This window comes from Eleutherodactylus coqui, chromosome 4 (assembly GCF_035609145.1).
Source record: "Eleutherodactylus coqui strain aEleCoq1 chromosome 4, aEleCoq1.hap1, whole genome shotgun sequence".
NCBI classification, from domain to species: domain Eukaryota; kingdom Metazoa; phylum Chordata; class Amphibia; order Anura; family Eleutherodactylidae; genus Eleutherodactylus; species Eleutherodactylus coqui.
This window is the reverse complement of record NC_089840.1, coordinates 157,901,180-158,045,358: the sequence shown is the minus strand read 5'-3', so window position 1 is coordinate 158,045,358 and position 144,179 is coordinate 157,901,180.

Sequence of the window (144,179 nt, the reverse complement as noted above, 5' to 3'; positions counted from 1 at the left end):
CCTACCACCCTGTGCTCTCTACAAGCATCCTCCTACCACCCTGTGCTCTCTACAAGCATCCTCCAGACCCCTGTGTTCTCTACAAGCATCCTTCAGGCCCCTATACACCCTACAAGCTTCCTCCAGCCCCTGTGCTCTCCAGAAGCATCCTCCAGTCCCCCTTTTGCTCTCTACAAGCATCATCCAGCCCTTCTGTGCTGTTTTCAAGCATCCCCAAGCCCCTAAACACCCTACAAGCATCCTCCAGCCCTCTTGTGCTCTCTACAAGCATCCTCCAGTCCCCCTTTTGCTCTCTACAAGCATCATCCAGCCCTTCTGTGATGTTTTCAAGCATCCCCAAGCCCCTCTGCGCTCTCTAAAAGCATCCCAAGCCCCTCTGTGCTCTCTAAAAGCATCCTTCAGCCCCCTGTAAATCCCACAAGCATTTTCCAGCCTCACCCGTGCTCTCTACAAGCATCCTCTAGCTCCGCTGTGCAGTCTTCAAACATCCTCCAGCCCCCTTGTGCTCTGTACAAGCCTTCTCCAGTCCCCCTATATACACTACAAGCATCCTCTAGCTCCCTGTGCTCTCGACAAGCATCCCTTTCAGTCCCATTGTGCTTTCTTCAAGCATTCTCTCTGTCGCCTGTGCTTTCTATCAGCATTCTCCAGCACCCCAGTACACCCTATAAGAATCTTCCAGCCCCCCTGAGCTCTCTACAAGCATCAAGTCCCCTGTAACTCCATAAGCATCCTCCAGCCCCCCTGTGCTCTCTACAAGCATCATCCAGCCCCCCTGTGCTCTCTACAAGCATCCTCCAGGCCCCTATACACCCTACAAGCATCCTCCAGACCCCTGTGCTCTCTACAAGCATCCTCCAGGCCCCTATACACCCTACAAGCATCCTCCAGCCCCGGTGCTCTCCACAAGCATTCTCCAGGCCCCTATACACCCTACAAGCATCTCCCAGAACCCTGTGCTCTCTGCAAGCATCCTCCAGGCCCCTAAACACCATACAAGCATCCTCCAGCCCTCTTCTGCTCTCTACAAGCATCCTCCAGACCCCCTTTTTCTCTCTACAAGCATCATCCAGCCCTTCTGTGCTGTCTTCAAGCATCCACAAGCCCCTCTGTGCTCTCTAAAATCATCCCAAGCCCCTCTGTGCTCTCTAAAAGAATCCTTCAGCCCTCTGTAAACCCCACAAGCATTTTCCAGCCCCACCCGTGCTCTCTACAAGCACCCTCTAGCTCCGCTGTGCAGTCTTCAAACATCCTCCAGCCCCCTTGTGCTCTGTACAAGCATCCTTCAGCCCCCCTGTGCTCTCTTCAAGCATCCTCCAGCCCCCCCTGTGCTCTCTACAAGCATCCTCTAGCCGCCCCTATCCCCGTACTCTCTACAGGCATCCTTTAGCCGTCCTGTGGTCTCCACAACCATCCTCCAGGCCCCTATACACCCTACAAGCATCCTCCAGACCCCTGTGCTCTCTACAAGCATCCTCCAGGCCCCTATACACCCTAGCAGCATCCTCCAGAACCCCGTGCTCTCTACAAGCATCCTCCAGGCCCCTATACACCCTACCAGCATCCTCCAACCCCTCTGTGCTCTCTAGAAGCATCCTCCTACCACCCTGTGCTCTCTACAAGCATCCTCCAGCCCCCCCCCCATCCCCATGCTCTCTACAGGCATCTTCCAGCCCTCCTGTGCTCTCCACAACCGTCCTCCAGCCCCCTATACACCCTACAAGCATCCCCCAGAACCCTGTGCTCTCTAAAAGCATCCTCCTGGCCCCTATACACCCTACAAGCATCCCCCAGAACCCTGTGCTCTCTACATGCATCCTCCTGGCCGCTATACACCCTACAAGCATCCTCCAGCCCCTGTGCTCTCTACAAGCATCCTGCAGGCCCCTATACACCCTACAAGCATCCTCCAGAACCCTCTGCTCTTTACAAGCATCCTCCAACCCCCCTGTGCTCTCTACAAGCATCCTCCTACCACCCTGTGCTCTCTACAAGCATCCTCCATCCCCCCTGTGCTCTCTACAAGCATCCTCCAGCCCCCCCCCTCCTTATACTCTCTACAGGCATCTTCCAGCCCTCCTGTGCTCTCCACAACGATCCTCCAGGAGCCTATACACCCTACAAGCATCCTCCAGACCCCTGTGCTCTCTACAAGCATCCTCCAGGCCCCTATACACCCTACAAGCATCCTCCAGCCCCTGTGCTCTCCACAAGCATCCTCCAGTCCCCCTTTTGCTCTCTACAAGCATCATCCAGCCCTTCTGTGCTGTTTTCAAGCATCCCCAAGCCCCTAAACACCCGACAAGAATCCTCCAGCCCACTTGTGCTCTCTACAACCATCCTTCAGGCCCTTATACACCCTACAAACATCCCCCAGTAGCCTGTGCGCTCTACAACCATCCTTCAGGCCCCTATACACCCTAAAAGCATCCTCCAGAACCCTGTGCTCTCTAGAAGCATCCTCCAGGCCCATATACACCCTACAAGCATCACCCAGAACCCTGTGCTTTCTACAAGCATCCTCCTGGCCCCCTATACACCCTACAAGCTTCCCCCAGAACCCTGTGCTCTCTACAAGCAACCGCCAGGCCACTATACACCCTACAAGCATCCTCCAGCCCCTGTGCTCTCTACAAGCATCCTCCAGGCCCCTATACACCCTACAAGCATCCTCCTACCACCCTGTGCTCTCTACAAGCATCCTCCAGCCCCCCTGTGCTCTCTACAAGCATCCTCCAGCCCCCCCCCCTCCCCATACTCTCTACAGGCATCTTCCAGCCCTCCTGTGCTCTCCACAACCATCCTTCAGGAGCCTATATACCCTACAAGCATCCTTCAGACCCCTGTGCTCTCTACAAGCATCCTCCAAACCGCTATACACCCTACAAGCATCCTCCAGCCCCTGTGCTCTCCACAAGCATCCTCCAGTCCCCCTTTTGCTCTCTACAAGCATCCTCCAGGCCCCTATACACCCTACAAGCATCCTCCAGAACTCTGTGCTCTCTACAAGCATCCTTCAGGCCAATATACACCCTACAAGCATCACCCAGAACCCTGTGCTTTCTACAAGCATCTTCCAGGCCCCTATACACCCTACAAGCATACTCCAGAACCCTCTGCTCTCTACAAGCATCCTCCAACCCCCCTGTGCTCTCTACAAGCATCCTCCTACCACCCTGTGCTCTCTACAAGCATCCTCCAGCCCCCCCTCCCCATGTTCTCTACAGGCATCTTCCAGCCCTCCTGTGCTCTCCACAACCATTCTCCAGGCCCCTATACACCCTACAAGTATCCTCCAGACGCCTGTGCTCTCTACAAGCATCCTCCAGGCCCCTATACACCCTACAAGCATCCTCCAGCCCCTGTGCTCTCCACAAGCATCCTCCAGGCCCCTATACACCCTATTAGCATCCCCCAGAACCCTGTGCTCTCTACAAGCATCCTCTAGGCCCCTATACACCCTACAAGCATCCTCCAGCCCCTGTGCTCTCCACAAGCATCCTCCAGCCCCCCCCCCCCATGCTCTCTACAGGCATCCTCCAGCCCCCCTGTGCTCTCTTCAAGCATCCTTCAGGAGCCTATATACCCTACAAGCATCCTCCAGACCCCTGTGCTCTCTACAAGCATCCTCCAAACCCCTATACACCCTACAAGCATCCTCCAGCCCCTGTGCTCTCCACAAGCATGCTCCTGTCCCCGTTTTGCACTCTACAAGCATCCTCCAGGCCCCTATACACCCTACAAGCATCCTCCACAACTCTGTGCTCTCTACAAGCATCCTCCAGGCCAATATACACCCTACAAGCATCAACCAGAACCCTGTGCTTTCTACAAGCATCTTCCAGGCCCCTATACACCCTACAAGCATCCTCCAGAACCCTCTGCTCTCTACAAGCATCCTCCAACCCCCCTGTGCTCTCTACAAGCATCCTCCTACCACCCTGTGCTCTCTACAAGCATCCTCCAGCCCCCCCCCCTCCCCATGTTCTCTACAGGCATCTTCCAGCCCTCCTGTGCTCTCCACAACCATTCTCCAGGCCCCTATACACCCTACAAGTTTCCTCCAGCCCATGTGCTCTCTACAAGCATCATCCAGGCCCCTATACACCCTACAAGCATCCTCCAGCCCCTGTGCTCTCCACAAGCATCCTCCAGTCCCCCTTTTGCTCTCTATAAGCATCATCCAGCCCTTCTGTGCTGTTTTCAAGCATCCTTCAGGCCCCTATACACCCTACAAGCATGCTCCAGACCCCTGTGCTCTCTACAAACATCCTCCAGGCCCCTATACACCCTATTAGCATCCCCCAGAACCCTGTGCTCTCTACAAGCATCCTCCAGGCCCCTATACACCCTACAAGCATCCTCCAGCCCCTGTGCTCTCCACAAGCATCCTCCAGTCCCCCTTTTGCTCTCTATAAGCATCATCCAGCCCTTCTGTGCTGTTTTCAAGCATCCTTCAGGCCCCTATACACCCTACAAGCATGCTCCAGACCCCTGTGCTCTCTACAAACATCCTCCAGGCCCCTATACACCCAATTAGCATCCCCCAGAACCCTGTGCTCTCTACAAGCATCCTCTAGGCCCCTATACACCCTACAAGCATCCTCCAGCCCCTGTGCTCTCCACAAGCATCCTCCAGCCCCCCCCCCATGCTCTCTACAGGCATCCTCCAGCCCCCCTGTGCTCTCTTCAAGCATCCTTCAGGAGCCTATATACCCTACAAGCATCCTCCAGACCCCTGTGCTCTCTACAAGCATCCTCCAAACCCCTATACACCCTACAAGCATCCTCCAGCCCCTGTGCTCTCCACAAGCATGCTCCTGTCCCCGTTTTGCACTCTACAAGCATCCTCCAGGCCCCTATACACCCTACAAGCATCCTCCACAACTCTGTGCTCTCTACAAGCATCCTCCAGGCCAATATACACCCTACAAGCATCAACCAGAACCCTGTGCTTTCTACAAGCATCTTCCAGGCCCCTATACACCCTACAAGCATCACCCAGAACCCTCTGCTCTCTACAAGCATCCTCCAACCCCCCTGTGCTCTCTACAAGCATCCTCCTACCACCCTGTGCTCTCTACAAGCATCCTCCAGCCCCCCCCTCCCCATGTTCTCTACAGGCATCTTCCAGCCCTCCTGTGCTCTCCACAACCATTCTCCAGGCCCCTATACACCCTACAAGTATCCTCCAGCCCCTGTGCTCTCTACAAGCATCATCCAGGCCCCTATACACCCTACAAGCATCCTCCAGCCCCTGTGCTCTCCACAAGCATCCTCCAGTCCCCCTTTTGCTCTCTATAAGCATCATCCAGCCCTTCTGTGCTGTTTTCAAGCATCCTTCAGGCCCCTATACACCCTACAAGCATGCTCCAGACCCCTGTGCTCTCTACAAACATCCTCCAGGCCCCTATACACCCTATTAGCATCCCCCAGAACCCTGTGCTCTCTACAAGCATCCTCCAGGCCCCTATACACCCTACAAGCATCCTCCAGCCCCTGTGCTCTCCACAAGCATCCTCCAGCCCCCCCCCCATGCTCTCTACAGGCATCCTCCAGCCCCCCTGTGCTCTCTTCAAGCATCCTCCAGCCCCCCTGTGCTCTCTACAAGCATCCTTCAGCCCCCCTGTGCTCTCTTCAAGCATCCTCCAGCCCCGCCTGTGCTCTCTACAAGCATCCTCTAGCCCCCCCACCCCCCGTGCTCTCTACAGGCATCCTCCAGCCCTCCTATGCTCTCCACAACCATCCTTCAGGCCCTTATACACCCTACAAGCATCCCCCAGAAGCCTGTGCTCTCTACAAGCATCCTTCAGGCCCCTATACACCCTAAAAGCATCCTCCAGAACCCTGTGCTCTCTACAAGCATCCTCCAGGCCCATATACACCCTACAAGCATCACCCAGAACCCTGTGCTTTCTACAAGCATCCTCCAGGTCCCTATACACCCTACAAGCTTCCCCCAGAACCCTGTGCTCTCTACAAGCAACCGCCAGGCCCCTATACACCCTACAAGCATCCTCCAGCCCCTGTGCTCTCTACAAGCATCCTCCAGGCCCCTATACACCCTACAAGCATCCTCCAGAACCCTCTGCTCTTTACAAGCATCCTCCAACCCCCCTGTGCTCTCTACAAGCATCCTCCTACCACCCTGTGCTCTCTACAAGCATCCTCCAGCCCCCTGTGCTCTATACAAGCATCCTCCAGAACCCTGTTCTCTCTACAAGCATCCTTCAGGCCCATACACACCCTACAAGCATCACCCAGAACCCTGTGCTTTCTACAAGCATCCTCCAGGCCCCTATACACCCTACAAGCTTCCCCCAGAACCCTGTGCTCTCTACAAGCAACCGCCAGGCCCCTATACACCCTACAAGCATCTTCCAGCCCCTGTGCTCTCTACAAGTATCCTCCAGGCCCCTATACACCCTACAAGCATCCTCCAGAACCCTCTGCTCTTTACAAGCATCCTCCAACCCCCCTGTGCTCTCTACAAGCATCCTCCTACCACCCTGTGCTCTCTACAAGCATCCTCCTACCACCCTGTGCTCTCTACAAGCATCCTCCAGACCCCTGTGTTCTCTACAAGCATCCTCCAGGCCCCTATACACCCTACAAGCTTCCTCCAGCCCCTGTGCTCTCCAGAAGCATCCTCCAGTCCCCCTTTTGCTCTCTACAAGCATCATCCAGCCCTTCTGTGCTGTTTTCAAGCATCCCCAAGCCCCTAAACACCCTACAAGCATCCTCCAGCCCTCTTGTGCTCTCTACAAGCATCCTCCAGTCCCCCTTTGCTCTCTACAAGCATCATCCAGCCCTTCTGTGCTGTTTTCAAGCATCCCCAAGCCCCTCTGCGCTCTCTAAAAGCATCCCAAGCCCCTCTGTGCTCTCTAAAAGCATCCTTCAGCCCCCTGTAAATCCCACAAGCATTTTCCAGCCCCACCCGTGCTCTCTACAAGCATCCTCTAGCTCCGCTGTGCAGTCTTCAAACATCCTCCAGCCCCCTTGTGCTCTGTACAAGCCTTCTCCAGTCCCCCTATATACACTACAAGCATCCTCTAGCTCCCTGTGCTCTCGACAAGCATCCCTTTCAGTCCCATTGTGCTTTCTTCAAGCATTCTCTCCGTCGCCTGTGCTTTCTATAAGCATTCTCCAGCACCCCAGTACACCCTATAAGAATCTTCCAGCCCCCCTGAGCTCTCTACAACCATCCTCAAGTCCCCTGTAACTCCATAAGCATCCTCCAGCCCCTCTGTGCTCTCTACAAGCATCATCCAGCCCCCCTGTGCTCTCTACAAGCATCCTCCAGGCCCCTATACACCCTACAAGCATCCTCCAGACCCCTGTGCTCTCTACAAGCATCCTCCAGGCCCCTATACACCCTACAAGCATCCTCCAGCCCCTGTGCTCTCCACAAGCATTCTCCAGGCCCCTATACACCCCACAAGCATTTTCCAGCCCCACCCGTGCTCTCTACAAGCACCCTCTAGCTCCGCTGTGCAGTCTTCAAACATCCTCCAGCCCCCTTGTGCTCTGTACAAGCATCCTTCAGCCCCCCTGTGCTCTCTTCAAGCATCCTCCAGCCCCCCCTGTGCTCTCTACAAGCATCCTTTAGCCGTCCTGTGGTCTCCACAACCATCCTCCAGGCCCCTATACACCCTACAAGCATCTCCCAGAACCCTGTGCTCTCTGCAAGCATCCTCCAGGCCCCTAAACACCATACAAGCATCCTCCAGCCCTCTTCTGCTCTCTACAAGCATCCTCCAGACCCCCTATTTCTCTCTACAAGCATCATCCAGCCCTTCTGTGCTGTCTTCAAGCATCCACAAGCCCCTCTGTGCTCTCTAAAATCATCCCAAGCCCCTCTGTGCTCTCTAAAAGAATCCTTCAGCCCTCTGTAAACCCCACAAGCATTTTCCAGCCCCACCCGTGCTCTCTACAAGCACCCTCTAGCTCCGCTGTGCAGTCTTCAAACATCCTCCAGCCCCCTTGTGCTCTGTACAAGCATCCTTCAGCCCCCCTGTGCTCTCTTCAAGCATCCTCCAGCCCCCCCTGTGCTCTCTACAAGCATCCTCTAGCCGCCCCTATCCCCGTACTCTCTACAGGCATCCTTTAGCCGTCCTGTGGTCTCCACAACCATCCTCCAGGCCCCTATACACCCTACAAGCATCCTCCAGACCCCTGTGCTCTCTACAAGCATCCTCCAGGCCCCTATACACCCTAGCAGCATCCTCCAGAACCCTGTGCTCTCTACAAGCATCCTCCAGGCCCCTATACACCCTACCAGCATCCTCCAACCCCTCTGTGCTCTCTACAAGCATCCTCCTACCACCCTGTGCTCTCTACAAGCATCCTCCAGCCCCCCCCCCCCCCATCCCCATGCTCTCTACAGGCATCTTCCAGCCCTCCTGTGCTCTCCACAACCGTCCTCCAGCCCCCTATACACCCTACAAGCATCCCCCAGAACCCTGTGCTCTCTAAAAGCATCCTCCTGGCCCCTATACACCCTACAAGCATCCCCCAGAACCCTGTGCTCTCTACATGCATCCTCCTGGCCGCTATACACCCTACAAGCATCCTCCAGCCCCTGTGCTCTCTACAAGCATCCTGTAGGCCCCTATACACCCTACAAGCATCCTCCAGAACCCTCTGCTCTTTACAAGCATCCTCCAACCCCCCTGTGCTCTCTACAAGCATCCTCCTACCACCCTGTGCTCTCTACAAGCATCCTCCAGCCCCGCCTGTGCTCTCTACAAGCATCCTCTAGCCCCCCCACCCCCCGTGCTCTCTACAGGCATCCTCCAGCCCTCCTATGCTCTCCACAACCATCCTCCAGGCCCCTATACACCCTACAAGCATCCCCCAGAACCCTGTGCTCTCTACAAGCATCCTCCAGGCCCCTATACACCCTACAAGCATCCTCCAGCCCCTGTGCTCTCCACAAGCATCCTCCAGCCCCCCCTGTGCTCTCTTCAAGCATCCTCCAGCCCACCTGTGCTCTCTTTAAGCATCCTCCAGCCCCGCCTGTGCTCTCTACAAGCATCCTCTAGCCCCCCCACCCCCCGTGCTCTCTACAGGCATCCTCCAGCCCTCCTATGCTCTCCACAACCATCCTTCAGGCCCTTATACACCCTACAAGCATCCCCCAGAAGCCTGTGCTCTCTACAAGCATCCTTCAGGCCCCTATACACCCTAAAAGCATACTCCAGAACCCTGTGCTCTCTACAAGCATCCTCCAGGCCCATATACACCCTACAAGCATCACCCAGAACCCTGTGCTTTCTACAAGCATCCTCCAGGTCCCTATACACCCTACAAGCTTCCCCCAGAACCCTGTGCTCTCTACAAGCAACCGCCAGGCCCCTATACACCCTACAAGCATCCTCCAGCCCCTGTGCTCTCTACAAGCATCCTCCAGGCCCCTATACACCCTACAAGCATCCTCCAGAACCCTCTGCTCTTTACAAGCGTCCTCCAACCCCCCTGTGCTCTCTACAAGCATCCTCCTACCACCCTGTGCTCTCTACAAGCATCCTCCAGCCCCCCTGTGCTCTATACAAGCATCCTCCAGAACCCTGTTCTCTCTACAAGCATCCTTCAGGCCCATATACACCCTACAAGCATCACCCAGAACCCTGTGCTTTCTACAAGCATCCTCCAGGCCCCTATACACCCTACAAGCTTCCCCCAGAACCCTGTGCTCTCTACAAGCAACCGCCAGGCCCCTATACACCCTACAAGCATCCTCCAGCCCCTGTGCTCTCTACAAGCATCCTCCAGGCCCCTATACACCCTACAAGCATCCTCCAGAACCCTCTGCTCTTTACAAGCATCCTCCAACCCCCCTGTGCTCTCTACAAGCATCCTCCTACCACCCTGTGCTCTCTACAAGCATCCTCCTACCACCCTGTGCTCTCTACAAGCATCCTCCAGACCCCTGTGTTCTCTACAAGCATCCTCCAGGCCCCTATACACCCTACAAGCTTCCTCCAGCCCCTGTACTCTCCAGAAGCATCCTCCAGTCCCCCTTTTGCTCTCTACAAGCATCATCCAGCCCTTCTGTGCTGTTTTCAAGCATTCCCAAGCCCCTAAACACCCTACAAGCATCCTCCAGCCCTCTTGTGCTCTCTACAAGCATCCTCCAGTCCCCCTTTGCTCTCTACAAGCATCATCCAGCCCTTCTGTGCTGTTTTCAAGCATCCCCAAGCCCCTCTGCGCTCTCTAAAAGCATCCCAAGCCCCTCTGTGCTCTCTAAAAGCATCCTTCAGCCCCCTGTAAATCCCACAAGCATTTTCCAGCCCCACCCGTGCTCTCTACAAGCATCCTCTAGCTCCGCTGTGCAGTCTTCAAACATCCTCCAGCCCCCTTGTGCTCTGTACAAGCCTTCTCCAGTCCCCCTATATACACTACAAGCATCCTCTAGCTCCCTGTGCTCTCGACAAGCATCCCTTTCAGTCCCATTGTGCTTTCTTCAAGCATTCTCTCCGTCGCCTGTGCTTTCTATAAGCATTCTCCAGCACCCCAGTACACCCTATAAGAATCTTCCAGCCCCCCTGAGCTCTCTACAAGCATCCTCAAGTCCCCTGTAACTCCATAAGCATCCTCCAGCCCCCCTGTGCTCTCTACAAGCATCATCCAGCCCCCCTGTGCTCTCTACAAGCATCCTCCAGGCCCCTATACACCCTACAAGCATCCTCCAGACCCCTGTGCTCTCTACAAGCATCCTCCAGGCCCCTATACACCCTACAAGCATCCTCCAGCCCCTGTGCTCTCCACAAGCATTCTCCAGGCCCCTATACACCCCACAAGCATTTTCCAGCCCCACCCGTGCTCTCTACAAGCACCCTCTAGCTCCGCTGTGCAGTCTTCAAACATCCTCCAGCCCCCTTGTGCTCTGTACAAGCATCCTTCAGCCCCCCTGTGCTCTCTTCAAGCATCCTCCAGCCCCCCCTGTGCTCTCTACAAGCATCCTTTAGCCGTCCTGTGGTCTCCACAACCATCCTCCAGGCCCCTATACACCCTACAAGCATCCTCCAGACCCCTGTGCTCTCTACAAGCATCCTCCAGGCCCCTATACACCCTAGCAGCATCCTCCAGAACCCTGTGCTCTCCACAAGCATCCTCCAGCCCCCCCCCCATGCTCTCTACAGGCATCCTCCAGCCCCCCTGTGCTCTCTTCAAGCATCCTTCAGGAGCCTATATACCCTACAAGCATCCTCCAGACCCCTGTGCTCTCTACAAGCATCCTCCAAACCCCTATACACCCTACAAGCATCCTCCAGCCCCTGTGCTCTCCACAAGCATGCTCCTGTCCCCGTTTTGCACTCTACAAGCATCCTCCAGGCCCCTATACACCCTACAAGCATCCTCCACAACTCTGTGCTCTCTACAAGCATCCTCCAGGCCAATATACACCCTACAAGCATCAACCAGAACCCTGTGCTTTCTACAAGCATCTTCCAGGCCCCTATACACCCTACAAGCATCCTCCAGAACCCTCTGCTCTCTACAAGCATCCTCCAACCCCCCTGTGCTCTCTACAAGCATCCTCCTACCACCCTGTGCTCTCTACAAGCATCCTCCAGCCCCCCCCTCCCCATGTTCTCTACAGGCATCTTCCAGCCCTCCTGTGCTCTCCACAACCATTCTCCAGGCCCCTATACACCCTACAAGTATCCTCCAGCCCCTGTGCTCTCTACAAGCATCATCCAGGCCCCTATACACCCTACAAGCATCCTCCAGCCCCTGTGCTCTCCACAAGCATCCTCCAGTCCCCCTTTTGCTCTCTATAAGCATCATCCAGCCCTTCTGTGCTGTTTTCAAGCATCCTTCAGGCCCCTATACACCCTACAAGCATGCTCCAGACCCCTGTGCTCTCTACAAACATCCTCCAGGCCCCTATACACCCTATTAGCATCCCCCAGAACCCTGTGCTCTCTACAAGCATCCTCCAGGCCCCTATACACCCTACAAGCATCCTCCAGCCCCTGTGCTCTCCACAAGCATCCTCCAGCCCCCCCCCCCATGCTCTCTACAGGCATCCTCCAGCCCCCCTGTGCTCTCTTCAAGCATCCTCCAGCCCCCCTGTGCTCTCTACAAGCATCCTTCAGCCCCCCTGTGCTCTCTTCAAGCATCCTCCAGCCCCGCCTGTGCTCTCTACAAGCATCATCTAGCCCCCCCCACCCCCCGTGCTCTCTACAGGCATCCTCCAGCCCTCCTATGCTCTCCACAACCATCCTTCAGGCCCTTATACACCCTACAAGCATCCCCCAGAAGCCTGTGCTCTCTACAAGCATCCTTCAGGCCCCTATACACCCTAAAAGCATCCTCCAGAACCCTGTGCTCTCTACAAGCATCCTCCAGGCCCATATACACCCTACAAGCATCACCCAGAACCCTGTGCTTTCTACAAGCATCCTCCAGGTCCCTATACACCCTACAAGCTTCCCCCAGAACCCTGTGCTCTCTACAAGCAACCGCCAGGCCCCTATACACCCTACAAGCATCCTCCAGCCCCTGTGCTCTCTACAAGCATCCTCCAGGCCCCTATACACCCTACAAGCATCCTCCAGAACCCTCTGCTCTTTACAAGCATCCTCCAACCCCCCTGTGCTCTCTACAAGCATCCTCCTACCACCCTGTGCTCTCTACAAGCATCCTCCAGCCCCCTGTGCTCTATACAAGCATCCTCCAGAACCCTGTTCTCTCTACAAGCATCCTTCAGGCCCATATACACCCTACAAGCATCACCCAGAACCCTGTGCTTTCTACAAGCATCCTCCAGGCCCCTATACACCCTACAAGCTTCCCCCAGAACCCTGTGCTCTCTACAAGCAACCGCCAGGCCCCTATACACCCTACAAGCATCTTCCAGCCCCTGTGCTCTCTACAAGTATCCTCCAGGCCCCTATACACCCTACAAGCATCCTCCAGAACCCTCTGCTCTTTACAAGCATCCTCCAACCCCCCTGTGCTCTCTACAAGCATCCTCCTACCACCCTGTGCTCTCTACAAGCATCCTCCTACCACCCTGTGCTCTCTACAAGCATCCTCCAGACCCCTGTGTTCTCTACAAGCATCCTCCAGGCCCCTATACACCCTACAAGCTTCCTCCAGCCCCTGTGCTCTCCAGAAGCATCCTCCAGTCCCCCTTTTGCTCTCTACAAGCATCATCCAGCCCTTCTGTGCTGTTTTCAAGCATCCCCAAGCCCCTAAACACCCTACAAGCATCCTCCAGCCCTCTTGTGCTCTCTACAAGCATCCTCCAGTCCCCCTTTGCTCTCTACAAGCATCATCCAGCCCTTCTGTGCTGTTTTCAAGCATCCCCAAGCCCCTCTGCGCTCTCTAAAAGCATCCCAAGCCCCTCTGTGCTCTCTAAAAGCATCCTTCAGCCCCCTGTAAATCCCACAAGCATTTTCCAGCCCCACCCGTGCTCTCTACAAGCATCCTCTAGCTCCGCTGTGCAGTCTTCAAACATCCTCCAGCCCCCTTGTGCTCTGTACAAGCCTTCTCCAGTCCCCCTATATACACTACAAGCATCCTCTAGCTCCCTGTGCTCTCGACAAGCATCCCTTTCAGTCCCATTGTGCTTTCTTCAAGCATTCTCTCCGTCGCCTGTGCTTTCTATAAGCATTCTCCAGCACCCCAGTACACCCTATAAGAATCTTCCAGCCCCCCTGAGCTCTCTACAACCATCCTCAAGTCCCCTGTAACTCCATAAGCATCCTCCAGCCCCTCTGTGCTCTCTACAAGCATCATCCACCCCCCTGTGCTCTCTACAAGCATCCTCCAGGCCCCTATACACCCTACAAGCATCCTCCAGACCCCTGTGCTCTCTACAAGCATCCTCCAGGCCCCTATACACCCTACAAGCATCCTCCAGCCCCTGTGCTCTCCACAAGCATTCTCCAGGCCCCTATACACCCCACAAGCATTTTCCAGCCCCACCCGTGCTCTCTACAAGCACCCTCTAGCTCCGCTGTGCAGTCTTCAAACATCCTCCAGCCCCCTTGTGCTCTGTACAAGCATCCTTCAGCCCCCCTGTGCTCTCTTCAAGCATCCTCCAGCCCCCCCTGTGCTCTCTACAAGCATCCTTTAGCCGTCCTGTGGTCTCCACAACCATCCTCCAGGCCCCTATACACCCTACAAGCATCTCCCAGAACCCTGTGCTCTCTGCAAGCATCCTCCAGGCCCCTAAACACCATACAAGCATCCTCCAGCCCTCTTCTGCTCTCTACAAGCATCCTCCAGACCCCCTATTTCTCTCTACAAGCATCATCCAGCCCTTCTGTGCTGTCTTCAAGCATCCACAAGCCCCTCTGTGCTCTCTAAAATCATCCCAAGCCCCTCTGTGCTCTCTAAAAGAATCCTTCAGCCCTCTGTAAACCCCACAAGCATTTTCCAGCCCCACCCGTGCTCTCTACAAGCACCCTCTAGCTCCGCTGTGCAGTCTTCAAACATCCTCCAGCCCCCTTGTGCTCTGTACAAGCATCCTTCAGCCCCCCTGTGCTCTCTTCAAGCATCCTCCAGCCCCCCCTGTGCTCTCTACAAGCATCCTCTAGCCGCCCCTATCCCCGTACTCTCTACAGGCATCCTTTAGCCGTCCTGTGGTCTCCACAACCATCCTCCAGGCCCCTATACACCCTACAAGCATCCTCCAGACCCCTGTGCTCTCTACAAGCATCCTCCAGGCCCCTATACACCCTAGCAGCATCCTCCAGAACCCTGTGCTCTCTACAAGCATCCTCCAGGCCCCTATACACCCTACCAGCATCCTCCAACCCCTCTGTGCTCTCTACAAGCATCCTCCTACCACCCTGTGCTCTCTACAAGCATCCTCCAGCCCCCCCCCCCCCATCCCCATGCTCTCTACAGGCATCTTCCAGCCCTCCTGTGCTCTCCACAACCGTCCTCCAGCCCCCTATACACCCTACAAGCATCCCCCAGAACCCTGTGCTCTCTAAAAGCATCCTCCTGGCCCCTATACACCCTACAAGCATCCCCCAGAACCCTGTGCTCTCTACATGCATCCTCCTGGCCGCTATACACCCTACAAGCATCCTCCAGCCCCTGTGCTCTCTACAAGCATCCTGTAGGCCCCTATACACCCTACAAGCATCCTCCAGAACCCTCTGCTCTTTACAAGCATCCTCCAACCCCCCTGTGCTCTCTACAAGCATCCTCCTACCACCCTGTGCTCTCTACAAGCATCCTCCAGCCCCGCCTGTGCTCTCTACAAGCATCCTCTAGCCCCCCCACCCCCCGTGCTCTCTACAGGCATCCTCCAGCCCTCCTATGCTCTCCACAACCATCCTCCAGGCCCCTATACACCCTACAAGCATCCCCCAGAACCCTGTGCTCTCTACAAGCATCCTCCAGGCCCCTATACACCCTACAAGCATCCTCCAGCCCCTGTGCTCTCCACAAGCATCCTCCAGCCCCCCTGTGCTCTCTTCAAGCATCCTCCAGCCCCCCTGTGCTCTCTTTAAGCATCCTCCAGCCCCGCCTGTGCTCTCTACAAGCATCCTCTAGCCCCCCCACCCCCCGTGCTCTCTACAGGCATCCTCCAGCCCTCCTATGCTCTCCACAACCATCCTTCAGGCCCTTATACACCCTACAAGCATCCCCCAGAAGCCTGTGCTCTCTACAAGCATCCTTCAGGCCCCTATACACCCTAAAAGCATACTCCAGAACCCTGTGCTCTCTACAAGCATCCTCCAGGCCCATATACACCCTACAAGCATCACCCAGAACCCTGTGCTTTCTACAAGCATCCTCCAGGTCCCTATACACCCTACAAGCTTCCCCCAGAACCCTGTGCTCTCTACAAGCAACCGCCAGGCCCCTATACACCCTACAAGCATCCTCCAGCCCCTGTGCTCTCTACAAGCATCCTCCAGGCCCCTATACACCCTACAAGCATCCTCCAGAACCCTCTGCTCTTTACAAGCGTCCTCCAACCCCCCTGTGCTCTCTACAAGCATCCTCCTACCACCCTGTGCTCTCTACAAGCATCCTCCAGCCCCCCTGTGCTCTATACAAGCATCCTCCAGAACCCTGTTCTCTCTACAAGCATCCTTCAGGCCCATATACACCCTACAAGCATCACCCAGAACCCTGTGCTTTCTACAAGCATCCTCCAGGCCCCTATACACCCTACAAGCTTCCCCCAGAACCCTGTGCTCTCTACAAGCAACCGCCAGGCCCCTATACACCCTACAAGCATCCTCCAGCCCCTGTGCTCTCTACAAGCATCCTCCAGGCCCCTATACACCCTACAAGCATCCTCCAGAACCCTCTGCTCTTTACAAGCATCCTCCAACCCCCCTGTGCTCTCTACAAGCATCCTCCTACCACCCTGTGCTCTCTACAAGCATCCTCCTACCACCCTGTGCTCTCTACAAGCATCCTCCAGACCCCTGTGTTCTCTACAAGCATCCTCCAGGCCCCTATACACCCTACAAGCTTCCTCCAGCCCCTGTACTCTCCAGAAGCATCCTCCAGTCCCCCTTTTGCTCTCTACAAGCATCATCCAGCCCTTCTGTGCTGTTTTCAAGCATTCCCAAGCCCCTAAACACCCTACAAGCATCCTCCAGCCCTCTTGTGCTCTCTACAAGCATCCTCCAGTCCCCCTTTGCTCTCTACAAGCATCATCCAGCCCTTCTGTGCTGTTTTCAAGCATCCCCAAGCCCCTCTGCACTCTCTAAAAGCATCCCAAGCCCCTCTGTGCTCTCTAAAAGCATCCTTCAGCCCCCTGTAAATCCCACAAGCATTTTCCAGCCCCACCCGTGCTCTCTACAAGCATCCTCTAGCTCCGCTGTGCAGTCTTCAAACATCCTCCAGCCCCCTTGTGCTCTGTACAAGCCTTCTCCAGTCCCCCTATATACACTACAAGCATCCTCTAGCTCCCTGTGCTCTCGACAAGCATCCCTTTCAGTCCCATTGTGCTTTCTTCAAGCATTCTCTCCGTCGCCTGTGCTTTCTATAAGCATTCTCCAGCACCCCAGTACACCCTATAAGAATCTTCCAGCCCCCCTGAGCTCTCTACAAGCATCCTCAAGTCCCCTGTAACTCCATAAGCATCCTCCAGCCCCCCTGTGCTCTCTACAAGCATCATCCAGCCCCCCTGTGCTCTCTACAAGCATCCTCCAGGCCCCTATACACCCTACAAGCATCCTCCAGACCCCTGTGCTCTCTACAAGCATCCTCCAGGCCCCTATACACCCTACAAGCATCCTCCAGGCCCCTATACACCCCACAAGCATTTTCCAGCCCCACCCGTGCTCTCTACAAGCACCCTCTAGCTCCGCTGTGCAGTCTTCAAACATCCTCCAGCCCCCTTGTGCTCTGTACAAGCATCCTTCAGCCCCCCTGTGCTCTCTTCAAGCATCCTCCAGCCCCCCCTGTGCTCTCTACAAGCATCCTTTAGCCGTCCTGTGGTCTCCACAACCATCCTCCAGGCCCCTATACACCCTACAAGCATCCTCCAGACCCCTGTGCTCTCTACAAGCATCCTCCAGGCCCCTATACACCCTAGCAGCATCCTCCAGAACCCTGTGCTCTCTACAAGCATCCTCCAGGCCCCTATACACCCTACCAGCATCCTCCAACCCCTCTGTGCTCTCTACAAGCATCCTCCTACCACCCTGTGCTCTCTACAAGCATCCTCCAGCCCCCCCCCCATCCCCATGCTCTCTACAGGCATCTTCCAGCCATCCTGTGCTCTCCACAACCGTCCTCCAGCCCCCTATACACCCTACAAGCATCCCCCAGAACCCTGTGCTCTCTAAAAGCATCCTCCTGGCCCCTATACACCCTACAAGCATCCCCCAGAACCCTGTGCTCTCTACATGCATCCTCCTGGCCGCTATACACCCTACAAGCATCCTCCAGCCGCTGTGCTCTCTACAAGCATCCTCCAGGCCCCTATACACCCTACAAGCATCCTCCAGAACCCTCTGCTCTTTACAAGCATCCTCCAACCCCCCTGTGCTCTCTACAAGCATCCTCCTACCACCCTGTGCTCTCTACAAGCATCCTCCAGCCCCCCTGTGCTCTATACAAGCATCCTCCAGAACCCTGTTCTCTCTACAAGCATCCTTCAGGCCCATATACACCCTACAAGCATCACCCAGAACCCTGTGCTTTCTACAAGCATCCTCCAGGCCCCTATACACCCTACAAGCTTCCCCCAGAACCCTGTGCTCTCTACAAGCAACCGCCAGGCCCCTATACACCCCACAAGCATCCTCCAGCCCCTGTGCTCTCTACAAGCATCCTCCAGGCCCCTATACACCCTACAAGCATCCTCCAGAACCCTCTGCTCTTTACAAGCATCCTCCAACCCCCCTGTGCTCTCTACAAGCATCCTCCTACCACCCTGTGCTCTCTACAAGCATCCTCCTACCACCCTGTGCTCTCTACAAGCATCCTCCTACCACCCTGTGCTCTCTACAAGCATCCTCCAGACCCCTGTGTTCTCTACAAGCATCCTTCAGGCCCCTATACACCCTACAAGCTTCCTCCAGCCCCTGTGCTCTCCAGAAGCATCCTCCAGTCCCCCTTTTGCTCTCTACAAGCATCATCCAGCCCTTCTGTGCTGTTTTCAAGCATCCCCAAGCCCCTAAACACCCTACAAGCATCCTCCAGCCCTCTTGTGCTCTCTACAAGCATCCTCCAGTCCCCCTTTTGCTCTCTACAAGCATCATCCAGCCCTTCTGTGATGTTTTCAAGCATCCCCAAGCCCCTCTGCGCTCTCTAAAAGCATCCCAAGCCCCTCTGTGCTCTCTAAAAGCATCCTTCAGCCCCCTGTAAATCCCACAAGCATTTTCCAGCCTCACCCGTGCTCTCTACAAGCATCCTCTAGCTCCGCTGTGCAGTCTTCAAACATCCTCCAGCCCCCTTGTGCTCTGTACAAGCCTTCTCCAGTCCCCCTATATACACTACAAGCATCCTCTAGCTCCCTGTGAACTCGACAAGCATCCCTTTCAGTCCCATTGTGCTTTCTTCAAGCATTCTCTCCGTCGCCTGTGCTTTCTATAAGCATTCTCCAGCACCCCAGTACACCCTATAAGAATCTTCCAGCCCCCCTGAGCTCTCTACAAGCATCAAGTCCCCTGTAACTCCATAAGCATCCTCCAGCCCCCCTGTGCTCTCTACAAGCATCATCCAGCCCCCCTGTGCTCTCTACAAGCATCCTCCAGGCCCCTATACACCCTACAAGCATCCTCCAGACCCCTGTGCTCTCTACAAGCATCCTCCAGGCCCCTATACACCCTACAAGCATCCTCCAGCCCCGGTGCTCTCCACAAGCATTCTCCAGGCCCCTATACACCCTACAAGCATCTCCCAGAACCCTGTGCTCTCTGCAAGCATCCTCCAGGCCCCTAAACACCATACAAGCATCCTCCAGCCCTCTTCTGCTCTCTACAAGCATCCTCCAGACCCCCTTTTTCTCTCTACAAGCATCATCCAGCCCTTCTGTGCTGTCTTCAAGCATCCACAAGCCCCTCTGTGCTCTCTAAAATCATCCCAAGCCCCTCTGTGCTCTCTAAAAGAATCCTTCAGCCCTCTGTAAACCCCACAAGCATTTTCCAGCCCCACCCGTGCTCTCTACAAGCACCCTCTAGCTCCGCTGTGCAGTCTTCAAACATCCTCCAGCCCCCTTGTGCTCTGTACAAGCATCCTTCAGCCCCCCTGTGCTCTCTTCAAGCATCCTCCAGCCCCCCCTGTGCTCTCTACAAGCATCCTCTAGCCGCCCCTATCCCCGTACTCTCTACAGGCATCCTTTAGCCGTCCTGTGGTCTCCACAACCATCCTCCAGGCCCCTATACACCCTACAAGCATCCTCCAGACCCCTGTGCTCTCTACAAGCATCCTCCAGGCCCCTATACACCCTAGCAGCATCCTCCAGAACCCCGTGCTCTCTACAAGCATCCTCCAGGCCCCTATACACCCTACCAGCATCCTCCAACCCCTCTGTGCTCTCTAGAAGCATCCTCCTACCACCCTGTGCTCTCTACAAGCATCCTCCAGCCCCCCCCCCCATCCCCATGCTCTCTACAGGCATCTTCCAGCCCTCCTGTGCTCTCCACAACCGTCCTCCAGCCCCCTATACACCCTACAAGCATCCCCCAGAACCCTGTGCTCTCTAAAAGCATCCTCCTGGCCCCTATACACCCTACAAGCATCCCCCAGAACCCTGTGCTCTCTACATGCATCCTCCTGGCCGCTATACACCCTACAAGCATCCTCCAGCCCCTGTGCTCTCTACAAGCATCCTGCAGGCCCCTATACACCCTACAAGCATCCTCCAGAACCCTCTGCTCTTTACAAGCATCCTCAAACCCCCCTGTGCTCTCTACAAGCATCCTCCTACCACCCTGTGCTCTCTACAAGCATCCTCCATCCCCCCTGTACTCTCTACAAGCATCCTCCAGCCCCCCCCCTCCTTATACTCTCTACAGGCATCTTCCAGCCCTCCTGTGCTCTCCACAACCATCCTCCAGGAGCCTATACACCCTACAAGCATCCTCCAGACCCCTGTGCTCTCTACAAGCATCCTCCAGGCCCCTATACACCCTACAAGCATCCTCCAGCCCCTGTGCTCTCCACAAGCATCCTCCAGTCCCCCTTTTGCTCTCTACAAGCATCATCCAGCCCTTCTGTGCTGTTTTCAAGCATCCCCAAGCCCCTAAACACCCGACAAGAATCCTCCAGCCCACTTGTGCTCTCTACAACCATCCTTCAGGCCCTTATACACCCTACAAACATCCCCCAGTAGCCTGTGCGCTCTACAACCATCCTTCAGGCCCCTATACACCCTAAAAGCATCCTCCAGAACCCTGTGCTCTCTAGAAGCATCCTCCAGGCCTATATACACCCTACAAGCATCACCCAGAACCCTGTGCTTTCTACAAGCATCCTCCTGGCCCCCTATACACCCTACAAGCTTCCCCCAGAACCCTGTGCTCTCTACAAGCAACCGCCAGGCCACTATACACCCTACAAGCATCCTCCAGCCCCTGTGCTCTCTACAAGCATCCTCCAGGCCCCTATACACCCTACAAGCATCCTCCTACCACCCTGTGCTCTCTACAAGCATCCTCCAGCCCCCCTGTGCTCTCTACAAGCATCCTCCAGCCCCCCCCCCCTCCCCATACTCTCTACAGGCATCTTCCAGCCCTCCTGTGCTCTCCACAACCATCCTTCAGGAGCCTATATACCCTACAAGCATCCTTCAGACCCCTGTGCTCTCTACAAGCATCCTCCAAACCGCTATACACCCTACAAGCATCCTCCAGCCCCTGTGCTCTCCACAAGCATCCTCCAGTCCCCCTTTTGCTCTCTACAAGCATCCTCCAGGCCCCTATACACCCTACAAGCATCCTCCAGAACTCTGTGCTCTCTACAAGCATCCTTCAGGCCAATATACACCCTACAAGCATCACCCAGAACCCTGTGCTTTCTACAAGCATCTTCCAGGCCCCTATACACCCTACAAGCATACTCCAGAACCCTCTGCTCTCTACAAGCATCCTCCAACCCCCCTGTGCTCTCTACAAGCATCCTCCTACCACCCTGTGCTCTCTACAAGCATCCTCCAGCCCCCCCTCCCCATGTTCTCTACAGGCATCTTCCAGCCCTCCTGTGCTCTCCACAACCATTCTCCAGGCCCCTATACACCCTACAAGTATCCTCCAGACGCCTGTGCTCTCTACAAGCATCCTCCAGGCCCCTATACACCCTACAAGCATCCTCCAGCCCCTGTGCTCTCCACAAGCATCCTCCAGGCCCCTATACACCCTATTAGCATCCCCCAGAACCCTGTGCTCTCTACAAGCATCCTCTAGGCCCCTATACACCCTACAAGCATCCTCCAGCCCCTGTGCTCTCCACAAGCATCCTCCAGCCCCCCCCCCCCCATGCTCTCTACAGGCATCCTCCAGCCCCCCTGTGCTCTCTTCAAGCATCCTTCAGGAGCCTATATACCCTACAAGCATCCTCCAGACCCCTGTGCTCTCTACAAGCATCCTCCAAACCCCTATACACCCTACAAGCATCCTCCAGCCCCTGTGCTCTCCACAAGCATGCTCCTGTCCCCGTTTTGCTCTCTACAAGCATCCTCCAGGCCCCTATACACCCTACAAGCATCCTCCACAACTCTGTGCTCTCTACAAGCATCCTCCAGGCCAATATACACCCTACAAGCATCAACCAGAACCCTGTGCTTTCTACAAGCATCTTCCAGGCCCCTATACACCCTACAAGCATCCTCCAGAACCCTCTGCTCTCTACAAGCATCCTCCAACCCCCCTGTGCTCTCTACAAGCATCCTCCTACCACCCTGTGCTCTCTACAAGCATCCTCCAGCCCCCCCCTCCCCATGTTCTCTACAGGCATCTTCCAGCCCTCCTGTGCTCTCCACAACCATTCTCCAGGCCCCTATACACCCTACAAGTATCCTCCAGCCCCTGTGCTCTCTACAAGCATCATCCAGGCCCCTATACACCCTACAAGCATCCTCCAGCCCCTGTGCTCTCCACAAGCATCCTCCAGTCCCCCTTTTGCTCTCTATAAGCATCATCCAGCCCTTCTGTGCTGTTTTCAAGCATCCTTCAGGCCCCTATACACCCTACAAGCATGCTCCAGACCCCTGTGCTCTCTACAAACATCCTCCAGGCCCCTATACACCCTATTAGCATCCCCCAGAACCCTGTGCTCTCTACAAGCATCCTCCAGGCCCCTATACACCCTACAAGCATCCTCCAGCCCCTGTGCTCTCCACAAGCATCCTCCAGTCCCCCTTTTGCTCTCTATAAGCATCATCCTGCCCTTCTGTGCTGTTTTCAAGCATCCTTCAGGCCCCTATACACCCTACAAGCATGCTCCAGACCCCTGTGCTCTCTACAAACATCCTCCAGGCCCCTATACACCCTATTAGCATCCCCCAGAACCCTGTGCTCTCTACAAGCATCCTCTAGGCCCCTATACACCCTACAAGCATCCTCCAGCCCCTGTGCTCTCCACAAGCATCCTCCAGCCCCCCCCCCATGCTCTCTACAGGCATCCTCCAGCCCCCCTGTGCTCTCTTCAAGCATCCTTCAGGAGCCTATATACCCTACAAGCATCCTCCAGACCCCTGTGCTCTCTACAAGCATCCTCCAAACCCCTATACACCCTACAAGCATCCTCCAGCCCCTGTGCTCTCCACAAGCATGCTCCTGTCCCCGTTTTGCACTCTACAAGCATCCTCCAGGCCCCTATACACCCTACAAGCATCCTCCACAACTCTGTGCTCTCTACAAGCATCCTCCAGGCCAATATACACCCTACAAGCATCAACCAGAACCCTGTGCTTTCTACAAGCATCTTCCAGGCCCCTATACACCCTACAAGCATCCTCCAGAACCCTCTGCTCTCTACAAGCATCCTCCAACCCCCCTGTGCTCTCTACAAGCATCCTCCTACCACCCTGTGCTCTCTACAAGCATCCTCCAGCCCCCCCCTCCCCATGTTCTCTACAGGCATCTTCCAGCCCTCCTGTGCTCTCCACAACCATTCTCCAGGCCCCTATACACCCTACAAGTATCCTCCAGCCCCTGTGCTCTCTACAAGCATCATCCAGGCCCCTATACACCCTACAAGCATCCTCCAGCCCCTGTGCTCTCCACAAGCATCCTCCAGTCCCCCTTTTGCTCTCTATAAGCATCATCCAGCCCTTCTGTGCTGTTTTCAAGCATCCTTCAGGCCCCTATACACCCTACAAGCATGCTCCAGACCCCTGTGCTCTCTACAAACATCCTCCAGGCCCCTATACACCCTATTAGCATCCCCCAGAACCCTGTGCTCTCTACAAGCATCCTCCAGGCCCCTATACACCCTACAAGCATCCTTCAGCCCCTGTGCTCTCCACAAGCATCCTCCAGCCCCCCCCCCCCATGCTCTCTACAGGCATCCTCCAGCCCCCCTGTGCTCTCTTCAAGCATCCTCCAGCCCCCCTGTGCTCTCTACAAGCATCCTTCAGCCCCCCTGTGCTCTCTTCAAGCATCCTCCAGCCCCGCCTGTGCTCTCTACAAGCATCCTCTAGCCCCCCCACCCCCCGTGCTCTCTACAGGCATCCTCCAGCCCTCCTATGCTCTCCACAACCATCCTTCAGGCCCTTATACACCCTACAAGCATCCCCCAGAAGCCTGTGCTCTCTACAAGCATCCTTCAGGCCCCTATACACCCTAAAAGCATCCTCCAGAACCCTGTGCTCTCTACAAGCATCCTCCAGGCCCATATACACCCTACAAGCATCACCCAGAACCCTGTGCTTTCTACAAGCATCCTCCAGGTCCCTATACACCCTACAAGCTTCCCCCAGAACCCTGTGCTCTCTACAAGCAACCGCCAGGCCCCTATACACCCTACAAGCATCCTCCAGCCCCTGTGCTCTCTACAAGCATCCTCCAGGCCCCTATACACCCTACAAGCATCCTCCAGAACCCTCTGCTCTTTACAAGCATCCTCCAACCCCCCTGTGCTCTCTACAAGCATCCTCCTACCACCCTGTGCTCTCTACAAGCATCCTCCAGCCCCCTGTGCTCTATACAAGCATCCTCCAGAACCCTGTTCTCTCTACAAGCATCCTTCAGGCCCATATACACCCTACAAGCATCACCCAGAACCCTGTGCTTTCTACAAGCATCCTCCAGGCCCCTATACACCCTACAAGCTTCCCCCAGAACCCTGTGCTCTCTACAAGCAACCGCCAGGCCCCTATACACCCTACAAGCATCTTCCAGCCCCTGTGCTCTCTACAAGTATCCTCCAGGCCCCTATACACCCTACAAGCATCCTCCAGAACCCTCTGCTCTTTACAAGCATCCTCCAACCCCCCTGTGCTCTCTACAAGCATCCTCCTACCACCCTGTGCTCTCTACAAGCATCCTCCTACCACCCTGTGCTCTCTACAAGCATCCTCCAGACCCCTGTGTTCTCTACAAGCATCCTCCAGGCCCCTATACACCCTACAAGCTTCCTCCAGCCCCTGTGCTCTCCAGAAGCATCCTCCAGTCCCCCTTTTGCTCTCTACAAGCATCATCCAGCCCTTCTGTGCTGTTTTCAAGCATCCCCAAGCCCCTAAACACCCTACAAGCATCCTCCAGCCCTCTTGTGCTCTCTACAAGCATCCTCCAGTCCCCCTTTGCTCTCTACAAGCATCATCCAGCCCTTCTGTGCTGTTTTCAAGCATCCCCAAGCCCCTCTGCGCTCTCTAAAAGCATCCCAAGCCCCTCTGTGCTCTCTAAAAGCATCCTTCAGCCCCCTGTAAATCCCACAAGCATTTTCCAGCCCCACCCGTGCTCTCTACAAGCATCCTCTAGCTCCGCTGTGCAGTCTTCAAACATCCTCCAGCCCCCTTGTGCTCTGTACAAGCCTTCTCCAGTCCCCCTATATACACTACAAGCATCCTCTAGCTCCCTGTGCTCTCGACAAGCATCCCTTTCAGTCCCATTGTGCTTTCTTCAAGCATTCTCTCCGTCGCCTGTGCTTTCTATAAGCATTCTCCAGCACCCCAGTACACCCTATAAGAATCTTCCAGCCCCCCTGAGCTCTCTACAACCATCCTCAAGTCCCCTGTAACTCCATAAGCATCCTCCAGCCCCTCTGTGCTCTCTACAAGCATCATCCAGCCCCCCTGTGCTCTCTACAAGCATCCTCCAGGCCCCTATACACCCTACAAGCATCCTCCAGACCCCTGTGCTCTCTACAAGCATCCTCCAGGTCCCTATACACCCTACAAGCATCCTCCAGCCCCTGTGCTCTCCACAAGCATTCTCCAGGCCCCTATACACCCCACAAGCATTTTCCAGCCCCACCCGTGCTCTCTACAAGCACCCTCTAGCTCCGCTGTGCAGTCTTCAAACATCCTCCAGCCCCCTTGTGCTCTGTACAAGCATCCTTCAGCCCCCCTGTGCTCTCTTCAAGCATCCTCCAGCCCCCCCTGTGCTCTCTACAAGCATCCTTTAGCCGTCCTGTGGTCTCCACAACATCCTCCAGGCCCCTATACACCCTACAAGCATCTCCCAGAACCCTGTGCTCTCTGCAAGCATCCTCCAGGCCCCTAAACACCATACAAGCATCCTCCAGCCCTCTTCTGCTCTCTACAAGCATCCTCCAGACCCCCTATTTCTCTCTACAAGCATCATCCAGCCCTTCTGTGCTGTCTTCAAGCATCCACAAGCCCCTCTGTGCTCTCTAAAATCATCCCAAGCCCCTCTGTGCTCTCTAAAAGAATCCTTCAGCCCTCTGTAAACCCCACAAGCATTTTCCAGCCCCACCCGTGCTCTCTACAAGCACCCTCTAGCTCCGCTGTGCAGTCTTCAAACATCCTCCAGCCCCCTTGTGCTCTGTACAAGCATCCTTCAGCCCCCCTGTGCTCTCTTCAAGCATCCTCCAGCCCCCCCTGTGCTCTCTACAAGCATCCTCTAGCCGCCCCTATCCCCGTACTCTCTACAGGCATCCTTTAGCCGTCCTGTGGTCTCCACAACCATCCTCCAGGCCCCTATACACCCTACAAGCATCCTCCAGACCCCTGTGCTCTCTACAAGCATCCTCCAGGCCCCTATACACCCTAGCAGCATCCTCCAGAACCCTGTGCTCTCTACAAGCATCCTCCAGGCCCCTATACACCCTACCAGCATCCTCCAACCCCTCTGTGCTCTCTACAAGCATCCTCCTACCACCCTGTGCTCTCTACAAGCATCCTCCAGCCCCCCCCCCCCCATCCCCATGCTCTCTACAGGCATCTTCCAGCCCTCCTGTGCTCTCCACAACCGTACTCCAGCCCCCTATACACCCTACAAGCATCCCCCAGAACCCTGTGCTCTCTAAAAGCATCCTCCTGGCCCCTATACACCCTACAAGCATCCCCCAGAACCCTGTGCTCTCTACATGCATCCTCCTGGCCGCTATACACCCTACAAGCATCCTCCAGCCCCTGTGCTCTCTACAAGCATCCTGTAGGCCCCTATACACCCTACAAGCATCCTCCAGAACCCTCTGCTCTTTACAAGCATCCTCCAACCCCCCTGTGCTCTCTACAAGCATCCTCCTACCACCCTGTGCTCTCTACAAGCATCCTCCATCCCCCCTGTACTCTCTACAAGCATCCTCCAGCCCCCCCCTCCTCATACTCTCTACAGGCATCTTCCAGCCCTCCTGTGCTCTCCACAACCATCCTCCAGGAGCCTATACACCCTACAAGCATCCTCCAGACCCCTGTGCTCTCTACAAGCATCCTCCAGGCCCCTATACACCCTACAAGCATCCTCCAGCCCCTGTGCTCTCCACAAGCATCCTCCAGTCCCCCTTTTGCTCTCTACAAGCATCATCCAGCCCTTCTGTGCTGTTTTCAAGCATCCCCAAGCCCCTAAACACCCGACAAGAATCCTCCAGCCCACTTGTGCTCTCTACAACCATCCTTCAGGCCCTTATACACCCTACAAACATCCCCCAGTAGCCTGTGCGCTCTACAACCATCCTTCAGGCCCCTATACACCCTAAAAGCATCCTCCAGAACCCTGTGCTCTCTAGAAGCATCCTCCAGGCCCATATACACCCTACAAGCATCACCCAGAACCCTGTGCTTTCTACAAGCATCCTCCTGGCCCCCTATACACCCTACAAGCTTCCCCCAGAACCCTGTGCTCTCTACAAGCAACCGCCAGGCCACTATACACCCTACAAGCATCCTCCAGCCCCTGTGCTCTCTACAAGCATCCTCCAGGCCCCTATACACCCTACAAGCATCCTCCTACCACCCTGTGCTCTCTACAAGCATCCTCCAGCCCCCCTGTGCTCTCTACAAGCATCCTCCAGCCCCCCCCCCCTCCCCATACTCTCTACAGGCATCTTCCAGCCCTCCTGTGCTCTCCACAACCATCCTTCAGGAGCCTATATACCCTACAAGCATCCTTCAGACCCCTGTGCTCTCTACAAGCATCCTCCAAACCCCTATACACCCTACAAGCATCCTCCAGCCCCTGTGCTCTCCACAAGCATCCTCCAGTCCCCCTTTTGCTCTCTACAAGCATCCTCCAGGCCCCTATACACCCTACAAGCATACTCCAGAACCCTCTGCTCTCTACAAGCATCCTTCAGGCCAATATACACCCTACAAGCATCACCCAGAACCCTGTGCTTTCTACAAGCATCCTCCAGCCCCCCCTCCCCATGTTCTCTACAGGCATCTTCCAGCCCTCCTGTGCTCTCCACAACCATTCTCCAGGCCCCTATACACCCTACAAGTATCCTCCAGACGCCTGTGCTCTCTACAAGCATCCTCCAGGCCCCTATACACCCTACAAGCATCCTCCAGCCCCTGTGCTCTCCACAAGCATCCTCCAGTCCCCCTTTTGCTCTCTATAAGCATCATCCAGCCCTTCTGTGCTGTTTTCAAGCATCCTTCAGGCCCCTATACACCCTACAAGCATGCTCCAGACCCCTGTGCTCTCTACAAACATCCTCCAGGCCCCTATACACCCTATTAGCATCCCCCAGAACCCTGTGCTCTCTACAAGCATCCTCTAGGCCCCTATACACCCTACAAGCATCCTCCAGCCCCTGTGCTCTCCACAAGCATCCTCCAGCCCCCCCCCCCCCCCATGCTCTCTACAGGCATCCTCCAGCCCCCCTGTGCTCTCTTCAAGCATCCTTCAGGAGCCTATATACCCTACAAGCATCCTCCAGACCCCTGTGCTCTCTACAAGCATCCTCCAAACCCCTATACACCCTACAAGGATCCTCCAGCCCCTGTGCTCTCCACAAGCATGCTCCTGTCCCCGTTTTGCTCTCTACAAGCATCCTCCAGGCCCCTATACACCCTACAAGCATCCTCCACAACTCTGTGCTCTCTACAAGCATCCTCCAGGCCAATATACACCCTACAAGCATCAACCAGAACCCTGTGCTTTCTACAAGCATCTTCCAGGCCCCTATACACCCTACAAGCATCCTCCAGAACCCTCTGCTCTCTACAAGCATCATCCAGGCCCCTATACACCCTACAAGCATCCTCCAGCCCCTGTGCTCTCCACAAGCATCCTCCAGTCCCCCTTTTGCTCTCTATAAGCATCATCCAGCCCTTCTGTGCTGTTTTCAAGCATCCTTCAGGCCCCTATACACCCTACAAGCATGCTCCAGACCCCTGTGCTCTCTACAAACATCCTCCAGGCCCCTATACACCCTATTAGCATCCCCCAGAACCCTGTGCTCTCTACAAGCATCCTCCAGGCCCCTATACACCCTACAAGCATCCTCCAGCCCCTGTGCTCTCCACAAGCATCCTCCAGTCCCCCTTTTGCTCTCTATAAGCATCATCCTGCCCTTCTGTGCTGTTTTCAAGCATCCTTCAGGCCCCTATACACCCTACAAGCATGCTCCAGACCCCTGTGCTCTCTACAAACATCCTCCAGGCCCCTATACACCCTATTAGCATCCCCCAGAACCCTGTGCTCTCTACAAGCATCCTCTAGGCCCCTATACACCCTACAAGCATCCTCCAGCCCCTGTGCTCTCCACAAGCATCCTCCAGCCCCCCCCCCCATGCTCTCTACAGGCATCCTCCAGCCCCCCTGTGCTCTCTTCAAGCATCCTTCAGGAGCCTATATACCCTACAAGCATCCTCCAGACCCCTGTGCTCTCTACAAGCATCCTCCAAACCCCTATACACCCTACAAGCATCCTCCAGCCCCTGTGCTCTCCACAAGCATGCTCCTGTCCCCGTTTTGCACTCTACAAGCATCCTCCAGGCCCCTATACACCCTACAAGCATCCTCCACAACTCTGTGCTCTCTACAAGCATCCTCCAGGCCAATATACACCCTACAAGCATCAACCAGAACCCTGTGCTTTCTACAAGCATCTTCCAGGCCCCTATACACCCTACAAGCATCCTCCAGAACCCTCTGCTCTCTACAAGCATCCTCCAACCCCCCTGTGCTCTCTACAAGCATCCTCCTACCACCCTGTGCTCTCTACAAGCATCCTCCAGCCCCCCCCTCCCCATGTTCTCTACAGGCATCTTCCAGCCCTCCTGTGCTCTCCACAACCATTCTCCAGGCCCCTATACACCCTACAAGTATCCTCCAGCCCCTGTGCTCTCTACAAGCATCATCCAGGCCCCTATACACCCTACAAGCATCCTCCAGCCCCTGTGCTCTCCACAAGCATCCTCCAGTCCCCCTTTTGCTCTCTATAAGCATCATCCAGCCCTTCTGTGCTGTTTTCAAGCATCCTTCAGGCCCCTATACACCCTACAAGCATGCTCCAGACCCCTGTGCTCTCTACAAACATCCTCCAGGCCCCTATACACCCTATTAGCATCCCCCAGAACCCTGTGCTCTCTACAAGCATCCTCCAGGCCCCTATACACCCTACAAGCATCCTTCAGCCCCTGTGCTCTCCACAAGCATCCTCCAGCCCCCCCCCCCATGCTCTCTACAGGCATCCTCCAGCCCCCCTGTGCTCTCTTCAAGCATCCTCCAGCCCCCCTGTGCTCTCTACAAGCATCCTTCAGCCCCCCTGTGCTCTCTTCAAGCATCCTCCAGCCCCGCCTGTGCTCTCTACAAGCATCCTCTAGCCCCCCCACCCCCCGTGCTCTCTACAGGCATCCTCCAGCCCTCCTATGCTCTCCACAACCATCCTTCAGGCCCTTATACACCCTACAAGCATCCCCCAGAAGCCTGTGCTCTCTACAAGCATCCTTCAGGCCCCTATACACCCTAAAAGCATCCTCCAGAACCCTGTGCTCTCTACAAGCATCCTCCAGGCCCATATACACCCTACAAGCATCACCCAGAACCCTGTGCTTTCTACAAGCATCCTCCAGGTCCCTATACACCCTACAAGCTTCCCCCAGAACCCTGTGCTCTCTACAAGCAACCGCCAGGCCCCTATACACCCTACAAGCATCCTCCAGCCCCTGTGCTCTCTACAAGCATCCTCCAGGCCCCTATACACCCTACAAGCATCCTCCAGAACCCTCTGCTCTTTACAAGCATCCTCCAACCCCCCTGTGCTCTCTACAAGCATCCTCCTACCACCCTGTGCTCTCTACAAGCATCCTCCAGCCCCCTGTGCTCTATACAAGCATCCTCCAGAACCCTGTTCTCTCTACAAGCATCCTTCAGGCCCATATACACCCTACAAGCATCACCCAGAACCCTGTGCTTTCTACAAGCATCCTCCAGGCCCCTATACACCCTACAAGCTTCCCCCAGAACCCTGTGCTCTCTACAAGCAACCGCCAGGCCCCTATACACCCTACAAGCATCTTCCAGCCCCTGTGCTCTCTACAAGTATCCTCCAGGCCCCTATACACCCTACAAGCATTCTCCAGAACCCTCTGCTCTTTACAAGCATCCTCCAACCCCCCTGTGCTCTCTACAAGCATCCTCCTACCACCCTGTGCTCTCTACAAGCATCCTCCTACCACCCTGTGCTCTCTACAAGCATCCTCCAGACCCCTGTGTTCTCTACAAGCATCCTCCAGGCCCCTATACACCCTACAAGCTTCCTCCAGCCCCTGTGCTCTCCAGAAGCATCCTCCAGTCCCCCTTTTGCTCTCTACAAGCATCATCCAGCCCTTCTGTGCTGTTTTCAAGCATCCCCAAGCCCCTAAACACCCTACAAGCATCCTCCAGCCCTCTTGTGCTCTCTACAAGCATCCTCCAGTCCCCCTTTGCTCTCTACAAGCATCATCCAGCCCTTCTGTGCTGTTTTCAAGCATCCCCAAGCCCCTCTGCGCTCTCTAAAAGCATCCCAAGCCCCTCTGTGCTCTCTAAAAGCATCCTTCAGCCCCCTGTAAATCCCACAAGCATTTTCCAGCCCCACCCGTGCTCTCTACAAGCATCCTCTAGCTCCGCTGTGCAGTCTTCAAACATCCTCCAGCCCCCTTGTGCTCTGTACAAGCCTTCTCCAGTCCCCCTATATACACTACAAGCATCCTCTAGCTCCCTGTGCTCTCGACAAGCATCCCTTTCAGTCCCATTGTGCTTTCTTCAAGCATTCTCTCCGTCGCCTGTGCTTTCTATAAGCATTCTCCAGCACCCCAGTACACCCTATAAGAATCTTCCAGCCCCCCTGAGCTCTCTACAACCATCCTCAAGTCCCCTGTAACTCCATAAGCATCCTCCAGCCCCTCTGTGCTCTCTACAAGCATCATCCAGCCCCCCTGTGCTCTCTACAAGCATCCTCCAGGCCCCTATACACCCTACAAGCATCCTCCAGACCCCTGTGCTCTCTACAAGCATCCTCCAGGTCCCTATACACCCTACAAGCATCCTCCAGCCCCTGTGCTCTCCACAAGCATTCTCCAGGCCCCTATACACCCCACAAGCATTTTCCAGCCCCACCCGTGCTCTCTACAAGCACCCTCTAGCTCCGCTGTGCAGTCTTCAAACATCCTCCAGCCCCCTTGTGCTCTGTACAAGCATCCTTCAGCCCCCCTGTGCTCTCTTCAAGCATCCTCCAGCCCCCCCTGTGCTCTCTACAAGCATCCTTTAGCCGTCCTGTGGTCTCCACAACATCCTCCAGGCCCCTATACACCCTACAAGCATCTCCCAGAACCCTGTGCTCTCTGCAAGCATCCTCCAGGCCCCTAAACACCATACAAGCATCCTCCAGCCCTCTTCTGCTCTCTACAAGCATCCTCCAGACCCCCTATTTCTCTCTACAAGCATCATCCAGCCCTTCTGTGCTGTCTTCAAGCATCCACAAGCCCCTCTGTGCTCTCTAAAATCATCCCAAGCCCCTCTGTGCTCTCTAAAAGAATCCTTCAGCCCTCTGTAAACCCCACAAGCATTTTCCAGCCCCACCCGTGCTCTCTACAAGCACCCTCTAGCTCCGCTGTGCAGTCTTCAAACATCCTCCAGCCCCCTTGTGCTCTGTACAAGCATCCTTCAGCCCCCCTGTGCTCTCTTCAAGCATCCTCCAGCCCCCCCTGTGCTCTCTACAAGCATCCTCTAGCCGCCCCTATCCCCGTACTCTCTACAGGCATCCTTTAGCCGTCCTGTGGTCTCCACAACCATCCTCCAGGCCCCTATACACCCTACAAGCATCCTCCAGACCCCTGTGCTCTCTACAAGCATCCTCCAGGCCCCTATACACCCTAGCAGCATCCTCCAGAACCCTGTGCTCTCTACAAGCATCCTCCAGGCCCCTATACACCCTACCAGCATCCCCCAACCCCTCTGTGCTCTCTACAAGCATCCTCCTACCACCCTGTGCTCTCTACAAGCATCCTCCAGCCCCCCCCCCCCATCCCCATGCTCTCTACAGGCATCTTCCAGCCCTCCTGTGCTCTCCACAACCGTACTCCAGCCCCCTATACACCCTACAAGCATCCCCCAGAACCCTGTGCTCTCTAAAAGCATCCTCCTGGCCCCTATACACCCTACAAGCATCCCCCAGAACCCTGTGCTCTCTACATGCATCCTCCTGGCCGCTATACACCCTACAAGCATCCTCCAGCCCCTGTGCTCTCTACAAGCATCCTGTAGGCCCCTATACACCCTACAAGCATCCTCCAGAACCCTCTGCTCTTTACAAGCATCCTCCAACCCCCCTGTGCTCTCTACAAGCATCCTCCTACCACCCTGTGCTCTCTACAAGCATCCTCCATCCCCCCTGTACTCTCTACAAGCATCCTCCAGCCCCCCCCTCCTCATACTCTCTACAGGCATCTTCCAGCCCTCCTGTGCTCTCCACAACCATCCTCCAGGAGCCTATACACCCTACAAGCATCCTCCAGACCCCTGTGCTCTCTACAAGCATCCTCCAGGCCCCTATACACCCTACAAGCATCCTCCAGCCCCTGTGCTCTCCACAAGCATCCTCCAGTCCCCCTTTTGCTCTCTACAAGCATCATCCAGCCCTTCTGTGCTGTTTTCAAGCATCCCCAAGCCCCTAAACACCCGACAAGAATCCTCCAGCCCACTTGTGCTCTCTACAACCATCCTTCAGGCCCTTATACACCCTACAAACATCCCCCAGTAGCCTGTGCGCTCTACAACCATCCTTCAGGCCCCTATACACCCTAAAAGCATCCTCCAGAACCCTGTGCTCTCTAGAAGCATCCTCCAGGCCCATATACACCCTACAAGCATCACCCAGAACCCTGTGCTTTCTACAAGCATCCTCCTGGCCCCCTATACACCCTACAAGCTTCCCCCAGAACCCTGTGCTCTCTACAAGCAACCGCCAGGCCACTATACACCCTACAAGCATCCTCCAGCCCCTGTGCTCTCTACAAGCATCCTCCAGGCCCCTATACACCCTACAAGCATCCTCCTACCACCCTGTGCTCTCTACAAGCATCCTCCAGCCCCCCTGTGCTCTCTACAAGCATCCTCCAGCCCCCCCCCCTCCCCATACTCTCTACAGGCATCTTCCAGCCCTCCTGTGCTCTCCACAACCATCCTTCAGGAGCCTATATACCCTACAAGCATCCTTCAGACCCCTGTGCTCTCTACAAGCATCCTCCAAACCCCTATACACCCTACAAGCATCCTCCAGCCCCTGTGCTCTCCACAAGCATCCTCCAGTCCCCCTTTTGCTCTCTACAAGCATCCTCCAGGCCCCTATACACCCTACAAGCATACTCCAGAACCCTCTGCTCTCTACAAGCATCCTTCAGGCCAATATACACCCTACAAGCATCACCCAGAACCCTGTGCTTTCTACAAGCATCCTCCAGCCCCCCCTCCCCATGTTCTCTACAGGCATCTTCCAGCCCTCCTGTGCTCTCCACAACCATTCTCCAGGCCCCTATACACCCTACAAGTATCCTCCAGACGCCTGTGCTCTCTACAAGCATCCTCCAGGCCCCTATACACCCTACAAGCATCCTCCAGCCCCTGTGCTCTCCACAAGCATCCTCCAGTCCCCCTTTTGCTCTCTATAAGCATCATCCAGCCCTTCTGTGCTGTTTTCAAGCATCCTTCAGGCCCCTATACACCCTACAAGCATCCTCCACAACTCTGTGCTCTCTACAAGCATCCTCCAGGCCAATATACACCCTACAAGCATCAACCAGAACCCTGTGCTTTCTACAAGCATCTTCCAGGCCCCTATACACCCTACAAGCATCCTCCAGAACCCTCTGCTCTCTACAAGCATCCTCCAACCCCCCTGTGCTCTCTACAAGCATCCTCCTACCACCCTGTGCTCTCTACAAGCATCCTCCAGCCCCCCCCCTCCCCATGTTCTCTACAGGCATCTTCCAGCCCTCCTGTGCTCTCCACAACCATTCTCCAGGCCCCTATACACCCTACAAGTATCCTCCAGCCCCTGTGCTCTCTACAAGCATCATCCAGGCCCCTATACACCCTACAAGCATCCTCCAGCCCCTGTGCTCTCCACAAGCATCCTCCAGTCCCCCTTTTGCTCTCTATAAGCATCATCCAGCCCTTCTGTGCTGTTTTCAAGCATCCTTCAGGCCCCTATACACCCTACAAGCATGCTCCAGACCCCTGTGCTCTCTACAAACATCCTCCAGGCCCCTATACACCCTATTAGCATCCCCCAGAACCCTGTGCTCTCTACAAGCATCCTCCAGGCCCCTATACACCCTACAAGCATCCTCCAGCCCCTGTGCTCTCCACAAGCATCCTCCAGTCCCCCTTTTGCTCTCTATAAGCATCATCCAGCCCTTCTGTGCTGTTTTCAAGCATCCTTCAGGCCCCTATACACCCTACAAGCATGCTCCAGACCCCTGTGCTCTCTACAAACATCCTCCAGGCCCCTATACACCCTATTAGCATCCCCCAGAACCCTGTGCTCTCTACAAGCATCCTCTAGGCCCCTATACACCCTACAAGCATCCTCCAGCCCCTGTGCTCTCCACAAGCATCCTCCAGCCCCCCCCCCCATGCTCTCTACAGGCATCCTCCAGCCCCCCTGTGCTCTCTTCAAGCATCCTTCAGGAGCCTATAAACCCTACAAGCATCCTCCAGACCCCTGTGCTCTCTACAAGCATCCTCCAAACCCCTATACACCCTACAAGCATCCTCCAGCCCCTGTGCTCTCCACAAGCATGCTCCTGTCCCCGTTTTGCTCTCTACAAGCATCCTCCAGGCCCCTATACACCCTACAAGCATCCTCCACAACTCTGTGCTCTCTACAAGCATCCTCCAGGCCAATATACACCCTACAAGCATCAACCAGAACCCTGTGCTTTCTACAAGCATCTTCCAGGCCCCTATACACCCTACAAGCATCCTCCAGAACCCTCTGCTCTCTACAAGCATCCTCCAACCCCCCTGTGCTCTCTACAAGCATCCTCCTACCACCCTGTGCTCTCTACAAGCATCCTCCAGCCCCCCCCCTCCCCATGTTCTCTACAGGCATCTTCCAGCCCTCCTGTGCTCTCCACAACCATTCTCCAGGCCCCTATACACCCTACAAGTATCCTCCAGCCCCTGTGCTCTCTACAAGCATCATCCAGGCCCCTATACACCCTACAAGCATCCTCCAGCCCCTGTGCTCTCCACAAGCATCCTCCAGTCCCCCTTTTGCTCTCTATAAGCATCATCCAGCCCTTCTGTGCTGTTTTCAAGCATCCTTCAGGCCCCTATACACCCTACAAGCATGCTCCAGACCCCTGTGCTCTCTACAAACATCCTCCAGGCCCCTATACACCCTATTAGCATCCCCCAGAACCCTGTGCTCTCTACAAGCATCCTCCAGGCCCCTATACACCCTACAAGCATCCTCCAGCCCCTGTGCTCTCCACAAGCATCCTCCAGCCCCCCCCCCCATGCTCTCTACAGGCATCCTCCAGCCCCCCTGTGCTCTCTTCAAGCATCCTCCAGCCCCCCTGTGCTCTCTACAAGCATCCTTCAGCCCCCCTGTGCTCTCTTCAAGCATCCTCCAGCCCCGCCTGTGCTCTCTACAAGCATCCTCTAGCCCCCCCACCCCCCGTGCTCTCTACAGGCATCCTCCAGCCCTCCTATGCTCTCCACAACCATCCTTCAGGCCCTTATACACCCTACAAGCATCCCCCAGAAGCCTGTGCTCTCTACAAGCATCCTTCAGGCCCCTATACACCCTAAAAGCATCCTCCAGAACCCTGTGCTCTCTACAAGCATCCTCCAGGCCCATATACACCCTACAAGCATCACCCAGAACCCTGTGCTTTCTACAAGCATCCTCCAGGTCCCTATACACCCTACAAGCTTCCCCCAGAACCCTGTGCTCTCTACAAGCAACCGCCAGGCCCCTATACACCCTACAAGCATCCTCCAGCCCCTGTGCTCTCTACAAGCATCCTCCAGGCCCCTATACACCCTACAAGCATCCTCCAGAACCCTCTGCTCTTTACAAGCATCCTCCAACCCCCCTGTGCTCTCTACAAGCATCCTCCTACCACCCTGTGCTCTCTACAAGCATCCTCCAGCCCCCTGTGCTCTATACAAGCATCCTCCAGAACCCTGTTCTCTCTACAAGCATCCTTCAGGCCCATATACACCCTACAAGCATCACCCAGAACCCTGTGCTTTCTACAAGCATCCTCCAGGCCCCTATACACCCTACAAGCTTCCCCCAGAACCCTGTGCTCTCTACAAGCAACCGCCAGGCCCCTATACACCCTACAAGCATCTTCCAGCCCCTGTGCTCTCTACAAGCATCCTCCAGACCCCTATACACCCTACAAGCATCCTCCAGAACCCTCTGCTCTTTACAAGCATCCTCCAACCCCCCTGTGCTCTCTACAAGCATCCTCCTACCACCCTGTGCTCTCTACAAGCATCCTCCTACCACCCTGTGCTCTCTACAAGCATCCTCCAGACCCCTGTGTTCTCTACAAGCATCCTCCAGGCCCCTATACACCCTACAAGCATCTTCCAGCCCCTGTGCTCTCTACAAGCATCCTCCAGACCCCTATACACCCTACAAGCATCCTCCAGAACCCTCTGCTCTTTACAAGCATCCTCCAACCCCCCTGTGCTCTCTACAAGCATCCTCCTACCACCCTGTGCTCTCTACAAGCATCCTCCTACCACCCTGTGCTCTCTACAAGCATCCTCCAGACCCCTGTGCTCTCTACAAGCATCCTCCAGACCCCTGTGCTCTCCAGAAGCATCCTCCAGTCCCCCTTTTGCTCTCTACAAGCATCATCCAGCCCTTCTGTGCTGTTTTCAAGCATCCCCAAGCCCCTAAACACCCTACAAGCATCCTCCAGCCCTCTTGTGCTCTCTACAAGCATCCTCCAGTCCCCCTTTTGCTCTCTACAAGCATCATCCAGCCCTTCTGTGCTGTTTTCAAGCATCCCCAAGCCCCTCTGCGCTCTCTAAAAGCATCCCAAGCCCCTCTGTGCTCTCTAAAAGCATCCTTCAGCCCCCTGTAAATCCCACAAGCATTTGCCAGCCCCACCCGTGCTCTCTACAAGCATCCTCTAGCTCCGCTGTGCAGTCTTCAAACATCCTCCAGCCCCCTTGTGCTCTGTACAAGCCTTCTCCAGTCCCACTATATACACTACAAGCATCCTCTAGCTCCCTGTGCTCTCGACAAGCATCCCTTTCAGTCCCATTGTGCTTTCTTCAAGCATTCTCTCCGTCGCCTGTGCTTTCTATAAGCATTCTCCAGCACCCCAGTACACCCTATAAGAATCTTCCAGCCCCCCTGAGCTCTCTACAAGCATCCTCAAGTCCCCTGTAACTCCATAAGCATCCTCCAGCCCCCCTGTGCTCTCTACAAGCATCATCCAGCCCCCCTGTGCTCTCTACAAGCATCCTCCAGGCCCCTATACACCCTACAAGCATCCTCCAGACCCCTGTGCTCTCTACAAGCATCCTCCAGGCCCCTATACACCCTACAAGCATCCTCCAGCCCCTGTGCTCTCCACAAGCATTCTCCAGGCCCCTATACACCCCACAAGCATTTTCCAGCCCCACCCGTGCTCTCTACAAGCACCCTCTAGCTCCGCTGTGCAGTCTTCAAACATCCTCCAGCCCCCTTGTGCTCTGTACAAGCATCCTTCAGCCCCCCTGTGCTCTCTTCAAGCATCCTCCAGCCCCCCCTGTGCTCTCTACAAGCATCCTTTAGCCGTCCTGTGGTCTCAACAACCATCCTCCAGGCCCCTATACACCCTACAAGCATCCTCCAGACCCCTGTGCTCTCTACAAGCAACCGCCAGGCCCCTATACACCCTACAAGCATCTTCCAGCCCCTGTGCTCTCTACAAGCATCCTCCAGACCCCTATACACCCTACAAGCATCCTCCAGAACCCTCTGCTCTTTACAAGCATCCTCCAACCCCCCTGTGCTCTCTACAAGCATCCTCCTACCACCCTGTGCTCTCTACAAGCATCCTCCAGCCCCCTGTGCTCTATACAAGCATCCTCCAGAACCCTGTTCTCTCTACAAGCATCCTTCAGGCCCATATACACCCTACAAGCATCACCCAGAACCCTGTGCTTTCTACAAGCATCCTCCAGGCCCCTATACACCCTACAAGCTTCCCCCAGAACCCTGTGCTCTCTACAAGCAACCGCCAGGCCCCTATACACCCTACAAGCATCTTCCAGCCCCTGTGCTCTCTACAAGCATCCTCCAGACCCCTATACACCCTACAAGCATCCTCCAGAACCCTCTGCTCTTTACAAGCATCCTCCAACCCCCCTGTGCTCTCTACAAGCATCCTCCTACCACCCTGTGCTCTCTACAAGCATCCTCCTACCACCCTGTGCTCTCTACAAGCATCCTCCAGACCCCTGTGTTCTCTACAAGCATCCTCCAGGCCCCTATACACCCTACAAGCATCTTCCAGCCCCTGTGCTCTCTACAAGCATCCTCCAGACCCCTATACACCCTACAAGCATCCTCCAGAACCCTCTGCTCTTTACAAGCATCCTCCAACCCCCCTGTGCTCTCTACAAGCATCCTCCTACCACCCTGTGCTCTCTACAAGCATCCTCCTACCACCCTGTGCTCTCTACAAGCATCCTCCAGACCCCTGTGCTCTCTACAAGCATCCTCCAGACCCCTGTGCTCTCCAGAAGCATCCTCCAGTCCCCCTTTTGCTCTCTACAAGCATCATCCAGCCCTTCTGTGCTGTTTTCAAGCATCCCCAAGCCCCTAAACACCCTACAAGCATCCTCCAGCCCTCTTGTGCTCTCTACAAGCATCCTCCAGTCCCCCTTTTGCTCTCTACAAGCATCATCCAGCCCTTCTGTGCTGTTTTCAAGCATCCCCAAGCCCCTCTGCGCTCTCTAAAAGCATCCCAAGCCCCTCTGTGCTCTCTAAAAGCATCCTTCAGCCCCCTGTAAATCCCACAAGCATTTGCCAGCCCCACCCGTGCTCTCTACAAGCATCCTCTAGCTCCGCTGTGCAGTCTTCAAACATCCTCCAGCCCCCTTGTGCTCTGTACAAGCCTTCTCCAGTCCCACTATATACACTACAAGCATCCTCTAGCTCCCTGTGCTCTCGACAAGCATCCCTTTCAGTCCCATTGTGCTTTCTTCAAGCATTCTCTCCGTCGCCTGTGCTTTCTATAAGCATTCTCCAGCACCCCAGTACACCCTATAAGAATCTTCCAGCCCCCCTGAGCTCTCTACAAGCATCCTCAAGTCCCCTGTAACTCCATAAGCATCCTCCAGCCCCCCTGTGCTCTCTACAAGCATCATCCAGCCCCCCTGTGCTCTCTACAAGCATCCTCCAGGCCCCTATACACCCTACAAGCATCCTCCAGACCCCTGTGCTCTCTACAAGCATCCTCCAGGCCCCTATACACCCTACAAGCATCCTCCAGCCCCTGTGCTCTCCACAAGCATTCTCCAGGCCCCTATACACCCCACAAGCATTTTCCAGCCCCACCCGTGCTCTCTACAAGCACCCTCTAGCTCCGCTGTGCAGTCTTCAAACATCCTCCAGCCCCCTTGTGCTCTGTACAAGCATCCTTCAGCCCCCCTGTGCTCTCTTCAAGCATCCTCCAGCCCCCCCTGTGCTCTCTACAAGCATCCTTTAGCCGTCCTGTGGTCTCAACAACCATCCTCCAGGCCCCTATACACCCTACAAGCATCCTCCAGACCCCTGTGCTCTCTACAAGCATCCTCCAGGCCCCTATACACCCTAGCAGCATCCTCCAGAACCCTGTGCTCTCTACAAGCATCCTCCAGGCCCCTATACACTCTACCAGCATCCTCCAACCCCTCTGTGCTCTCTACAAGCATCCTCCTACCACCCTGTGCTCTCTACAAGCATCCTCCAGCCCCCCCCCCCATCCCCATGCTCTCTACAGGCATCTTCCAGCCATCCTGTGCTCTCCACAACCGTCCTCCAGCCCCCTATACACCCTACAAGCATCCCCAGAACCCTGTGCTCTCTAAAAGCATCCTCCTGGCCCCTATACACCCTACAAGCATCCCCCAGAACCCTGTGCTCTCTACATGCATCCTCCTGGCCGCTATACACCCTACAAGCATCCTCCAGCCCCTGTGCTCTCTACAAGCATCCTCCAGCCCCTATACACCCTACAAGCATCCTCCAGAACCCTCTGCTCTTTACAAGCATCCTCCAACCCCCCTGTGCTCTCTACAAGCATCCTCCTACCACCCTGTGCTCTCTACAAGCATCCTCCTACCACCCTGTGCTCTCTACAAGCATCCTCCTACCACCCTGTGCTCTCTACAAGCATCCTCCAGACCCCTGTGTTCTCTACAAGCATCCTTCAGGCCCCTATACACCCTACAAGCTTCCTCCAGCCCCTGTGCTCTCCAGAAGCATCCTCCAGTCCCCCTTTTGCTCTCTACAAGCATCATCCAGCCCTTCTGTGCTGTTTTCAAGCATCCCCAAGCCCCTAAACACCCTACAAGCATCCTCCAGCCCTCTTGTGCTCTCTACAAGCATCCTCCAGTCCCCCTTTTGCTCTCTACAAGCATCATCCAGCCCTTCTGTGATGTTTTCAAGCATCCCCAAGCCCCTCTGCGCTCTCTAAAAGCATCCCAAGCCCCTCTGTGCTCTCTAAAAGCATCCTTCAGCCCCCTGTAAATCCCACAATCATTTTCCAGCCTCACCCGTGCTCTCTACAAGCATCCTCTAGCTCCGCTGTGCAGTCTTCAAACATCCTCCAGCCCCCTTGTGCTCTGTACAAGCCTTCTCCAGTCCCCCTATATACACTACAAGCATCCTCTAGCTCCCTGTGCTCTCGACAAGCATCCCTTTCAGTCCCATTGTGCTTTCTTCAAGCATTCTCTCCGTCGCCTGTGCTTTCTATAAGCATTCTCCAGCACCCCAGTACACCCTATAAGAATCTTCCAGCCCCCCTGAGCTCTCTACAAGCATCCTCAAGTCCCCTGTAACTCCATAAGCATCCTCCAGCCCCCCTGTGCTCTCTACAAGCATCATCCAGCCCCCCTGTGCTCTCTACAAGCATCCTCCAGGCCCCTATACACCCTACAAGCATCCTCCAGACCCCTGTGCTCTCTACAAGCATCCTCCAGGCCCCTATACACCCTACAAGCATCCTCCAGCCCCTGTGCTCTCCACAAGCATTCTCCAGGCCCCTATACACCCTACAAGCATCTCCCAGAACCCTGTGCTCTCTGCAAGCATCCTCCAGGCCCCTAAACACCATACAAGCATCCTCCAGCCCTCTTCTGCTCTCTACAAGCATCCTCCAGACCCCCTTTTTCTCTCTACAAACATCATCCAGCCCTTCTGTGCTGTCTTCAAGCATCCACAAGCCCCTCTGTGCTCTCTAAAATCATCCCAAGCCCCTCTGTGCTCTCTAAAAGAATCCTTCAGCCCTCTGTAAACCCCACAAGCATTTTCCAGCCCCACCCGTGCTCTCTACAAGCACCCTCTAGCTCCGCTGTGCAGTCTTCAAACATCCTCCAGCCCCCTTGTGCTCTGTACAAGCATCCTTCAGCCCCCCTGTGCTCTCTTCAAGCATCCTCCAGCCCCCCCTGTGCTCTCTACAAGCATCCTCTAGCCGCCCCTATCCCCGTACTCTCTACAGGCATCCTTTAGCCGTCCTGTGGTCTCCACAACCATCCTCCAGGCCCCTATACACCCTACAAGCATCCTCCAGACCCCTGTGCTCTCTACAAGCATCCTCCAGGCCCCTATACACCCTAGCAGCATCCTCCAGAACCCTGTGCTCTCTACAAGCATCCTCCAGGCCCCTATACACCCTACCAGCATCCTCCAACCCCTCTGTGCTCTCTAGAAGCATCCTCCTACCACCCTGTGCTCTCTACAAGCATCCTCCAGCACCCCCCCCCCATCCCCATGCTCTCTACAGGCATCTTCCAGCCCTCCTGTGCTCTCCACAACCGTCCTCCAGCCCCCTATACACCCTACAAGCATCCCCCAGAACCCTGTGCTCTCTAAAAGCATCCTCCTGGCCCCTATACACCCTACAAGCATCCCCCAGAACCCTGTGCTCTCTACATGCATCCTCCTGGCCGCTATACACCCTACAAGCATCCTCCAGCCCCTGTGCTCTCTACAAGCATCCTGCAGGCCCCTATACACCCTACAAGCATCCTCCAGAACCCTCTGCTCTTTACAAGCATCCTCCAACCCCCCTGTGCTCTCTACAAGCATCCTTCTACCACCCTGTGCTCTCTACAAGCATCCTCCTACCACCCTGTGCTCTCTACAAGCATCCTCCATCCCCCCTGTACTCTCTACAAGCATCCTCCAGCCCCCCCCCCTCCTCATACTCTCTACAGGCATCTTCCAGCCCTCCTGTGCTCTCCACAACCATCCTCCAGGAGCCTATACACCCTACAAGCATCCTCCACACCCCTGTGCTCTCCTCTACAAGCATCCTCCAGGCCCCTATACACCCTACAAGCATCCTCCAGCCCCTGTGCTCTCCACAAGCATCCTCCAGTCCCCCTTTTGCTCTCTACAAGCATCATCCAGCCCTTCTGTGCTGTTTTCAAGCATCCCCAAGCCCCTAAACACCCGACAAGAATCCTCCAGCCCACTTGTGCTCTCTACAACCATCCTTCAGGCCCTTATACACCCTACAAACATCCCCCAGTAGCCTGTGCGCTCTACAACCATCCTTCAGGCCCCTATACACCCTAAAAGCATCCTCCAGAACCCTGTGCTCTCTAGAAGCATCCTCCAGGCCCCTATACACCCTACAAGCATCACCCAGAACCCTGTGCTTTCTACAAGCATCCTCCTGGCCCCCTATACACCCTACAGGCTTCCCCCAGAACCCTGTGCTCTCTACAAGCAACCGCCAGGCCACTATACACCCTACAAGCATCCTCCAGCCCCTGTGCTCTCTACAAGCATCCTCCAGGCCCCTATACACCCTACAAGCATCCTCCTACCACCCTGTGCTCTCTAGAAGCATCCTCCAGCCCCCCTGTGCTCTCTACAAGCATCCTCCAGCCCCCCCCCCTCCCCATACTCTCTACAGGCATCTTCCAGCCCTCCTGTGCTCTCCACAACCATCCTTCAGGAGCCTATATACCCTACAAGCATCCTCCAGACCCCTGTGCTCTCTACAAGCATCCTCCAAACCCCTATACACCCTACAAGCATCCTCCAGCCCCTGTGCTCTCCACAAGCATCCTCCAGTCCCCCTTTTGCTCTCTACAAGCATCCTCCAGGCCCCTATACACCCTACAAGCATCCTCCACAACTCTGTGCTCTCTACAAGCATTCTTCAGGCCAATATACACCCTACAAGCATCACCCAGAACCCTGTGCTTTCTACAAGCATCTTCCAGGCCCCTATACACCCTACAAGCATCCTCCAGAACCCTCTGCTCTCTACAAGCATCCTCCAACCCCCCTGTGCTCTCTACAAGCATCCTCCTACCACCCTGTGCTCTCTACAAGCATCCTCCAGCCCCCCCTCCCCATGTTCTCTACAGGCATCTTCCAGCCCTCCTGTGCTCTCCACAACCATTCTCCAGGCCCCTATACACCCTACAAGTATCCTCCAGACGCCTGTGCTCTCTACAAGCATCCTCCAGGCCCCTATACACCCTACAAGCATCCTCCAGCCCCTGTGCTCTCCACAAGCATCCTCCAGTCCCCCTTTTGCTCTCTATAAGCATCATCCAGCCCTTCTGTGCTGTTTTCAAGCATCCTTCAGGCCCCTATACACCCTACAAGCATGCTCCAGACCCCTGTGCTCTCTACAAGCATCCTCTAGGCCCCTATACACCCTACAAGCATCCTCCAGCCCCTGTGCTCTCCACAAGCATCCTCCAGCCCCCCCCCCATGCTCTCTACAGGCATCCTCCAGCCCCCCTGTGCTCTCTTCAAGCATCCTCCAGCCCCCCTGTGCTCTCTACAAGCATCCTTCAGCCCCCCTGTGCTCTCTTCAAGCATCCTCCAGCCCCGCCTGTGCTCTCTACAAGCATCCTCTAGCCCCCCACCCCCCGTGCTCTCTACAGGCATCCTCCAGCCCTCCTATGCTCTCCACAACCATCCTTCAGGCCCTTATACACCCTACAAGCATCCCCCAGAAGCCTGTGCTCTCTACAAGCATCCTTCAGGCCCCTATACACCCTAAAAGCATCCTCCAGAACCCTGTGCTCTCTACAAGCATCCTCCAGGCCCATATACACCCTACAAGCATCACCCAGAACCCTGTGCTTTCTACAAGCATCCTCCAGGTCCCTATACACCCTACAAGCTTCCCCCAGAACCCTGTGCTCTCTACAAGCAACCGCCAGGCCCCTATACACCCTACAAGCATCCTCCAGCCCCTGTGCTCTCTACAAGCATCCTCCAGGCCCCTATACACCCTACAAACATCCCCCAGTAGCCTGTGCGCTCTACAACCATCCTTCAGGCCCCTATACACCCTAAAAGCATCCTCCAGAACCCTGTGCTCTCTAGAAGCATCCTCCAGGCCCATATACACCCTACAAGCATCACCCAGAACCCTGTGCTTTCTACAAGCATCCTCCAGGCCCCCTATACACCCTACAAGCTTCCCCCAGAACCCTGTGCTCTCTACAAGCAACCGCCAGGCCACTATACACCCTACAAGCATCCTCCAGCCCCTGTGCTCTCTACAAGCATCCTCCATGCCCCTATACACCCTACAAGCATCCTCCTACCACCCTGTGCTCTCTACAAGCATCCTCCAGCCCCCCTGTGCTCTCTACAAGCATCCTCCAGCCCCCCCCCTCCCCATACTCTCTACAGGCATCTTCCAGCCCTCCTGTGCTCTCCACAACCATCCTTCAGGAGCCTATATACCCTACAAGCATCCTCCAGACCCCTGTGCTCTCTACAAGCATCCTCCAAACCCCTATACACCCTACAAGCATCCTCCAGCCCCTGTGCTCTCCACAAGCATCCTCCTGTCCCCCTTTTGCTCTCTACAAGCATCCTCCAGGCCCCTATACACCCTACAAGCATCCTCCACAACTCTGTGCTCTCTACAAGCATCCTCCAGGCCAATATACACCCTACAAGCATCAACCAGAACCCTGTGCTTTCTACAAGCATCTTCCAGGCCCCTATACACCCTACAAGCATCCTCCAGAACCCTCTGCTCTCTACAAGCATCCTCCAACCCCCCTGTGCTCTCTACAAGCATCCTCCTACCACCCTGTGCTCTCTACAAGCATCCTCCAGCCCCCCCTCCCCATGTTCTCTACAGGCATCTTCCAGCCCTCCTGTGCTCTCCACAACCATTCTCCAGGCCCCTATACACCCTACTAGTATCCTCCAGCCCCTGTGCTCTCTACAAGCATCATCCAGGCCCCTATACACCCTACAAGCATCCTCCAGCCCCTGTGCTCTCCACAAGCATCCTCCAGTCCCCCTTTTGCTCTCTATAAGCATCATCCAGCCCTTCTGTGCTGTTTTCAAGCATCCTTCAGGCCCCTATACACCCTACAAGCATGCTCCAGACCCCTGTGCTCTCTACAAACATCCTCCAGGCCCCTATACACCCTATTAGCATCCCCCAGAACCCTGTGCTCTCTACAAGCATCCTCCAGGCCCCTATACACCCTACAAGCATCCTCCAGCCCCTGTGCTCTCCACAAGCATCCTCCAGCCCCCCCCCCATGCTCTCTACAGGCATCCTCCAGCCCCCCTGTGCTCTCTTCAAGCATCCTCCAGCCCCCCTGTGCTCTCTACAAGCATCCTTCAGCCCCCCTGTGCTCTCTTCAAGCATCCTCCAGCCCCGCCTGTGCTCTCTACAAGCATCCTCTAGCCCCCCCACCCCCCGTGCTCTCTACAGGCATCCTCCAGCCCTCCTATGCTCTCCACAACCAACCTTCAGGCCCTTATACACCCTACAAGCATCCCCCAGAAGCCTGTGCTCTCTACAAGCATCCTTCAGGCCCCTATACACCCTAAAAGCATCCTCCAGAACCCTGTGCTCTCTACAAGCATCCTCCAGGCCCATATACACCCTACAAGCATCACCCAGAACCCTGTGCTTTCTACAAGCATCCTCCAGGTCCCTATACACCCTACAAGCTTCCCCCAGAACCCTGTGCTCTCTACAAGCAACCGCCAGGCCCCTATACACCCTACAAGCATCCTCCAGCCCCTGTGCTCTCTACAAGCATCCTCCAGGCCCCTATACACCCTACAAGCATCCCCCAGAACCCTCTGCTCTTTACAAGCATCCTCCAACCCCCCTGTGCTCTCTACAAGCATCCTCCTACCACCCTGTGCTCTCTACAAGCATCCTCCAGCCCCCCCTCCCCATGTTCTCTACAGGCATCTTCCAGCCCTCCTGTGCTCTCCACAACCATTCTCCAGGCCCCTATACACCCTACAAGTATCCTCCAGACGCCTGTGCTCTCTACAAGCATCCTCCAGGCCCCTATACACCCTACAAGCATCCTCCAGCCCCTGTGCTCTCCACAAGCATCCTCCAGTCCCCCTTTTGCTCTCTATAAGCATCATCCAGCCCTTCTGTGCTGTTTTCAAGCATCCTTCAGGCCCCTATACACCCTACAAGCATGCTCCAGACCCCTGTGCTCTCTACAAACATCCTCCAGGCCCCTATACACCCTATTAGCATCCCCCAGAACCCTGTGCTCTCTACAAGCATCCTCCAGGCCCCTATACACCCTACAAGCATCCTCCAGCCCCTGTGCTCTCCACAAGCATCCTCCAGCCCCCCCCCCATGCTCTCTACAGGCATCCTCCAGCCCCCCTGTGCTCTCTTCAAGCATCCTCCAGCCCCCCTGTGCTCTCTACAAGCATCCTTCAGCCCCCCTGTGCTCTCTTCAAGCATCCTCCAGCCCCGCCTGTGCTCTCTACAAGCATCCTCTAGCCCCCCCACCCCCCGTGCTCTCTACAGGCATCCTCCAGCCCTCCTATGCTCTCCACAACCAACCTTCAGGCCCTTATACACCCTACAAGCATCCCCCAGAAGCCTGTGCTCTCTACAAGCATCCTTCAGGCCCCTATACACCCTAAAAGCATCCTCCAGAACCCTGTGCTCTCTACAAGCATCCTCCAGGCCCATATACACCCTACAAGCATCACCCAGAACCCTGTGCTTTCTACAAGCATCCTCCAGGTCCCTATACACCCTACAAGCTTCCCCCAGAACCCTGTGCTCTCTACAAGCAACCGCCAGGCCCCTATACACCCTACAAGCATCCTCCAGCCCCTGTGCTCTCTACAAGCATCCTCCAGGCCCCTATACACCCTACAAGCATCCCCCAGAACCCTCTGCTCTTTACAAGCATCCTCCAACCCCCCTGTGCTCTCTACAAGCATCCTCCTACCACCCTGTGCTCTCTACAAGCATCCTCCAGCCCCCCCTCCCCATGTTCTCTACAGGCATCTTCCAGCCCTCCTGTGCTCTCCACAACCATTCTCCAGGCCCCTATACACCCTACAAGTATCCTCCAGACGCCTGTGCTCTCTACAAGCATCCTCCAGGCCCCTATACACCCTACAAGCATCCTCCAGCCCCTGTGCTCTCCACAAGCATCCTCCAGTCCCCCTTTTGCTCTCTATAAGCATCATCCAGCCCTTCTGTGCTGTTTTCAAGCATCCTTCAGGCCCCTATACACCCTACAAGCATGCTCCAGACCCCTGTGCTCTCTACAAACATCCTCCAGGCCCCTATACACCCTATTAGCATCCCCCAGAACCCTGTGCTCTCTACAAGCATCCTCCAGGCCCCTATACACCCTACAAGCATCCTCCAGCCCCTGTGCTCTCCACAAGCATCCTCCAGCCCCCCCCCCCCATGCTCTCTACAGGCATCCTCCAGCCCCCCTGTGCTCTCTTCAAGCATCCTCCAGCCCCCCTGTGCTCTCTACAAGCATCCTTCAGCCCCCCTGTGCTCTCTTCAAGCATCCTCCAGCCCCGCCTGTGCTCTCTACAAGCATCCTCTAGCCCCCCCACCCCCCGTGCTCTCTACAGGCATCCTCCAGCCCTCCTATGCTCTCCACAACCATCCTTCAGGCCCTTATACACCCTACAAGCATCCCCCAGAAGCCTGTGCTCTCTACAAGCATCCTTCAGGCCCCTATACACCCTAAAAGCATCCTCCAGAACCCTGTGCTCTCTACAAGCATCCTCCAGGCCCATATACACCCTACAAGCATCACCCAGAACCCTGTGCTTTCTACAAGCATCCTCCAGGTCCCTATACACCCTACAAGCTTCCCCCAGAACCCTGTGCTCTCTACAAGCAACCGCCAGGCCCCTATACACCCTACAAGCATCCTCCAGCCCCTGTGCTCTCTACAAGCATCCTCCAGGCCCCTATACACCCTACAAGCATCCTCCAGAACCCTCTGCTCTTTACAAGCATCCTCCAACCCCCCTGTGCTCTCTACAAGCATCCTCCTACCACCCTGTGCTCTCTACAAGCATCCTCCAGCCCCCTGTGCTCTATACAAGCATCCTCCAGAACCCTGTTCTCTCTACAAGCATCCTTCAGGCCCATATACACCCTACAAGCATCACCCAGAACCCTGTGCTTTCTACAAGCATCCTCCAGGCCCCTATACACCCTACAAGCTTCCCCCAGAACCCTGTGCTCTCTACAAGCAACCGCCAGGCCCCTATACACCCTACAAGCATCTTCCAGCCCCTGTGCTCTCTACAAGCATCCTCCAGGCCCCTATACACCCTACAAGCATCCTCCAGAACCCTCTGCTCTTTACAAGCATCCTCCAACCCCCCTGTGCTCTCTACAAGCATCCTCCTACCACCCTGTGCTCTCTACAAGCATCCTCCTACCACCCTGTGCTCTCTACAAGCATCCTCCAGACCCCTGTGTTCTCTACAAGCATCCTCCAGGCCCCTATACACCCTACAAGCTTCCTCCAGCCCCTGTGCTCTCCAGAAGCATCCTCCAGTCCCCCTTTTGCTCTCTACAAGCATCATCCAGCCCTTCTGTGCTGTTTTCAAGCATCCCCAAGCCCCTAAACACCCTACAAGCATCCTCCAGCCCTCTTGTGCTCTCTACAAGCATCCTCCAGTCCCCCTTTGCTCTCTACAAGCATCATCCAGCCCTTCTGTGCTGTTTTCAAGCATCCCCAAGCCCCTCTGCGCTCTCTAAAAGCATCCCAAGACCCTCTGTGCTCTCTAAAAGCATCCTTCAGCCCCCTGTAAATCCCACAAGCATTTTCCAGCCCCACCCGTGCTCTCTACAAGCATCCTCTAGCTCCGCTGTGCAGTCTTCAAACATCCTCCAGCCCCCTTGTGCTCTGTACAAGCCTTCTCCAGTCCCCCTATATACACTACAAGCATCCTCTAGCTCCCTGTGCTCTCGACAAGCATCCCTTTCAGTCCCATTGTGCTTTCTTCAAGCATTCTCTCCGTCGCCTGTGCTTTCTATAAGCATTCTCCAGCACCCCAGTACACCCTATAAGAATCTTCCAGCCCCCCTGAGCTCTCTACAAGCATCCTCAAGTCCCCTGTAACTCCATAAGCATCCTCCAGCCCCCCTGTGCTCTCTACAAGCATCATCCAGCCCCCCTGTGCTCTCTACAAGCATCCTCCAGGCCCCTATACACCCTACAAGCATCCTCCAGACCCCTGTGCTCTCTACAAGCATCCTCCAGGCCCCTATACACCCTACAAGCATCCTCCAGCCCCTGTGCTCTCCACAAGCATTCTCCAGGCCCCTATACACCCCACAAGCATTTTCCAGCCCCACCCGTGCTCTCTACAAGCACAATCTAGCTCCGCTGTGCAGTCTTCAAACATCCTCCAGCCCCCTTGTGCTCTGTACAAGCATCCTTCAGCCCCCCTGTGCTCTCTTCAAGCATCCTCCAGCCCCCCCTGTGCTCTCTACAAGCATCCTTTAGCCGTCCTGTGGTCTCAACAACCATCCTCCAGGCCCCTATACACCCTACAAGCATCCTCCAGACCCCTGTGCTCTCTACAAGCATCCTCCAGGCCCCTATACACCCTAGCAGCATCCTCCAGAACCCTGTGCTCTCTACAAGCATCCTCCAGGCCCCTATACACCCTACCAGCATCCTCCAACCCCTCTGTGCTCTCTACAAGCATCCTCCTACCACCCTGTGCTCTCTACAAGCATCCTCCAGCCCCCCCCCCCCATCCCCATGCTCTCTACAGGCATCTTCCAGCCATCCTGTGCTCTCCACAACCGTCCTCCAGCCCCCTATACACCCTACAAGCATCCCCCAGAACCCTGTGCTCTCTAAAAGCATCCTCCTGGCCCCTATACACCCTACAAGCATCCCCCAGAACCCTGTGCTCTCTACATGCATCCTCCTGGCCGCTATACACCCTACAAGCATCCTCCAGCCCCTGTGCTCTCTACAAGCATCCTGTAGGCCCCTATACACCCTACAAGCATCCTCCAGAACCCTCTGCTCTTTACAAGCATCCTCCAACCCCCCTGTGCTCTCTACAAGCATCCTCCTACCACCCTGTGCTCTCTACAAGCATCCTCCATCCCCCCTGTACTCTCTACAAGCATCCTCCAGCCCCCCCCCCCCTCCTCATACTCTCTACAGGCATCTTCCAGCCCTCCTGTGCTCTCCACAACCATCCTCCAGGAGCCTATACACCCTACAAGCATCCTCCAGACCCCTGTGCTCTCTACAAGCATCCTCCAGGCCCCTATACACCCTACAAGCATCCTCCAGCCCCTGTGCTCTCCACAAGAATCCTCCAGTCCCCCTTTTGCTCTCTACAAGCATCATCCAGCCCTTCTGTGCTGTTTTCAAGCATCCCCAAGCCCCTAAACACCCGACAAGAATCCTCCAGCCCACTTGTGCTCTCTACAACCATCCTTCAGGCCCTTATACACCCTACAAACATCCCCCAGTAGCCTGTGCGCTCTACAACCATCCTTCAGGCCCCTATACACCCTAAAAGCATCCTCCAGAACCCTGTGCTCTCTAGAAGCATCCTCCAGGCCCATATACACCCTACAAGCATCACCCAGAACCCTGTGCTTTCTACAAGCATCCTCCTGGCCCCCTATACACCCTACAAGCTTCCCCCAGAACCCTGTGCTCTCTACAAGCAACCGCCAGGCCACTATACACCCTACAAGCATCCTCCAGCCCCTGTGCTCTCTACAAGCATCCTCCAGGCCCCTATACACCCTACAAGCATCCTCCTACCACCCTGTGCTCTCTACAAGCATCCTCCAGCCCCCCCCCCCCCTCCCCATACTCTCTACAGGCATCTTCCAGCCCTCCTGTGCTCTCCACAACCATCCTTCAGGAGCCTATATACCCTACAAGCATCCTTCAGACCCCTGTGCTCTCTACAAGCATCCTCCAAACCCCTATACACCCTACAAGCATCCTCCAGCCCCTGTGCTCTCCACAAGCATCCTCCAGTCCCCCTTTTGCTCTCTACAAGCATCCTCCAGGCCCCTATACACCCTACAAGCATACTCCAGAACCCTCTGCTCTCTACAAGCATCCTTCAGGCCAATATACACCCTACAAGCATCAACCAGAACCCTGTGCTTTCTACAAGCATCCTCCAGCCCCCCCTCCCCATGTTCTCTACAGGCATCTTCCAGCCCTCCTGTGCTCTCCACAACCATTCTCCAGGCCCCTATACACCCTACAAGTATCCTCCAGACGCCTGTGCTCTCTACAAGCATCCTCCAGGCCCCTATACACCCTACAAGCATCCTCCAGCCCCTGTGCTCTCCACAAGCATCCTCCAGTCCCCCTTTTGCTCTCTATAAGCATCATCCAGCCCTTCTGTGCTGTTTTCAAGCATCCTTCAGGCCCCTATACACCCTACAAGCATGCTCCAGACCCCTGTGCTCTCTACAAACATCCTCCAGGCCCCTATACACCCTATTAGCATCCCCCAGAACCCTGTGCTCTCTACAAGCATCCTCTAGGCCCCTATACACCCTACAAGCATCCTCCAGCCCCTGTGCTCTCCACAAGCATCCTCCAGCCCCCCCCCCCCCATGCTCTCTACAGGCATCCTCCAGCCCCCCTGTGCTCTCTTCAAGCATCCTTCAGGAGCCTATATACCCTACAAGCATCCTCCAGACCCCTGTGCTCTCTACAAGCATCCTCCAAACCCCTATACACCCTACAAGGATCCTCCAGCCCCTGTGCTCTCCACAAGCATGCTCCTGTCCCCGTTTTGCTCTCTACAAGCATCCTCCAGGCCCCTATACACCCTACAAGCATCCTCCACAACTCTGTGCTCTCTACAAGCATCCTCCAGGCCAATATACACCCTACAAGCATCAACCAGAACCCTGTGCTTTCTACAAGCATCTTCCAGGCCCCTATACACCCTACAAGCATCCTCCAGAACCCTCTGCTCTCTACAAGCATCCTCCAACCCCCCTGTGCTCTCTACAAGCATCCTCCTACCACCCTGTGCTCTCTACAAGCATCCTCCAGCCCCCCCCTCCCCATGTTCTCTACAGGCATCTTCCAGCCCTCCTGTGCTCTCTTCAAGCATCCTTCAGGAGCCTATATACCCTACAAGCATCCTCCAGACCCCTGTGCTCTCCACAAGCATCCTCCAGTCCCCCTTTTGCTCTCTATAAGCATCATCCAGCCCTTCTGTGCTGTTTTCAAGCATCCTTCAGGCCCCTATACACCCTACAAGCATGCTCCAGACCCCTGTGCTCTCTACAAACATCCTCCAGGCCCCTATACACCCTATTAGCATCCCCCAGAACCCTGTGCTCTCTACAAGCATCCTCTAGGCCCCTATACACCCTACAAGCATCCTCCAGCCCCTGTGCTCTCCACAAGCATCCTCCAGCCCCCCCCCCCCATGCTCTCTACAGGCATCCTCCAGCCCCCCTGTGCTCTCTTCAAGCATCCTTCAGGAGCCTATATACCCTACAAGCATCCTCCAGACCCCTGTGCTCTCTACAAGCATCCTCCAAACCCCTATACACCCTACAAGCATCCTCCAGCCCCTGTGCTCTCCACAAGCATGCTCCTGTCCCCGTTTTGCTCTCTACAAGCATCCTCCAGGCCCCTATACACCCTACAAGCATCCTCCACAACTCTGTGCTCTCTACAAGCATCCTCCAGGCCAATATACACCCTACAAGCATCAACCAGAACCCTGTGCTTTCTACAAGCATCTTCCAGGCCCCTATACACCCTACAAGCATCCTCCAGAACCCTCTGCTCTCTACAAGCATCCTCCAACCCCCCTGTGCTCTCTACAAGCATCCTCCTACCACCCTGTGCTCTCTACAAGCATCCTCCAGCCCCCCCCCCCTCCCCATGTTCTCTACAGGCATCTTCCAGCCCTCCTGTGCTCTCCACAACCATTCTCCAGGCCCCTATACACCCTACAAGTATCCTCCAGCCCCTGTGCTCTCTACAAGCATCATCCAGGCCCCTATACACCCTACAAGCATCCTCCAGCCCCTGTGCTCTCCACAAGCATCCTCCAGTCCCCCTTTTGCTCTCTATAAGCATCATCCAGCCCTTCTGTGCTGTTTTCAAGCATCCTTCAGGCCCCTATACACCCTACAAGCATGCTCCAGACCCCTGTGCTCTCTACAAACATCCTCCAGGCCCCTATACACCCTATTAGCATCCCCCAGAACCCTGTGCTCTCTACAAGCATCCTCCAGGCCCCTATACACCCTACAAGCATCCTCCAGCCCCTGTGCTCTCCACAAGCATCCTCCAGCCCCCCCCCCCATGCTCTCTACAGGCATCCTCCAGCCCCCCTGTGCTCTCTTCAAGCATCCTCCAGCCCCCCTGTGCTCTCTACAAGCATCCTTCAGCCCCCCTGTGCTCTCTTCAAGCATCCTCCAGCCCCGCCTGTGCTCTCTACAAGCATCCTCTAGCCCCCCCACCCCCCGTGCTCTCTACAGGCATCCTCCAGCCCTCCTATGCTCTCCACAACCATCCTTCAGGCCCTTATACACCCTACAAGCATCCCCCAGAAGCCTGTGCTCTCTACAAGCATCCTTCAGGCCCCTATACACCCTAAAAGCATCCTCCAGAACCCTGTGCTCTCTACAAGCATCCTCCAGGCCCATATACACCCTACAAGCATCACCCAGAACCCTGTGCTTTCTACAAGCATCCTCCAGGTCCCTATACACCCTACAAGCTTCCCCCAGAACCCTGTGCTCTCTACAAGCAACCGCCAGGCCCCTATACACCCTACAAGCATCCTCCAGCCCCTGTGCTCTCTACAAGCATCCTCCAGGCCCCTATACACCCTACAAGCATCTTCCAGAACCCTCTGCTCTTTACAAGCATCCTCCAACCCCCCTGTGCTCTCTACAAGCATCCTCCTACCACCCTGTGCTCTCTACAAGCATCCTCCAGCCCCCTGTGCTCTATACAAGCATCCTCCAGAACCCTGTTCTCTCTACAAGCATCCTTCAGGCCCATATACACCCTACAAGCATCACCCAGAACCCTGTGCTTTCTACAAGCATCCTCCAGGCCCCTATACACCCTACAAGCTTCCCCCAGAACCCTGTGCTCTCTACAAGCAACCGCCAGGCCCCTATACACCCTACAAGCATCTTCCAGCCCCTGTGCTCTCTACAAGCATCCTCCAGACCCCTATACACCCTACAAGCATCCTCCAGAACCCTCTGCTCTTTACAAGCATCCTCCAACCCCCCTGTGCTCTCTACAAGCATCCTCCTACCACCCTGTGCTCTCTACAAGCATCCTCCTACCACCCTGTGCTCTCTACAAGCATCCTCCAGACCCCTGTGTTCTCTACAAGCATCCTCCAGGCCCCTATACACCCTACAAGCATCTTCCAGCCCCTGTGCTCTCTACAAGCATCCTCCAGACCCCTATACACCCTACAAGCATCCTCCAGAACCCTCTGCTCTTTACAAGCATCCTCCAACCCCCCTGTGCTCTCTACAAGCATCCTCCTACCACCCTGTGCTCTCTACAAGCATCCTCCTACCACCCTGTGCTCTCTACAAGCATCCTCCAGACCCCTGTGCTCTCTACAAGCATCCTCCAGACCCCTGTGCTCTCCAGAAGCATCCTCCAGTCCCCCTTTTGCTCTCTACAAGCATCATCCAGCCCTTCTGTGCTGTTTTCAAGCATCCCCAAGCCCCTAAACACCCTACAAGCATCCTCCAGCCCTCTTGTGCTCTCTACAAGCATCCTCCAGTCCCCCTTTGCTCTCTACAAGCATCATCCAGCCCTTCTGTGCTGTTTTCAAGCATCCCCAAGCCCCTCTGCGCTCTCTAAAAGCATCCCAAGCCCCTCTGTGCTCTCTAAAAGCATCCTTCAGCCCCCTGTAAATCCCACAAGCATTTTCCAGCCCCACCCGTGCTCTCTACAAGCATCCTCTAGCTCCGCTGTGCAGTCTTCAAACATCCTCCAGCCCCCTTGTGCTCTGTACAAGCCTTCTCCAGTCCCCCTATATACACTACAAGCATCCTCTAGCTCCCTGTGCTCTCGACAAGCATCCCTTTCAGTCCCATTGTGCTTTCTTCAAGCATTCTCTCCGTCGCCTGTGCTTTCTATAAGCATTCTCCAGCACCCCAGTACACCCTATAAGAATCTTCCAGCCCCCCTGAGCTCTCTACAAGCATCCTCAAGTCCCCTGTAACTCCATAAGCATCCTCCAGCCCCCCTGTGCTCTCTACAAGCATCATCCAGCCCCCCTGTGCTCTCTACAAGCATCCTCCAGGCCCCTATACACCCTACAAGCATCCTCCAGACCCCTGTGCTCTCTACAAGCATCCTCCAGGCCCCTATACACCCTACAAGCATCCTCCAGCCCCTGTGCTCTCCACAAGCATTCTCCAGGCCCCTATACACCCCACAAGCATTTTCCAGCCCCACCCGTGCTCTCTACAAGCACCCTCTAGCTCCGCTGTGCAGTCTTCAAACATCCTCCAGCCCCCTTGTGCTCTGTACAAGCATCCTTCAGCCCCCCTGTGCTCTCTTCAAGCATCCTCCAGCCCCCCCTGTGCTCTCTACAAGCATCCTTTAGCCGTCCTGTGGTCTCAACAACCATCCTCCAGGCCCCTATACACCCTACAAGCATCCTCCAGACCCCTGTGCTCTCTACAAGCATCCTCCAGGCCCCTATACACCCTAGCAGCATCCTCCAGAACCCTGTGCTCTCTACAAGCATCCTCCAGGCCCCTATACACCCTACCAGCATCCTCCAACCCCTCTGTGCTCTCTACAAGCATCCTCCTACCACCCTGTGCTCTCTACAAGCATCCTCCAGCCCCCCCCCCCCCATCCCCATGCTCTCTACAGGCATCTTCCAGCCATCCTGTGCTCTCCACAACCGTCCTCCAGCCCCCTATACACCCTACAAGCATCCCCAGAACCCTGTGCTCTCTAAAAGCATCCTCCTGGCCCCTATACACCCTACAAGCATCCCCCAGAACCCTGTGCTCTCTACATGCATCCTCCTGGCCGCTATACACCCTACAAGCATCCTCCAGCCCCTGTGCTCTCTACAAGCATCCTCCAGCCCCTATACACCCTACAAGCATCCTCCAGAACCCTCTGCTCTTTACAAGCATCCTCCAACCCCCCTGTGCTCTCTACAAGCATCCTCCTACCACCCTGTGCTCTCTACAAGCATCCTCCTACCACCCTGTGCTCTCTACAAGCATCCTCCTACCACCCTGTGCTCTCTACAAGCATCCTCCAGACCCCTGTGTTCTCTACAAGCATCCTTCAGGCCCCTATACACCCTACAAGCTTCCTCCAGCCCCTGTGCTCTCCAGAAGCATCCTCCAGTCCCCCTTTTGCTCTCTACAAGCATCATCCAGCCCTTCTGTGCTGTTTTCAAGCATCCCCAAGCCCCTAAACACCCTACAAGCATGCTCCAGCCCTCTTGTGCTCTCTACAAGCATCCTCCAGTCCCCCTTTTGCTCTCTACAAGCATCATCCAGCCCTTCTGTGATGTTTTCAAGCATCCCCAAGCCCCTCTGCGCTCTCTAAAAGCATCCCAAGCCCCTCTGTGCTCTCTAAAAGCATCCTTCAGCCCCCTGTAAATCCCACAATCATTTTCCAGCCTCACCCGTGCTCTCTACAAGCATCCTCTAGCTCCGCTGTGCAGTCTTCAAACATCCTCCAGCCCCCTTGTGCTCTGTACAAGCCTTCTCCAGTCCCCCTATATACACTACAAGCATCCTCTAGCTCCCTGTGCTCTCGACAAGCATCCCTTTCAGTCCCATTGTGCTTTCTTCAAGCATTCTCTCCGTCGCCTGTGCATTCTATAAGCATTCTCCAGCACCCCAGTACACCCTATAAGAATCTTCCAGCCCCCCTGAGCTCTCTACAAGCATCCTCAAGTCCCCTGTAACTCCATAAGCATCCTCCAGCCCCCCTGTGTTCTCTACAAGCATCATCCAGCCCCCCTGTGCTCTCTACAAGCATCCTCCAGGCCCCTATACACCCTACAAGCATCCTCCAGACCCCTGTGCTCTCTACAAGCATCCTCCAGGCCCCTATACACCCTACAAGCATCCTCCAGCCCCTGTGCTCTCCACAAGCATTCTCCAGGCCCCTATACACCCTACAAGCATCTCCCAGAACCCTGTGCTCTCTGCAAGCATCCTCCAGGCCCCTAAACACCATACAAGCATCCTCCAGCCCTCTTCTGCTCTCTACAAGCATCCTCCAGACCCCCTTTTTCTCTCTACAAACATCATCCAGCCCTTCTGTGCTGTCTTCAAGCATCCACAAGCCCCTCTGTGCTCTCTAAAATCATCCCAAGCCCCTCTGTGCTCTCTAAAAGAATCCTTCAGCCCTCTGTAAACCCCACAAGCATTTTCCAGCCCCACCCGTGCTCTCTACAAGCACCCTCTAGCTCCGCTGTGCAGTCTTCAAACATCCTCCAGCCCCCTTGTGCTCTGTACAAGCATCCTTCAGCCCCCCTGTGCTCTCTTCAAGCATCCTCCAGCCCCCCCTGTGCTCTCTACAAGCATCCTCTAGCCGCCCCTATCCCCGTACTCTCTACAGGCATCCTTTAGCCGTCCTGTGGTCTCCACAACCATCCTCCAGGCCCCTATACACCCTACAAGCATCCTCCAGACCCCTGTGCTCTCTACAAGCATCCTCCAGGCCCCTATGCACCCTAGCAGCATCCTCCAGAACCCTGTGCTCTCTACAAGCATCCTCCAGGCCCCTATACACCCTACCAGCATCCTCCAACCCCTCTGTGCTCTCTAGAAGCATCCTCCTACCACCCTGTGCTCTCTACAAGCATCCTCCAGCACCCCCCCCATCCCCATGCTCTCTACAGGCATCTTCCAGCCCTCCTGTGCTCTCCACAACCGTCCTCCAGCCCCCTATACACCCTACAAGCATCCCCCAGAACCCTGTGCTCTCTAAAAGCATCCTCCTGGCCCCTATACACCCTACAAGCATCCCCCAGAACCCTGTGCTCTCTACATGCATCCTCCTGGCCGCTATACACCCTACAAGCATCCTCCAGCCCCTGTGCTCTCTACAAGCATCCTGCAGGCCCCTATACACCCTACAAGCATCATCCAGAACCCTCTGCTCTTTACAAGCATCCTCCAACCCCCCTGTGCTCTCTACAAGCATCCTCCTACCACCCTGTGCTCTCTACAAGCATCCTCCTACCACCCTGTGCTCTCTACAAGCATCCTCCATCCCCCCTGTACTCTCTACAAGCATCCTCCAGCCCCCCCCCCTCCTCATACTCTCTACAGGCATCTTCCAGCCCTCCTGTGCTCTCCACAACCATCCTCCAGGAGCCTATACACCCTACAAGCATCCTCCACACCCCTGTGCTCTCTACAAGCATCCTCCAGGCCCCTATACACCCTACAAGCATCCTCCAGCCCCTGTGCTCTCCACAAGCATCCTCCAGTCCCCCTTTTGCTCTCTACAAGCATCATCCAGCCCTTCTGTGCTGTTTTCAAGCATCCCCAAGCCCCTAAACACCCGACAAGAATCCTCCAGCCCACTTGTGCTCTCTACAACCATCCTTCAGGCCCTTATACACCCTACAAACATCCCCCAGTAGCCTGTGCGCTCTACAACCATCCTTCAGGCCCCTATACACCCTAAAAGCATCCTCCAGAACCCTGTGCTCTCTAGAAGCATCCTCCAGGCCCCTATACACCCTACAAGCATCACCCAGAACCCTGTGCTTTCTACAAGCATCCTCCTGGCCCCCTATACACCCTACAGGCTTCCCCCAGAACCCTGTGCTCTCTACAAGCAACCGCCAGGCCACTATACACCCTACAAGCATCCTCCAGCCCCTGTGCTCTCTACAAGCATCCTCCAGGCCCCTATACACCCTACAAGCATCCTCCTACCACCCTGTGCTCTCTAGAAGCATCCTCCAGCCCCCCTGTGCTCTCTACAAGCATCCTCCAGCCCCCCCCCCTCCCCATACTCTCTACAGGCATCTTCCAGCCCTCCTGTGCTCTCCACAACCATCCTTCAGGAGCCTATATACCCTACAAGCATCCTCCAGACCCCTGTGCTCTCTACAAGCATCCTCCAAACCCCTATACACCCTACAAGCATCCTCCAGCCCCTGTGCTCTCCACAAGCATCCTCCAGTCCCCCTTTTGCTCTCTACAAGCATCCTCCAGGCCCCTATACACCCTACAAGCATCCTCCACAACTCTGTGCTCTCTACAAGCATTCTTCAGGCCAATATACACCCTACAAGCATCACCCAGAACCCTGTGCTTTCTACAAGCATCTTCCAGGCCCCTATACACCCTACAAGCATCCTCCAGAAACCTCTGCTCTCTACAAGCATCCTCCAACCCCCCTGTGCTCTCTACAAGCATCCTCCTACCACCCTGTGCTCTCTACAAGCATCCTCCAGCCCCCCCTCCCCATGTTCTCTACAGGCATCTTCCAGCCCTCCTGTGCTCTCCACAACCATTCTCCAGGCCCCTATACACCCTACAAGTATCCTCCAGACGCCTGTGCTCTCTACAAGCATCCTCCAGGCCCCTATACACCCTACAAGCATCCTCCAGCCCCTGTGCTCTCCACAAGCATCCTCCAGTCCCCCTTTTGCTCTCTATAAGCATCATCCAGCCCTTCTGTGCTGTTTTCAAGCATCCTTCAGGCCCCTATACACCCTACAAGCATGCTCCAGACCCCTGTGCTCTCTACAAACATCCTCCAGGCCCCTATACACCCTATTAGCATCCCCCAGAACCCTGTGCTCTCTACAAGCATCCTCTAGGCCCCTATACACCCTACAAGCATCCTCCAGCCCCTGTGCTCTCCACAAGCATCCTCCAGCCCCCCCCCCCCCATGCTCTCTACAGGCATCCTCCAGCCCCCCTGTGCTCTCTTCAAGCATCCTCCAGCCCCCCTGTGCTCTCTACAAGCATCCTTCAGCCCCCCTGTGCTCTCTTCAAGCATCCTCCAGCCCCGCCTGTGCTCTCTACAAGCATCCTCTAGCCCCCCACCCGCCGTGCTCTCTACAGGCATCCTCCAGCCCTCCTATGCTCTCCACAACCATCCTTCAGGCCCTTATACACCCTACAAGCATCCCCCAGAAGCCTGTGCTCTCTACAAGCATCCTTCAGGCCCCTATACACCCTAAAAGCATCCTCCAGAACCCTGTGCTCTCTACAAGCATCCTCCAGGCCCATATACACCCTACAAGCATCACCCAGAACCCTGTGCTTTCTACAAGCATCCTCCAGGTCCCTATACACCCTACAAGCTTCCCCCAGAACCCTGTGCTCTCTACAAGCAACCGCCAGGCCCCTATACACCCTACAAGCATCCTCCAGCCCCTGTGCTCTCTACAAGCATCCTCCAGGCCCCTATACACCCTACAAACATCCCCCAGTAGCCTGTGCGCTCTACAACCATCCTTCAGGCCCCTATACACCCTAAAAGCATCCTCCTACCACCCTGTGCTCTCTAGAAGCATCCTCCAGGCCCATATACACCCTACAAGCATCACCCAGAACCCTGTGCTTTCTACAAGCATCCTCCAGGCCCCCTATACACCCTACAAGCTTCCCCCAGAACCCTGTGCTCTCTACAAGCAACCGCCAGGCCACTATACACCCTACAAGCATCCTCCAGCCCCTGTGCTCTCTACAAGCATCCTCCATGCCCCTATACACCCTACAAGCATCCTCCTACCACCCTGTGCTCTCTACAAGCATCCTCCAGCCCCCCTGTGCTCTCTACAAGCATCCTCCAGCCCCCCCCTCCCCATACTCTCTACAGGCATCTTCCAGCCCTCCTGTGCTCTCCACAACCATCCTTCAGGAGCCTATATACCTACAAGCATCCTCCAGACCCCTGTGCTCTCTACAAGCATCCTCCAAACCCCTATACACCCTACAAGCATCCTCCAGCCCCTGTGCTCTCCACAAGCATCCTCCTGTCCCCCTTTTGCTCTCTACAAGCATCCTCCAGGCCCCTATACACCCTACAAGCATCCTCCACAACTCTGTGCTCTCTACAAGCCTCCTCCAGGCCAATATACACCCTACAAGCATCAACCAGAACCCTGTGCTTTCTACAAGCATCTTCCAGGCCCCTATACACCCTACAAGCATCCTCCAGAACCCTCTGCTCTCTACAAGCATCCTCCAACCCCCCTGTGCTCTCTACAAGCATCCTCCTACCACCCTGTGCTCTCTACAAGCATCCTCCAGCCCCCCCTCCCCATGTTCTCTACAGGCATCTTCCAGCCCTCCTGTGCTCTCCACAACCATTCTCCAGGCCCCTATACACCCTACTAGTATCCTCCAGCCCCTGTGCTCTCAACAAGCATCATCCAGGCCCCTATACACCCTACAAGCATCCTCCAGCCCCTGTGCTCTCCACAAGCATCCTCCAGTCCCCCTTTTGCTCTCTATAAGCATCATCCAGCCCTTCTGTGCTGTTTTCAAGCATCCTTCAGGCCCCTATACACCCTACAAGCATGCTCCAGACCCCTGTGCTCTCTACAAACATCCTCCAGGCCCCTATACACCCTATTAGCATCCCCCAGAACCCTGTGCTCTCTACAAGCATCCTCCAGGCCCCTATACACCCTACAAGCATCCTCCAGCCCCTGTGCTCTCCACAAGCATCCTCCAGCCCCCCCCCCCCATGCTCTCTACAGGCATCCTCCAGCCCCCCTGTGCTCTCTACAAGCATCCTTCAGCCCCCCTGTGCTCTCTTCAAGCATCCTCCAGCCCCGCCTGTGCTCTCTACAAGCATCCTCTAGCCCCCCCACCCCCCGTGCTCTCTACAGGCATCCTCCAGCCCTCCTATGCTCTCCACAACCATCCTTCAGGCCCTTATACACCCTACAAGCATCCCCCAGAAGCCTGTGCTCTCTACAAGCATCCTTCAGGCCCCTATACACCCTAAAAGCATCCTCCAGAACCCTGTGCTCTCTACAAGCATCCTCCAGGCCCATATACACCCTACAAGCATCACCCAGAACCCTGTGCTTTCTACAAGCATCCTCCAGGTCCCTATACACCCTACAAGCTTCCCCCAGAACCCTGTGCTCTCTACAAGCAACCGCCAGGCCCCTATACACCCTACAAGCATCCTCCAGCCCCTGTGCTCTCTACAAGCATCCTCCAGGCCCCTATACACCCTACAAGCATCCCCCAGAACCCTCTGCTCTTTACAAGCATCCTCCAACCCCCCTGTGCTCTCTACAAGCATCCTCCTACCACCCTGTGCTCTCTACAAGCATCCTCCAGCCCCCCTCCCCATGTTCTCTACAGGCATCTTCCAGCCCTCCTGTGCTCTCCACAACCATTCTCCAGGCCCCTATACACCCTACAAGTATCCTCCAGACGCCTGTGCTCTCTACAAGCATCCTCCAGGCCCCTATACACCCTACAAGCATCCTCCAGCCCCTGTGCTCTCCACAAGCATCCTCCAGTCCCCCTTTTGCTCTCTATAAGCATCATCCAGCCCTTCTGTGCTGTTTTCAAGCATCCTTCAGGCCCCTATACACACTACAAGCATGCTCCAGACCCCTGTGCTCTCTACAAACATCCTCCAGGCCCCTATACACCCTACAAGCATCCCCCAGAACCCTGTGCTCTCTACAAGCATCCTCTAGGCCCCTATACACCCTACAAGCAGCCTCCAGCCCCTGTGCTCTCTACAAGCATCCTCCAGGCCCCTATACACCCTACAAGCATCCCCCAGAACCCTCTGCTCTTTACAAGCATCCTCCAACCCCCCTGTGCTCTCTACAAGCATCCTCCTACCACCCTGTGCTCTCTACAAGCATCCTCCAGCCCCCTGTGCTCTATACAAGCATCCTCCAGAACCCTGTTCTCTCTACAAGCATCCTTCAGGCCCATATACACCCTACAAGCATCACCCAGAACCCTGTGCTTTCTACAAGCATCCTCCAGGCCCCTATACACCCTACAAGCTTCCCCCAGAACCCTGTGCTCTCTACAAGCAACCGCCAGGCCCCTATACACCCTACAAGCATCTTCCAGCCCCTGTGCTCTCTACAAGCATCCTCCAGACCCCTATACACCCTACAAGCATCCTCCAGAACCCTCTGCTCTTTACAAGCATCCTCCAACCCCCCTGTGCTCTCTACAAGCATCCTCCTACCACCCTGTGCTCTCTACAAGCATCCTCCTACCACCCTGTGCTCTCTACAAGCATCCTCCAGACCCCTGTGTTCTCTACAAGCATCCTCCAGGCCCCTATACACCCTACAAGCATCTTCCAGCCCCTGTGCTCTCTACAAGCATCCTCCAGACCCCTATACACCCTACAAGCATCCTCCAGAACCCTCTGCTCTTTACAAGCATCCTCCAACCCCCCTGTGCTCTCTACAAGCATCCTCCTACCACCCTGTGCTCTCTACAAGCATCCTCCTACCACCCTGTGCTCTCTACAAGCATCCTCCAGACCCCTGTGCTCTCTACAAGCATCCTCCAGACCCCTGTGCTCTCCAGAAGCATCCTCCAGTCCCCCTTTTGCTCTCTACAAGCATCATCCAGCCCTTCTGTGCTGTTTTCAAGCATCCCCAAGCCCCTAAACACCCTACAAGCATCCTCCAGCCCTCTTGTGCTCTCTACAAGCATCCTCCAGTCCCCCTTTGCTCTCTACAAGCATCATCCAGCCCTTCTGTGCTGTTTTCAAGCATCCCCAAGCCCCTCTGCGCTCTCTAAAAGCATCCCAAGCCCCTCTGTGCTCTCTAAAAGCATCCTTCAGCCCCCTGTAAATCCCACAAGCATTTGCCAGCCCCACCCGTGCTCTCTACAAGCATCCTCTAGCTCCGCTGTGCAGTCTTCAAACATCCTCCAGCCCCCTTGTGCTCTGTACAAGCCTTCTCCAGTCCCCCTATATACACTACAAGCATCCTCTAGCTCCCTGTGCTCTCGACAAGCATCCCTTTCAGTCCCATTGTGCTTTCTTCAAGCATTCTCTCCGTCGCCTGTGCTTTCTATAAGCATTCTCCAGCACCCCAGTACACCCTATAAGAATCTTCCAGCCCCCCTGAGCTCTCTACAAGCATCCTCAAGTCCCCTGTAACTCCATAAGCATCCTCCAGCCCCCCTGTGCTCTCTACAAGCATCATCCAGCCCCCCTGTGCTCTCTACAAGCATCCTCCAGGCCCCTATACACCCTACAAGCATCCTCCAGACCCCTGTGCTCTCTACAAGCATCCTCCAGGCCCCTATACACCCTACAAGCATCCTCCAGCCCCTGTGCTCTCCACAAGCATTCTCCAGGCCCCTATACACCCCACAAGCATTTTCCAGCCCCACCCGTGCTCTCTACAAGCACCCTCTAGCTCCGCTGTGCAGTCTTCAAACATCCTCCAGCCCCCTTGTGCTCTGTACAAGCATCCTTCAGCCCCCCTGTGCTCTCTTCAAGCATCCTCCAGCCCCCCCTGTGCTCTCTACAAGCATCCTTTAGCCGTCCTGTGGTCTCAACAACCATCCTCCAGGCCCCTATACACCCTACAAGCATCCTCCAGACCCCTGTGCTCTCTACAAGCATCCTCCAGGCCCCTATACACCCTAGCAGCATCCTCCAGAACCCTGTGCTCTCTACAAGCATCCTCCAGGCCCCTATACACCCTACCAGCATCCTCCAACCCCTCTGTGCTCTCTACAAGCATCCTCCTACCACCCTGTGCTCTCTACAAGCATCCTCCAGCCCCTATACACCCTACAAGCATCCTCCAGAACCCTCTGCTCTTTACAAGCATCCTCCAACCCCCCTGTGCTCTCTACAAGCATCCTCCTACCACCCTGTGCTCTCTACAAGCATCCTCCTACCACCCTGTGCTCTCTACAAGCATCCTCCTACCACCCTGTGCTCTCTACAAGCATCCTCCAGACCCCTGTGTTCTCTACAAGCATCCTTCAGGCCCCTATACACCCTACAAGCTTCCTCCAGCCCCTGTGCTCTCCAGAAGCATCCTCCAGTCCCCCTTTTGCTCTCTACAAGCATCATCCAGCCCTTCTGTGCTGTTTTCAAGCATCCCCAAGCCCCTAAACACCCTACAAGCATCCTCCAGCCCTCTTGTGCTCTCTACAAGCATCCTCCAGTCCCCCTTTTGCTCTCTACAAGCATCATCCAGCCCTTCTGTGATGTTTTCAAGCATCCCCAAGCCCCTCTGCGCTCTCTAAAAGCATCCCAAGCCCCTCTGTGCTCTCTAAAAGCATCCTTCAGCCCCCTGTAAATCCCACAATCATTTTCCAGCCTCACCCGTGCTCTCTACAAGCATCCTCTAGCTCCGCTGTGCAGTCTTCAAACATCCTCCAGCCCCCTTGTGCTCTGTACAAGCCTTCTCCAGTCCCCCTATATACACTACAAGCATCCTCTAGCTCCCTGTGCTCTCGACAAGCATCCCTTTCAGTCCCATTGTGCTTTCTTCAAGCATTCTCTCCGTCGCCTGTGCTTTCTATAAGCATTCTCCAGCACCCCAGTACACCCTATAAGAATCTTCCAGCCCCCCTGAGCTCTCTACAAGCATCCTCAAGTCCCCTGTAACTCCATAAGCATCCTCCAGCCCCCCTGTGCTCTCTACAAGCATCATCCAGCCCCCCTGTGCTCTCTACAAGCATCCTCCAGGCCCCTATACACCCTACAAGCATCCTCCAGACCCCTGTGCTCTCTACAAGCATCCTCCAGGCCCCTATACACCCTACAAGCATCCTCCAGCCCCTGTGCTCTCCACAAGCATTCTCCAGGCCCCTATACACCCTACAAGCATCTCCCAGAACCCTGTGCTCTCTGCAAGCATCCTCCAGGCCCCTAAACACCATACAAGCATCCTCCAGCCCTCTTCTGCTCTCTACAAACATCATCCAGCCCTTCTGTGCTGTCTTCAAGCATCCACAAGCCCCTCTGTGCTCTCTAAAATCATCCCAAGCCCCTCTGTGCTCTCTAAAAGAATCCTTCAGCCCTCTGTAAACCCCACAAGCATTTTCCAGCCCCACCCGTGCTCTCTACAAGCACCCTCTAGCTCCGCTGTGCAGTCTTCAAACATCCTCCAGCCCCCTTGTGCTCTGTACAAGCATCCTTCAGCCCCCCTGTGCTCTCTTCAAGCATCCTCCAGCCCCCCCTGTGCTCTCTACAAGCATCCTCTAGCCGCCCCTATCCCCGTACTCTCTACAGGCATCCTTTAGCCGTCCTGTGGTCTCCACAACCATCCTCCAGGCCCCTATACACCCTACAAGCATCCTCCAGACCCCTGTGCTCTCTACAAGCATCCTCCAGGCCCCTATACACCCTAGCAGCATCCTCCAGAACCCTGTGCTCTCTACAAGCATCCTCCAGGCCCCTATACACCCTACCAGCATCCTCCAACCCCTCTGTGCTCTCTAGAAGCATCCTCCTACCACCCTGTGCTCTCTACAAGCATCCTCCAGCACCCCCCCCCCATCCCCATGCTCTCTACAGGCATCTTCCAGCCCTCCTGTGCTCTCCACAACCGTCCTCCAGCCCCCTATACACCCTACAAGCATCCCCCAGAACCCTGTGCTCTCTAAAAGCATCCTCCTGGCCCCTATACACCCTACAAGCATCCCCCAGAACCCTGTGCTCTCTACATGCATCCTCCTGGCCGCTATACACCCTACAAGCATCCTCCAGCCCCTGTGCTCTCTACAAGCATCCTGCAGGCCCCTATACACCCTACAAGCATCCTCCAGAACCCTCTGCTCTTTACAAGCATCCTCCAACCCCCCTGTGCTCTCTACAAGCATCCTCCTACCACCCTGTGCTCTCTACAAGCATCCTCCTACCACCCTGTGCTCTCTACAAGCATCCTCCATCCCCCCTGTACTCTCTACAAGCATCCTCCAGCCCCCCCCCCCCTCCTCATACTCTCTACAGGCATCTTCCAGCCCTCCTGTGCTCTCCACAACCATCCTCCAGGAGCCTATACACCCTACAAGCATCCTCCACACCCCTGTGCTCTCTACAAGCATCCTCCAGGCCCCTATACACCCTACAAGCATCCTCCAGCCCCTGTGCTCTCCACAAGCATCCTCCAGTCCCCCTTTTGCTCTCTACAAGCATCATCCAGCCCTTCTGTGCTGTTTTCAAGCATCCCCAAGCCCCTAAACACCCGACAAGAATCCTCCAGCCCACTTGTGCTCTCTACAACCATCCTTCAGGCCCTTATACACCCTACAAACATCCCCCAGTAGCCTGTGCGCTCTACAACCATCCTTCAGGCCCCTATACACCCTAAAAGCATCCTCCAGAACCCTGTGCTCTCTAGAAGCATCCTCCAGGCCCCTATACACCCTACAAGCATCACCCAGAACCCTGTGCTTTCTACAAGCATCCTCCTGGCCCCCTATACACCCTACAGGCTTCCCCCAGAACCCTGTGCTCTCTACAAGCAACCGCCAGGCCACTATACACCCTACAAGCATCCTCCAGCCCCTGTGCTCTCTACAAGCATCCTCCAGGCCCCTATACACCCTACAAGCATCCTCCTACCACCCTGTGCTCTCTAGAAGCATCCTCCAGCCCCCCTGTGCTCTCTACAAGCATCCTCCAGCCCCCCCCCCTCCCCATACTCTCTACAGGCATCTTCCAGCCCTCCTGTGCTCTCCACAACCATCCTTCAGGAGCCTATATACCCTACAAGCATCCTCCAGACCCCTGTGCTCTCTACAAGCATCCTCCAAACCCCTATACACCCTACAAGCATCCTCCAGCCCCTGTGCTCTCCACAAGCATCCTCCAGTCCCCCTTTTGCTCTCTACAAGCATCCTCCAGGCCCCTATACACCCTACAAGCATCCTCCACAACTCTGTGCTCTCTACAAGCATTCTTCAGGCCAATATACACCCTACAAGCATCACCCAGAACCCTGTGCTTTCTACAAGCATCTTCCAGGCCCCTATACACCCTACAAGCATCCTCCAGAACCCTCTGCTCTCTACAAGCATCCTCCAACCCCCCTGTGCTCTCTACAAGCATCCTCCTACCACCCTGTGCTCTCTACAAGCATCCTCCAGCCCCCCCTCCCCATGTTCTCTACAGGCATCTTCCAGCCCTCCTGTGCTCTCCACAACCATTCTCCAGGCCCCTATACACCCTACAAGTATCCTCCAGACGCCTGTGCTCTCTACAAGCATCCTCCAGGCCCCTATACACCCTACAAGCATCCTCCAGCCCCTGTGCTCTCCACAAGCATCCTCCAGTCCCCCTTTTGCTCTCTATAAGCATCATCCAGCCCTTCTGTGCTGTTTTCAAGCATCCTTCAGGCCCCTATACACCCTACAAGCATGCTCCAGACCCCTGTGCTCTCTACAAACATCCTCCAGGCCCCTATACACCCTATTAGCATCCCCCAGAACCCTGTGCTCTCTACAAGCATCCTCCAGGCCCCTATACACCCTACAAGCATCCTCCAGCCCCTGTGCTCTCCACAAGCATCCTCCAGCCCCCCCCCCCATGCTCTCTACAGGCATCCTCCAGCCCCCCTGTGCTCTCTTCAAGCATCCTCCAGCCCCCCTGTGCTCTCTACAAGCATCCTTCAGCCCCCCTGTGCTCTCTTCAAGCATCCTCCAGCCCCGCCTGTGCTCTCTACAAGCATCCTCTAGCCCCCCACCCCCCGTGCTCTCTACAGGCATCCTCCAGCCCTCCTATGCTCTCCACAACCATCCTTCAGGCCCTTATACACCCTACAAGCATCCCCCAGAAGCCTGTGCTCTCTACAAGCATCCTTCAGGCCCCTATACACCCTAAAAGCATCCTCCAGAACCCTGTGCTCTCTACAAGCATCCTCCAGGCCCATATACACCCTACAAGCATCACCCAGAACCCTGTGCTTTCTACAAGCATCCTCCAGGTCCCTATACACCCTACAAGCTTCCCCCAGAACCCTGTGCTCTCTACAAGCAACCGCCAGGCCCCTATACACCCTACAAGCATCCTCCAGCCCCTGTGCTCTCTACAAGCATCCTCCAGGCCCCTATACACCCTACAAACATCCCCCAGTAGCCTGTGCGCTCTACAACCATCCTTCAGGCCCCTATACACCCTAAAAGCATCCTCCTACCACCCTGTGCTCTCTAGAAGCATCCTCCAGGCCCATATACACCCTACAAGCATCACCCAGAACCCTGTGCTTTCTACAAGCATCCTCCAGGCCCCCTATACACCCTACAAGCTTCCCCCAGAACCCTGTGCTCTCTACAAGCAACCGCCAGGCCACTATACACCCTACAAGCATCCTCCAGCCCCTGTGCTCTCTACAAGCATCCTCCATGCCCCTATACACCCTACAAGCATCCTCCTACCACCCTGTGCTCTCTACAAGCATCCTCCAGCCCCCCTGTGCTCTCTACAAGCATCCTCCAGCCCCCCCCTCCCCATACTCTCTACAGGCATCTTCCAGCCCTCCTGTGCTCTCCACAACCATCCTTCAGGAGCCTATATACCTACAAGCATCCTCCAGACCCCTGTGCTCTCTACAAGCATCCTCCAAACCCCTATACACCCTACAAGCATCCTCCAGCCCCTGTGCTCTCCACAAGCATCCTCCTGTCCCCCTTTTGCTCTCTACAAGCATCCTCCAGGCCCCTATACACCCTACAAGCATCCTCCACAACTCTGTGCTCTCTACAAGCATCCTCCAGGCCAATATACACCCTACAAGCATCAACCAGAACCCTGTGCTTTCTACAAGCATCTTCCAGGCCCCTATACACCCTACAAGCATCCTCCAGAACCCTCTGCTCTCTACAAGCATCCTCCAACCCCCCTGTGCTCTCTACAAGCATCCTCCTACCACCCTGTGCTCTCTACAAGCATCCTCCAGCCCCCCCTCCCCATGTTCTCTACAGGCATCTTCCAGCCCTCCTGTGCTCTCCACAACCATTCTCCAGGCCCCTATACACCCTACTAGTATCCTCCAGCCCCTGTGCTCTCTACAAGCATCATCCAGGCCCCTATACACCCTACAAGCATCCTCCAGCCCCTGTGCTCTCCACAAGCATCCTCCAGTCCCCCTTTTGCTCTCTATAAGCATCATCCAGCCCTTCTGTGCTGTTTTCAAGCATCCTTCAGGCCCCTATACACCCTACAAGCATGCTCCAGACCCCTGTGCTCTCTACAAACATCCTCCAGGCCCCTATACACCCTATTAGCATCCCCCAGAACCCTGTGCTCTCTACAAGCATCCTCCAGGCCCCTATACACCCTACAAGCATCCTCCAGCCCCTGTGCTCTCCACAAGCATCCTCCAGCCCCCCCCCCCCATGCTCTCTACAGGCATCCTCCAGCCCCCCTGTGCTCTCTTCAAGCATCCTCCAGCCCCCCTGTGCTCTCTACAAGCATCCTTCAGCCCCCCTGTGCTCTCTTCAAGCATCCTCCAGCCCCGCCTGTGCTCTCTACAAGCATCCTCTAGCCCCCCCACCCCCCGTGCTCTCTACAGGCATCCTCCAGCCCTCCTATGCTCTCCACAACCATCCTTCAGGCCCTTATACACCCTACAAGCATCCCCCAGCAGCCTGTGCTCTCTACAAGCATCCTTCAGGCCCCTATACACCCTAAAAGCATCCTCCAGAACCCTGTGCTCTCTACAAGCATCCTCCAGGCCCATATACACCCTACAAGCATCACCCAGAACCCTGTGCTTTCTACAAGCATCCTCCAGGTCCCTATACACCCTACAAGCTTCCCCCAGAACCCTGTGCTCTCTACAAGCAACCGCCAGGCCCCTATACACCCTACAAGCATCCTCCAGCCCCTGTGCTCTCTACAAGCATCCTCCAGGCCCCTATACACCCTACAAGCATCCCCCAGAACCCTCTGCTCTTTACAAGCATCCTCCAACCCCCCTGTGCTCTCTACAAGCATCCTCCTACCACCCTGTGCTCTCTGCAAGCATCCTCCAGCCCCCCCTCCCCATGTTCTCTACAGGCATCTTCCAGCCCTCCTGTGCTCTCCACAACCATTCTCCAGGCCCCTATACACCCTACAAGTATCCTCCAGACGCCTGTGCTCTCTACAAGCATCCTCCAGGCCCCTATACACCCTACAAGCATCCTCCAGCCCCTGTGCTCTCCACAAGCATCCTCCAGTCCCCCTTTTGCTCTCTATAAGCATCATCCAGCCCTTCTGTGCTGTTTTCAAGCATCCTTCAGGCCCCTATACACCCTACAAGCATGCTCCAGACCCCTGTGCTCTCTACAAACATCCTCCAGGCCCCTATACACCCTATTAGCATCCCCCAGAACCCTGTGCTCTCTACAAGCATCCTCCAGGCCCCTATACACCCTACAAGCATCCTCCAGCCCCTGTGCTCTCCACAAGCATCCTCCAGCCCCCCCCCCCATGCTCTCTACAGGCATCCTCCAGCCCCCCTGTGCTCTCTTCAAGCATCCTCCAGCCCCCCTGTGCTCTCTACAAGCATCCTTCAGCCCCCCTGTGCTCTCTTCAAGCATCCTCCAGCCCCGCCTGTGCTCTCTACAAGCATCCTCTAGCCCCCCCACCCCCCGTGCTCTCTACAGGCATCCTCCAGCCCTCCTATGCTCTCCACAACCATCCTTCAGGCCCTTATACACCCTACAAGCATCCCCCAGAAGCCTGTGCTCTCTACAAGCATCCTTCAGGCCCCTATACACCCTAAAAGCATCCTCCAGAACCCTGTGCTCTCTACAAGCATCCTCCAGGCCCATATACACCCTACAAGCATCCCCCAGAACCCTCTGCTCTTTACAAGCATCCTCCAACCCCCCTGTGCTCTCTACAAGCATCCTCCTACCACCCTGTGCTCTCTACAAGCATCCTCCAGCCCCCCCTCCCCATGTTCTCTACAGGCATCTTCCAGCCCTCCTGTGCTCTCCACAACCATTCTCCAGGCCCCTATACACCCTACAAGTATCCTCCAGACGCCTGTGCTCTCTACAAGCATCCTCCAGGCCCCTATACACCCTACAAGCATCCTCCAGCCCCTGTGCTCTCCACAAGCATCCTCCAGTCCCCCTTTTGCTCTCTATAAGCATCATCCAGCCCTTCTGTGCTGTTTTCAAGCATCCTTCAGGCCCCTATACACCCTACAAGCATGCTCCAGACCCCTGTGCTCTCTACAAACATCCTCCAGGCCCCTATACACCCTATTAGCATCCCCCAGAACCCTGTGCTCTCTACAAGCATCCTCCAGGCCCCTATACACCCTACAAGCATCCTCCAGCCCCTGTGCTCTCCACAAGCATCCTCCAGCCCCCCCCCCATGCTCTCTACAGGCATCCTCCAGCCCCCCTGTGCTCTCTTCAAGCATCCTCCAGCCCCCCTGTGCTCTCTACAAGCATCCTTCAGCCCCCCTGTGCTCTCTTCAAGCATCCTCCAGCCCCGCCTGTGCTCTCTACAAGCATCCTCCAGCCCCCCCACCCCCCGTGCTCTCTACAGGCATCCTCCAGCCCTCCTATGCTCTCCACAACCATCCTTCAGGCCCTTATACACCCTACAAGCATCCCCCAGAAGCCTGTGCTCTCTACAAGCATCCTTCAGGCCCCTATACACCCTAAAAGCATCCTCCAGAACCCTGTGCTCTCTACAAGCATCCTCCAGGCCCATATACACCCTACAAGCATCACCCAGAACCCTGTGCTTTCTACAAGCATCCTCCAGGTCCCTATACACCCTACAAGCTTCCCCCAGAACCCTGTGCTCTCTACAAGCAACCGCCAGGCCCCTATACACCCTACAAGCATCCTCCAGCCCCTGTGCTCTCTACAAGCATCCTCCAGGCCCCTATACACCCTACAAGCATCCTCCAGAACCCTCTGCTCTTTACAAGCATCCTCCAACCCCCCTGTGCTCTCTACAAGCATCCTCCTACCACCCTGTGCTCTCTACAAGCATCCTCCAGCCCCCTGTGCTCTATACAAGCATCCTCCAGAACCCTGTTCTCTCTACAAGCATCCTTCAGGCCCATATACACCCTACAAGCATCACCCAGAACCCTGTGCTTTCTACAAGCATCCTCCAGGCCCCTATACACCCTACAAGCTTCCCCCAGAACCCTGTGCTCTCTACAAGCAACCGCCAGGCCCCTATACACCCTACAAGCATCTTCCAGCCCCTGTGCTCTCTACAAGCATCCTCCAGGCCCCTATACACCCTACAAGCATCCTCCAGAACCCTCTGCTCTTTACAAGCATCCTCCAACCCCCCTGTGCTCTCTACAAGCATCCTCCTACCACCCTGTGCTCTCTACAAGCATCCTCCTACCACCCTGTGCTCTCTACAAGCATCCTCCAGACCCCTGTGTTCTCTACAAGCATCCTCCAGGCCCCTATACACCCTACAAGCTTCCTCCAGCCCCTGTGCTCTCCAGAAGCATCCTCCAGTCCCCCTTTTGCTCTCTACAAGCATCATCCAGCCCTTCTGTGCTGTTTTCAAGCATCCCCAAGCCCCTAAACACCCTACAAGCATCCTCCAGCCCTCTTGTGCTCTCTACAAGCATCCTCCAGTCCCCCTTTGCTCTCTACAAGCATCATCCAGCCCTTCTGTGCTGTTTTCAAGCATCCCCAAGCCCCTCTGCGCTCTCTAAAAGCATCCCAAGCCCCTCTGTGCTCTCTAAAAGCATCCTTCAGCCCCCTGTAAATCCCACAAGCATTTTCCAGCCCCACCCGTGCTCTCTACAAGCATCCTCTAGCTCCGCTGTGCAGTCTTCAAACATCCTCCAGCCCCCTTGTGCTCTGTACAAGCCTTCTCCAGTCCCCCTATATACACTACAAGCATCCTCTAGCTCCCTGTGCTCTCGACAAGCATCCCTTTCAGTCCCATTGTGCTTTCTTCAAGCATTCTCTCCGTCGCCTGTGCTTTCTATAAGCATTCTCCAGCACCCCAGTACACCCTATAAGAATCTTCCAGCCCCCCTGAGCTCTCTACAAGCATCCTCAAGTCCCCTGTAACTCCATAAGCATCCTCCAGCCCCCCTGTGCTCTCTACAAGCATCATCCAGCCCCCCTGTGCTCTCTACAAGCATCCTCCAGGCCCCTATACACCCTACAAGCATCCTCCAGACCCCTGTGCTCTCTACAAGCATCCTCCAGGCCCCTATACACCCTACAAGCATCCTCCAGCCCCTGTGCTCTCCACAAGCATTCTCCAGGCCCCTATACACCCCACAAGCATTTTCCAGCCCCACCCGTGCTCTCTACAAGCACAATCTAGCTCCGCTGTGCAGTCTTCAAACATCCTCCAGCCCCCTTGTGCTCTGTACAAGCATCCTTCAGCCCCCCTGTGCTCTCTTCAAGCATCCTCCAGCCCCCCCTGTGCTCTCTACAAGCATCCTTTAGCCGTCCTGTGGTCTCAACAACCATCCTCCAGGCCCCTATACACCCTACAAGCATCCTCCAGACCCCTGTGCTCTCTACAAGCATCCTCCAGGCCCCTATACACCCTAGCAGCATCCTCCAGAACCCTGTGCTCTCTACAAGCATCCTCCAGGCCCCTATACACCCTACCAGCATCCTCCAACCCCTCTGTGCTCTCTACAAGCATCCTCCTACCACCCTGTGCTCTCTACAAGCATCCTCCAGCCCCCCCCCCCCCCATCCCCATGCTCTCTACAGGCATCTTCCAGCCATCCTGTGCTCTCCACAACCGTCCTCCAGCCCCCTATACACCCTACAAGCATCCCCCAGAACCCTGTGCTCTCTAAAAGCATCCTCCTGGCCCCTATACACCCTACAAGCATCCCCCAGAACCCTGTGCTCTCTACATGCATCCTCCTGGCCGCTATACACCCTACAAGCATCCTCCAGCCCCTGTGCTCTCTACAAGCATCCTGTAGGCCCCTATACACCCTACAAGCATCCTCCAGAACCCTCTGCTCTTTACAAGCATCCTCCAACCCCCCTGTGCTCTCTACAAGCATCCTCCTACCACCCTGTGCTCTCTACAAGCATCCTCCATCCCCCCTGTACTCTCTACAAGCATCCTCCAGCCCCCCCCTCCTCATACTCTCTACAGGCATCTTCCAGCCCTCCTGTGCTCTCCACAACCATCCTCCAGGAGCCTATACACCCTACAAGCATCCTCCAGACCCCTGTGCTCTCTACAAGCATCCTCCAGGCCCCTATACACCCTACAAGCATCCTCCAGCCCCTGTGCTCTCCACAAGCATCCTCCAGTCCCCCTTTTGCTCTCTACAAGCATCATCCAGCCCTTCTGTGCTGTTTTCAAGCATCCCCAAGCCCCTAAACACCCGACAAGAATCCTCCAGCCCACTTGTGCTCTCTACAACCATCCTTCAGGCCCTTATACACCCTACAAACATCCCCCAGTAGCCTGTGCGCTCTACAACCATCCTTCAGGCCCCTATACACCCTAAAAGCATCCTCCAGAACCCTGTGCTCTCTAGAAGCATCCTCCAGGCCCATATACACCCTACAAGCATCACCCAGAACCCTGTGCTTTCTACAAGCATCCTCCTGGCCCCCTATACACCCTACAAGCTTCCCCCAGAACCCTGTGCTCTCTACAAGCAACCGCCAGGCCACTATACACCCTACAAGCATCCTCCAGCCCCTGTGCTCTCTACAAGCATCCCCCAGGCCCCTATACACCCTACAAGCATCCTCCTACCACCCTGTGCTCTCTACAAGCATCCTCCAGCCCCCCTGTGCTCTCTACAAGCATCCTCCAGCCCCCCCCCCTCCCCATACTCTCTACTGGCATCTTCCAGCCCTCCTGTGCTCTCCACAACCATCCTTCAGGAGCCTATATACCCTACAAGCATCCTTCAGACCCCTGTGCTCTCTACAAGCATCCTCCAAACCCCTATACACCCTACAAGCATCCTCCAGCCCCTGTGCTCTCCACAAGCATCCTCCAGTCCCCCTTTTGCTCTCTACAAGCATCCTCCAGGCCCCTATACACCCTACAAGCATACTCCAGAACCCTCTGCTCTCTACAAGCATCCTTCAGGCCAATATACACCCTACAAGCATCACCCAGAACCCTGTGCTTTCTACAAGCATCCTCCAGCCACCCCTCCCCATGTTCTCTACAGGCATCTTCCAGCCCTCCTGTGCTCTCCACAACCATTCTCCAGGCCCCTATACACCCTACAAGTATCCTCCAGACGCCTGTGCTCTCTACAAGCATCCTCCAGGCCCCTATACACCCTACAAGCATCCTCCAGCCCCTGTGCTCTCCACAAGCATCCTCCAGTCCCCCTTTTGCTCTCTATAAGCATCATCCAGCCCTTCTGTGCTGTTTTCAAGCATCCTTCAGGCCCCTATACACCCTACAAGCATGCTCCAGACCCCTGTGCTCTCTACAAACATCCTCCAGGCCCCTATACACCCTATTAGCATCCCCCAGAACCCTGTGCTCTCTACAAGCATCCTCTAGGCCCCTATACACCCTACAAGCATCCTCCAGCCCCTGTGCTCTCCACAAGCATCCTCCAGCCCCCCCCCCATGCTCTCTACAGGCATCCTCCAGCCCCCCTGTGCTCTCTTCAAGCATCCTTCAGGAGCCTATATACCCTACAAGCATCCTCCAGACCCCTGTGCTCTCTACAAGCATCCTCCAAACCCCTATACACCCTACAAGCATCCTCCAGCCCATGTGCTCTCCACAAGCATGCTCCTGTCCCCGTTTTGCTCTCTACAAGCATCCTCCAGGCCCCTATACACCCTACAAGCATCCTCCACAACTCTGTGCTCTCTACAAGCATCCTCTAGGCCAATATACACCCTACAAGCATCAACCAGAACCCTGTGCTTTCTACAAGCATCTTCCAGGCCCCTATACACCCTACAAGCATCCTCCAGAACCCTCTGCTCTCTACAAGCATCCTCCAACCCCCCTGTGCTCTCTACAAGCATCCTCCTACCACCCTGTGCTCTCTACAAGCATCCTCCAGCCCCCCCCCCTCCCCATGTTCTCTACAGGCATCTTCCAGCCCTCCTGTGCTCTCCACAACCATTCTCCAGGCCCCTATACACCCTACAAGTATCCTCCAGCCCCTGTGCTCTCTACAAGCATCATCCAGGCCCCTATACACCCTACAAGCATCCTCCAGCCCCTGTGCTCTCCACAAGCATCCTCCAGTCCCCCTTTTGCTCTCTATAAGCATCATCCAGCCCTTCTGTGCTGTTTTCAAGCATCCTTCAGGCCCCTATACACCCTACAAGCATGCTCCAGACCCCTGTGCTCTCTACAAACATCCTCCAGGCCCCTATACACCCTATTAGCATCCCCCAGAACCCTGTGCTCTCTACAAGCATCCTCCAGGCCCCTATACACCCTACAAGCATCCTCCAGCCCCTGTGCTCTCCACAAGCATCCTCCAGCCCCCCCCCCATGCTCTCTACAGGCATCCTCCAGCCCCCCTGTGCTCTCTTCAAGCATCCTCCAGCCCCCCTGTGCTCTCTACAAGCATCCTTCAGCCCCCCTGTGCTCTCTTCAAGCATCCTCCAGCCCCGCCTGTGCTCTCTACAAGCATCCTCTAGCCCCCCCACCCCCCGTGCTCTCTACAGGCATCCTCCAGCCCTCCTATGCTCTCCACAACCATCCTTCAGGCCCTTATACACCCTACAAGCATCCCCCAGAAGCCTGTGCTCTCTACAAGCATCCTTCAGGCCCCTATACACCCTAAAAGCATCCTCCAGAACCCTGTGCTCTCTACAAGCATCCTCCAGGCCCATATACACCCTACAAGCATCACCCAGAACCCTGTGCTTTCTACAAGCATCCTCCAGGTCCCTATACACCCTACAAGCTTCCCCCAGAACCCTGTGCTCTCTACAAGCAACCGCCAGGCCCCTATACACCCTACAAGCATCCTCCAGCCCCTGTGCTCTCTACAAGCATCCTCCAGGCCCCTATACACCCTACAAGCATCCTCCAGAACCCTCTGCTCTTTACAAGCATCCTCCAACCCCCCTGTGCTCTCTACAAGCATCCTCCTACCACCCTGTGCTCTCTACAAGCATCCTCCAGCCCCCTGTGCTCTATACAAGCATCCTCCAGAACCCTGTTCTCTCTACAAGCATCCTTCAGGCCCATATACACCCTACAAGCATCACCCAGAACCCTGTGCTTTCTACAAGCATCCTCCAGGCCCCTATACACCCTACAAGCTTCCCCCAGAACCCTGTGCTCTCTACAAGCAACCGCCAGGCCCCTATACACCCTACAAGCATCTTCCAGCCCCTGTGCTCTCTACAAGCATCCTCCAGACCCCTATACACCCTACAAGCATCCTCCAGAACCCTCTGCTCTTTACAAGCATCCTCCAACCCCCCTGTGCTCTCTACAAGCATCCTCCTACCACCCTGTGCTCTCTACAAGCATCCTCCTACCACCCTGTGCTCTCTACAAGCATCCTCTAGCCCCCCCACCCCCCGTGCTCTCTACAGGCATCCTCCAGCCCTCCTATGCTCTCCACAACCATCCTTCAGGCCCTTATACACCCTACAAGCATCCCCCAGAAGCCTGTGCTCTCTACAAGCATCCTTCAGGCCCCTATACACCCTAAAAGCATCCTCCAGAACCCTGTGCTCTCTACAAGCATCCTCCAGGCCCATATACACCCTACAAGCATCACCCAGAACCCTGTGCTTTCTACAAGCATCCTCCAGGTCCCTATACACCCTACAAGCTTCCCCCAGAACCCTGTGCTCTCTACAAGCAACCGCCAGGCCCCTATACACCCTACAAGCATCCTCCAGCCCCTGTGCTCTCTACAAGCATCCTCCAGGCCCCTATACACCCTACAAGCATCCTCCAGAACCCTCTGCTCTTTACAAGCATCCTCCAACCCCCCTGTGCTCTCTACAAGCATCCTCCTACCACCCTGTGCTCTCTACAAGCATCCTCCAGCCCCCTGTGCTCTATACAAGCATCCTCCAGAACCCTGTTCTCTCTACAAGCATCCTTCAGGCCCATATACACCCTACAAGCATCACCCAGAACCCTGTGCTTTCTACAAGCATCCTCCAGGCCCCTATACACCCTACAAGCTTCCCCCAGAACCCTGTGCTCTCTACAAGCAACCGCCAGGCCCCTATACACCCTACAAGCATCTTCCAGCCCCTGTGCTCTCTACAAGCATCCTCCAGACCCCTATACACCCTACAAGCATCCTCCAGAACCCTCTGCTCTTTACAAGCATCCTCCAACCCCCCTGTGCTCTCTACAAGCATCCTCCTACCACCCTGTGCTCTCTACAAGCATCCTCCTACCACCCTGTGCTCTCTACAAGCATCCTCCAGACCCCTGTGTTCTCTACAAGCATCCTCCAGGCCCCTATACACCCTACAAGCATCTTCCAGCCCCTGTGCTCTCTACAAGCATCCTCCAGACCCCTATACACCCTACAAGCATCCTCCAGAACCCTCTGCTCTTTACAAGCATCCTCCAACCCCCCTGTGCTCTCTACAAGCATCCTCCTACCACCCTGTGCTCTCTACAAGCATCCTCCTACCACCCTGTGCTCTCTACAAGCATCCTCCAGACCCCTGTGCTCTCTACAAGCATCCTCCAGACCCCTGTGCTCTCCAGAAGCATCCTCCAGTCCCCCTTTTGCTCTCTACAAGCATCATCCAGCCCTTCTGTGCTGTTTTCAAGCATCCCCAAGCCCCTAAACACCCTACAAGCATCCTCCAGCCCTCTTGTGCTCTCTACAAGCATCCTCCAGTCCCCCTTTGCTCTCTACAAGCATCATCCAGCCCTTCTGTGCTGTTTTCAAGCATCCCCAAGCCCCTCTGCGCTCTCTAAAAGCATCCCAAGCCCCTCTGTGCTCTCTAAAAGCATCCTTCAGCCCCCTGTAAATCCCACAAGCATTTTCCAGCCCCACCCGTGCTCTCTACAAGCATCCTCTAGCTCCGCTGTGCAGTCTTCAAACATCCTCCAGCCCCCTTGTGCTCTGTACAAGCCTTCTCCAGTCCCCCTATATACACTACAAGCATCCTCTAGCTCCCTGTGCTCTCGACAAGCATCCCTTTCAGTCCCATTGTGCTTTCTTCAAGCATTCTCTCCGTCGCCTGTGCTTTCTATAAGCATTCTCCAGCACCCCAGTACACCCTATAAGAATCTTCCAGCCCCCCTGAGCTCTCTACAAGCATCCTCAAGTCCCCTGTAACTCCATAAGCATCCTCCAGCCCCCCTGTGCTCTCTACAAGCATCATCCAGCCCCCCTGTGCTCTCTACAAGCATCCTCCAGGCCCCTATACACCCTACAAGCATCCTCCAGACCCCTGTGCTCTCTACAAGCATCCTCCAGGCCCCTATACACCCTACAAGCATCCTCCAGCCCCTGTGCTCTCCACAAGCATTCTCCAGGCCCCTATACACCCCACAAGCATTTTCCAGCCCCACCCGTGCTCTCTACAAGCACCCTCTAGCTCCGCTGTGCAGTCTTCAAACATCCTCCAGCCCCCTTGTGCTCTGTACAAGCATCCTTCAGCCCCCCTGTGCTCTCTTCAAGCATCCTCCAGCCCCCCCTGTGCTCTCTACAAGCATCCTTTAGCCGTCCTGTGGTCTCAACAACCATCCTCCAGGCCCCTATACACCCTACAAGCATCCTCCAGACCCCTGTGCTCTCTACAAGCATCCTCCAGGCCCCTATACACCCTAGCAGCATCCTCCAGAACCCTGTGCTCTCTACAAGCATCCTCCAGGCCCCTATACACCCTACCAGCATCCTCCAACCCCTCTGTGCTCTCTACAAGCATCCTCCTACCACCCTGTGCTCTCTACAAGCATCCTCCAGCCCCCCCCCCCCATCCCCATGCTCTCTACAGGCATCTTCCAGCCATCCTGTGCTCTCCACAACCGTCCTCCAGCCCCCTATACACCCTACAAGCATCCCCAGAACCCTGTGCTCTCTAAAAGCATCCTCCTGGCCCCTATACACCCTACAAGCATCCCCCAGAACCCTGTGCTCTCTACATGCATCCTCCTGGCCGCTATACACCCTACAAGCATCCTCCAGCCCCTGTGCTCTCTACAAGCATCCTCCAGCCCCTATACACCCTACAAGCATCCTCCAGAACCCTCTGCTCTTTACAAGCATCCTCCAACCCCCCTGTGCTCTCTACAAGCATCCTCCTACCACCCTGTGCTCTCTACAAGCATCCTCCTACCACCCTGTGCTCTCTACAAGCATCCTCCTACCACCCTGTGCTCTCTACAAGCATCCTCCAGACCCCTGTGTTCTCTACAAGCATCCTTCAGGCCCCTATACACCCTACAAGCTTCCTCCAGCCCCTGTGCTCTCCAGAAGCATCCTCCAGTCCCCCTTTTGCTCTCTACAAGCATCATCCAGCCCTTCTGTGCTGTTTTCAAGCATCCCCAAGCCCCTAAACACCCTACAAGCATCCTCCAGCCCTCTTGTGCTCTCTACAAGCATCCTCCAGTCCCCCTTTTGCTCTCTACAAGCATCATCCAGCCCTTCTGTGATGTTTTCAAGCATCCCCAAGCCCCTCTGCGCTCTCTAAAAGCATCCCAAGCCCCTCTGTGCTCTCTAAAAGCATCCTTCAGCCCCCTGTAAATCCCACAATCATTTTCCAGCCTCACCCGTGCTCTCTACAAGCATCCTCTAGCTCCGCTGTGCAGTCTTCAAACATCCTCCAGCCCCCTTGTGCTCTGTACAAGCCTTCTCCAGTCCCCCTATATACACTACAAGCATCCTCTAGCTCCCTGTGCTCTCGACAAGCATCCCTTTCAGTCCCATTGTGCTTTCTTCAAGCATTCTCTCCGTCGCCTGTGCTTTCTATAAGCATTCTCCAGCACCCCAGTACACCCTATAAGAATCTTCCAGCCCCCCTGAGCTCTCTACAAGCATCCTCAAGTCCCCTGTATCTCCATAAGCATCCTCCAGCCCCCCTGTGCTCTCTACAAGCATCATCCAGCCCCCCTGTGCTCTCTACAAGCATCCTCCAGGCCCCTATACACCCTACAAGCATCCTCCAGACCCCTGTGCTCTCTACAAGCATCCTCCAGGCCCCTATACACCCTACAAGCATCCTCCAGCCCCTGTGCTCTCCACAAGCATTCTCCAGGCCCCTATACACCCTACAAGCATCTCCCAGAACCCTGTGCTCTCTGCAAGCATCCTCCAGGCCCCTAAACACCATACAAGCATCCTCCAGCCCTCTTCTGCTCTCTACAAGCATCCTCCAGACCCCCTTTTTCTCTCTACAAACATCATCCAGCCCTTCTGTGCTGTCTTCAAGCATCCACAAGCCCCTCTGTGCTCTCTAAAATCATCCCAAGCCCCTCTGTGCTCTCTAAAAGAATCCTTCAGCCCTCTGTAAACCCCACAAGCATTTTCCAGCCCCACCCGTGCTCTCTACAAGCACCCTCTAGCTCCGCTGTGCAGTCTTCAAACATCCTCCAGCCCCCTTGTGCTCTGTACAAGCATCCTTCAGCCCCCCTGTGCTCTCTTCAAGCATCCTCCAGCCCCCCCTGTGCTCTCTACAAGCATCCTCTAGCCGCCCCTATCCCCGTACTCTCTACAGGCATCGTTTAGCCGTCCTGTGGTCTCCACAACCATCCTCCAGGCCCCTATACACCCTACAAGCATCCTCCAGACCCCTGTGCTCTCTACAAGCATCCTCCAGGCCCCTATACACCCTAGCAGCATCCTCCAGAACCCTGTGCTCTCTACAAGCATCCTCCAGGCCCCTATACACCCTACCAGCATCCTCCAACCCCTCTGTGCTCTCTAGAAGCATCCTCCTACCACCCTGTGCTCTCTACAAGCATCCTCCAGCACCCCCCCCCCATCCCCATGCTCTCTACAGGCATCTTCCAGCCCTCCTGTGCTCTCCACAACCGTCCTCCAGCCCCCTATACACCCTACAAGCATCCCCCAGAACCCTGTGCTCTCTAAAAGCATCCTCCTGGCCCCTATACACCCTACAAGCATCCCCCAGAACCCTGTGCTCTCTACATGCATCCTCCTGGCCGCTATACACCCTACAAGCATCCTCCAGCCCCTGTGCTCTCTACAAGCATCCTGCAGGCCCCTATACACCCTACAAGCATCCTCCAGAACCCTCTGCTCTTTACAAGCATCCTCCAACCCCCCTGTGCTCTCTACAAGCATCCTCCTACCACCCTGTGCTCTCTACAAGCATCCTCCTACCACCCTGTGCTCTCTACAAGCATCCTCCATCCCCCCTGTACTCTCTACAAGCATCCTCCAGCCCCCCCCCCTCCTCATACTCTCTACAGGCATCTTCCAGCCCTCCTGTGCTCTCCACAACCATCCTCCAGGAGCCTATACACCCTACAAGCATCCTCCACACCCCTGTGCTCTCTACAAGCATCCTCCAGGCCCCTATACACCCTACAAGCATCCTCCAGCCCCTGTGCTCTCCACAAGCATCCTCCAGTCCCCCTTTTGCTCTCTACAAGCATCATCCAGCCCTTCTGTGCTGTTTTCAAGCATCCCCAAGCCCCTAAACACCCGACAAGAATCCTCCAGCCCACTTGTGCTCTCTACAACCATCCTTCAGGCCCTTATACACCCTACAAACATCCCCCAGTAGCCTGTGCGCTCTACAACCATCCTTCAGGCCCCTATACACCCTAAAAGCATCCTCCAGAACCCTGTGCTCTCTAGAAGCATCCTCCAGGCCCCTATACACCCTACAAGCATCACCCAGAACCCTGTGCTTTCTACAAGCATCCTCCTGGCCCCCTATACACCCTACAGGCTTCCCCCAGAACCCTGTGCTCTCTACAAGCAACCGCCAGGCCACTATACACCCTACAAGCATCCTCCAGCCCCTGTGCTCTCTACAAGCATCCTCCAGGCCCCTATACACCCTACAAGCATCCTCCTACCACCCTGTGCTCTCTAGAAGCATCCTCCAGCCCCCCTGTGCTCTCTACAAGCATCCTCCAGCCCCCCCCCTCCCCATACTCTCTACAGGCATCTTCCAGCCCTCCTGTGCTCTCCACAACCATCCTTCAGGAGCCTATATACCCTACAAGCATCCTCCAGACCCCTGTGCTCTCTACAAGCATCCTCCAAACCCCTATACACCCTACAAGCATCCTCCAGCCCCTGTGCTCTCCACAAGCATCCTCCAGTCCCCCTTTTGCTCTCTACAAGCATCCTCCAGGCCCCTATACACCCTACAAGCATCCTCCACAACTCTGTGCTCTCTACAAGCATTCTTCAGGCCAATATACACCCTACAAGCATCACCCAGAACCCTGTGCTTTCTACAAGCATCTTCCAGGCCCCTATACACCCTACAAGCATCCTCCAGAACCCTCTGCTCTCTACAAGCATCCTCCAACCCCCCTGTGCTCTCTACAAGCATCCTCCTACCACCCTGTGCTCTCTACAAGCATCCTCCAGCCCCCCCTCCCCATGTTCTCTACAGGCATCTTCCAGCCCTCCTGTGCTCTCCACAACCATTCTCCAGGCCCCTATACACCCTACAAGTATCCTCCAGACGCCTGTGCTCTCTACAAGCATCCTCCAGGCCCCTATACACCCTACAAGCATCCTCCAGCCCCTGTGCTCTCCACAAGCATCCTCCAGTCCCCCTTTTGCTCTCTATAAGCATCATCCAGCCCTTCTGTGCTGTTTTCAAGCATCCTTCAGGCCCCTATACACCCTACAAGCATGCTCCAGACCCCTGTGCTCTCTACAAACATCCTCCAGGCCCCTATACACCCTATTAGCATCCCCCAGAACCCTGTGCTCTCTACAAGCATCCTCTAGGCCCCTATACACCCTACAAGCATCCTCCAGCCCCTGTGCTCTCCACAAGCATCCTCCAGCCCCCCCCCCATGCTCTCTACAGGCATCCTCCAGCCCCCCTGTGCTCTCTTCAAGCATCCTCCAGCCCCCCTGTGCTCTCTACAAGCATCCTTCAGCCCCCCTGTGCTCTCTTCAAGCATCCTCCAGCCCCGCCTGTGCTCTCTACAAGCATCCTCTAGCCCCCCACCCCCCGTGCTCTCTACAGGCATCCTCCAGCCCTCCTATGCTCTCCACAACCATCCTTCAGGCCCTTATACACCCTACAAGCATCCCCCAGAAGCCTGTGCTCTCTACAAGCATCCTTCAGGCCCCTATACACCCTAAAAGCATCCTCCAGAACCCTGTGCTCTCTACAAGCATCCTCCAGGCCCATATACACCCTACAAGCATCACCCAGAACCCTGTGCTTTCTACAAGCATCCTCCAGGTCCCTATACACCCTACAAGCTTCCCCCAGAACCCTGTGCTCTCTACAAGCAACCGCCAGGCCCCTATACACCCTACAAGCATCCTCCAGCCCCTGTGCTCTCTACAAGCATCCTCCAGGCCCCTATACACCCTACAAGCATCCCCCAGTAGCCTGTGCGCTCTACAACCATCCTTCAGGCCCCTATACACCCTAAAAGCATCCTCCAGAACCCTGTGCTCTCTAGAAGCATCCTCCAGGCCCATATACACCCTACAAGCATCACCCAGAACCCTGTGCTTTCTACAAGCATCCTCCAGGCCCCCTATACACCCTACAAGCTTCCCCCAGAACCCTGTGCTCTCTACAAGCAACCGCCAGGCCACTATACACCCTACAAGCATCCTCCAGCCCCTGTGCTCTCTACAAGCATCCTCCATGCCCCTATACACCCTACAAGCATCCTCCTACCACCCTGTGCTCTCTACAAGCATCCTCCAGCCCCCCTGTGCTCTCTACAAGCATTCTCCAGCCCCCCCACCTCCCCATACTCTCTACAGGCATCTTCCAGCCCTCCTATGCTCTCCTCAACCATCCTTCAGGCCCTTATACACCCTACAAGCATCCCCCAGAAGCCTGTGCTCTCTACAAGCATCCTTCAGGCCCCTATACACCCTAAAAGCATCCTCCAGAACCCTGTGCTCTCTACAAGCATCCTCCAGGCCCATATACACCCTACAAGCATCACCCAGAACCCTGTGCTTTCTACAAGCATCCTCCAGGTCCCTATACACCCTACAAGCTTCCCCCAGAACCCTGTGCTCTCTACAAGCAACCGCCAGGCCCCTATACACCCTACAAGCATCCTCCAGCCCCTGTGCTCTCTACAAGCATCCTCCAGGCCCCTATACACCCTACAAACATCCCCCAGTAGCCTGTGCGCTCTACAACCATCCTTCAGGCCCCTATACACCCTAAAAGCATCCTCCAGAACCCTGTGCTCTCTAGAAGCATCCTCCAGGCCCATATACACCCTACAAGCATCACCCAGAACCCTGTGCTTTCTACAAGCATCCTCCAGGCCCCCTATACACCCTACAAGCTTCCCCCAGAACCCTGTGCTCTCTACAAACAACCGCCAGGCCACTATACACCCTACAAGCATCCTCCAGCCCCTGTGCTCTCTACAAGCATCCTCCATGCCCCTATACACCCTACAAGCATCCTCCTACCACCCTGTGCTCTCTACAAGCATCCTCCAGCCCCCCTGTGCTCTCTACAAGCATCCTCCAGCCCCCCCCTCCCCATACTCTCTACAGGCATCTTCCAGCCCTCCTGTGCTCTCCACAACCATCCTTCAGGAGCCTATATACCCTACAAGCATCCTCCAGACCCCTGTGCTCTCTACAAGCATCCTCCAAACCCCTATACACCCTACAAGCATCCTCCAGCCCCTGTGCTCTCCACAAGCATCCTCCTGTCCCCCTTTTGCTCTCTACAAGCATCCTCCAGGCCCCTATACACCCTACAAGCATCCTCCACAACTCTGTGCTCTCTACAAGCATCCTCCAGGCCAATATACACCCTACAAGCATCAACCAGAACCCTGTGCTTTCTACAAGCATCTTCCAGGCCCCTATACACCCTACAAGCATCCTCCAGAACCCTCTGCTCTCTACAAGCATCCTCCAACCCCCCTGTGCTCTCTACAAGCATCCTCCTACCACCCTGTGCTCTCTACAAGCATCCTCCAGCCCCCCCTCCCCATGTTCTCTACAGGCATCTTCCAGCCCTCCTGTGCTCTCCACAACCATTCTCCAGGCCCCTATACACCCTACAAGTATCCTCCAGCCCCTGTGCTCTCTACAAGCATCATCCAGGCCCCTATACACCCTACAAGCATCCTCCAGCCCCTGTGCTCTCCACAAGCATCCTCCAGTCCCCCTTTTGCTCTCTATAAGCATCATCCAGCCCTTCTGTGCTGTTTTCAAGCATCCTTCAGGCCCCTATACACCCTACAAGCATGCTCCAGACCCCTGTGCTCTCTACAAACATCCTCCAGGCCCCTATACACCCTATTAGCATCCCCCAGAACCCTGTGCTCTCTACAAGCATCCTCCAGGCCCCTATACACCCTACAAGCATCCTCCAGCCCCTGTGCTCTCCACAAGCATCCTCCAGCCCCCCCCCCCCCCATGCTCTCTACAGGCATCCTCCAGCCCCCCTGTGCTCTCTACAAGCATCCTCCAGCCCCCCTCCCCATGTTCTCTACAGGCATCTTCCAGCCCTCCTGTGCTCTCCACAACCATTCTCCAGGCCCCTATACACCCTACAAGTATCCTCCAGACGCCTGTGCTCTCTACAAGCATCCTCCAGGCCCCTATACACCCTACAAGCATCCTCCAGCCCCTGTGCTCTCCACAAGCATCCTCCAGTCCCCCTTTTGCTCTCTATAAGCATCATCCAGCCCTTCTGTGCTGTTTTCAAGCATCCTTCAGGCCCCTATACACCCTACAAGCATGCTCCAGACCCTTGTGCTCTCTACAAGCATCCTCCAGGCCCCTATACACCCTACAAGCATCCCCCAGAACCCTGTGCTCTCTACAAGCATCCTCTAGGCCCCTATACACCCTACAAGCAGCCTCCAGCCCCTGTGCTCTCCACAAGCATCCTCCAGCCCCCCCCCCCCCCCCATGCTCTCTACAGGCATCCTCCAGCCCCCCTGTGCTCTCTTCAAGCATCCTTCAGGAGCCTATATACCCTACAAGCATCCTCCAGACCCCTGTGCTCTCTACAAGCATCCCCCAAACCCCTATACACCCTACAAGCATCCTCCAGCCCCTGTGCTCTCCACAAGCATGCTCCTGTCCCCGTTTTGCTCTCTACAAGCATCCTCCAGGCCCCTATACACCCTACAAGCATCCTCCACAACTCTGTGCTCTCTACAAGCATCCTCCAGGCCAATATACACCCTACAAGCATCAACCAGAACCCTGTGCTTTCTACAAGCATCTTCCAGGCCCCTATACACCCTACAAGCATCCTCCAGAACCCTCTGCTCTCTACAAGCATCCTCCAACCCCCCTGTGCTCTCTACAAGCATCCTCCTACCACCCTGTGCTCTCTACAAGCATCCTCCAGCCCCCCCCCCCCTCCCCATGTTCTCTACAGGCATCTTCCAGCCCTCCTGTGCTCTCCACAACCATTCTCCAGGCCCCTATACACCCTACAAGTATCCTCCAGCCCCTGTGCTCTCTACAAGCATCATCCAGGCCCCTATACACCCTACAAGCATCCTCCAGCCCCTGTGCTCTCCACAAGCATCCTCCAGTCCCCCTTTTGCTCTCTATAAGCATCATCCAGCCCTTCTGTGCTGTTTTCAAGCATCCTTCAGGCCCCTATACACCCTACAAGCATGCTCCAGACCCCTGTGCTCTCTACAAACATCCTCCAGGCCCCTATACACCCTATTAGCATCCCCCAGAACCCTGTGCTCTCTACAAGCATCCTCCAGGCCCCTATACACCCTACAAGCATCCTCCAGCCCCTGTGCTCTCCACAAGCATCCTCCAGCCCCCCCCCCCATGCTCTCTACAGGCATCCTCCAGCCCCCCTGTGCTCTCTTCAAGCATCCTCCAGCCCCCCTGTGCTCTCTACAAGCATCCTTCAGCCCCCCTGTGCTCTCTTCAAGCATCCTCCAGCCCCGCCTGTGCTCTCTACAAGCATCCTCTAGCCCCCCCACCCCCCGTGCTCTCTACAGGCATCCTCCAGCCCTCCTATGCTCTCCACAACCATCCTTCAGGCCCTTATACACCCTACAAGCATCCCCCAGAAGCCTGTGCTCTCTACAAGCATCCTTCAGGCCCCTATACACCCTAAAAGCATCCTCCAGAACCCTGTGCTCTCTACAAGCATCCTCCAGGCCCATATACACCCTACAAGCATCACCCAGAACCCTGTGCTTTCTACAAGCATCCTCCAGGTCCCTATACACCCTACAAGCTTCCCCCAGAACCCTGTGCTCTCTACAAGCAACCGCCAGGCCCCTATACACCCTACAAGCATCCTCCAGCCCCTGTGCTCTCTACAAGCATCCTCCAGGCCCCTATACACCCTACAAGCATCCTCCAGAACCCTCTGCTCTTTACAAGCATCCTCCAACCCCCCTGTGCTCTCTACAAGCATCCTCCTACCACCCTGTGCTCTCTACAAGCATCCTCCAGCCCCCTGTGCTCTATACAAGCATCCTCCAGAACCCTGTTCTCTCTACAAGCATCCTTCAGGCCCATATACACCCTACAAGCATCACCCAGAACCCTGTGCTTTCTACAAGCATCCTCCAGGCCCCTATACACCCTACAAGCTTCCCCCAGAACCCTGTGCTCTCTACAAGCAACCGCCAGGCCCCTATACACCCTACAAGCATCTTCCAGCCCCTGTGCTCTCTACAAGCATCCTCCAGGCCCCTATACACCCTACAAGCATCCTCCAGAACCCTCTGCTCTTTACAAGCATCCTCCAACCCCCCTGTGCTCTCTACAAGCATCCTCCTACCACCCTGTGCTCTCTACAAGCATCCTCCTACCACCCTGTGCTCTCTACAAGCATCCTCCAGACCCCTGTGTTCTCTACAAGCATCCTCCAGGCCCCTATACACCCTACAAGCTTCCTCCAGCCCCTGTGCTCTCCAGAAGCATCCTCCAGTCCCCCTTTTGCTCTCTACAAGCATCATCCAGCCCTTCTGTGCTGTTTTCAAGCATCCCCAAGCCCCTAAACACCCTACAAGCATCCTCCAGCCCTCTTGTGCTCTCTACAAGCATCCTCCAGTCCCCCTTTGCTCTCTACAAGCATCATCCAGCCCTTCTGTGCTGTTTTCAAGCATCCCCAAGCCCCTCTGCGCTCTCTAAAAGCATCCCAAGCCCCTCTGTGCTCTCTAAAAGCATCCTTCAGCCCCCTGTAAATCCCACAAGCATTTTCCAGCCCCACCCGTGCTCTCTACAAGCATCCTCTAGCTCCGCTGTGCAGTCTTCAAACATCCTCCAGCCCCCTTGTGCTCTGTACAAGCCTTCTCCAGTCCCCCTATATACACTACAAGCATCCTCTAGCTCCCTGTGCTCTCGACAAGCATCCCTTTCAGTCCCATTGTGCTTTCTTCAAGCATTCTCTCCGTCGCCTGTGCTTTCTATAAGCATTCTCCAGCACCCCAGTACACCCTATAAGAATCTTCCAGCCCCCCTGAGCTCTCTACAAGCATCCTCAAGTCCCCTGTAACTCCATAAGCATCCTCCAGCCCCCCTGTGCTCTCTACAAGCATCATCCAGCCCCCCTGTGCTCTCTACAAGCATCCTCCAGGCCCCTATACACCCTACAAGCATCCTCCAGACCCCTGTGCTCTCTACAAGCATCCTCCAGGCCCCTATACACCCTACAAGCATCCTCCAGCCCCTGTGCTCTCCACAAGCATTCTCCAGGCCCCTATACACCCCACAAGCATTTTCCAGCCCCACCCGTGCTCTCTACAAGCACAATCTAGCTCCGCTGTGCAGTCTTCAAACATCCTCCAGCCCCCTTGTGCTCTGTACAAGCATCCTTCAGCCCCCCTGTGCTCTCTTCAAGCATCCTCCAGCCCCCCCTGTGCTCTCTACAAGCATCCTTTAGCCGTCCTGTGGTCTCAACAACCATCCTCCAGGCCCCTATACACCCTACAAGCATCCTCCAGACCCCTGTGCTCTCTACAAGCATCCTCCAGGCCCCTATACACCCTAGCAGCATCCTCCAGAACCCTGTGCTCTCTACAAGCATCCTCCAGGCCCCTATACACCCTACCAGCATCCTCCAACCCCTCTGTGCTCTCTACAAGCATCCTCCTACCACCCTGTGCTCTCTACAAGCATCCTCCAGCCCCCCCCCCCCATCCCCATGCTCTCTACAGGCATCTTCCAGCCATCCTGTGCTCTCCACAACCGTCCTCCAGCCCCCTATACACCCTACAAGCATCCCCCAGAACCCTGTGCTCTCTAAAAGCATCCTCCTGGCCCCTATACACCCTACAAGCATCCCCCAGAACCCTGTGCTCTCTACATGCATCCTCCTGGCCGCTATACACCCTACAAGCATCCTCCAGCCCCTGTGCTCTCTACAAGCATCCTCCAGCCCCTATACACCCTACAAGCATCCTCCAGAACCCTCTGCTCTTTACAAGCATCCTCCAACCCCCCTGTGCTCTCTACAAGCATCCTCCTACCACCCTGTGCTCTCTACAAGCATCCTCCTACCACCCTGTGCTCTCTACAAGCATCCTCCTACCACCCTGTGCTCTCTACAAGCATCCTCCAGACCCCTGTGTTCTCTACAAGCATCCTTCAGGCCCGTATACACCCTACAAGCTTCCTCCAGCCCCTGTGCTCTCCAGAAGCATCCTCCAGTCCCCCTTTTGCTCTCTACAAGCATCATCCAGCCCTTCTGTGCTGTTTTCAAGCATCCCCAAGCCCCTAAACACCCTACAAGCATCCTCCAGCCCTCTTGTGCTCTCTACAAGCATCCTCCAGTCCCCCTTTTGCTCTCTACAAGCATCATCCAGCCCTTCTGTGATGTTTTCAAGCATCCCCAAGCCCCTCTGCGCTCTCTAAAAGCATCCCAAGCCCCTCTGTGCTCTCTAAAAGCATCCTTCAGCCCCCTGTAAATCCCACAATCATTTTCCAGCCTCACCCGTGCTCTCTACAAGCATCCTCTAGCTCCGCTGTGCAGTCTTCAAACATCCTCCAGCCCCCTTGTGCTCTGTACAAGCCTTCTCCAGTCCCCCTATATACACTACAAGCATCCTCTAGCTCCCTGTGCTCTCGACAAGCATCCCTTTCAGTCCCATTGTGCTTTCTTCAAGCATTCTCTCCGTCGCCTGTGCTTTCTATAAGCATTCTCCAGCACCCCAGTACACCCTATAAGAATCTTCCAGCCCCCCTGAGCTCTCTACAAGCATCCTCAAGTCCCCTGTAACTCCATAAGCATCCTCCAGCCCCCCTGTGCTCTCTACAAGCATCATCCAGCCCCCCTGTGCTCTCTACAAGCATCCTCCAGGCCCCTATACACCCTACAAGCATCCTCCAGACCCCTGTGCTCTCTACAAGCATCCTCCAGGCCCCTATACACCCTACAAGCATCCTCCAGCCCCTGTGCTCTCCACAAGCATTCTCCAGGCCCCTATACACCCTACAAGCATCTCCCAGAACCCTGTGCTCTCTGCAAGCATCCTCCAGGCCCCTAAACACCATACAAGCATCCTCCAGCCCTCTTGTGCTCTCTACAAGCATCCTCCAGACCCCCTTTTTCTCTCTACAAGCATCATCCAGCCCTTCTGTGCTGTCTTCAAGCATCCACAAGCCCCTCTGTGCTCTCTAAAATCATCCCAAGCCCCTCTGTGCTCTCTAAAAGAATCCTTCAGCCCTCTGTAAACCCCACAAGCATTTTCCAGCCCCACCCGTGCTCTCTACAAGCACCCTCTAGCTCCGCTGTGCAGTCTTCAAACATCCTCCAGCCCCCTTGTGCTCTGTACAAGCATCCTTCAGCCCCCCTGTGCTCTCTTCAAGCATCCTCCAGCCCCCCCTGTGCTCTCTACAAGCATCCTCTAGCCGCCCCTATCCCCGTACTCTCTACAGGCATCCTTTAGCCGTCCTGTGGTCTCCACAACCATCCTCCAGGCCCCTATACACCCTACAAGCATCCTCCAGACCCCTGTGCTCTCTACAAGCATCCTCCAGGCCCCTATACACCCTAGCAGCATCCTCCAGAACCCTGTGCTCTCTACAAGCATCCTCCAGGCCCCTATACACCCTACCAGCATCCTCCAACCCCTCTGTGCTCTCTAGAAGCATCCTCCTACCACCCTGTGCTCTCTACAAGCATCCTCCAGCACCCCCCCCCCATCCCCATGCTCTCTACAGGCATCTTCCAGCCCTCCTGTGCTCTCCACAACCGTCCTCCAGCCCCCTATACACCCTACAAGCATCCCCCAGAACCCTGTGCTCTCTAAAAGCATCCTCCTGGCCCCTATACACCCTACAAGCATCCCCCAGAACCCTGTGCTCTCTACATGCATCCTCCTGGCCGCTATACACCCTACAAGCATCCTCCAGCCCCTGTGCTCTCTACAAGCATCCTGCAGGCCCCTATACACCCTACAAGCATCCTCCAGCCCCTGTGCTCTCCACAAGCATCCTCCAGCCCCCCCCCCCATGCTCTCTACAGGCATCCTCCAGCCCCCCTGTGCTCTCTTCAAGCATCCTCCAGCCCCCCTGTGCTCTCTACAAGCATCCTTCAGCCCCCCTGTGCTCTCTTCAAGCATCCTCCAGCCCCGCCTGTGCTCTCTACAAGCATCCTCTAGCCCCCCCCACCCCCCGTGCTCTCTACAGGCATCCTCCAGCCCTCCTATGCTCTCCACAACCATCCTTCAGGCCCTTATACACCCTACAAGCATCCCCCAGAAGCCTGTGCTCTCTACAAGCATCCTTCAGGCCCCTATACACCCTAAAAGCATCCTCCAGAACCCTGTGCTCTCTACAAGCATCCTCCAGGCCCATATACACCCTACAAGCATCACCCAGAACCCTGTGCTTTCTACAAGCATCCTCCAGGTCCCTATACACCCTACAAGCTTCCCCCAGAACCCTGTGCTCTCTACAAGCAACCGCCAGGCCCCTATACACCCTACAAGCATCCTCCAGCCCCTGTGCTCTCTACAAGCATCCTCCAGGCCCCTATACACCCTACAAGCATCCCCCAGAACCCTCTGCTCTTTACAAGCATCCTCCAACCCCCCTGTGCTCTCTACAAGCATCCTCCTACCACCCTGTGCTCTCTACAAGCATCCTCCAGCCCCCCCTCCCCATGTTCTCTACAGGCATCTTCCAGCCCTCCTGTGCTCTCCACAACCATTCTCCAGGCCCCTATACACCCTACAAGTATCCTCCAGACGCCTGTGCTCTCTACAAGCATCCTCCAGGCCCCTATACACCCTACAAGCATCCTCCAGCCCCTGTGCTCTCCACAAGCATCCTCCAGTCCCCCTTTTGCTCTCTATAAGCATCATCCAGCCCTTCTGTGCTGTTTTCAAGCATCCTTCAGGCCCCTATACACCCTACAAGCATGCTCCAGACCCCTGTGCTCTCTACAAACATCCTCCAGGCCCCTATACACCCTATTAGCATCCCCCAGAACCCTGTGCTCTCTACAAGCATCCTCTAGGCCCCTATACACCCTACAAGCATCCTCCAGCCCCTGTGCTCTCCACAAGCATCCTCCAGCCCCCCCCCCCCCATGCTCTCTACAGGCATCCTCCAGCCCCCCTGTGCTCTCTTCAAGCATCCTTCAGGAGCCTATATACCCTACAAGCATCCTCCAGACCCCTGTGCTCTCTACAAGCATCCTCCAAACCCCTATACACCCTACAAGCATCCTCCAGCCCCTGTGCTCTCCACAAGCATGCTCCTGTCCCCGTTTTGCTCTCTACAAGCATCCTCCAGGCCCCTATACACCCTACAAGCATCCTCCACAACTCTGTGCTCTCTACAAGCATCCTCCAGGCCAATATACACCCTACAAGCATCAACCAGAACCCTGTGCTTTCTACAAGCATCTTCCAGGCCCCTATACACCATACAAGCATCCTCCAGAACCCTCTGCTCTCTACAAGCATCCTCCAACCCCCCTGTGCTCTCTACAAGCATCCTCCTACCACCCTGTGCTCTCTACAAGCATCCTCCAGCCCCCCCCCCCTCCCCATGTTCTCTACAGGCATCTTCCAGCCCTCCTGTGCTCTCCACAACCATTCTCCAGGCCCCTATACACCCTACAAGTATCCTCCAGCCCCTGTGCTCTCTACAAGCATCATCCAGGCCCCTATACACCCTACAAGCATTCTCCAGCCCCTGTGCTCTCCACAAGCATCCTCCAGTCCCCCTTTTGCTCTCTATAAGCATCATCCAGCCCTTCTGTGCTGTTTTCAAGCATCCTTCAGGCCCCTATACACCCTACAAGCATGCTCCAGACCCCTGTGCTCTCTACAAACATCCTCCAGGCCCCTATACACCCTATTAGCATCCCCCAGAACCCTGTGCTCTCTACAAGCATCCTCCAGGCCCCTATACACCCTACAAGCATCCTCCAGCCCCTGTGCTCTCCACAAGCATCCTCCAGCCCCCCCCCATGCTCTCTACAGGCATCCTCCAGCCCCCCTGTGCTCTCTTCAAGCATCCTCCAGCCCCCCTGTGCTCTCTACAAGCATCCTTCAGCCCCCCTGTGCTCTCTTCAAGCATCCTCCAGCCCCGCCTGTGCTCTCTACAAGCATCCTCTAGCCCCCCCACCCCCCGTGCTCTCTACAGGCATCCTCCAGCCCTCATATGCTCTCCACAACCATCCTTCAGGCCCTTATACACCCTACAAGCATCCCCCAGAAGCCTGTGCTCTCTACAAGCATCCTTCAGGCCCCTATACACCCTAAAAGCATCCTCCAGAACCCTGTGCTCTCTACAAGCATCCTCCAGGCCCATATACACCCTACAAGCATCACCCAGAACCCTGTGCTTTCTACAAGCATCCTCCAGGTCCCTATACACCCTACAAGCTTCCCCCAGAACCCTGTGCTCTCTACAAGCAACCGCCAGGCCCCTATACACCCTACAAGCATCCTCCAGCCCCTGTGCTCTCTACAAGCATCCTCCAGGCCCCTATACACCCTACAAGCATCCTCCAGAACCCTCTGCTCTTTACAAGCATCCTCCAACCCCCCTGTGCTCTCTACAAGCATCCTCCTACCACCCTGTGCTCTCTACAAGCATCCTCCAGCCCCCTGTGCTCTATACAAGCATCCTCCAGAACCCTGTTCTCTCTACAAGCATCCTTCAGGCCCATATACACCCTACAAGCATCACCCAGAACCCTGTGCTTTCTACAAGCATCCTCCAGGCCCCTATACACCCTACAAGCTTCCCCCAGAACCCTGTGCTCTCTACAAGCAACCGCCAGGCCCCTATACACCCTACAAGCATCTTCCAGCCCCTGTGCTCTCTACAAGCATCCTCCAGGCCCCTATACACCCTACAAGCATCCTCCAGAACCCTCTGCTCTTTACAAGCATCCTCCAACCCCCCTGTGCTCTCTACAAGCATCCTCCTACCACCCTGTGCTCTCTACAAGCATCCTTCTACCACCCTGTGCTCTCTACAAGCATCCTCCAGACCCCTGTGTTCTCTACAAGCATCCTCCAGGCCCCTATACACCCTACAAGCTTCCTCCAGCCCCTGTGCTCTCCAGAAGCATCCTCCAGTCCCCCTTTTGCTCTCTACAAGCATCATCCAGCCCTTCTGTGCTGTTTTCAAGCATCCCCAAGCCCCTAAACACCCTACAAGCATCCTCCAGCCCTCTTGTGCTCTCTACAAGCATCCTCCAGTCCCCCTTTGCTCTCTACAAGCATCATCCAGCCCTTCTGTGCTGTTTTCAAGCATCCCCAAGCCCCTCTGCGCTCTCTAAAAGCATCCCAAGCCCCTCTGTGCTCTCTAAAAGCATCCTTCAGCCCCCTGTAAATCCCACAAGCATTTTCCAGCCCCACCCGTGCTCTCTACAAGCATCCTCTAGCTCCGCTGTGCAGTCTTCAAACATCCTCCAGCCCCCTTGTGCTCTGTACAAGCCTTCTCCAGTCCCCCTATATACACTACAAGCATCCTCTAGCTCCCTGTGCTCTCGACAAGCATCCCTTTCAGTCCCATTGTGCTTTCTTCAAGCATTCTCTCCGTCGCCTGTGCTTTCTATAAGCATTCTCCAGCACCCCAGTACACCCTATAAGAATCTTCCAGCCCCCCTGAGCTCTCTACAAGCATCCTCAAGTCCCCTGTAACTCCATAAGCATCCTCCAGCCCCCCTGTGCTCTCTACAAGCATCATCCAGCCCCCCTGTGCTCTCTACAAGCATCCTCCAGGCCCCTATACACCCTACAAGCATCCTCCAGACCCCTGTGCTCTCTACAAGCATCCTCCAGGCCCCTATACACCCTACAAGCATCCTCCAGCCCCTGTGCTCTCCACAAGCATTCTCCAGGCCCCTATACACCCTACAAGCATCTCCCAGAACCCTGTGCTCTCTGCAAGCATCCTCCAGGCCCCTAAACACCATACAAGCATCCTCCAGCCCTCTTGTGCTCTCTACAAGCATCCTCCAGACCCCCTTTTTCTCTCTACAAGCATCATCCAGCCCTTCTGTGCTGTCTTCAAGCATCCACAAGCCCCTCTGTGCTCTCTAAAATCATCCCAAGCCCCTCTGTGCTCTCTAAAAGAATCCTTCAGCCCTCTGTAAACCCCACAAGCATTTTCCAGCCCCACCCGTGCTCTCTACAAGCACCCTCTAGCTCCGCTGTGCAGTCTTCAAACATCCTCCAGCCCCCTTGTGCTCTGTACAAGCATCCTTCAGCCCCCCTGTGCTCTCTTCAAGCATCCTCCAGCCCCCCCTGTGCTCTCTACAAGCATCCTCTAGCCGCCCCTATCCCCGTACTCTCTACAGGCATCCTTTAGCCGTCCTGTGGTCTCCACAACCATCCTCCAGGCCCCTATACACCCTACAAGCATCCTCCAGACCCCTGTGCTCTCTACAAGCATCCTCCAGGCCCCTATACACCCTAGCAGCATCCTCCAGAACCCTGTGCTCTCTACAAGCATCCTCCAGGCCCCTATACACCCTACCAGCATCCTCCAACCCCTCTGTGCTCTCTAGAAGCATCCTCCTACCACCCTGTGCTCTCTACAAGCATCCTCCAGCACCCCCCCCATCCCCATGCTCTCTACAGGCATCTTCCAGCCCTCCTGTGCTCTCCACAACCGTCCTCCAGCCCCCTATACACCCTACAAGCATCCCCCAGAACCCTGTGCTCTCTAAAAGCATCCTCCTGGCCCCTATACACCCTACAAGCATCCCCCAGAACCCTGTGCTCTCTACATGCATCCTCCTGGCCGCTATACACCCTACAAGCATCCTCCAGCCCCTGTGCTCTCTACAAGCATCCTGCAGGCCCCTATACACCCTACAAGCATCCTCCAGCCCCTGTGCTCTCCACAAGCATCCTCCAGCCCCCCCCCCCCCCATGCTCTCTACAGGCATCCTCCAGCCCCCCTGTGCTCTCTTCAAGCATCCTCCAGCCCCCCTGTGCTCTCTACAAGCATCCTTCAGCCCCCCTGTGCTCTCTTCAAGCATCCTCCAGCCCCGCCTGTGCTCTCTACAAGCATCCTCTAGCCCCCCCCACCCCCCGTGCTCTCTACAGGCATCCTCCAGCCCTCCTATGCTCTCCACAACCATCCTTCAGGCCCTTATACACCCTACAAGCATCCCCCAGAAGCCTGTGCTCTCTACAAGCATCCTTCAGGCCCCTATACACCCTAAAAGCATCCTCCAGAACCCTGTGCTCCCTACAAGCATCCTCCAGGCCCATATACACCCTACAAGCATCACCCAGAACCCTGTGCTTTCTACAAGCATCCTCCAGGTCCCTATACACCCTACAAGCTTCCCCCAGAACCCTGTGCTCTCTACAAGCAACCGCCAGGCCCCTATACACCCTACAAGCATCCTCCAGCCCCTGTGCTCTCTACAAGCATCCTCCAGGCCCCTATACACCCTACAAGCATCCCCCAGAACCCTCTGCTCTTTACAAGCATCCTCCAACCCCCCTGTGCTCTCTACAAGCATCCTCCTACCACCCTGTGCTCTCTACAAGCATCCTCCAGCCCCCCCTCCCCATGTTCTCTACAGGCATCTTCCAGCCCTCCTGTGCTCTCCACAACCATTCTCCAGGCCCCTATACACCCTACAAGTATCCTCCAGACGCCTGTGCTCTCTACAAGCATCCTCCAGGCCCCTATACACCCTACAAGCATCCTCCAGCCCCTGTGCTCTCCACAAGCATCCTCCAGTCCCCCTTTTGCTCTCTATAAGCATCATCCAGCCCTTCTGTGCTGTTTTCAAGCATCCTTCAGGCCCCTATACACCCTACAAGCATGCTCCAGACCCCTGTGCTCTCTACAAACATCCTCCAGGCCCCTATACACCCTATTAGCATCCCCCAGAACCCTGTGCTCTCTACAAGCATCCTCTAGGCCCCTATACACCCTACAAGCATCCTCCAGCCCCTGTGCTCTCCACAAGCATCCTCCAGCCCCCCCCCCCATGCTCTCTACAGGCATCCTCCAGCCCCCCTGTGCTCTCTTCAAGCATCCTTCAGGAGCCTATATACCCTACAAGCATCCTCCAGACCCCTGTGCTCTCTACAAGCATCCTCCAAACCCCTATACACCCTACAAGCATCCTCCAGCCCCTGTGCTCTCCACAAGCATGCTCCTGTCCCCGTTTTGCTCTCTACAAGCATCCTCCAGGCCCCTATACACCCTACAAGCATCCTCGACAACTCTGTGCTCTCTACAAGCATCCTCCAGGCCAATATACACCCTACAAGCATCAACCAGAACCCTGTGCTTTCTACAAGCATCTTCCAGGCCCCTATACACCATACAAGCATCCTCCAGAACCCTCTGCTCTCTACAAGCATCCTCCAACCCCCCTGTGCTCTCTACAAGCATCCTCCTACCACCCTGTGCTCTCTACAAGCATCCTCCAGCCCCCCCCCCCCTCCCCATGTTCTCTACAGGCATCTTCCAGCCCTCCTGTGCTCTCCACAACCATTCTCCAGGCCCCTATACACCCTACAAGTATCCTCCAGCCCCTGTGCTCTCTACAAGCATCATCCAGGCCCCTATACACCCTACAAGCATCCTCCAGCCCCTGTGCTCTCCACAAGCATCCTCCAGTCCCCCTTTTGCTCTCTATAAGCATCATCCAGCCCTTCTGTGCTGTTTTCAAGCATCCTTCAGGCCCCTATACACCCTACAAGCATGCTCCAGACCCCTGTGCTCTCTACAAACATCCTCCAGGCCCCTATACACCCTATTAGCATCCCCCAGAACCCTGTGCTCTCTACAAGCATCCTCCAGGCCCCTATACACCCTACAAGCATCCTCCAGCCCCTGTGCTCTCCACAAGCATCCTCCAGCCCCCCCCCCATGCTCTCTACAGGCATCCTCCAGCCCCCCTGTGCTCTCTTCAAGCATCCTCCAGCCCCCCTGTGCTCTCTACAAGCATCCTTCAGCCCCCCTGTGCTCTCTTCAAGCATCCTCCAGCCCCGCCTGTGCTCTCTACAAGCATCCTCTAGCCCCCCCACCCCCCGTGCTCTCTACAGGCATCCTCCAGCCCTCATATGCTCTCCACAACCATCCTTCAGGCCCTTATACACCCTACAAGCATCCCCCAGAAGCCTGTGCTCTCTACAAGCATCCTTCAGGCCCCTATACACCCTAAAAGCATCCTCCAGAACCCTGTGCTCTCTACAAGCATCCTCCAGGCCCATATACACCCTACAAGCATCACCCAGAACCCTGTGCTTTCTACAAGCATCCTCCAGGTCCCTATACACCCTACAAGCTTCCCCCAGAACCCTGTGCTCTCTACAAGCAACCGCCAGGCCCCTATACACCCTACAAGCATCCTCCAGCCCCTGTGCTCTCTACAAGCATCCTCCAGGCCCCTATACACCCTACAAGCATCCTCCAGAACCCTCTGCTCTTTACAAGCATCCTCCAACCCCCCTGTGCTCTCTACAAGCATCCTCCTACCACCCTGTGCTCTCTACAAGCATCCTCCAGCCCCCTGTGCTCTATACAAGCATCCTCCAGAACCCTGTTCTCTCTACAAGCATCCTTCAGGCCCATATACACCCTACAAGCATCACCCAGAACCCTGTGCTTTCTACAAGCATCCTCCAGGCCCCTATACACCCTACAAGCTTCCCCCAGAACCCTGTGCTCTCTACAAGCAACCGCCAGGCCCCTATACACCCTACAAGCATCTTCCAGCCCCTGTGCTCTCTACAAGCATCCTCCAGGCCCCTATACACCCTACAAGCATCCTCCAGAACCCTCTGCTCTTTACAAGCATCCTCCAACCCCCCTGTGCTCTCTACAAGCATCCTCCTACCACCCTGTGCTCTCTACAAGCATCCTTCTACCACCCTGTGCTCTCTACAAGCATCCTCCAGACCCCTGTGTTCTCTACAAGCATCCTCCAGGCCCCTATACACCCTACAAGCTTCCTCCAGCCCCTGTGCTCTCCAGAAGCATCCTCCAGTCCCCCTTTTGCTCTCTACAAGCATCATCCAGCCCTTCTGTGCTGTTTTCAAGCATCCCCAAGCCCCTAAACACCCTACAAGCATCCTCCAGCCCTCTTGTGCTCTCTACAAGCATCCTCCAGTCCCCCTTTGCTCTCTACAAGCATCATCCAGCCCTTCTGTGCTGTTTTCAAGCATCCCCAAGCCCCTCTGCGCTCTCTAAAAGCATCCCAAGCCCCTCTGTGCTCTCTAAAAGCATCCTTCAGCCCCCTGTAAATCCCACAAGCATTTTCCAGCCCCACCCGTGCTCTCTACAAGCATCCTCTAGCTCCGCTGTGCAGTCTTCAAACATCCTCCAGCCCCCTTGTGCTCTGTACAAGCCTTCTCCAGTCCCCCTATATACACTACAAGCATCCTCTAGCTCCCTGTGCTCTCGACAAGCATCCCTTTCAGTCCCATTGTGCTTTCTTCAAGCATTCTCTCCGTCGCCTGTGCTTTCTATAAGCATTCTCCAGCACCCCAGTACACCCTATAAGAATCTTCCAGCCCCCCTGAGCTCTCTACAAGCATCCTCAAGTCCCCTGTAACTCCATAAGCATCCTCCAGCCCCCCTGTGCTCTCTACAAGCATCATCCAGCCCCCCTGTGCTCTCTACAAGCATCCTCCAGGCCCCTATACACCCTACAAGCATCCTCCAGACCCCTGTGCTCTCTACAAGCATCCTCCAGGCCCCTATACACCCTACAAGCATCCTCCAGCCCCTGTGCTCTCCACAAGCATTCTCCAGGCCCCTATACACCCCACAAGCATTTTCCAGCCCCACCCGTGCTCTCTACAAGCACAATCTAGCTCCGCTGTGCAGTCTTCAAACATCCTCCAGCCCCCTTGTGCTCTGTACAAGCATCCTTCAGCCCCCCTGTGCTCTCTTCAAGCATCCTCCAGCCCCCCCTGTGCTCTCTACAAGCATCCTTTAGCCGTCCTGTGGTCTCAACAACCATCCTCCAGGCCCCTATACACCCTACAAGCATCCTCCAGACCCCTGTGCTCTCTACAAGCATCCTCCAGGCCCCTATACACCCTAGCAGCATCCTCCAGAACCCTGTGCTCTCTACAAGCATCCTCCAGGCCCCTATACACCCTACCAGCATCCTCCAACCCCTCTGTGCTCTCTACAAGCATCCTCCTACCACCCTGTGCTCTCTACAAGCATCCTCCAGCCCCCCCCCCCATCCCCATGCTCTCTACAGGCATCTTCCAGCCATCCTGTGCTCTCCACAACCGTCCTCCAGCCCCCTATACACCCTACAAGCATCCCCCAGAACCCTGTGCTCTCTACATGCATCCTCCTGGCCGCTATACACCCTACAAGCATCCTCCAGCCCCTGTGCTCTCTACAAGCATCCTCCAACCCCTATACACCCTACAAGCATCCTCCAGAACCCTCTGCTCTTTACAAGCATCCTCCAACCCCCCTGTGCTCTCTACAAGCATCCTCCTACCACCCTGTGCTCTCTACAAGCATCCTCCTACCACCCTGTGCTCTCTACAAGCATCCTCCTACCACCCTGTGCTCTCTACAAGCATCCTCCTACCACCCTGTGCTCTCTACAAGCATCCTCCAGACCCCTGTGTTCTCTACAAGCATCCTTCAGGCCCCTATACACCCTACAAGCTTCCTCCAGCCCCTGTGCTCTCCAGAAGCATCCTCCAGTCCCCCTTTTGCTCTCTACAAGCATCATCCAGCCCTTCTGTGCTGTTTTCAAGCATCCCCAAGCCCCTAAACACCCTACAAGCATCCTCCAGCCCTCTTGTGCTCTCTACAAGCATCCTCCAGTCCCCCTTTTGCTCTCTACAAGCATCATCCAGCCCTTCTGTGATGTTTTCAAGCATCCCCAAGCCCCTCTGCGCTCTCTAAAAGCATCCTTCAGCCCCCTGTAAATCCCACAATCATTTTCCAGCCTCACCCGTGCTCTCTACAAGCATCCTCTAGCTCCGCTGTGCAGTCTTCAAACATCCTCCAGCCCCCTTGTGCTCTGTACAAGCCTTCTCCAGTCCCCCTATATACACTACAAGCATCCTCTAGCTCCCTGTGCTCTCGACAAGCATCCCTTTCAGTCCCATTGTGCTTTCTTCAAGCATTCTCTCCGTCGCCTGTGCTTTCTATAAGCATTCTCCAGCACCCCAGTACACCCTATAAGAATCTTCCAGCCCCCCTGAGCTCTCTACAAGCATCCTCAAGTCCCCTGTAACTCCATAAGCATCCTCCAGCCCCCCTGTGCTCTCTACAAGCATCATCCAGCCCCCCTGTGCTCTCTACAAGCATCCTCCAGGCCCCTATACACCCTACAAGCATCCTCCAGACCCCTGTGCTCTCTACAAGCATCCTCCAGGCCCCTATACACCCTACAAGCATCCTCCAGCCCCTGTGCTCTCCACAAGCATTCTCCAGGCCCCTATACACCCTACAAGCATCTCCCAGAACCCTGTGCTCTCTGCAAGCATCCTCCAGGCCCCTAAACACCATACAAGCATCCTCCAGCCCTCTTGTGCTCTCTACAAGCATCCTCCAGACCCCCTTTTTCTCTCTACAAGCATCATCCAGCCCTTCTGTGCTGTCTTCAAGCATCCACAAGCCCCTCTGTGCTCTCTAAAATCATCCCAAGCCCCTCTGTGCTCTCTAAAAGAATCCTTCAGCCCTCTGTAAACCCCACAAGCATTTTCCAGCCCCACCCGTGCTCTCTACAAGCACCCTCTAGCTCCGCTGTGCAGTCTTCAAACATCCTCCAGCCCCCTTGTGCTCTGTACAAGCATCCTTCAGCCCCCCTGTGCTCTCTTCAAGCATCCTCCAGCCCCCCCTGTGCTCTCTACAAGCATCCTCTAGCCGCCCCTATCCCCGTACTCTCTACAGGCATCCTTTAGCCGTCCTGTGGTCTCCACAACCATCCTCCAGGCCCCTATACACCCTACAAGCATCCTCCAGACCCCTGTGCTCTCTACAAGCATCCTCCAGGCCCCTATACACCCTAGCAGCATCCTCCAGAACCCTGTGCTCTCTACAAGCATCCTCCAGGCCCCTATACACCCTACCAGCATCCTCCAACCCCTCTGTGCTCTCTAGAAGCATCCTCCTACCACCCTGTGCTCTCTACAAGCATCCTCCAGCACCCCCCCCATCCCCATGCTCTCTACAGGCATCTTCCAGCCCTCCTGTGCTCTCCACAACCGTCCTCCAGCCCCCTATACACCCTACAAGCATCCCCCAGAACCCTGTGCTCTCTAAAAGCATCCTCCTGGCCCCTATACACCCTACAAGCATCCCCCAGAACCCTGTGCTCTCTACATGCATCCTCCTGGCCGCTATACACCCTACAAGCATCCTCCAGCCCCTGTGCTCTCTACAAGCATCCTGCAGGCCCCTATACACCCTACAAGCATCCTCCAGAACCCTCTGCTCTTTACAAGCATCCTCCAACCCCCCTGTGCTCTCTACAAGCATCCTCCTACCACCCTGTGCTCTCTACAAGCATCCTCCATCCCCCCTGTACTCTCTACAAGCATCCTCCAGCCCCCCCCCCCTCCTCATACTCTCTACAGGCATCTTCCAGCCCTCCTGTGCTCTCCACAACCATCCTCCAGGAGCCTATACACCCTACAAGCATCCTCCAGACCCCTGTGCTCTCTACAAGCATCCTCCAAACCCCTATACACCCTACAAGCATCCTCCAGCCCCTGTGCTCTCCACAAGCATCCTCCAGTCCCCCTTTTGCTCTCTACAAGCATCATCCAGCCCTTCTGTGCTGTTTTCAAGCATCCCCAAGCCCCTAAACACCCGACAAGAATCCTCCAGCCCACTTGTGCTCTCTACAACCATCCTTCAGGCCCTTACACACCCTACAAACATCCCCCAGTAGCCTGTGCGCTCTACAACCATCCTTCAGGCCCCTATACACCCTAAAAGCATCCTCCAGAACCCTGTGCTCTCTAGAAGCATCCTCCAGGCCCATATACACCCTACAAGCATCACCCAGAACCCTGTGCTTTCTACAAGCATCCTCCAGGCCCCCTATACACCCTACAAGCTTCCCCCAGAACCCTGTGCTCTCTACAAGCAACCGCCAGGCCACTATACACCCTACAAGCATCCTCCAGCCCCTGTGCTCTCTACAAGCATCCTCCAGGCCCCTATACACCCTACAAGCATCCTCCTACCACCCTGTGCTCTCTACAAGCATCCTCCAGCCCCCCTGTGCTCTCTACAAGCATCCTCCAGCCCCCCCCCTCCCCATACTCTCTACAGGCATCTTCCAGCCCTCCTGTGTTCTCCACAACCATCCTTCAGGAGCCTATATACCCTACAAGCATCCTCCAGACCCCTGTGCTCTCTACAAGCATCCTCCAAACCCCTATACACCCTACAAGCATCCTCCAGCCCCTGTGCTCTCCACAAGCATCCTCCAGTCCCCCTTTTGCTCTCTACAAGCATCCTCCAGGCCCCTATACACCCTACAAGCATCCTCCAGAACTCTGTGCTCTCTACAAGCATCCTCCAGGCCAATATACACCCTACAAGCATCACCCAGAACCCTGTGCTTTCTACAAGCATCTTCCAGGCCCCTATACACCCTACAAGCATCCTCCAGAACCCTCTGCTCTCTACAAGCATCCTCCAACCCCCCTGTGCTCTCTACAAGCATCCTCCTACCACCCTGTGCTCTCTACAAGCATCCTCCAGCCCCCCCTCCCCATGTTCTCTACAGGCATCTTCCAGCCCTCCTGTGCTCTCCACAACCATTCTCCAGGCCCCTATACACCCTACAAGTATCCTCCAGACGCCTGTGCTCTCTACAAGCATTCTCCAGGCCCCTATACACCCTACAAGCATCCTCCAGCCCCTGTGCTCTCCACAAGCATCCTCCAGTCCCCCTTTTGCTCTCTATAAGCATCATCCAGCCCTTCTGTGCTGTTTTCAAGCATCCTTCAGGCCCCTATACACCCTACAAGCATGCTCCAGACCCCTGTGCTCTCTACAAACATCCTCCAGGCCCCTATACACCCTATTAGCATCCCCCAGAACCCTGTGCTCTCTACAAGCATCCTCCAGGCCCCTATACACCCTACAAGCATCCTCCAGCCCCTGTGCTCTCCACAAGCATGCTCCAGCCCCCCCCCCCCCATGCTCTCTACAGGCATCCTCCAGCCCCCCTGTGCTCTCTTCAAACATCCTCCAGCCCCCCTGTGCTCTCTACAAGCATCCTTCAGCCCCCCTGTGCTCTCTTCAAGCATCCTCCAGCCCCGCCTGTGCTCTCTACAAGCATCCTCTAGCCCCCCACCCCCCGTGCTCTCTACAGGCATCCTCCAGCCCTCCTATGCTCTCCACAACCATCCTTCAGGCCCTTATACACCCTACAAGCATCCCCCAGAAGCCTGTGCTCTCTACAAGCATCCTTCAGGCCCCTATACACCCTAAAAGCATCCTCCAGAACCCTGTGCTCTCTACAAGCATCCTCCAGGCCCATATACACCCTACAAGCATCACCCAGAACCCTGTGCTTTCTACAAGCATCCTCCAGGCCCCCTATACATACTACAAGCTTCCCCCAGAACCCTGTGCTCTCTACAAGCAACCGCCAGGCCCCTATACACCCTACAAGCATCCTCCAGCCCCTGTGCTCTCTACAAGCATCCTCCAGGCCCCTATACACCCTACAAGCATCCTCCAGAACCCTGTGCTCTCTACAAGCATCCTCCAGCCCCCCTGTGCTCTCTACAAGCATCCTCCAGCCCCCCCCTCCCCATACTCTCTACAGGCATCTTCCAGCCCTCCTGTGCTCTCCACAACCATCCTTCAGGAGCCTATATACCCTACAAGCATCCTCCAGACCCCTGTGCTCTCTACAAGCATCCTCCAAACCCCTATACACCCTACAAGCATCCTCCAGCCCCTGTGCTCTCCACAAGCATCCTCCAGTCCCCCTTTTGCTCTCTACAAGCATCCTCCAGGCCCCTATACACCCTACAAGCATCCTCCAGAACTCTGTGCTCTCTACAAGCATCCTCCAGGCCAATATACACCCTACAAGCATCACCCAGAACGCTGTGCTTTCTACAAGCATCTTCCAGGCCCCTATACACCCTACAAGCATCCTCCAGAACCCTCTGCTCTCTACAAGCATCCTCCATCCCCCCTGTGCTCTCTACAAGCATCCTCCTACCACCCTGTGCTCTCTACAAGCATCCTCCAGCCCCCCTCCCCATGTTCTCTACAGGCATCTTCCAGCCCTTCTGTGCTCTCCACAACCATTCTCCAGGCCCCTACACACCCTACAAGTATCCTCCAGACGCCTGTGCTCTCTACAAGCATCCTCCAGGCCCCTATACACCCTACAAGCATCCTCCAGCCCCTGTGCTCTCCACAAGCATCCTCCAGTCCCCCTTTTGCTCTCTATAAGCATCATCCAGCCCTTCTGTGCTGTTTTCAAGCATCCTTCAGGCCCCTATACACCCTACAAGCATGCTCCAGACCCCGGTGCTCTCTACAAACATCCTCCAGGCCCCTATACACCCTATTAGCATCCCCCAGAACCCTGTGCTCTCTACAAGCATCCTCCAGGCCCCTATACACCCTACAAGCATCCTCCAGCCCCTGTGCTCTCCACAAGCATCCTCCAGCCCCCCCCCCCCCCATGCTCTCTACAGGCATCCTCCAGCCCCCCTGTGCTCTCTTCAAGCATCCTCCAGCCCCCCTGTGCTCTCTACAAGCATCCTTCAGCCCCCCTGTGCTCTCTTCAAGCATCCTCCAGCCCCCCTGTGCTCTCTACAAGCATCCTTCAGCCCCCCTGTGCTCTCTTCAAGCATCCTCCAGCCCCGCCTGTGCTCTCTACAAGCATCCTCTAGCCCCCCCACCCCCCGTGCTCTCTACAGGCATCCTCCAGCCCTCCTATGCTCTCCACAACCATCCTTCAGGCCCTTATACACCCTACAAGCATCCCCCAGAAGCCTGTGCTCTCTACAAGCATCCTTCAGGCCCCTATACACCCTAAAAGCATCCTCCAGAACCCTGTGCTCTCTACAAGCATCCTCCAGGCCCATATACACCCTACAAGCATCACCCAGAACCCTGTGCTTTCTACAAGCATCCTCCAGGTCCCTATACACCCTACAAGCTTCCCCCAGAACCCTGTGCTCTCTACAAGCAACCGCCAGGCCCCTATACACCCTACAAGCATCCTCCAGCCCCTGTGCTCTCTACAAGCATCCTCCAGGCCCCTATACACCCTACAAGCATCCCCCAGAACCCTCTGCTCTTTACAAGCATCCTCCAACCCCCCTGTGCTCTCTACAAGCATCCTCCTACCACCCTGTGCTCTCTACAAGCATCCTCCAGCCCCCCTGTGCTCTCTACAAGCATCCTCCAGCCCCCCCTCCCCATACTCTCTACAGGCATCTTCCAGCCCTCCTGTGCTCTCCACAACCATCCTCCAGGAGCCTATATACCCTACAAGCATCCTCCAGACCCCTGTGCTCTCTACAAGCATCCTCCAAACCCCTATACACCCTACAAGCATCCTCCAGCCCCTGTGCTCTCCACAAGCATCCTCCTGTCCCCCTTTTGCTCTCTACAAGCATCCTCCAGGCCCCTATACACCCTACAAGCATCCTCCACAACTCTGTGCTCTCTACAAGCATCCTCCAGGCCAATATACACCCTACAAGCATCAACCAGAACCCTGTGCTTTCTACAAGCATCTTCCAGGCCCCTATACACCCTACAAGCATCCTCCAGAACCCTCTGCTCTCTACAAGCATCCTCCAACCCCCCTGTGCTCTCTACAAGCATCCTCCTACCACCCTGTGCTCTCTACAAGCATCCTCCAGCCCCCCCTCCCTATGTTCTCTACAGGCATCTTCCAGCCCTCCTGTGCTCTCCACAACCATTCTCCAGGCCCCTATACACCCTACAAGTATCCTCCAGCCCCTGTGCTCTCTACAAGCATCATCCAGGCCCCTATACACCCTACAAGCATCCTCCAGCCCCTGTGCTCTCCACAAGCATCCTCCAGTCCCCCTTTTGCTCTCTATAAGCATCATCCAGCCCTTCTGTGCTGTTTTCAAGCATCCTTCAGGCCCCTATACACCCTACAAGCATGCTCCAGACCCCTGTGCTCTCTACAAACATCCTCCAGGCCCCTATACACCCTATTAGCATCCCCCAGAACCCTGTGCTCTCTACAAGCATCCTCCAGGCCCCTATACACCCTACAAGCATCCTCCAGCCCCTGTGCTCTCCACAAGCATCCTCCAGCCCCCCCCCCATGCTCTCTACAGGCATCCTCCAGCCCCCCTGTGCTCTCTTCAAGCATCCTCCAGCCCCCCTGTGCTCTCTACAAGCATCCTCCAGGCCCCTATACACCCTACAAGCATCCTCCAGCCCCTGTGCTCTCCACAAGCATTCTCCAGGCCCCTATACACCCCACAAGCATTTTCCAGCCCCACCCGTGCTCTCTACAAGCACAATCTAGCTCCGCTGTGCAGTCTTCAAACATCCTCCAGCCCCCTTGTGCTCTGTACAAGCATCCTTCAGCCCCCCTGTGCTCTCTTCAAGCATCCTCCAGCCCCCCCTGTGCTCTCTACAAGCATCCTTTAGCCGTCCTGTGGTCTCAACAACCATCCTCCAGGCCCCTATACACCCTACAAGCATCCTCCAGACCCCTGTGCTCTCTACAAGCATCCTCCAGGCCCCTATACACCCTAGCAGCATCCTCCAGAACCCTGTGCTCTCTACAAGCATCCTCCAGGCCCCTATACACCCTACCAGCATCCTCCAACCCCTCTGTGCTCTCTACAAGCATCCTCCTACCACCCTGTGCTCTCTACAAGCATCCTCCAGCCCCCCCCCCATCCCCATGCTCTCTACAGGCATCTTCCAGCCATCCTGTGCTCTCCACAACCGTCCTCCAGCCCCCTATACACCCTACAAGCATCCCCCAGAACCCTGTGCTCTCTACATGCATCCTCCTGGCCGCTATACACCCTACAAGCATCCTCCAGCCCCTGTGCTCTCTACAAGCATCCTCCAACCCCTATACACCCTACAAGCATCCTCCAGAACCCTCTGCTCTTTACAAGCATCCTCCAACCCCCCTGTGCTCTCTACAAGCATCCTCCTACCACCCTGTGCTCTCTACAAGCATCCTCCTACCACCCTGTGCTCTCTACAAGCATCCTCCTACCACCCTGTGCTCTCTACAAGCATCCTCCTACCACCCTGTGCTCTCTACAAGCATCCTCCAGACCCCTGTGTTCTCTACAAGCATCCTTCAGGCCCCTATACACCCTACAAGCTTCCTCCAGCCCCTGTGCTCTCCAGAAGCATCCTCCAGTCCCCCTTTTGCTCTCTACAAGCATCATCCAGCCCTTCTGTGCTGTTTTCAAGCATCCCCAAGCCCCTAAACACCCTACAAGCATCCTCCAGCCCTCTTGTGCTCTCTACAAGCATCCTCCAGTCCCCCTTTTGCTCTCTACAAGCATCATCCAGCCCTTCTGTGATGTTTTCAAGCATCCCCAAGCCCCTCTGCGCTCTCTAAAAGCATCCTTCAGCCCCCTGTAAATCCCACAATCATTTTCCAGCCTCACCCGTGCTCTCTACAAGCATCCTCTAGCTCCGCTGTGCAGTCTTCAAACATCCTCCAGCCCCCTTGTGCTCTGTACAAGCCTTCTCCAGTCCCCCTATATACACTACAAGCATCCTCTAGCTCCCTGTGCTCTCGACAAGCATCCCTTTCAGTCCCATTGTGCTTTCTTCAAGCATTCTCTCCGTCGCCTGTGCTTTCTATAAGCATTCTCCAGCACCCCAGTACACCCTATAAGAATCTTCCAGCCCCCCTGAGCTCTCTACAAGCATCCTCAAGTCCCCTGTAACTCCATAAGCATCCTCCAGCCCCCCTGTGCTCTCTACAAGCATCATCCAGCCCCCCTGTGCTCTCTACAAGCATCCTCCAGGCCCCTATACACCCTACAAGCATCCTCCAGACCCCTGTGCTCTCTACAAGCATCCTCCAGGCCCCTATACACCCTACAAGCATCCTCCAGCCCCTGTGCTCTCCACAAGCATTCTCCAGGCCCCTATACACCCTACAAGCATCTCCCAGAACCCTGTGCTCTCTGCAAGCATCCTCCAGGCCCCTAAACACCATACAAGCATCCTCCAGCCCTCTTGTGCTCTCTACAAGCATCCTCCAGACCCCCTTTTTCTCTCTACAAGCATCATCCAGCCCTTCTGTGCTGTCTTCAAGCATCCACAAGCCCCTCTGTGCTCTCTAAAATCATCCCAAGCCCCTCTGTGCTCTCTAAAAGAATCCTTCAGCCCTCTGTAAACCCCACAAGCATTTTCCAGCCCCACCCGTGCTCTCTACAAGCACCCTCTAGCTCCGCTGTGCAGTCTTCAAACATCCTCCAGCCCCCTTGTGCTCTGTACAAGCATCCTTCAGCCCCCCTGTGCTCTCTTCAAGCATCCTCCAGCCCCCCCTGTGCTCTCTACAAGCATCCTCTAGCCGCCCCTATCCCCGTACTCTCTACAGGCATCCTTTAGCCGTCCTGTGGTCTCCACAACCATCCTCCAGGCCCCTATACACCCTACAAGCATCCTCCAGACCCCTGTGCTCTCTACAAGCATCCTCCAGGCCCCTATACACCCTAGCAGCATCCTCCAGAACCCTGTGCTCTCTACAAGCATCCTCCAGGCCCCTATACACCCTACCAGCATCCTCCAACCCCTCTGTGCTCTCTAGAAGCATCCTCCTACCACCCTGTGCTCTCTACAAGCATCCTCCAGCACCCCCCCCATCCCCATGCTCTCTACAGGCATCTTCCAGCCCTCCTGTGCTCTCCACAACCGTCCTCCAGCCCCCTATACACCCTACAAGCATCCCCCAGAACCCTGTGCTCTCTAAAAGCATCCTCCTGGCCCCTATACACCCTACAAGCATCCCCCAGAACCCTGTGCTCTCTACATGCATCCTCCTGGCCGCTATACACCCTACAAGCATCCTCCAGCCCCTGTGCTCTCTACAAGCATCCTGCAGGCCCCTATACACCCTACAAGCATCCTCCAGAACCCTCTGCTCTTTACAAGCATCCTCCAACCCCCCTGTGCTCTCTACAAGCATCCTCCTACCACCCTGTGCTCTCTACAAGCATCCTCCATCCCCCCTGTACTCTCTACAAGCATCCTCCAGCCCCCCCCCCCTCCTCATACTCTCTACAGGCATCTTCCAGCCCTCCTGTGCTCTCCACAACCATCCTCCAGGAGCCTATACACCCTACAAGCATCCTCCAGACCCCTGTGCTCTCTACAAGCATCCTCCAAACCCCTATACACCCTACAAGCATCCTCCAGCCCCTGTGCTCTCCACAAGCATCCTCCAGTCCCCCTTTTGCTCTCTACAAGCATCATCCAGCCCTTCTGTGCTGTTTTCAAGCATCCCCAAGCCCCTAAACACCCGACAAGAATCCTCCAGCCCACTTGTGCTCTCTACAACCATCCTTCAGGCCCTTACACACCCTACAAACATCCCCCAGTAGCCTGTGCGCTCTACAACCATCCTTCAGGCCCCTATACACCCTAAAAGCATCCTCCAGAACCCTGTGCTCTCTAGAAGCATCCTCCAGGCCCATATACACCCTACAAGCATCACCCAGAACCCTGTGCTTTCTACAAGCATCCTCCAGGCCCCCTATACACCCTACAAGCTTCCCCCAGAACCCTGTGCTCTCTACAAGCAACCGCCAGGCCACTATACACCCTACAAGCATCCTCCAGCCCCTGTGCTCTCTACAAGCATCCTCCAGGCCCCTATACACCCTACAAGCATCCTCCTACCACCCTGTGCTCTCTACAAGCATCCTCCAGCCCCCCTGTGCTCTCTACAAGCATCCTCCAGCCCCCCCCTCCCCATACTCTCTACAGGCATCTTCCAGCCCTCCTGTGTTCTCCACAACCATCCTTCAGGAGCCTATATACCCTACAAGCATCCTCCAGACCCCTGTGCTCTCTACAAGCATCCTCCAGAACCCCTATACACCCTACAAGCATCCTCCAGCCCCTGTGCTCTCCACAAGCATCCTCCAGTCCCCCTTTTGCTCTCTACAAGCATCCTCCAGGCCCCTATACACCCTACAAGCATCCTCCAGAACTCTGTGCTCTCTACAAGCATCCTCCAGGCCAATATACACCCTACAAGCATCACCCAGAACCCTGTGCTTTCTACAAGCATCTTCCAGGCCCCTATACACCCTACAAGCATCCTCCAGAACCCTCTGCTCTCTACAAGCATCCTCCAACCCCCCTGTGCTCTCTACAAGCATCCTCCTACCACCCTGTGCTCTCTACAAGCATCCTCCAGCCCCCCCTCCCCATGTTCTCTACAGGCATCTTCCAGCCCTCCTGTGCTCTCCACAACCATTCTCCAGGCCCCTATACACCCTACAAGTATCCTCCAGACGCCTGTGCTCTCTACAAGCATCCTCCAGGCCCCTATACACCCTACAAGCATCCTCCAGCCCCTGTGCTCTCCACAAGCATCCTCCAGTCCCCCTTTTGCTCTCTATAAGCATCATCCAGCCCTTCTGTGCTGTTTTCAAGCATCCTTCAGGCCCCTATACACCCTACAAGCATGCTCCAGACCCCTGTGCTCTCTACAAACATCCTCCAGGCCCCTATACACCCTATTAGCATCCCCCAGAACCCTGTGCTCTCTACAAGCATCCTCCAGGCCCCTATACACCCTACAAGCATCCTCCAGCCCCTGTGCTCTCCACAAGCATGCTCCAGCCCCCCCCCCCCCATGCTCTCTACAGGCATCCTCCAGCCCCCCTGTGCTCTCTTCAAACATCCTCCAGCCCCCCTGTGCTCTCTACAAGCATCCTTCAGCCCCCCTGTGCTCTCTTCAAGCATCCTCCAGCCCCGCCTGTGCTCTCTACAAGCATCCTCTAGCCCCCCACCCCCCGTGCTCTCTACAGGCATCCTCCAGCCCTCCTATGCTCTCCACAACCATCCTTCAGGCCCTTATACACCCTACAAGCATCCCCCAGAAGCCTGTGCTCTCTACAAGCATCCTTCAGGCCCCTATACACCCTAAAAGCATCCTCCAGAACCCTGTGCTCTCTACAAGCATCCTCCAGGCCCATATACACCCTACAAGCATCACCCAGAACCCTGTGCTTTCTACAAGCATCCTCCAGGCCCCCTATACATACTACAAGCTTCCCCCAGAACCCTGTGCTCTCTACAAGCAACCGCCAGGCCCCTATACACCCTACAAGCATCCTCCAGCCCCTGTGCTCTCTACAAGCATCCTCCAGGCCCCTATACACCCTACAAGCATCCTCCAGAACCCTGTGCTCTCTACAAGCATCCTCCAGCCCCCCTGTGCTCTCTACAAGCATCCTCCAGCCCCCCCCCTCCCCATACTCTCTACAGGCATCTTCCAGCCCTCCTGTGCTCTCCACAACCATCCTTCAGGAGCCTATATACCCTACAAGCATCCTCCAGACCCCTGTGCTCTCTACAAGCATCCTCCAAACCCCTATACACCCTACAAGCATCCTCCAGCCCCTGTGCTCTCCACAAGCATCCTCCAGTCCCCCTTTTGCTCTCTACAAGCATCCTCCAGGCCCCTATACACCCTACAAGCATCCTCCAGAACTCTGTGCTCTCTACAAGCATCCTCCAGGCCAATATACACCCTACAAGCATCACCCAGAACCCTGTGCTTTCTACAAGCATCTTCCAGGCCCCTATACACCCTACAAGCATCCTCCAGAACCCTCTGCTCTCTACAAGCATCCTCCATCCCCCCTGTGCTCTCTACAAGCATCCTCCTACCACCCTGTGCTCTCTACAAGCATCCTCCAGCCCCCCTCCCCATGTTCTCTACAGGCATCTTCCAGCCCTTCTGTGCTCTCCACAACCATTCTCCAGGCCCCTACACACCCTACAAGTATCCTCCAGACGCCTGTGCTCTCTACAAGCATCCTCCAGGCCCCTATACACCCTACAAGCATCCTCCAGCCCCTGTGCTCTCCACAAGCATCCTCCAGTCCCCCTTTTGCTCTCTATAAGCATCATCCAGCCCTTCTGTGCTGTTTTCAAGCATCCTTCAGGCCCCTATACACCCTACAAGCATGCTCCAGACCCCGGTGCTCTCTACAAACATCCTCCAGGCCCCTATACACCCTATTAGCATCCCCCAGAACCCTGTGCTCTCTACAAGCATCCTCCAGGCCCCTATACACCCTACAAGCATCCTCCAGCCCCTGTGCTCTCCACAAGCATCCTCCAGCCCCCCCCCCCCCATGCTCTCTACAGGCATCCTCCAGCCCCCCTGTGCTCTCTTCAAGCATCCTCCAGCCCCCCTGTGCTCTCTACAAGCATCCTTCAGCCCCCCTGTGCTCTCTTCAAGCATCCTCCAGCCCCCCTGTGCTCTCTACAAGCATCCTTCAGCCCCCCTGTGCTCTCTTCAAGCATCCTCCAGCCCCGCCTGTGCTCTCTACAAGCATCCTCTAGCCCCCCCACCCCCCGTGCTCTCTACAGGCATCCTCCAGCCCTCCTATGCTCTCCACAACCATCCTTCAGGCCCTTATACACCCTACAAGCATCCCCCAGAAGCCTGTGCTCTCTACAAGCATCCTTCAGGCCCCTATACACCCTAAAAGCATCCTCCAGAACCCTGTGCTCTCTACAAGCATCCTCCAGGCCCATATACACCCTACAAGCATCACCCAGAACCCTGTGCTTTCTACAAGCATCCTCCAGGTCCCTATACACCCTACAAGCTTCCCCCAGAACCCTGTGCTCTCTACAAGCAACCGCCAGGCCCCTATACACCCTACAAGCATCCTCCAGCCCCTGTGCTCTCTACAAGCATCCTCCAGGCCCCTATACACCCTACAAGCATCCCCCAGAACCCTCTGCTCTTTACAAGCATCCTCCAACCCCCCTGTGCTCTCTACAAGCATCCTCCTACCACCCTGTGCTCTCTACAAGCATCCTCCAGCCCCCCTGTGCTCTCTACAAGCATCCTCCAGCCCCCCCTCCCCATACTCTCTACAGGCATCTTCCAGCCCTCCTGTGCTCTCCACAACCATCCTCCAGGAGCCTATATACCCTACAAGCATCCTCCAGACCCCTGTGCTCTCTACAAGCATCCTCCAAACCCCTATACACCCTACAAGCATCCTCCAGCCCCTGTGCTCTCCACAAGCATCCTCCTGTCCCCCTTTTGCTCTCTACAAGCATCCTCCAGGCCCCTATACACCCTACAAGCATCCTCCACAACTCTGTGCTCTCTACAAGCATCCTCCAGGCCAATATACACCCTACAAGCATCAACCAGAACCCTGTGCTTTCTACAAGCATCTTCCAGGCCCCTATACACCCTACAAGCATCCTCCAGAACCCTCTGCTCTCTACAAGCATCCTCCAACCCCCCTGTGCTCTCTACAAGCATCCTCCTACCACCCTGTGCTCTCTACAAGCATCCTCCAGCCCCCCCTCCCCATGTTCTCTACAGGCATCTTCCAGCCCTCCTGTGCTCTCCACAACCATTCTCCAGGCCCCTATACACCCTACAAGTATCCTCCAGCCCCTGTGCTCTCTACAAGCATCATCCAGGCCCCTATACACCCTACAAGCATCCTCCAGCCCCTGTGCTCTCCACAAGCATCCTCCAGTCCCCCTTTTGCTCTCTATAAGCATCATCCAGCCCTTCTGTGCTGTTTTCAAGCATCCTTCAGGCCCCTATACACCCTACAAGCATGCTCCAGACCCCTGTGCTCTCTACAAACATCCTCCAGGCCCCTATACACCCTATTAGCATCCCCCAGAACCCTGTGCTCTCTACAAGCATCCTCCAGGCCCCTATACACCCTACAAGCATCCTCCAGCCCCTGTGCTCTCCACAAGCATCCTCCAGCCCCCCCCCCATGCTCTCTACAGGCATCCTCCAGCCCCCCTGTGCTCTCTTCAAGCATCCTCCAGCCCCCCTGTGCTCTCTACAAGCATCCTTCAGCCCCCCTGTGCTCTCTTCAAGCATCCTCCAGCCCCGCCTGTGCTCTCTACAAGCATCCTCTAGCCCCCCCACCCCCCGTGCTCTCTACAGGCATCCTCCAGCCCTCCTATGCTCTCCACAACCATCCTTCAGGCCCTTATACACCCTACAAGCATCCCCCAGAAGCCTGTGCTCTCTACAAGCATCCTTCAGGCCCCTATACACCCTAAAAGCATCCTCCAGAACCCTGTGCTCTCTACAAGCATCCTCCAGGCCCATATACACTCTACAAGCATCACCCAGAACCCTGTGCTTTCTACAAGCATCCTCCAGGTCCCTATACACCCTACAAGCTTCCCCCAGAACCCTGTGCTCTCTACAAGCAACCGCCAGGCCCCTATACACCCTACAAGCATCCTCCAGCCCCTGTGCTCTCTACAAGCATCCTCCAGGCCCCTATACACCCTACAAGCATCCCCCAGAACCCTCTGCTCTTTACAAGCATCCTCCAACCCCCCTGTGCTCTCTACAAGCATCCTCCTACCACCCTGTGCTCTCTACAAGCATCCTCCAGCCCCCCTGTGCTCTATACAAGCATCCTCCAGAACCCTGTTCTCTCTACAAGCATCCTTCAGGCCCATATACACCCTACAAGCATCACCCAGAACCCTGTGCTTTCTACAAGCATCCTCCAGGCCCCTATACACCCTACAAGCTTCCCCCAGAACCCTGTGCTCTCTACAAGCAACCGCCAGGCCCCTATACACCCTACAAGCATCCTCCAGCCCCTGTGCTCTCCACAAGCATCCTCCAGGCCCCTATACACCCTACAAGCATCCTCCAGAACCCTCTACTCTTTACAAGCATCCTCCAACCCCCCTGTGCTCTCTACAAGCATCCTCCTACCACCCTGTGCTCTCTACAAGCATCCTCCTACCACCCTGTGCTCTCTACAAGCATCCTCCAGACCCCTGTGTTCTCTACAAGCATCCTCCAGGCCCCTATACACCCTACAAGCTTCCTCCAGCCCCTGTGCTCTCCAGAAGCATTCTCCAGGCCCCTATACACCCTACAAGCATCTCCCAGAACCCTGTGCTCTCTGCAAGCATCCTCCAGGCCCCTAAACACCATACAAGCATCCTCCAGCCCTCTTGTGCTCTCTACAAGCATCCTCCAGACCCCCTTTTTCTCTCTACAAGCATCATCCAGCCCTTCTGTGCTGTCTTCAAGCATCCCCAAGCCCCTCTGTGCTCTCTAAAAGCTTCCCAAGCCCCTCTGTGCTCTCTAAAAGAATCCTTCAGCCCCCTGTAAACCCCACAAGCATTTTCCAGCCCCACCCGTGCTCTCTACAAGCACCCTCTAGCTCTGCTGTGCAGTCTTCAAACATCCTCCAGCCCCCTTGTGCTCTGTACAAGCATCCTTCAGCCCCCCTGTGCTCTCTTCAAGCATCCTCCAGCCCCCCCTGTGCTCTCTACAAGCATCCTCTAGCCGCCCCTATCCCCGTACTCTCTACAGGCATCCTTTAGCCGTCCTGTGGTCTCCACAACCATCCTCCAGGCCCCTATACACCCTACAAGCATCCTCCAGACCCCTGTGCTCTCTACAAGCATCCTCCAGGCCCCTATACACCCTAGCAGCATCCTCCAGAACCCTGTGCTCTCTACAAGCATCCTCCAGGCCCCTATACACCCTACCAGCATCCTCCAACCCCTCTGTGCTCTCTACAAGCATCCTCCTACCACCCTGTGCTCTCTACAAGCATCCTCCAGCCCCCCCCCCATCCCCATGCTCTCTACAGGCATCTTCCAGCCCTCCTGTGCTCTCCACAACCGTCCTCCAGCCCCCTATACACCCTACAAGCATCCCCCAGAACCCTGTGCTCTCTAAAAGCATCCTCCTGGCCCCTATACACCCTACAAGCATCCCCCAGAACCCTGTGCTCTCTACATGCATCCTCCTGGCCGCTATACACCCTACAAGCATCCTCCAGCCCCTGTGCTCTCTACAAGCATCCTGCAGGCCCCTATACACCCTACAAGCATCCTCCAGAACCCTCTGCTCTTTACAAGCATCCTCCAACCCCCCTGTGCACTCTACAAGCATCCTCCTACCACCCTGTGCTCTCTACAAGCATCCTCCATCCCCCCTGTACTCTCTACAAGCATCCTCCAGCCCCCCCCCCCTCCTCATACTCTCTACAGGCATCTTCCAGCCCTCCTGTGCTCTCCACAACCATCCTCCAGGAGCCTATACACCCTACAAGCATCCTCCAAACCCCTATACACCCTACAAGCATCCTCCAGCCCCTGTGCTCTCCACAAGCATCCTCCAGTCCCCCTTTTGCTCTCTACAAGCATCATCCAGCCCTTCTGTGCTGTTTTCAAGCATCCCCAAGCCCCTAAACACCCGACAAGAATCCTCCAGCCCACTTGTGCTCTCTACAACCATCCTTCAGGCCCTTACACACCCTACAAACAGCCCCCAGTAGCCTGTGCGCTCTACAACCATCCTTCAGGCCCCTATACACCCTAAAAGCATCCTCCAGAACCCTGTGCTCTCTAGAAGCATCCTCCAGGCCCATATACACCCTACAAGCATCACCCAGAACCCTGTGCTTTCTACAAGCATCCTCCAGGCCCCCTATACACCCTACAAGCTTCCCCCAGAACCCTGTGCTCTCTACAAGCAACCGCCAGGCCACTATACACCCTACAAGCATCCTCCAGCCCCTGTGCTCTCTACAAGCATCCTCCAGGCCCCTATACACCCTACAAGCATCCTCCTACCACCCTGTGCTCTCTACAAGCATCCTCCAGCCCCCCTGTGCTCTCTACAAGCATCCTCCAGCCCCCCCCTCCCCATACTCTCTACAGGCATCTTCCAGCCCTCCTGTGTTCTCCACAACCATCCTTCAGGAGCCTATATACCCTACAAGCATCCTCCAGACCCCTGTGCTCTCTACAAGCATCCTCCAAACCCCTATACACCCTACAAGCATCCTCCAGCCCCTGTGCTCTCCACAAGCATCCTCCAGTCCCCCTTTTGCTCTCTACAAGCATCCTCCAGGCCCCTATACACCCTACAAGCATCCTCCAGAACTCTGTGCTCTCTACAAGCATCCTCCAGGCCAATATACACCCTACAAGCATCACCCAGAACCCTGTGCTTTCTACAAGCATCTTCCAGGCCCCTATACACCCTACAAGCATCCTCCAGAACCCTCTGCTCTCTACAAGCATCCTCCAACCCCCCTGTGCTCTCTACAAGCATCCTCCTACCACCCTGTGCTCTCTACAAGCATCCTCCAGCCCCCCCTCCCCATGTTCTCTACAGGCATCTTCCAGCCCTCCTGTGCTCTCCACAACCATTCTCCAGGCCCCTATACACCCTACAAGTATCCTCCAGATGCCTGTGCTCTCTACAAGCATCCTCCAGGCCCCTATACACCCTACAAGCATCCTCCAGCCCCTGTGCTCTAAACAAGCATCCTCCAGTCCCCCTTTTGCTCTCTATAAGCATCATCCAGCCCTTCTGTGCTGTTTTCAAGCATCCTTCAGGCCCCTATACACCCTACAAGCATGCTCCAGACCCCTGTGCTCTCTACAAACATCCTCCAGGCCCCTATACACCCTATTAGCATCCCCCAGAACCCTGTGCTCTCTACAAGCATCCTCCAGGCCCCTATACACCCTACAAGCATCCTCCAGCCCCTGTGCTCTCCACAAGCATGCTCCAGCCCCCCCCCCCATGCTCTCTACAGGCATCCTCCAGCCCCCCTGTGCTCTCTTCAAGCATCCTCCAGCCCCCCTGTGCTCTCTACAAGCATCCTTCAGCCCCCCTGTGCTCTCTTCAAGCATCCTCCAGCCCCGCCTGTGCTCTCTACAAGCATCCTCTAGCCCCCCCACCCCCCGTGCTCTCTACAGGCATCCTCCAGCCCTCCTATGCTCTCCACAACCATCCTTCAGGCCCTTATACACCCTACAAGCATCCCCCAGAAGCCTGTGCTCTCTACAAGCATCCTTCAGGCCCCTATACACCCTAAAAGCATCCTCCAGAACCCTGTGCTCTCTACAAGCATCCTCCAGGCCCATATACACTCTACAAGCATCACCCAGAACCCTGTGCTTTCTACAAGCATCCTCCAGGTCCCTATACACCCTACAAGCTTCCCCCAGAACCCTGTGCTCTCTACAAGCAACCGCCAGGCCCCTATACACCCTACAAGCATCCTCCAGCCCCTGTGCTCTCTACAAGCATCCTCCAGGCCCCTATACACCCTACAAGCATCCCCCAGAACCCTCTGCTCTTTACAAGCATCCTCCAACCCCCCTGTGCTCTCTACAAGCATCCTCCTACCACCCTGTGCTCTCTACAAGCATCCTCCAGCCCCCCTGTGCTCTATACAAGCATCCTCCAGAACCCTGTTCTCTCTACAAGCATCCTTCAGGCCCATATACACCCTACAAGCATCACCCAGAACCCTGTGCTTTCTACAAGCATCCTCCAGGCCCCTATACACCCTACAAGCTTCCCCCAGAACCCTGTGCTCTCTACAAGCAACCGCCAGGCCCCTATACACCCTACAAGCATCCTCCAGCCCCTGTGCTCTCCACAAGCATCCTCCAGGCCCCTATACACCCTACAAGCATCCTCCAGAACCCTCTACTCTTTACAAGCATCCTCCAACCCCCCTGTGCTCTCTACAAGCATCCTCCTACCACCCTGTGCTCTCTACAAGCATCCTCCTACCACCCTGTGCTCTCTACAAGCATCCTCCAGACCCCTGTGTTCTCTACAAGCATCCTCCAGGCCCCTATACACCCTACAAGCTTCCTCCAGCCCCTGTGCTCTCCAGAAGCATTCTCCAGGCCCCTATACACCCTACAAGCATCTCCCAGAACCCTGTGCTCTCTGCAAGCATCCTCCAGGCCCCTAAACACCATACAAGCATCCTCCAGCCCTCTTGTGCTCTCTACAAGCATCCTCCAGACCCCCTTTTTCTCTCTACAAGCATCATCCAGCCCTTCTGTGCTGTCTTCAAGCATCCCCAAGCCCCTCTGTGCTCTCTAAAAGCTTCCCAAGCCCCTCTGTGCTCTCTAAAAGAATCCTTCAGCCCCCTGTAAACCCCACAAGCATTTTCCAGCCCCACCCGTGCTCTCTACAAGCACCCTCTAGCTCTGCTGTGCAGTCTTCAAACATCCTCCAGCCCCCTTGTGCTCTGTACAAGCATCCTTCAGCCCCCCTGTGCTCTCTTCAAGCATCCTCCAGCCCCCCCTGTGCTCTCTACAAGCATCCTCTAGCCGCCCCTATCCCCGTACTCTCTACAGGCATCCTTTAGCCGTCCTGTGGTCTCCACAACCATCCTCCAGGCCCCTATACACCCTACAAGCATCCTCCAGACCCCTGTGCTCTCTACAAGCATCCTCCAGGCCCCTATACACCCTAGCAGCATCCTCCAGAACCCTGTGCTCTCTACAAGCATCCTCCAGGCCCCTATACACCCTACCAGCATCCTCCAACCCCTCTGTGCTCTCTACAAGCATCCTCCTACCACCCTGTGCTCTCTACAAGCATCCTCCAGCCCCCCCCCCCCATCCCCATGCTCTCTACAGGCATCTTCCAGCCCTCCTGTGCTCTCCACAACCGTCCTCCAGCCCCCTATACACCCTACAAGCATCCCCCAGAACCCTGTGCTCTCTAAAAGCATCCTCCTGGCCCCTATACACCCTACAAGCATCCCCCAGAACCCTGTGCTCTCTACATGCATCCTCCTGGCCGCTATACACCCTACAAGCATCCTCCAGCCCCTGTGCTCTCTACAAGCATCCTGCAGGCCCCTATACACCCTACAAGCATCCTCCAGAACCCTCTGCTCTTTACAAGCATCCTCCAACCCCCCTGTGCACTCTACAAGCATCCTCCTACCACCCTGTGCTCTCTACAAGCATCCTCCATCCCCCCTGTACTCTCTACAAGCATCCTCCAGCCCCCCCCCCTCCTCATACTCTCTACAGGCATCTTCCAGCCCTCCTGTGCTCTCCACAACCATCCTCCAGGAGCCTATACACCCTACAAGCATCCTCCAAACCCCTATACACCCTACAAGCATCCTCCAGCCCCTGTGCTCTCCACAAGCATCCTCCAGTCCCCCTTTTGCTCTCTACAAGCATCATCCAGCCCTTCTGTGCTGTTTTCAAGCATCCCCAAGCCCCTAAACACCCGACAAGAATCCTCCAGCCCACTTGTGCTCTCTACAACCATCCTTCAGGCCCTTACACACCCTACAAACAGCCCCCAGTAGCCTGTGCGCTCTACAACCATCCTTCAGGCCCCTATACACCCTAAAAGCATCCTCCAGAACCCTGTGCTCTCTAGAAGCATCCTCCAGGCCCATATACACCCTACAAGCATCACCCAGAACCCTGTGCTTTCTACAAGCATCCTCCAGGCCCCCTATACACCCTACAAGCTTCCCCCAGAACCCTGTGCTCTCTACAAGCAACCGCCAGGCCACTATACACCCTACAAGCATCCTCCAGCCCCTGTGCTCTCTACAAGCATCCTCCAGGCCCCTATACACCCTACAAGCATCCTCCTACCACCCTGTGCTCTCTACAAGCATCCTCCAGCCCCCCTGTGCTCTCTACAAGCATCCTCCAGCCCCCCCCTCTCCATACTCTCTACAGGCATCTTCCAGCCCTCCTGTGTTCTCCACAACCATCCTTCAGGAGCCTATATACCCTACAAGCATCCTCCAGACCCCTGTGCTCTCTACAAGCATCCTCCAAACCCCTATACACCCTACAAGCATCCTCCAGCCCCTGTGCTCTCCACAAGCATCCTCCAGTCCCCCTTTTGCTCTCTACAAGCATCCTCCAGGCCCCTATACACCCTACAAGCATCCTCCAGAACTCTGTGCTCTCTACAAGCATCCTCCAGGCCAATATACACCCTACAAGCATCACCCAGAACCCTGTGCTTTCTACAAGCATCTTCCAGGCCCCTATACACCCTACAAGCATCCTCCAGAACCCTCTGCTCTCTACAAGCATCCTCCAACCCCCCTGTGCTCTCTACAAGCATCCTCCTACCACCCTGTGCTCTCTACAAGCATCCTCCAGCCCCCCCTCCCCATGTTCTCTACAGGCATCTTCCAGCCCTCCTGTGCTCTCCACAACCATTCTCCAGGCCCCTATACACCCTACAAGTATCCTCCAGATGCCTGTGCTCTCTACAAGCATCCTCCAGGCCCCTATACACCCTACAAGCATCCTCCAGCCCCTGTGCTCTAAACAAGCATCCTCCAGTCCCCCTTTTGCTCTCTATAAGCATCATCCAGCCCTTCTGTGCTGTTTTCAAGCATCCTTCAGGCCCCTATACACCCTACAAGCATGCTCCAGACCCCTGTGCTCTCTACAAACATCCTCCAGGCCCCTATACACCCTATTAGCATCCCCCAGAACCCTGTGCTCTCTACAAGCATCCTCCAGGCCCCTATACACCCTACAAGCATCCTCCAGCCCCTGTGCTCTCCACAAGCATGCTCCAGCCCCCCCCCCCATGCTCTCTACAGGCATCCTCCAGCCCCCCTGTGCTCTCTTCAAGCATCCTCCAGCCCCCCTGTGCTCTCTACAAGCATCCTTCAGCCCCCCTGTGCTCTCTTCAAGCATCCTCCAGCCCCGCCTGTGCTCTCTACAAGCATCCTCTAGCCCCCCACCCCCCCGTGCTCTCTACAGGCATCCTCCAGCCCTCCTATGCTCTCCACAACCATCCTTCAGGCCCTTATACACCCTACAAGCATCCCCCAGAAGCCTGTGCTCTCTACAAGCATCCTTCAGGCCCCTATACACCCTAAAAGCATCCTCCAGAACCCTGTGCTCTCTACAAGCATCCTCCAGGCCCATATACACCCTACAAGCATCACCCAGAACCCTGTGCTTTCTACAAGCATCCTCCAGGTCCCTATACACCCTACAAGCTTCCCCCAGAACCCTGTGCTCTCTACAAGCAACCACCAGGCCCCTATACACCCTACAAGCATCCTCCAGCCCCTGTGCTCTCTACAAGCATCCTCCAGGCCCCTATACACCCTACAAACATCCCCCAGTAGCCTGTGCGCTCTACAACCATCCTTCAGGCCCCTATACACCCTAAAAGCATCCTCCAGAACCCTGTGCTCTCTAAAAGCATCCTCCTGGCCCCTATACACCCTACAAGCATCCCCCAGAACCCTGTGCTCTCTACATGCATCCTCCTGGCCGCTATACACCCTACAAGCATCCTCCAGCCCCTGTGCTCTCTACAAGCATCCTGCAGGCCCCTATACACCCTACAAGCATCCTCCAGAACCCTCTGCTCTTTACAAGCATCCTCCAACCCCCCTGTGCACTCTACAAGCATCCTCCTACCACCCTGTGCTCTCTACAAGCATCCTCCATCCCCCCTGTACTCTCTACAAGCATCCTCCAGCCCCCCCCCCTCCTCATACTCTCTACAGGCATCTTCCAGCCCTCCTGTGCTCTCCACAACCATCCTCCAGGAGCCTATACACCCTACAAGCATCCTCCAAACCCCTATACACCCTACAAGCATCCTCCAGCCCCTGTGCTCTCCACAAGCATCCTCCAGTCCCCCTTTTGCTCTCTACAAGCATCATCCAGCCCTTCTGTGCTGTTTTCAAGCATCCCCAAGCCCCTAAACACCCGACAAGAATCCTCCAGCCCACTTGTGCTCTCTACAACCATCCTTCAGGCCCTTACACACCCTACAAACAGCCCCCAGTAGCCTGTGCGCTCTACAACCATCCTTCAGGCCCCTATACACCCTAAAAGCATCCTCCAGAACCCTGTGCTCTCTAGAAGCATCCTCCAGGCCCATATACACCCTACAAGCATCACCCAGAACCCTGTGCTTTCTACAAGCATCCTCCAGGCCCCCTATACACCCTACAAGCTTCCCCCAGAACCCTGTGCTCTCTACAAGCAACCGCCAGGCCACTATACACCCTACAAGCATCCTCCAGCCCCTGTGCTCTCTACAAGCATCCTCCAGGCCCCTATACACCCTACAAGCATCCTCCTACCACCCTGTGCTCTCTACAAGCATCCTCCAGCCCCCCTGTGCTCTCTACAAGCATCCTCCAGCCCCCCCCTCCCCATACTCTCTACAGGCATCTTCCAGCCCTCCTGTGTTCTCCACAACCATCCTTCAGGAGCCTATATACCCTACAAGCATCCTCCAGACCCCTGTGCTCTCTACAAGCATCCTCCAAACCCCTATACACCCTACAAGCATCCTCCAGCCCCTGTGCTCTCCACAAGCATCCTCCAGTCCCCCTTTTGCTCTCTACAAGCATCCTCCAGGCCCCTATACACCCTACAAGCATCCTCCAGAACTCTGTGCTCTCTACAAGCATCCTCCAGGCCAATATACACCCTACAAGCATCACCCAGAACCCTGTGCTTTCTACAAGCATCTTCCAGGCCCCTATACACCCTACAAGCATCCTCCAGAACCCTCTGCTCTCTACAAGCATCCTCCAACCCCCCTGTGCTCTCTACAAGCATCCTCCTACCACCCTGTGCTCTCTACAAGCATCCTCCAGCCCCCCCTCCCCATGTTCTCTACAGGCATCTTCCAGCCCTCCTGTGCTCTCCACAACCATTCTCCAGGCCCCTATACACCCTACAAGTATCCTCCAGATGCCTGTGCTCTCTACAAGCATCCTCCAGGCCCCTATACACCCTACAAGCATCCTCCAGCCCCTGTGCTCTCCACAAGCATCCTCCAGTCCCCCTTTTGCTCTCTATAAGCATCATCCAGCCCTTCTGTGCTGTTTTCAAGCATCCTTCAGGCCCCTATACACCCTACAAGCATGCTCCAGACCCCTGTGCTCTCTACAAACATCCTCCAGGCCCCTATACACCCTATTAGCATCCCCCAGAACCCTGTGCTCTCTACAAGCATCCTCCAGGCCCCTATACACCCTACAAGCATCCTCCAGCCCCTGTGCTCTCCACAAGCATGCTCCAGCCCCCCCCCCATGCTCTCTACAGGCATCCTCCAGCCCCCCTGTGCTCTCTTCAAGCATCCTCCAGCCCCCCTGTGCTCTCTACAAGCATCCTTCAGCCCCCCTGTGCTCTCTTCAAGCATCCTCCAGCCCCGCCTGTGCTCTCTACAAGCATCCTCTAGCCCCCCACCCCCCCGTGCTCTCTACAGGCATCCTCCAGCCCTCCTATGCTCTCCACAACCATCCTTCAGGCCCTTATACACCCTACAAGCATCCCCCAGAAGCCTGTGCTCTCTACAAGCATCCTTCAGGCCCCTATACACCCTAAAAGCATCCTCCAGAACCCTGTGCTCTCTACAAGCATCCTCCAGGCCCATATACACCCTACAAGTATCACCCAGAACCCTGTGCTTTCTACAAGCATCCTCCAGGTCCCTATACACCCTACAAGCTTCCCCCAGAACCCTGTGCTCTCTACAAGCAACCACCAGGCCCCTATACACCCTACAAGCATCCTCCAGCCCCTGTGCTCTCTACAAGCATCCTCCAGGCCCCTATACACCCTACAAACATCCCCCAGTAGCCTGTGCGCTCTACAACCATCCTTCAGGCCCCTATACACCCTAAAAGCATCCTCCAGAACCCTGTGCTCTCTAGAAGCATCCTCCAGGCCCATATACACCCTACAAGCATCACCCAGAACCCTGTGCTTTCTACAAGCATCCTCCAGGCCCCCTATACACCCTACAAGCTTCCCCCAGAACCCTGTGCTCTCTACAAGCAACCGCCAGGCCACTATACACCCTACAAGCATCCTCCAGCCCCTGTGCTCTCTACAAGCATCCTCCAGGCCCCTATACACCCTACAAGCATCCTCCTACCACCCTGTGCTCTCTACAAGCATCCTCCAGCCCCCCTGTGCTCTCTACAAGCATCCTCCAGCCCCCCCCTCCCCATACTCTCTACAGGCATCTTCCAGCCCTCCTGTGTTCTCCACAACCATCCTTCAGGAGCCTATATACCCTACAAGCATCCTCCAGACCCCTGTGCTCTCTACAAGCATCCTCCAAACCCCTATACACCCTACAAGCATCCTCCAGCCCCTGTGCTCTCCACAAGCATCCTCCAGTCCCCCTTTTGCTCTCTACAAGCATCCTCCAGGCCCCTATACACCCTACAAGCATCCTCCAGAACTCTGTGCTCTCTACAAGCATCCTCCAGGCCAATATACACCCTACAAGCATCACCCAGAACCCTGTGCTTTCTACAAGCATCTTCCAGGCCCCTATACACCCTACAAGCATCCTCCAGAACCCTCTGCTCTCTACAAGCATCCTCCAACCCCCCTGTGCTCTCTACAAGCATCCTCCTACCACCCTGTGCTCTCTACAAGCATCCTCCAGCCCCCCCTCCCCATGTTCTCTACAGGCATCTTCCAGCCCTCCTGTGCTCTCCACAACCATTCTCCAGGCCCCTATACACCCTACAAGTATCCTCCAGATGCCTGTGCTCTCTACAAGCATCCTCCAGGCCCCTATACACCCTACAAGCATCCTCCAGCCCCTGTGCTCTCCACAAGCATCCTCCAGTCCCCCTTTTGCTCTCTATAAGCATCATCCAGCCCTTCTGTGCTGTTTTCAAGCATCCTTCAGGCCCCTATACACCCTACAAGCATGCTCCAGACCCCTGTGCTCTCTACAAACATCCTCCAGGCCCCTATACACCCTATTAGCATCCCCCAGAACCCTGTGCTCTCTACAAGCATCCTCCTACCACCCTGTGCTCTCTACAAGCATCCTCCAGCCCCCCTGTGCTCTCTACAAGCATCCTCCAGCCCCCCCTCCCCATACTCTCTACAGGCATCTTCCAGCCCTCCTGTGCTCTCCACAACCATCCTCCAGGAGCCTATATACCCTACAAGCATCCTCCAGACCCCTGTGCTCTCTACAAGCATCCTCCAAACCCCTATACACCCTACAAGCATCCTCCAGCCCCTGTGCTCTCCACAAGCATCCTCCTGTCCCCCTTTTGCTCTCTACAAGCATCCTCCAGGCCCCTATACACCCTACAAGCATCCTCCACAACTCTGTGCTCTCTACAAGCATCCTCCAGGCCAATATACACCCTACAAGCATCAACCAGAACCCTGTGCTTTCTACAAGCATCTTCCAGGCCCCTATACACCCTACAAGCATCCTCCAGAACCCTCTGCTCTCTACAAGCATCCTCCAACCCCCCTGTGCTCTCTACAAGCATCCTCCTACCACCCTGTGCTCTCTACAAGCATCCTCCAGCCCCCCCTCCCCATGTTCTCTACAGGCATCTTCCAGCCCTCCTGTGCTCTCCACAACCATTCTCCAGGCCCCTATACACCCTACAAGTATCCTCCAGCCCCTGTGCTCTCTACAAGCATCATCCAGGCCCCTATACACCCTACAAGCATCCTCCAGCCCCTGTGCTCTCCACAAGCATCCTCCAGTCCCCCTTTTGCTCTCTATAAGCATCATCCAGCCCTTCTGTGCTGTTTTCAAGCATCCTTCAGGCCCCTATACACCCTACAAGCATGCTCCAGACCCCTGTGCTCTCTACAAACATCCTCCAGGCCCCTATACACCCTTTTAGCATCCCCCAGAACCCTGTGCTCTCTACAAGCATCCTCCAGGCCCCTATACACCCTACAAGCATCCTCCAGCCCCTGTGCTCTCCACAAGCATCCTCCAGCCCCCCCCCCCATGCTCTCTACAGGCATCCTCCAGCCCCCCTGTGCTCTCTTCAAGCATCCTCCAGCCCCCCTGTGCTCTCTACAAGCATCCTTCAGCCCCCCTGTGCTCTCTTCAAGCATCCTCCAGCCCCGCCTGTGCTCTCTACAAGCATCCTCTAGCCCCCCCACCCCCCGTGCTCTCTACAGGCATCCTCCAGCCCTCCTATGCTCTCCACAACCATCCTTCAGGCCCTTATACACCCTACAAGCATCCCCCAGAAGCCTGTGCTCTCTACAAGCATCCTTCAGGCCCCTATACACCCTAAAAGCATCCTCCAGAACCCTGTGCTCTCTACAAGCATCCTCCAGGCCCATATACACTCTACAAGCATCACCCAGAACCCTGTGCTTTCTACAAGCATCCTCCAGGTCCCTATACACCCTACAAGCTTCCCCCAGAACCCTGTGCTCTCTACAAGCAACCGCCAGGCCCCTATACACCCTACAAGCATCCTCCAGCCCCTGTGCTCTCTACAAGCATCCTCCAGGCCCCTATACACCCTACAAGCATCCCCCAGAACCCTCTGCTCTTTACAAGCATCCTCCAACCCCCCTGTGCTCTCTACAAGCATCCTCCTACCACCCTGTGCTCTCTACAAGCATCCTCCAGCCCCCCTGTGCTCTATACAAGCATCCTCCAGAACCCTGTTCTCTCTACAAGCATCCTTCAGGCCCATATACACCCTACAAGCATCACCCAGAACCCTGTGCTTTCTACAAGCATCCTCCAGGCCCCTATACACCCTACAAGCTTCCCCCAGAACCCTGTGCTCTCTACAAGCAACCGCCAGGCCCCTATACACCCTACAAGCATCCTCCAGCCCCTGTGCTCTCCACAAGCATCCTCCAGGCCCCTATACACCCTACAAGCATCCTCCAGAACCCTCTACTCTTTACAAGCATCCTCCAACCCCCCTGTGCTCTCTACAAGCATCCTCCTACCACCCTGTGCTCTCTACAAGCATCCTCCTACCACCCTGTGCTCTCTACAAGCATCCTCCAGACCCCTGTGTTCTCTACAAGCATCCTCCAGGCCCCTATACACCCTACAAGCTTCCTCCAGCCCCTGTGCTCTCCAGAAGCATTCTCCAGGCCCCTATACACCCTACAAGCATCTCCCAGAACCCTGTGCTCTCTGCAAGCATCCTCCAGGCCCCTAAACACCATACAAGCATCCTCCAGCCCTCTTGTGCTCTCTACAAGCATCCTCCAGACCCCCTTTTTCTCTCTACAAGCATCATCCAGCCCTTCTGTGCTGTCTTCAAGCATCCCCAAGCCCCTCTGTGCTCTCTAAAAGCTTCCCAAGCCCCTCTGTGCTCTCTAAAAGAATCCTTCAGCCCCCTGTAAACCCCACAAGCATTTTCCAGCCCCACCCGTGCTCTCTACAAGCACCCTCTAGCTCTGCTGTGCAGTCTTCAAACATCCTCCAGCCCCCTTGTGCTCTGTACAAGCATCCTTCAGCCCCCCTGTGCTCTCTTCAAGCATCCTCCAGCCCCCCCTGTGCTCTCTACAAGCATCCTCTAGCCGCCCCTATCCCCGTACTCTCTACAGGCATCCTTTAGCCGTCCTGTGGTCTCCACAACCATCCTCCAGGCCCCTATACACCCTACAAGCATCCTCCAGACCCCTGTGCTCTCTACAAGCATCCTCCAGGCCCCTATACACCCTAGCAGCATCCTCCAGAACCCTGTGCTCTCTACAAGCATCCTCCAGGCCCCTATACACCCTACCAGCATCCTCCAACCCCTCTGTGCTCTCTACAAGCATCCTCCTACCACCCTGTGCTCTCTACAAGCATCCTCCAGCCCCCCCCCCCCATCCCCATGCTCTCTACAGGCATCTTCCAGCCCTCCTGTGCTCTCCACAACCGTCCTCCAGCCCCCTATACACCCTACAAGCATCCCCCAGAACCCTGTGCTCTCTAAAAGCATCCTCCTGGCCCCTATACACCCTACAAGCATCCCCCAGAACCCTGTGCTCTCTACATGCATCCTCCTGGCCGCTATACACCCTACAAGCATCCTCCAGCCCCTGTGCTCTCTACAAGCATCCTGCAGGCCCCTATACACCCTACAAGCATCCTCCAGAACCCTCTGCTCTTTACAAGCATCCTCCAACCCCCCTGTGCACTCTACAAGCATCCTCCTACCACCCTGTGCTCTCTACAAGCATCCTCCATCCCCCCTGTACTCTCTACAAGCATCCTCCAGCCCCCCCCCCCTCCTCATACTCTCTACAGGCATCTTCCAGCCCTCCTGTGCTCTCCACAACCATCCTCCAGGAGCCTATACACCCTACAAGCATCCTCCAAACCCCTATACACCCTACAAGCATCCTCCAGCCCCTGTGCTCTCCACAAGCATCCTCCAGTCCCCCTTTTGCTCTCTACAAGCATCATCCAGCCCTTCTGTGCTGTTTTCAAGCATCCCCAAGCCCCTAAACACCCGACAAGAATCCTCCAGCCCACTTGTGCTCTCTACAACCATCCTTCAGGCCCTTACACACCCTACAAACAGCCCCCAGTAGCCTGTGCGCTCTACAACCATCCTTCAGGCCCCTATACACCCTAAAAGCATCCTCCAGAACCCTGTGCTCTCTAGAAGCATCCTCCAGGCCCATATACACCCTACAAGCATCACCCAGAACCCTGTGCTTTCTACAAGCATCCTCCAGGCCCCCTATACACCCTACAAGCTTCCCCCAGAACCCTGTGCTCTCTACAAGCAACCGCCAGGCCACTATACACCCTACAAGCATCCTCCAGCCCCTGTGCTCTCTACAAGCATCCTCCAGGCCCCTATACACCCTACAAGCATCCTCCTACCACCCTGTGCTCTCTACAAGCATCCTCCAGCCCCCCTGTGCTCTCTACAAGCATCCTCCAGCCCCCCCTCCCCATACTCTCTACAGGCATCTTCCAGCCCTCCTGTGTTCTCCACAACCATCCTTCAGGAGCCTATATACCCTACAAGCATCCTCCAGACCCCTGTGCTCTCTACAAGCATCCTCCAAACCCCTATACACCCTACAAGCATCCTCCAGCCCCTGTGCTCTCCACAAGCATCCTCCAGTCCCCCTTTTGCTCTCTACAAGCATCCTCCAGGCCCCTATACACCCTACAAGCATCCTCCAGAACTCTGTGCTCTCTACAAGCATCCTCCAGGCCAATATACACCCTACAAGCATCACCCAGAACCCTGTGCTTTCTACAAGCATCTTCCAGGCCCCTATACACCCTACAAGCATCCTCCAGAACCCTCTGCTCTCTACAAGCATCCTCCAACCCCCCTGTGCTCTCTACAAGCATCCTCCTACCACCCTGTGCTCTCTACAAGCATCCTCCAGCCCCCCCTCCCCATGTTCTCTACAGGCATCTTCCAGCCCTCCTGTGCTCTCCACAACCATTCTCCAGGCCCCTATACACCCTACAAGTATCCTCCAGATGCCTGTGCTCTCTACAAGCATCCTCCAGGCCCCTATACACCCTACAAGCATCCTCCAGCCCCTGTGCTCTCCACAAGCATCCTCCAGTCCCCCTTTTGCTCTCTATAAGCATCATCCAGCCCTTCTGTGCTGTTTTCAAGCATCCTTCAGGCCCCTATACACCCTACAAGCATGCTCCAGACCCCTGTGCTCTCTACAAACATCCTCCAGGCCCCTATACACCCTATTAGCATCCCCCAGAACCCTGTGCTCTCTACAAGCATCCTCCAGGCCCCTATACACCCTACAAGCATCCTCCAGCCCCTGTGCTCTCCACAAGCATGCTCCAGCCCCCCCCCCCATGCTCTCTACAGGCATCCTCCAGCCCCCCTGTGCTCTCTTCAAGCATCCTCCAGCCCCCCTGTGCTCTCTACAAGCATCCTTCAGCCCCCCTGTGCTCTCTTCAAGCATCCTCCAGCCCCGCCTGTGCTCTCTACAAGCATCCTCTAGCCCCCCACCCCCCCGTGCTCTCTACAGGCATCCTCCAGCCCTCCTATGCTCTCCACAACCATCCTTCAGGCCCTTATACACCCTACAAGCATCCCCCAGAAGCCTGTGCTCTCTACAAGCATCCTTCAGGCCCCTATACACCCTAAAAGCATCCTCCAGAACCCTGTGCTCTCTACAAGCATCCTCCAGGCCCATATACACCCTACAAGCATCACCCAGAACCCTGTGCTTTCTACAAGCATCCTCCAGGTCCCTATACACCCTACAAGCTTCCCCCAGAACCCTGTGCTCTCTACAAGCAACCACCAGGCCCCTATACACCCTACAAGCATCCTCCAGCCCCTGTGCTCTCTACAAGCATCCTCCAGGCCCCTATACACCCTACAAACATCCCCCAGTAGCCTGTGCGCTCTACAACCATCCTTCAGGCCCCTATACACCCTAAAAGCATCCTCCAGAACCCTGTGCTCTCTAGAAGCATCCTCCAGGCCCATATACACCCTACAAGCATCACCCAGAACCCTGTGCTTTCTACAAGCATCCTCCAGGCCCCCTATACACCCTACAAGCTTCCCCCAGAACCCTGTGCTCTCTACAAGCAACCGCCAGGCCACTATACACCCTACAAGCATCCTCCAGCCCCTGTGCTCTCTACAAGCATCCTCCAGGCCCCTATACACCCTACAAGCATCCTCCTACCACCCTGTGCTCTCTACAAGCATCCTCCAGCCCCCCTGTGCTCTCTACAAGCATCCTCCAGCCCCCCCCTCCCCATACTCACTACAGGCATCTTCCAGCCCTCCTGTGTTCTCCACAACCATCCTTCAGGAGCCTATATACCCTACAAGCATCCTCCAGACCCCTGTGCTCTCTACAAGCATCCTCCAAACCCCTATACACCCTACAAGCATCCTCCAGCCCCTGTGCTCTCCACAAGCATCCTCCAGTCCCCCTTTTGCTCTCTACAAGCATCCTCCAGGCCCCTATACACCCTACAAGCATCCTCCAGAACTCTGTGCTCTCTACAAGCATCCTCCAGGCCAATATACACCCTACAAGCATCACCCAGAACCCTGTGCTTTCTACAAGCATCTTCCAGGCCCCTATACACCCTACAAGCATCCTCCAGAACCCTCTGCTCTCTACAAGCATCCTCCAACCCCCCTGTGCTCTCTACAAGCATCCTCCTACCACCCTGTGCTCTCTACAAGCATCCTCCAGCCCCCCCTCCCCATGTTCTCTACAGGCATCTTCCAGCCCTCCTGTGCTCTCCACAACCATTCTCCAGGCCCCTATACACCCTACAAGTATCCTCCAGATGCCTGTGCTCTCTACAAGCATCCTCCAGGCCCCTATACACCCTACAAGCATCCTCCAGCCCCTGTGCTCTCCACAAGCATCCTCCAGTCCCCCTTTTGCTCTCTATAAGCATCATCCAGCCCTTCTGTGCTGTTTTCAAGCATCCTTCAGGCCCCTATACACCCTACAAGCATGCTCCAGACCCCTGTGCTCTCTACAAACATCCTCCAGGCCCCTATACACCCTTTTAGCATCCCCCAGAACCCTGTGCTCTCTACAAGCATCCTCCAGGCCCCTATACACCCTACAAGCATCCTCCAGCCCCTGTGCTCTCCACAAGCATCCTCCAGCCCCCCCCCCATGCTCTCTACAGGCATCCTCCAGCCCCCCTGTGCTCTCTTCAAGCATCCTCCAGCCCCCCTGTGCTCTCTACAAGCATCCTTCAGCCCCCCTGTGCTCTCTTCAAGCATCCTCCAGCCCCGCCTGTGCTCTCTACAAGCATCCTCTAGCCCCCCCACCCCCCGTGCTCTCTACAGGCATCCTCCAGCCCTCCTATGCTCTCCACAACCATCCTTCAGGCCCTTATACACCCTACAAGCATCCCCCAGAAGCCTGTGCTCTCTACAAGCATCCTTCAGGCCCCTATACACCCTAAAAGCATCCTCCAGAACCCTGTGCTCTCTACAAGCATCCTCCAGGCCCATATACACTCTACAAGCATCACCCAGAACCCTGTGCTTTCTACAAGCATCCTCCAGGTCCCTATACACCCTACAAGCTTCCCCCAGAACCCTGTGCTCTCTACAAGCAACCGCCAGGCCCCTATACACCCTACAAGCATCCTCCAGCCCCTGTGCTCTCTACAAGCATCCTCCAGGCCCCTATACACCCTACAAGCATCCCCCAGAACCCTCTGCTCTTTACAAGCATCCTCCAACCCCCCTGTGCTCTCTACAAGCATCCTCCTACCACCCTGTGCTCTCTACAAGCATCCTCCAGCCCCCCTGTGCTCTATACAAGCATCCTCCAGAACCCTGTTCTCTCTACAAGCATCCTTCAGGCCCATATACACCCTACAAGCATCACCCAGAACCCTGTGCTTTCTACAAGCATCCTCCAGGCCCCTATACACCCTACAAGCTTCCCCCAGAACCCTGTGCTCTCTACAAGCAACCGCCAGGCCCCTATACACCCTACAAGCATCCTCCAGCCCCTGTGCTCTCCACAAGCATCCTCCAGGCCCCTATACACCCTACAAGCATCCTCCAGTACCCTCTACTCTTTACAAGCATCCTCCAACCCCCCTGTGCTCTCTACAAGCATCCTCCTACCACCCTGTGCTCTCTACAAGCATCCTCCTACCACCCTGTGCTCTCTACAAGCATCCTCCAGACCCCTGTGTTCTCTACAAGCATCCTCCAGGCCCCTATACACCCTACAAGCTTCCTCCAGCCCCTGTGCTCTCCAGAAGCATTCTCCAGGCCCCTATACACCCTACAAGCATCTCCCAGAACCCTGTGCTCTCTGCAAGCATCCTCCAGGCCCCTAAACACCATACAAGCATCCTCCAGCCCTCTTGTGCTCTCTACAAGCATCCTCCAGACCCCCTTTTTCTCTCTACAAGCATCATCCAGCCCTTCTGTGCTGTCTTCAAGCATCCCCAAGCCCCTCTGTGCTCTCTAAAAGCTTCCCAAGCCCCTCTGTGCTCTCTAAAAGAATCCTTCAGCCCCCTGTAAACCCCACAAGCATTTTCCAGCCCCACCCGTGCTCTCTACAAGCACCCTCTAGCTCTGCTGTGCAGTCTTCAAACATCCTCCAGCCCCCTTGTGCTCTGTACAAGCATCCTTCAGCCCCCCTGTGCTCTCTTCAAGCATCCTCCAGCCCCCCCTGTGCTCTCTACAAGCATCCTCTAGCCGCCCCTATCCCCGTACTCTCTACAGGCATCCTTTAGCCGTCCTGTGGTCTCCACAACCATCCTCCAGGCCCCTATACACCCTACAAGCATCCTCCAGACCCCTGTGCTCTCTACAAGCATCCTCCAGGCCCCTATACACCCTAGCAGCATCCTCCAGAACCCTGTGCTCTCTACAAGCATCCTCCAGGCCCCTATACACCCTACCAGCATCCTCCAACCCCTCTGTGCTCTCTACAAGCATCCTCCTACCACCCTGTGCTCTCTACAAGCATCCTCCAGCCCCCCCCCCCCATCCCCATGCTCTCTACAGGCATCTTCCAGCCCTCCTGTGCTCTCCACAACCGTCCTCCAGCCCCCTATACACCCTACAAGCATCCCCCAGAACCCTGTGCTCTCTAAAAGCATCCTCCTGGCCCCTATACACCCTACAAGCATCCCCCAGAACCCTGTGCTCTCTACATGCATCCTCCTGGCCGCTATACACCCTACAAGCATCCTCCAGCCCCTGTGCTCTCTACAAGCATCCTGCAGGCCCCTATACACCCTACAAGCATCCTCCAGAACCCTCTGCTCTTTACAAGCATCCTCCAACCCCCCTGTGCACTCTACAAGCATCCTCCTACCACCCTGTGCTCTCTACAAGCATCCTCCATCCCCCCTGTACTCTCTACAAGCATCCTCCAGCCCCCCCCCCTCCTCATACTCTCTACAGGCATCTTCCAGCCCTCCTGTGCTCTCCACAACCATCCTCCAGGAGCCTATACACCCTACAAGCATCCTCCAAACCCCTATACACCCTACAAGCATCCTCCAGCCCCTGTGCTCTCCACAAGCATCCTCCAGTCCCCCTTTTGCTCTCTACAAGCATCATCCAGCCCTTCTGTGCTGTTTTCAAGCATCCCCAAGCCCCTAAACACCCGACAAGAATCCTCCAGCCCACTTGTGCTCTCTACAACCATCCTTCAGGCCCTTACACACCCTACAAACAGCCCCCAGTAGCCTGTGCGCTCTACAACCATCCTTCAGGCCCCTATACACCCTAAAAGCATCCTCCAGAACCCTGTGCTCTCTAGAAGCATCCTCCAGGCCCATATACACCCTACAAGCATCACCCAGAACCCTGTGCTTTCTACAAGCATCCTCCAGGCCCCCTATACACCCTACAAGCTTCCCCCAGAACCCTGTGCTCTCTACAAGCAACCGCCAGGCCACTATACACCCTACAAGCATCCTCCAGCCCCTGTGCTCTCTACAAGCATCCTCCAGGCCCCTATACACCCTACAAGCATCCTCCTACCACCCTGTGCTCTCTACAAGCATCCTCCAGCCCCCCTGTGCTCTCTACAAGCATCCTCCAGCCCCCCCCTCCCCATACTCTCTACAGGCATCTTCCAGCCCTCCTGTGTTCTCCACAACCATCCTTCAGGAGCCTATATACCCTACAAGCATCCTCCAGACCCCTGTGCTCTCTACAAGCATCCTCCAAACCCCTATACACCCTACAAGCATCCTCCAGCCCCTGTGCTCTCCACAAGCATCCTCCAGTCCCCCTTTTGCTCTCTACAAGCATCCTCCAGGCCCCTATACACCCTACAAGCATCCTCCAGAACTCTGTGCTCTCTACAAGCATCCTCCAGGCCAATATACACCCTACAAGCATCACCCAGAACCCTGTGCTTTCTACAAGCATCTTCCAGGCCCCTATACACCCTACAAGCATCCTCCAGAACCCTCTGCTCTCTACAAGCATCCTCCAACCCCCCTGTGCTCTCTACAAGCATCCTCCTACCACCCTGTGCTCTCTACAAGCATCCTCCAGCCCCCCCTCCCCATGTTCTCTACAGGCATCTTCCAGCCCTCCTGTGCTCTCCACAACCATTCTCCAGGCCCCTATACACCCTACAAGTATCCTCCAGATGCCTGTGCTCTCTACAAGCATCCTCCAGGCCCCTATACACCCTACAAGCATCCTCCAGCCCCTGTGCTCTCCACAAGCATCCTCCAGTCCCCCTTTTGCTCTCTATAAGCATCATCCAGCCCTTCTGTGCTGTTTTCAAGCATCCTTCAGGCCCCTATACACCCTACAAGCATGCTCCAGACCCCTGTGCTCTCTACAAACATCCTCCAGGCCCCTATACACCCTATTAGCATCCCCCAGAACCCTGTGCTCTCTACAAGCATCCTCCAGGCCCCTATACACCCTACAAGCATCCTCCAGCCCCTGTGCTCTCCACAAGCATGCTCCAGCCCCCCCCCCCCCCCATGCTCTCTACAGGCATCCTCCAGCCCCCCTGTGCTCTCTTCAAGCATCCTCCAGCCCCCCTGTGCTCTCTACAAGCATCCTTCAGCCCCCCTGTGCTCTCTTCAAGCATCCTCCAGCCCCGCCTGTGCTCTCTACAAGCATCCTCTAGCCCCCCACCCCCCCGTGCTCTCTACAGGCATCCTCCAGCCCTCCTATGCTCTCCACAACCATCCTTCAGGCCCTTATACACCCTACAAGCATCCCCCAGAAGCCTGTGCTCTCTACAAGCATCCTTCAGGCCCCTATACACCCTAAAAGCATCCTCCAGAACCCTGTGCTCTCTACAAGCATCCTCCAGGCCCATATACACCCTACAAGCATCACCCAGAACCCTGTGCTTTCTACAAGCATCCTCCAGGTCCCTATACACCCTACAAGCTTCCCCCAGAACCCTGTGCTCTCTACAAGCAACCACCAGGCCCCTATACACCCTACAAGCATCCTCCAGCCCCTGTGCTCTCTACAAGCATCCTCCAGGCCCCTATACACCCTACAAACATCCCCCAGTAGCCTGTGCGCTCTACAACCATCCTTCAGGCCCCTATACACCCTAAAAGCATCCTCCAGAACCCTGTGCTCTCTAGAAGCATCCTCCAGGCCCATATACACCCTACAAGCATCACCCAGAACCCTGTGCTTTCTACAAGCATCCTCCAGGCCCCCTATACACCCTACAAGCTTCCCCCAGAACCCTGTGCTCTCTACAAGCAACCGCCAGGCCACTATACACCCTACAAGCATCCTCCAGCCCCTGTGCTCTCTACAAGCATCCTCCAGGCCCCTATACACCCTACAAGCATCCTCCTACCACCCTGTGCTCTCTACAAGCATCCTCCAGCCCCCCTGTGCTCTCTACAAGCATCCTCCAGCCCCCCCCCTCCCCATACTCTCTACAGGCATCTTCCAGCCCTCCTGTGTTCTCCACAACCATCCTTCAGGAGCCTATATACCCTACAAGCATCCTCCAGACCCCTGTGCTCTCTACAAGCATCCTCCAAACCCCTATACACCCTACAAGCATCCTCCAGCCCCTGTGCTCTCCACAAGCATCCTCCAGTCCCCCTTTTGCTCTCTACAAGCATCCTCCAGGCCCCTATACACCCTACAAGCATCCTCCAGAACTCTGTGCTCTCTACAAGCATCCTCCAGGCCAATATACACCCTACAAGCATCACCCAGAACCCTGTGCTTTCTACAAGCATCTTCCAGGCCCCTATACACCCTACAAGCATCCTCCAGAACCCTCTGCTCTCTACAAGCATCCTCCAACCCCCCTGTGCTCTCTACAAGCATCCTCCTACCACCCTGTGCTCTCTACAAGCATCCTCCAGCCCCCCCTCCCCATGTTCTCTACAGGCATCTTCCAGCCCTCCTGTGCTCTCCACAACCATTCTCCAGGCCCCTATACACCCTACAAGTATCCTCCAGATGCCTGTGCTCTCTACAAGCATCCTCCAGGCCCCTATACACCCTACAAGCATCCTCCAGCCCCTGTGCTCTCCACAAGCATCCTCCAGTCCCCCTTTTGCTCTCTATAAGCATCATCCAGCCCTTCTGTGCTGTTTTCAAGCATCCTTCAGGCCCCTATACACCCTACAAGCATGCTCCAGACCCCTGTGCTCTCTACAAACATCCTCCAGGCCCCTATACACCCTATTAGCATCCCCCAGAACCCTGTGCTCTCTACAAGCATCCTCCAGGCCCCTATACACCCTACAAGCATCCTCCAGCCCCTGTGCTCTCCACAAGCATGCTCCAGCCCCCCCCCCCCCATGCTCTCTACAGGCATCCTCCAGCCCCCCTGTGCTCTCTTCAAGCATCCTCCAGCCCCCCTGTGCTCTCTACAAGCATCCTTCAGCCCCCCTGTGCTCTCTTCAAGCATCCTCCAGCCCCGCCTGTGCTCTCTACAAGCATCCTCTAGCCCCCCACCCCCCCGTGCTCTCTACAGGCATCCTCCAGCCCTCCTATGCTCTCCACAACCATCCTTCAGGCCCTTATACACCCTACAAGCATCCCCCAGAAGACTGTGCTCTCTACAAGCATCCTTCAGGCCCCTATACACCCTAAAAGCATCCTCCAGAACCCTGTGCTCTCTACAAGCATCCTCCAGGCCCATATACACCCTACAAGCATCACCCAGAACCCTGTGCTTTCTACAAGCATCCTCCAGGTCCCTATACACCCTACAAGCTTCCCCCAGAACCCTGTGCTCTCTACAAGCAACCACCAGGCCCCTATACACCCTACAAGCATCCTCCAGCCCCTGTGCTCTCTACAAGCATCCTCCAGGCCCCTATACACCCTACAAACATCCCCCAGTAGCCTGTGCGCTCTACAACCATCCTTCAGGCCCCTATACACCCTAAAAGCATCCTCCAGAACCCTGTGCTCTCTAGAAGCATCCTCCAGGCCCATATACACCCTACAAGCATCACCCAGAACCCTGTGCTTTCTACAAGCATCCTCCAGGCCCCCTATACATACTACAAGCTTCCCCCAGAACCCTGTGCTCTCTACAAGCAACCGCCAGGCCCCTTTACACCCTACAAGCATCCTCCAGCCCCTGTGCTCTCTACAAGCATCCTCCAGGCCCCTATACACCCTACAAGCATCCTCCAGAACCCTCTGCTCTCTACAAGCATCCTCCAGCCCCCCTGTGCTCTCTACAAGCATCCTCCAGCCCCCCCCTCCCCATACTCTCTACAGGCATCTTCCAGC